Source organism: Ursus arctos, unplaced genomic scaffold, assembly GCF_023065955.2.
Source record: "Ursus arctos isolate Adak ecotype North America unplaced genomic scaffold, UrsArc2.0 scaffold_10, whole genome shotgun sequence".
Taxonomy (NCBI): domain Eukaryota; kingdom Metazoa; phylum Chordata; class Mammalia; order Carnivora; family Ursidae; genus Ursus; species Ursus arctos.
Genome location: NW_026622764.1, coordinates 22,408,871 through 22,553,049, shown reverse-complemented (window position 1 = coordinate 22,553,049; position 144,179 = coordinate 22,408,871).

Below are 144,179 nucleotides of genomic sequence, written 5' to 3'. Positions count from 1 at the left end.
TATGGAGAAATATTCTGACATTTCTAAGAATTCCTTTCCAACAGTTTTACTGTCTGAGTAATAAATAGAGAATATTAGATACAGACTGAACCTTCGAAATAACATAGTCAGAAATTTTAATACTAAATTTGGGGTGGAGGTGAAATGAATTATTCCACATCTTTTGTTTTCTATAGCAGAAAGTGACACAGAGATTTAGGACTGATTTTTTAAAAAAGCAGTTCTCAAAGAAAGTTTGTCGAATGCTGAGAAAGAAGTTACTATGGTGTGTGTGTATGTTTTTGGTGTAATTATTATTTATTTACATATGACATATACCTCCAAAACACAGAATTTTAAATGTAGAAAAGAAAAACAAAAAATTGTATGAATTTTTAACTAAATTAAAATAAATTCTGAAAAATAAGTATTTTAACAAAAATAATGGCTAACATATTTTTGTACACTTACTATGTGCCAGATATTGACATTTTAGATGGATTATCTCAATTAAACCTGACAAGGGTACAAAGAGCTGGACTTTGCTTTTATCTCCATTAGTGTTGTTAAGGGCATTTTCAAAGGCTTACATTATTTTCTGCTCCCAAAGCAGAATTATGACCTTACTCACACTCCATTATTGCTTACATGGAATAATATAAATTATGTAATTTATTGAATATTTTCTAAGGTGACTGGTGCAAATCCTAAAATTGATTTCTTTGGGGAGAATTTTTTTTTAATTTTATTTATTTATTTACTTATTTGAGAGACAGAGAGATAGTACAAGTGGGGGGAGTGAGAGGGATAAGCAGGCTCCATACTGAGCACGGAACCCCACAGAAGGCTCTATCTCACTACCCTGAGATCAGGACTTAAGCCAAAATCAGCAGTCAGAGGCTTAACTGACTAAGCCACCCAGGCCCCCTGGGGAGATCTTTTTAAATCAATGCACTTCACGATTTTTACTTCATCATCTTTCTATCATCTTAGAGTTGTGTTTTAAAAGGAATATTGTGTGGAAAGCAGGGTTTGGATTGTCGCCTAAAACAAGATTGGAGCTGTTTGCAAAGCAAAAATCTCTAGTGTTTAGGGTGCTTGATACCACTTATAAGAAAATTTCTACTGGGGGCGCCTGGGTAGCTCAGTCAGTTAAGTGTCTGACGTCAGCTCAGGTCATGACCGAGAGTCCTGGGATGGAGCCCCGCGTTGGGCTCCCTACTCAGTAGGGAGTCTGCCTCTCCCACTCCTTCTGCTCCTCTCCCCTGCTCATGCTTTCTCTCTCTTTCTCCTCTCTCTCTCTCTCTCAAATAAATAAATAAATCTTTTTAAAAAAAGTTTCTACTGCCTATATTATACCAAGTCGTTTAAAAAAGTTGTTTCTAAGTATTTCAGTTATTAGAGGTGAATTTAAACTGACAGAGTTCAAAGGCAGGAGTCATCTTTTCTCATTATTCAGACATTTTGGCATATCTGGAAGGGCTTTTGGGAGAGTGTTGCCCCCTCCAGAGATACCTTGGTACATATCCCCATTTAATTAAACCTGATACGCCACTTTACATGAATGCTACTTAAGGCAGTATTAATCACATAATAAACTGCCCTCCTCCACCTCACCAGCTGTGCTCTGTACCAGTTTTTTCATTACAAAATATATAATTCCCTGAAATTATTTCATTGTTTTTGTTTGTCATTTATTACATCCCCACAGGAATGTAAATTCTGTAATTGCAAGGACCATTCTGCTCTTATTTACCTATATCCTTAGTGCCACAACCTGACATACAGTAGGCATTCAGTAATGAGACAGACGGCAGAGAACTGTTCAATATCATTAGTAAGTGGCTGAGAAAAGATTATAATAGCAGTTGCTCAGTTAGTTTCATTGGATAATTGATGAAGAACACTAATTTGTATCATATGCTATATTGAGAGCATTTGAAGACACCTCACATTTCATAGTTTAGGCTTAATCATTTTCTAACTGCACTCATTTGGAAATTTATATTCTTATTTTTTCTCTTTTGTCTTTCTCTTTCCACTTTTCTTCATATTCTGCTGAGTTCCTCAAAGGATTCAAGGAAGCTATTTCTACATTTTCCAGATCTGGCAGAGTTTTACTCTGATGTGTCTATCACATGCTTCTAACAAGTACTCTATTATCTATTCATGAAATTGGGTGACAATGTATTTACTTGAGTCTAGACAGGGTTGTTACTCAGTTTTGAGTTATTGTTGTTTTCCCAAAGAATGTCTCTAAGTGCAGTTTGATTTTGATGCAGAGCAAGTAGCAGATATTAAACAATCTTCAATTCTGATATGTGTAATAAATATATAAACCTTTGTAACAGATTTGTTTGAATTGATGTTTATGGAGAAGATATAATACACTTAAACACACAATTTTTATGTTAGGCCATGTTTATGTGATCTCCAAAGCATCCCACTTCAAAGAATCAAAGAGTTCTTTGTAAGTAGAGGCAGGCAAATCATTTCATTATCAGGCTATTACATCAACACATCAGGATTCCTTCTGAATGCAGACTGTTGATATCCTTCTGTCTCCTTTCCAGCTGGCAATTTTGGACACTCCACTGAATTTTTCAGTTTTTCATCACTTCAACAATACAGTCCATTTACCATCTCACATTTTTTAAATCTTTCCTGTATTACAGGCTTAAATGCCAACCACACAGGCAAATTCTCTCAATCTTACACTTCAGTAATATCTTTGGCTTTTCATTAAAGATAACTAAAAATGTTAAATTATAAAAAATAAAAATTAAAAAAAATGTTATATTCTCATCGTAATACTATAATTCCACTGTAACATTCCAGCAAAATGGTGTTTTCTCTCTCAGGTAAAGAAGATGGATTATCGTTGATACTTAGTATGACACACTGGCAGGGTAGTAGACATAGATATTTCCTCTTTTACAATAGACTTATTATCTATAAGAGGAATAGGGTATTATCTCATCAGATCTAGTAATAATGCAATATCAATCTCAGCTGTACTTTTGCTGCTTTGTTACAAAATAAAAAGCATTGGAAAGACAACTAAGAAAAAGTGGTGCTTTAAGCTTTGATTCTGGATGACAATATAGGATTCTATATTTTTGCTTTGCCTTGTATTTGTATTTTGTTTATCTTGCTTGGAAGAGGAAAGAAAACCTTTTCTATAAATCAAATGTCAAATAATAAGGAGTTTAGATATCAAAACATACTGCACTGTCTCTCAGTGACAGCTCAATTCAACAATCTCAGTGCATAGTTCATGTGGAGATTACATAGAGTAATGTAAAATTTTGGTGTCTTTGAGTTTGAAACAATGCTCTCAGCCCATTAAGTGCAGATGTATTACATAAATTTAGACATATTTAATGTAAAAAAATGCATAATAGAAAATAGTGATTATTCTCCTGTCCAATTATTTACAACTTTTTTGATAGCTCCATTATCAATCATCTGTTTTTCACTATTTTTTCAGTTATTTCTTTAGTATCTACCTTATTTCAGTGTTGTATTAGTTGTTGGTTATGTAATAGTAAAACACAAATATCCTGTCTGCATTAAACTTACATAACTTTATTGAAAAATGATTGCAAGACGCTATGTATTAGGACTCTTAATCAGGTGTTTGAAGTTAATAACTGTCATGATTATTGGAATTTGTTTCACTGTTCCAAATTCCTATGATATTAAGTAACCATCAGCTATATGTACTTGTTTTGAATCTCATACCCTAGATTATGTGTAGCTTGTACTTTTAATAATGGTTTCTAAATATGAATTTCATGAATGTGTAAAATGGAGACGCTAAAGTCTAGACCTAGAGTAAACAGTTAACATCATTATAAAATGCATTACTGAGGTTAAATCCTACTGTTTATTTTAAACCATCTATCTCTTGGAAAATAGGATATTTGTAAATATGTTAAACATGATTTTATTATTCCAGTTTAGAACTTCTTAAGTCTTACACCCCTGAGACTTTAACACATTTTCTAGTAGGTGAAATTAATTGATAATTTGATTACATATAATAATGAGTTATTTTCCAGATATTCTCAGTCCTCATACATTGACTCTCCCTTTTAACAACTGAATTTCTAACCACTGCCAAGTTATTTAACATTAGGTGATTTATTAAAATATTTGCCTTTCTTTTTAAACAATGCTATATTTTTCTGCTTATGGAGAGCAAGAAAATTTATTTCTTTCATTTCTTTGAAAACTCATTCAATATTTCTTTAATATGCTCTTGAACGTGTTTATCATCTGAATGAAAAAGGACTGAAAAATATTTTTAAACCAGATGATATATACCATTTTTTCAAAGTATCAAGAAAATATGTCTGGATTAAAAGTTTTACAAACACTTCACATGTTATCAGAAAGTTTTAGCATGTAAAAGTTAGGACTCAAATGTAAACAAGATGGGAATTCATAACATTCCTAAGAATGACATGTAAACCAAATCTAATTTAGGGTTTGAATGTCTCACTGATAAATATGTTCCAGATTAAAATTGGAAAAAGATGTAAGACAAGAGATTAAAAAAAAAACAACTCCGTATGAATTAATATTGTAAGGATCTGAATGAATATAAGACTAAATTGTTTCCTTAAAAATTAAAATCATGCAAATACAAGGGGTAGGCTAATGTGATTTTGAGTAAAAATAATATTAGAATTGGTAGCTGTGTTCAAAATTAATTTATTAATTGATCAAATCCCCCACTCTTTATTCAGTTCATGTACATATAAACAGTCTAATAATTTCTGTTATGAATGTTATTGGAGTTGCTAAGAAGAACATGCAGTGTTTGTATCATCCTCAGTCTTAAAATATGAAAAGTGAAATAAGGCAAGCTCAAACCCTAATCCAATACCCCATGTTGAGAGGACTAACCATTCTCTTGGCCTCTGGACTTCATGGGATCTTTTTCCTTGCCTTCCACACAAACTTCTATACATGTCATGATCGAGTTATCTAAATAGTGAATTTTGAGGGTGTCTGTTTAACATGCTCTTTTCTCTCTTTTGGGGGTCTTTCTATCTTAAAGATGTACAAGATTTCTCTCTCTGTTATTATGCAGTCAGCCCTTAAAGGGTTAGGGTAGACCTGTGATTGTTCTATTCTGTCCACGAATGCATGGGTAATTTTAATTCAGAGTTTGGAGTTAGAAGGAGGGAAAGAGGATAGCTCTCAGTGAGAAAAAAAGTAGAGAGGTCCAGAGGTGAATCCACATGAGACTTGAAATGCCATGTATAGAGTATTAAAGTGGGAAAATATATGTGAAATTCAGAGAAAGTAACAGTCATATTCACAGCCTGGAGTATGAAGCAGGATTGCAATATTTGAGAGTGATGTGAACAAAGTACCTATCACATATTTGAAATTTATTAATAAAGTTTATATATACCTAACATATATATGTGTGTGTGTGTGTGTGTGTGTGTGTGTGTGTGTGTGTGTATGTTTTATTTCTTAGATTATATATCCTCCGAGGCTTGTAAGAAAATCTGTCCTTGATTTTAGTAGGAAACTTTGTATCTTTCAAGGCTGTTTAATATGCAGACATTCCATAAGATACAAAAGTAGTCTGGAGTACAATCATTTAGTGCCTCTGTTACAACTCGTGTGGAGATATGAGGAGTCCATGGAGAATTGTCTCCCAGTAGATGATAGGATCAGGACAGCCATAGTAAACAGGATGGCCAGAAAGATCTCACTGGGAAGAAGATATTTTAGTAAAGACCTGTAGAAAGTGGAAGGGGGAACCATGTAATATCTTGGACATATCAACATGGAATAAAAAAGCATATAGAAAGATGTTGATGTGGTAGTGGGCTTTGCATGTTTGTGCAACAGCAAGAAGGCAAGTGTGACTAAAAGGAATGAGGGAGGAAAAGAATAATGCTAGATGAGTTCTAAAAAGAGTTTTGAATGTTAATACTTACTACCTTGTGAAATTCTCCTATTGTTTCTCTTATCTTTTTTTCTGTAGTTTATCTTGTCCTATTTATGTAAACAGATATTCTTCAGATTCTGAGGTTTTTTTCACTTTCTAATCCATAAGCTTTTATTCTTTTCCTCTTATTTTATTGCACTTACAGGACATCCAGTATAATGTTAAATAGGCTTGGTGGTAAATGAGTTTCTTTTCCTTTTTTCTTGATTATAAAGAGAATGAGTCCATCATTTTGTCATTTAGAATGATATTCTCAATACGTTTATTGTTGTTAACATCTACTGGGTAAAGAAGGTTCTATTTAATTCTTGATTTATAAAGTTTTTGTTGTATAATTATTTTAAGTGTTATCAAATACCTTCTCTGTATCTTTTGAGATCATATGACATAGTCCTTAAAAAAGTAAATGTCATTAACATTTTTTAGAATTTATTGCGTTATCATTGACTGACAAGAAGAAACTTAATTTTGTTAAAGTAATTATCTTTTTAATATATCCTTCCATTTGCTTTTCTAATACTCCTTTAGACTTTTATCCGTATTAAAAGCAATACAGAATTTAATTTTCCTTTCTCATATCACACTTGGCATTTTCAGGATCAAAATTATATTGTCTTTGTTGAAAGAATTGTGTGGTATTCTTTATTTTTCTGTTAGAAGTGTTTCTGGAAAATCCTTCTGAAAAAGTTTCAGTAAGATGGGAATAATATGTTCTTGACAGGGAGGTAGAACTTGCTTAGAAAAACCACACAGTCTCAATGTTTTCTTTGGGTCAACATCTTTAACAACAGCTTCACTGCTTAAATTTATTGATTTATGGAACTATTTATACTTTTTCTTTGTATGTGAGCCAAATTTGGTTAAGTTAAAACATTTTGGAATATGTCCATTTTTAATTTACTAACATTACTTTTACAGTATTTTGTTTTAAATATCTTCAGATGTAGCTATGATCCTTTTTATTCTTAATACTATATATTTCTGCCCTCTCTTTTTTTCTTGTTCAGGCTTATCAGAGGTATGCTTCTTTTGTTAGATTTTTCTAAGGAAAAAAAATAGATTCATTGATATTTCCTTTATATTTTGTTTCCCCACTTCTCTGATTTCATATTTTTTTAAAGATTTTATTTATTTATTCATGAGAGACACAGAGAGAGAAAGAAGCAAAGGCAGAGGGAGAAGCAGGCTCCCCAAGGAGCAGGGAGTCTAATGTGGGACTTGATTCCAGGACCCTGGGATCATGATGTGAGCCAAAGGCAGACACTTAACCAACTAAAGCCACCCAGGCTCCCGGTCAGGTTTTGTTTTTATTGACTTCTTTACATATTCTTGGGTTTATTTTGTTATTCTTTTTGTCATCAAAAGTTGCATAATTAGCTTTAAATTTTGTCATTTTTTAAAAATTACTCTTGAAATCCATAAATCTCTGCTGTAATCATCTCATTTTAACTTATACACACATGCTTAAGAAATTATTTTACACAATGTTCCAAATAATGCTAAAGCCAAAATACCTCACACATTGAGTTTTGTTGATCCCAGGACAATTAATCTATATTCCTTATCCTGACCATGGTCTATCTAAGGAGATGTGTGTTTAAGAAATTAACATATATTGGATAAGTATTAGAGCACAAATAAGCAAATGATAAAGTGAAGCTAAAAATACACACCAACATTTATTGGGTCAAAGTAGGAAGCATGTAGGCTTCCCAGATAAGTCAACATCTGAACAGCATTTTACACCAATAAGAGATGTTTGCCAGGTAAGCAAAATGATGTAGAATGGAAATCCCAGGAAGGTAGAGATGATAATTTATATCAAGAGCAGAATCAAGGGGTAGAGCATTTCCAATATCAGGAAATGTAAATAATTCAGTGTGTATAGATCACGGATACTGGGTTAGAGATGTAATACCAAGACAGAAAGTTTAGTGGATTAAATAGACTTGGACCAAAGCATATGGATCTTAAATGTCAAGTTCATCAGTTAGATTTATTCTGAAACTATGGACATATTACCAAAACATTTCGAGCAAGTGAGTGACATACTGAAAATTATTGTTTAAGAAAATTCTCATAGATGTGTAGAATACTTTGGATTCAAGATATTTCAATATCTAGCCTAAATTTATTTAAACACATAACTAGACCATAACAGAGGGATGGAAAAAAAGGGCACAAATGCCTCAGATATTGTAGACATAACATCAGTCATACTCAGAATATGAGCGTGTATGAGGGATTAAGGAGAGAAGACAGAGAAGTAAAGATTATTTCAAAACCTTATTTACATTTATGGCAAATGGATTGTGAAAGAAACAGTTTGGAAGGGTCAGGTTTTACTATTAAAATCCTGAAATTCATTTAGACTTGGAAATCAGTTGTCCTGGAATATTAAATTGATGGTTGATACCACTGAAATTAATGGAGAAGAGAGTTTCATAAATGATGGACATAAAATAATATCTAATATTAGGTCACATAATACAATGTTGGGCCATTTCTTCTCTTACTTACATGATATGGTTTGGGCAGGGGGTGGATTCCACAGCGTGTAAATTAGAAACAACACTGCTGTGGAATGAAAAGTGAATAGCAGTGAGGGAAAAACACCAAGGACACTTTCAAGAGGATTGGCTCCATTGTTGACTGGTACTGTTTCAGTTATGTAAGATTAGTAAGTCCGAAGATCTACTGTACAGCATAGTGACTATCATTAAAAATACTGCACTATGAGGCACCTGGGTGGCTCAGTCCTTAAGTGTCTGCCTTCGGCTCAGGGCGTGATCCCAGGGTCATGGGATCGAGCCCCGCATCGGCTCCCTGCTCCACTGGAAGCCTGCTTCTTCCTCTCCCACTCCCCCTGCTTGTGTTCCGTCTTTCACTGGTTGTCTCTCTCTCTGTCAAATAAATAAACTCTTAAAAAAAAAAAAAAACAACAATACTGCACTGCACACTTCTTAAGAAGATAAATCTTATGTTAAGTGTTTTTATCACAAAAAAATAACAAATCATAAGGAAGGTAGGAGGAAATTTTGGGAAGTGATGGATATCTTTATGGCATAGATTGTGGTAATGGTTTCCCTTTTCTCCAAATTCATCAAGTTGTGTACACTAAATTTGTACAATGATTTGTATGTCAATGATACCACAATAAAGTGGCTTTAAAAAAAAGGATTGGCTTTAAAGGAGGGAAAGAAAGGATGCATAAGAATGAGGAGGAAAAAAAAATGAGGAGGACACTTTGGATTTCTGTTATTTTTTAAACGGTAGAATATATTTGTTTGATGGTGGGAAAAAGTAAGCAAAAATTAAGGCAAAAACAAGTTAATATTTGATAATTCAAATAAAAGTGATGAGGGCTAGGTTCTATACATCAGTAGTGTAGATTAATGCGTGGATGGAAAACTTAGGTGTTTTGCAAATATGAGAAAATTTGAGAAAGTCCTTAAAATACCAAATTTGGGTTCACAAAAATAGATCAAATAATATTACACATGAAGTCTGGAGCACATTATTGATTGTGTATATAAATGATGAGTAAAGAGGGAATAAATCTCATAGCCATATAGCTTATATTTAGGTAATTCACTGGGGCATTGTGCAGTGATTGGTACCAAAGATTTTGTTTTAGTACATGAGTCTTATTTCTCTGCAATCATACTATTTGGTTTTTAATTCCACTTAGCTACTTTACACTGGGAAAATTACTTAAATTTTAGCACCTACCTTCTCATCCATAAAATACAAATAATAACTGCATCTCCTTCACAGATCATTGTGAAAAGTAAATGACATAGGACCTTGTACATTGTAAGATCTTAATATATTTAGCAGCTTGATAGTTATTACATGGTTTCCCAGATCTGTTTCAGTCCATTTTTTTTCTTTTATATGGTTCAACAAATTGTCTTTATTGGTTCTCATAAACTGACTGTTGTCTTCTTAAGCAGACTTCATATTTCCAGTACTTTATTACTACTTATGTAAGAAAATTGTGCTTTACAATTTTATTATACTACCAAGTAGTATATTATACTAAGATTTTTGATAGGGTGTTGCAAAGCTTTTATTCTCTTCTTGAGTTCTTCTTCAGTTCACAAATGGTGAGAAATGGTACTTGCTTACTGTGGAACAATTCAGTCTCCCTTTCAGGGATCTTGGTGCAAGAGTGGAGAGTAAGAACACAAACCATGAATCATCACACTACAAAGAAGCTTCCAGTCTCACTAGATTTAAGCATCTCAGTCAGCCCCTTGAAAAATCCAGAAATTAAAATTTTAGAACTGGTAGCACACTGTTTCCTACTCTGAGCTTGCAGTGCCATAATCTTGATGCAATGCCATTAGGAAGATTGGGCTCTTTGATTTTTTCTTTAATTAATTTTCTATAGCAGTGCTGTCCAGTAGAACTTTCTGAGATGATGGAAATGTTCTCTACCCCTGCTGTCCTAGTGGTAGCCACTATGTACATGTGGATACAGAGCAGTTGAAATATGACTAGTATGACTGAAAAATTAAGTTTTTAATTTTATTTAATTTTAATTTAAAAAATAAGTTGAAAAACTACACATGGCTAGTGGCTAATTTTCAACTTTCAAAACTTCACTTCTAACAGTCATGTCATGTTTATAAGCATGCCTGAATGGAGGATTATTCTCTAAAGTAAGAACCTTTATACCTTATACTTAAAGCCATGGTTACTGATTCTATGCAAAATAACTGATATGATTGTCAATCTTTTTCACCTCTGGCAAGGTCTTGGAATTTTATTGATGACATTAACTCTGTACATGAGCCCATTTATACCATAAAGAGCTCTCAATTTCTATGTGCACATTTGACATTTTTAAATGATCTTGGCCATGCCATTATCTCTGCGTGTGTGTGTGTGTGTGTGTGTGTGTGTGTGTGTGTGTGTTCAACGCATGTTATGGGATTGGTGATATGGAGATCCAGGAGATCAGCTAGTGTTAAGACTGAATTTGTCTACAGAGATTTCACTTTTAAGGAGAGGCTCTGAGGAAATTGACAAGGAAAGATGACTATCCAGCCTGTGAAAACACCGATTTCATGTACTTTTAACATTTCAGTAGTTATTTTAGTAATGTCCTTGTTCTTTTCTAGATCAAAGGGAAATTTGTGAATATATCTGTGGGAAAATAAATTATAGAGCTTGTTAGAGTTAGAATTTATTATTAAATATTTTCGCATCAGTTTCATTTTCAGAAATGTGAAATTTACTTACACCCTAACTCTCTAAAATTAAAATGATCAGAAGAGAATGTTCTGTCTGTTCTTTGTGGTCATTTCCTCTTTTGGTTTTGCTATTGCTTGCGCTTCATTGTGTAGCCAGCTGTTCATTTACATTGCACCTTATAGAGACAGGCCTATTGAATTGCACACCTGAGGATGTTTGATTTGCATGGTTTGTGAGAAAATTGCCCATAGTCAGCATAGAAGAAACAATAACAGTGGAAGCCCTAGCACTTTGTTCTTTAAAGTCAGTTTGGATTATAGCATGACCCAGCCTGATCTATGGGAGCGGGGGGGAGAGCAACCTAACTTCTGTTGAAAGCACTGAGTCCGTAATTATTGCATCTGATTTAGGATCATTGTAGGGAGAGTTTTCATCAATTAAAGCAAGCTAGGCAGGCATTTGGCTTGTTAACTGAGAATCTGGTCAGTAAAATCAGTTTAGAAGGAATTAATTAAGGTAATTCCTCTAAGGAGATCTTTGCCCTGGCTTTGGCTTATAGAACTAGATTTCACAGACTGATGGTAGAAAAAATAAATAAATAATTAAACCATCAAATGTAAAGCAATACGAGTGCTGCATAGAATAAAATAGTTTTGTGGATGGGGAATTGCTGATGTTTTATAGCCCTGAGGATGAAACCCTAAACGAGTATGGGCTGTCGTCACATTCGAAATTAGATACTAGAATAATTTAGTATTTACATTTTCTATTTTAAATTTCTAAATTTTCGTGAAAACATGGTACATGGTAAGAAAAAGCCGAATGATAAAGAGAACAGGAACAGGGCACTGACTATAGTGCATCGATAGGTGACTAGAATATGCCAAATGTTAGCAGAATCAGACTAAATAAAGAGCATAAGGGTGACAGGTCCTTGTCAGGGGACAGAGGCTAATTTATTTAACATCATGTTCTTGCATGAAGTAGACATTAAACAAATACTGAATTTGCCTGAATGAAGATGCATAAATGGGCCTCTTTCAAGAAATGATAAATATGTTTCTTTCATTTCCTTTGGTCTACCTTTAACATGACTGCATTTGGGTAACTGAATATATTTGAAAAAGACTTCTGATACTCTTTGGTATGCTTATTTTACAAAGATTCCATAAATATTCTCTGCAAATGGAAAATATGCTGAAGGGATTGCATCAATTTAGCATTTTGCCTTTTACTCTCCTCTTGTCATCTCCCTTCTCATTTCAAGACTAACTGTCGGGGCGCCTGGGTGGCACAGCGGTTAAGCATCTGCCTTCGGCTCATGTTGTGATCCCGGCGTTCTGGGATCGAGCCCCACATCAGGCTCCTCCGCTATGAGCCTGCTTCTTCCTCTCCCACTCCCCCTGCTTGTGTTCCCTCTCTCGCTGGCTGTCTCTGTCTCTGTCAAATAAATAAATAAAATCTTTAAAAAAAAAAAAAAGACTAACTGTCATTGGTTACAATTTTCCATAACATATAATTATAGAAAAATACTCTAAAGAGCATCGTTCTTATATAGTGCTTAATTCTTTATGTACCAATGGAATATTCCATACTATACAGGAGAGAAATAAAATATAATATGCCCTTGGCAGCCTTAAAAAGGAAATAAGAGGGCTATTATCCACCCGATATCAGAATGATGTCCTTTGCACAGGGTTATTTGATCATTATTCTTTCTGAGATGTGTTAGCTCTTTTCTTCATGTGCAAAACCTGAAATATGAGCATGTTTCTCCCAGAAACTAAGTTGCCAAATAAAGAAGAATATTTACATTTGAAAACTCTTCTAAACTTTTTTAATTTTGCTGAAATTCAGAAATCTCTGAAGCCTGTGTGTAGCAGCAGGAGGTGAACCAATTAGGATTAATACATCAAATAATGCCTAATTCAAACATATTTCTAGGCCTATACTTTTCTCTGACACGTCAAACAAATAATTTGAGGCATAGCTGAAATCTTTTTCTTTACAAATGTCTCTGCTAGCCAAAATAAAATGTTAACTGACATATATAACAAATATTTTAATTCACTGAGTGTAGTTAGAAAATAGAACCCAGAAGAAAATATTAAGAGGTGGGTTATTTGACAGAAAAGCACTTTGCAGTTCCTCATTTCACTATGAATTATGTTCATTGATCTGGAATATTTCTACACAAGGAAGTGGAAGATATTATGTAAAATAGCTGTGACTTTTCATAGAGGGAAACGATAGTAAAGGGAATTTTATTATACAATTCATTAGTCTGTACACGAACATTTAAGTTGTTATGTAGTTTGTGTCATATGATTTTCCTTTCACTTCTGCACTTATTCAAAGCTTTGGAGAGCATACACGCTGGAAGGGAATGAGGTGACTTTAACTGAATTTGAGAATCCTTTTTGAATTCTCATACACTTCCATTCAGCTCAACCTGCCGTATTCAATTTCAGAGTTTTAGGCCTATGGGGCAAAATCCTCCTCTGGTCTTGAATTTTTAAATACTTAAACATGTTAAAGGAGACAAAATGAAGCACAAAGCTATACATGACTCGATCATAATTTGTTTCATCTTCATTATGAAACTGAAATTAATAAATATGAATATTTGTTTTCATATCACTTGGGAAAGAGATAAGGAATTAAAATAATCCCATGCCACCCATTCAGGTAGAAATAAACCTTGCTAAAATTGAGTGCTTCAGGTAAGGAGATATGGGTATTGATTCACCTGATTTTTTTCCCATTGTGGATTCACTGAAATTTGGCTCTAACATTGAGTTATTATACACATTCCAGCTATCTGTGTATTAGAGTACATACAATGATACCTTTAATTCAGGACAATAGGATGTTGGTAAATATTAGTTATCAATAGTCTGAATATTTTATATATATTTGATATTATAATATAATGATATAATGTATTATATAATATATAAGTTACACATAATAGTAATAAGGAACATGTGATATGCAATTACAATATTTATTGTGAATTCTTTCTTATAAAGGAATGAAGGAAAACTTTAAATCAGTGGGACTATAAAAAATATTTTTATTTAGTCTAGACTCGCCTGTGTGCTTTTCAAATTACTTATTGTTCCATATAGGAACTGGGAATTTTGCTTTTTGTTTCATGATCTGTGGTGGTTTTGTAATATGATAATATTTTAGCCTGAACTATATATCCCATAATCCCCTTCTCTGTATGTTTTTTGTTAATTTGGGCCACAGAGATTCTTATAGATTTGGGACTTGGAAGTGAAGGAGAGCCATTGGTAGCATACACACATTGAAGCTTAAGTGCTGGCTCTTGTTATTGTAGGGCAGCAGCTGGGTTGGCAATAGTTCTACCTTCCCTCTGAGTTCCTCTTTCATTTTTAGTGACGTGTGGGCCAAGAGTGTGTGTTCAGCTCTCTGATGAAAGGCCTGGGCTACTGAGGACACCACCAGTGTCAGAAGCAGTAATAATGGGCATAGTTTGAGTCCTTCTTCATGATTTCAGCTTGCACTTGTGGGGTCCATCCTGTTCTTGATCTCTCCCTTTTTCTAGCCATCTTCTCTTCTAAACTGATTGCCTGAGAACTTCAAACTCTAGCATCACATGTGAAGACAGCAGGTTTATTAGATTGTTTAAATAGCTCTCATAATTGCACAAGTCAAGAAAGATTGATTGTGGTGGCCATCCTCTAAGAGGATCCTCAGTGTTCCCTGGTATTTGCACCTTCATGTGGCCCCCTCCCACACTGCACCAGGATTTGTGTGTGTGTGTGTGTGTGTGTGTGTGTGTGTGACCAATAGAATATGAGATAGGTGATGCTGTAGCACTCCCAAGAACAAGTTATAAACAAGCAGCTTTTGTCTGGGACAAGCTCCTGTACTCTCTCTAATGGGTACTTCACTTTGGTAAAACGATAAACTATGTTGTAAGCAACTCTATGGAGACCCTGTGTATGAAGAACTGAAGTTTCTAGCTAATAGCTGTTGAGGAATTAAGAACTGACAACAGCATGAATGAACTCATAAGCAAATCCCTTCTAGCTGTGTCTTCAGATAGAACTGCAGCCCTGACCACCAACCAGACTATAATTTTATGAGATGCCCTGAATTAGAGCCACCCAGTTAAGTTGCTGCCAACTCACAAAAACTGTGAGAAGATAGATGTTTGTTATTTTAAGTTGCTAAATTTTGAGGTTATCACCCACACAGGAATAATAAGTAACGCAGGAATTTTTATCAACTCCTGCTCTCCACAAATGAATTTACCAGCACAACTTATATGAATTGGTTTCTATAAAAGACTGATTTTTCTCTTGAATATATGTATATATGTTCAGATTGTTATTACAAGATACAGCTTTCTCTTTGATCTTAATAGTCTTTATATCTGTATTATCTTTGTTAAATGTGCTCCCTTTATTGAATATGACATTGTTTTCCTCTCTATTGTGGCACTAGGAAAAATGTTTTAAGGGTCAATTACTAATTAGAATCTAAGGTGAAAATGACCTTACCCTTGTGAAACACACTAGTGGGTGGGTCACCTTTTCTCTTCCCTAAATTTATTCATTCCGTAAGTCACTTAATCCTGTCTCATAATTTTAAACATCATCTATAAATTATCTTTCTGTAATATATACCTAAGCTGCTTCCATTTCTTTACTAGATTGGTGTATATATAAGCTCTATTTGAAATATCTAAAAAGGTATCAAAAAACCACCTCAAACTTAACATGTTCCAAATATCCCATATTCCATTGCACTTCACAATCAAACAATGAAAATAAGTTGTATTTATTCCCACAACTTCCATGCAATCATTTATTTTTCTTATTTGAGAAAGTGAAAAGAGATCATTAGCTTCTGAGCACAAAACAGTTCTTGATAATTAAGTCCCTTTTTTACTCCACCGCCTGCTGTTTCTGTTGCCAAAGAGGGTTATTAAAATATGAACTTCTTGCCTGCAGTGTGCTGTTCTTCAGCTTCATGTATGTGGACAAAGAGTGGAAATGCTAGCAGTGATGGCAAAGGCTTCTCTATCTGGCTTCCTTATCACTGTACTGTATCTGTGTATGTCCATTCCCCTGCTTCTCTGGTATCTAGACACAGTTGGACTGATAGAATTAGTGGCAGATTTTTTTATTCCAGTGATGCCTTTAAAAAGAGCTCATAGCAGCGACCCTTCTTGGTCATTTCTCAAAAGTTCTAGAGATTTTTCGTGGAGGCTCAATCTAGATCTTACTACTGAAGCTTTTTCAATATACTTGCCTACTTTCCGATTAAGTCCCTTACTGCCTAAGGTTCTGTGGTAATTTCTGTGTGCTACACTGAACTCAGACTTACTTTCATTTCCTCAGCCTATCCTTCAATCCAGTGTTCTTCATCTCAGGTGATTTCTTTTGTTCAGTTGCCTAGGTATAATTCCTGGAGTCTTCCTGACTCCTACTTCTTTCTCATGCTCATATGCAATATAGCAATCAATCATGTTGACAATAACTCTCTGAAAGTAATTCAGAATCCGACCACTATTGCCATCTCCACCATTCACCTCCAAGGTGAAAGCCGAACTTACCACTTTCCTTTATTTTTGTAATGCCCCCCTAATTGGTTCTTCTGTTTCTAATCATGCCTCCGTAAAATCCCCCTGCCATGTACATGGAGTGGTACAAAAATATCAGTCATATACCATAAACTTAAGATAGCAGCAACCTCTCACCACAGAGTTAATTTCCTCTAGCCATTCTATCTTACCTTATTTTTCTCCATAGCACTTACCAGTTTCTAATATGAGATGTTTACTCAGCATTGGTATACTGGCTATCTAACCAATTTTTGTGTTTCTATCATATATATATATGTCTCTCTCTCTCTCTCTCTCTCTCTCTCTCTCTCTATATATATATATATATATATATATATATATATGTCTTTTTATTGCTCTATAACCAGCATATAGAACAGTAGCTGATGCACATTAGTATGCTCAATAAATAGTTGTTGAACAAATGAATGGAAGCCCAACACTAAATTCTTCTAATGACTCCTCATCTTACTAAGAATGAAATACATGGTGTTTTTCCTCTGTATGAGGACCTACATGTTCTGGCCCTTTGCTAACTCTCTGACCTCATCACTACCTTATTCACTCTGCTTCAGCCATAATAGCCTTACTATTTATCTTTGAATAACCCATGCAGTGCTCACTTCTGGAATGTTCTTTCTCTAGGTATTCATGCACCTTACCCCCCTTCTCAGTTTTTAATGGTTTCCATTAATGGAAATAATCCTTAAGGAGTAGTCAGGGTAAATATATTCCGATTTTAAATATGTGTTTTAATTGGAAGCATATGGAATATCCTATATTGTTTTCATACTATGTAAGCATATGGAAACCCTCAGATAGGCTTAGAATGAGTGTCTAGGGCAATATTTTCTGCAAAAATGAAGACTATATATCAAATGGATTTTTAGCTTTGTGAAATGCCAAAGGAAGAGCTGAAACATTTGATAATTGCCAGAACCTTTCTCTGAAAGCTCACCAGGACCATGAGTCATTGTTTAGGTGACAAGATGTCAGGATATGACAAGATATTCCTGTTATATAACATGACAAGGAGCTTAACCCAGTTCTAATGCTGAAAAATACAAGTCAAAGTAAAAATAAAAATGAAATAGGTCTTCCTTAGTTTCTTTGATGAAAAGATATCAAAGGACTTTATAAAGTACTTCTATTTTTAAAATGCACAAACTCAGAACCTGAGCCAAAAAGTAGGAGCCTTTATAAATGGAGGCTCAAATGTTCCTTTAGTAGTGTATACAGTAATCTTAAGATAAACCTGGCTAAAGAACACAGGTCTGTCAGAGTGCCATATTAACCACGAGGAAATAGTTTTTATTAAAAACAGAAAATTTTCATTGAATAAGAAATAAAAGTTAGGAAATACTGGATCTTTAATGCTATCCTGAATTTTTTAAAATTTATTTATAACTATATTACTATGGAAGAGGAGTATTTTCCTGAAATGAATAGAGCAGATTTTATACACAATTAGGCATACACATTTAGACTGATTACATGTTTTAAAACATAAACCTTATTATGAAAAATTTCAATGAAGAGGGGTAGTCTTGTCCACGAAATCAACTATACGATTTGTGAAAAAAAGATGACTTTGGTAAATCCATTCATTTTGAAGAATTTCAAGCGTCAGTGTTGGCTCAATGAATTAATAAGAATATGCAAAGCTTACTAAGTCATTATTTTGTAGTAATTATGAGTTGAAAGGTGTTTTCTGACCTTAAAATAGCAACTTCCATTGTAATGATCACAATTACCTAATGAAGTAATTGAGTAATTTGCATTATACACAGAAAATTTCTCTGTTTATATGCTAGGATAATTCCAGATATTTATAGAAAAAAATTTTAAATCTATGATAATAATCCATGTGGAAATAATGATCTGTTAGATGAGTTTAAAAAAACTGAATATTTTTTGTCCTTGTATTCTGCAAATACTCAGTTTTACTAATTCAAACTTGTTTTCTGAAATACAACAATATCGTCAACATTTTGGAGTTTGAAGCTCATAGTGAAGTTTTTCCAAACTTCTATCATCCGTGGATAATTTGGATATTCAAACACACACACACAAACAACCACATCATCATCACAACTGTGGTCTTATATGAATGTCATGGGAGAGGCTCCTAATCCTCAAGCATGGCCTTTCAAGGGGTCTGTGGTTCAATCATTAAAGATTTTTAGTCCTTCAATCAATAAATATTGTATTTTATTTATTTATGTTGAAGTTTTAAAATATTTTTCCTCTAAGACATTTCCAGAGACCCTTAGAAAAATATTACCTACATAGTATAAGTAATATCTTAAACTTTTTGCAACTGACACTTTATTTGGAACTAGTTTACAACTGGATGAGAAAAGGAAAGAGGGAAGGAAGGAGGGAAGAGGGAGGGAAGAAAGGAGGGAGTAAGGAAGAAAAAAAATTGTTTTTTTTTTTTTAAGATTTTATTTATTTATTTATTTGACAGAGAGAGACAGCCAGCGAGAGAGGGAACACAAGCAGGGGGAGTGGGAGAGGAAGAAGCAGGCTCCTAGTGGAGGAGCCCAATGTGGGGCTTGATGTGGGGCTCGATGTGGGGCTCGATGTGGGGCTTGATGTGGGGCTCGATCCCAGAACACTGGGATCACGCCCTGAGCTGAAGGCAGACACTTAACGACTGCGCCACCCAGGCGCCCCTGCTTTCTTAATTAATTCAGCAAAGATATTTCAGGAATACCATAAGCCTGCCCCCATGTTAGGAGCTGGTGGTAAAAAGCTAAATGATTCATGATACCTGCCCTCAAGGCCTGTGAGGAGAGGCAGAAGTGTAGTTGCTGATGACAGAAGTTACTTGAATGTGTGCACTAATGTCATTTGAGCACGCATTGTCTTAATTGTTCTCCCAATTTCCCTTTCTCTTTTACCAGATTCTCTCTATCCCTGTTGTATCACTCAGTCCATTCTGTGTTTTAATGCTTTTTATTAGACTCCCAGTACCTTTTACTTTCATGCTATGACCAGCCCTAAAAATCCTAAACCCACTCAAAACTCCAATCCCATTTAGCTGCTCTGGTTTAAATATTAGAAGAATATCTGATAAAATCTACTCTAGGAATAAGTTATGAATAATCTAGAGTATGCATTAAAGTGTTAGATTTTCCATATTTGTTTATATATTAAAGGAATCACTTGTTACAACAAAATGATGATGAAATTTCAGGGGATTTATCTAAAGAGTTGGTATTTCTACATCATCCTTATAGTCCAGAAGCCTACTTCCCATCCTACTTTCATTTCCACTTCAAAATTATTGACTCAAATTAGCTGAGGCATAGAGTTCCATATCTAAAAGTTCTGTTCTCTAGTTCACTGAGTATCTAAAATCTTTATTTCTGGATGTACTTATCACTGCAAATACTATGAATAAAAATGGATTAAATAAACTCAAACGCTTTATGTAAACTAATAACAGTGTAAATGTTCTTTAAAAATACAGCAATAAGGACAACAGCTGTGGGGGGAAAAAAAAAAAAAGATGGCAAAGATGGTGAGACAATTAGCAACAGTCCAAGATCCTGCACATACAGAACTCAGGATTCAGGAGGTGTTGATGTTACCAACAATGAAGGAATTCTAGGCTTGGTGGATTCTAGAGTTACATGGGAGCTTCTCAGAGGGACATGTAGTCACTGTCAGTGTTGCCACCTCAAGTGGACGGGAAGAAGTTTCTTGGCTTCTCCTTATGTTCTATCCTCACATCTCCTGCCAGATCCTACCAGGGGTAGAATTTAACTGCAAGCTAGTTCACCAGGGAACCAGGAAATACAGTTTACAGGGGTCAGCCTTTGACATGGAGTAGTAGTGGGAGAGCAGTATGAGGTCTGAAAGCAAACAAGTGATTGACACATTATCATTTTTAAAACGGTAACTTTTTCTTCTTGCTTCCTAAAATTGTTGATGACAATGACTTACATTTTGTTAAAACTGTTATAAATAGAGTCAACACATGCTCTGAAGTGAATTGTGTCCTGTTTTTAAATAAAAAATCTGTCAGCCTAATGAATTTATTAGTAGTTTGGAACCACATACTCAAATTTTTATAAATAACAGAGTCCATGTTTATTACCTACATAAAACTCAGAAATATTTCCCATTGAACTTAGAATGAAATAGACAGTGGGTGCCCTTTTCTCCTGGGCTCTGCATGGCTCCTACTTGCCTTACGAAATCATGTCCTGTTACTCTTTCCTTAGACACTAGACTGCTCTTGCTCTATCTTTCTTTTTTTTAAAGCTCATCATACTTCTTCACCATAACATATTTAAATCTGTTATTCATTCTGACTGGAATATTCTCTCCACATATATGCTGTGGCTGGCTTAGCATTCAGGCCTCTGTTGAACCCCCACATCCTCCGATTAGACTACATGTCTGTTCTACTTAAGGAAGTTCATTGGTCACTTTTTTATCATAGCAAATCATTTTCTATATAGCACAAACTAATTCCTGATATCTTCTTGTTTAGTTATTTTTTGTTGTCTCCACTAGAGTTGAAAGTTCTTCAAAATAGAGACTGCTTCTATTTTGGCTTCTAAGGAATTTAGCCTCAGTATTTAGGAAATGTTTGGCACATAAAGATATTCCTTAAATATTTATTAAATGAATAAATAAGTGAATGGATGAATAACCTATTGTTGGATTTTAAGCTCCTACATTTTTTCCCACATCTGGTCTAGCTCTGCCTTCTCCCTCAAATGCCTACCACCTCCCCCAAGGGAAGTCAAGTTTTCAGTTGATCATTTCACTACTAGGCCACTATCTGGACCACATTTAACTGGTTCACTGATGATTCTCCCATGAAGTCAATTATCTCAACCTTACCCCCTCCTTTTGAGTGTGAAATGGATAAGGTCCACAGATTCTTCACATCATACCCAGATTTCTAAGATGAGTTCTATGGATCTATAGAATTGGTAACTTAAATACAGAATAAATAGTAGTAAACCTCATGCAAATATCTTGAACTCAATTTTTCAAATAAAATGTTCTCCAAAACTGACGCAAGTATTTAGGTGCTTGCTAACTATCTCTAAATTGGTATTGTGTCTCTCCTTTGGTTTTTCATCTAGATGTGTCTAACTTCTAAGGAACAGTATCTCCATGTGAAGAAGGATGAGTGGTGGGATTAAAAATCTCCATCTTTCCCCTTTAAACTGATAATCTACTGTATAATCCAGGACATTTTTTACATTCCTTTTTTATTTAACCATAGTGATATTGCAGATTTAAAGACATAATCCAGGTTGGTAAAATTGTTTGCTATCAAAAACCCCCCCAAAAAACCCAGATTGAGAAAATAAACATAAAATCATGATAATATTGAGGATAAATCTATGATAAATGAATGAACCGTGAGCCTTTCTTCTACATTTGGGCACTATGTGCTTAGTTTATATAATAATGGGAAGTCTGTCTTTTTTAATTTTTGTGATATGTATCTTTAAGTTCTGCTTATTGGAAACACAAAGCTCTTGTGGACTGAGTGGCAGGAGGTTGTTATTTATTCACCCCTTCCCATGCCACATGTGGGTCCCATCTCTCTTCCCTTCCCATCCCTCTGAAACTTCCATTCTACTAACTTCCTAGTAGTCTGGCTTATTTCCACTTTTCTTTTAGCTCTGGCTTGTGTCTTGCTTTTCGTCTGGCTCTAAGCCCTGTTCCCACCAACTCAGCCCTTCAAACTTCAGCTCCTGCAAGAATCCTCAGTGCACTCTACCTCTAACTCCAAATTTACATTTTCTTCTGGCAAGTATCTACACAAGTTTCTGCTCAATCCCAACTGTTTCATATTAATGCCACTTAAATCTCAGAAACTAATCTCTAATTCTTTCAATTCTACAGAGAATAAACCTTTCCAAATTATTTTTATTACTGGAACTATTCTCAATATCACTTTAACTTCCACATGCATAGTTCTTTGGGCAACACACCCCATAACTACATTTCATATTGTTCCCCTTCCCACCCATCATCTTTCCTTTCTTTAAAAGATCCATTATTTTCTTGGCTTAAAGACTTCCAATTACTTCCAACAGTAAACTTTAAAACTTCTCAGACATATGTCTTACCAAAATTATTAGGCAAAATTGAACTCTTCCCAATATATATCTAGTCCAAGTGGTAGCTTGTTCCATTCTATGTTCAAGTTCCCAAGTCCTAATAATAGATTTCCCCTTCCCACAAATACCATTCTTCTTACCATAGGTATTCTCTGTAACCTGGTAACTTCTTCCCAGTTATTCCTATTATTATTATTTTATTTGCACTGTCCAACAAAAACAGCCAGTCTTACTCTTTGGTTTCACAGAGAAGCTGTGCTGTTCTTCTGCTTATTCATTTCTGTGCTTAGTTTTATTTTTTTAAAAGATTTTATTTATTTATATGCCAGAGAGAGAGAGAGAGCACAAGCAGGGAGAGCAGCAGGCAGAGGGAAAAGCAGGCTCCCTGCTGAGCAGGGAGCCCAGTGTAGGACTCAATCCCAGGAACCTGAGATCATGACCTGAGCTGAAGGCAGATGCTTAACCGACTGAGCCACCCAGGTGCCCTGTGCTTTGTTTTATATTCCATAATAGAGAGGATTCAGTTCTACTTACACAGTCTTCTTCAAAAATACCACATACTTAATGATTACCCAAGTTACGAAAATGTTTCATATGGCCTCCCAAAGGGGAAAAAATGTCTTTGTGTTTGGGAATTCCTGTTCTACAGGATAGGGCCTAGTAAGGCCTCCATCTTGCTTTGATCTAAGAACAAGGAGCTAAGTTCCTCATTCCAGAACAGAAGACTATGCCTGAGGACATCTGTGGATCTAGGGGCATGTCTAAAACTGGGACAGGCTGGAGGTGCTGGGGAATTACCACATGGGAACACTGATGGAAAGAATTTGATAGACAGATACCTAAGAGCCTTCACCTCTTATGTGGGACAGGACTAAGTTGGCTTTTAAGTGCATTTCTCTAGAATGAGATAAAGAGTTTCCCAGACAAGAAAAAACTAAAGGAGTTCATGACCACTAAACCTGCCCTGCAAGAAATATTAAAGGGGATTCTTTGAGTGGGAAAGAAAGACCAAAAGTGACAAAGACTAAAAGGAACAGAAAATCTCCACAAACAATGACAAAACAAGTAATAAAATAGCACTAAATTCATATCTATCGATAATTACTCTGAATGTAAATAAAATAAATGCTCTAATCAAAACACATAAGAAGTCAGAATAGATTAAAAAACAAAACAAGACCCATCTGTATATTGCCTACGAGAGACTCATTTTAGACCTAAAGACACCTGCAGACTGAAAGTGAGGGGATGGAGAAACATTTACCATGCAAGTGGATGTTTAAACAAAGCTAGAGTAGCAATACTTAATATCAGACAAATTAGATTTTAAACCAAAGACTATAACAAGGTATGAAAAAGAGCACTATATCATAATAAAGGAGTATATCCAACAAGAAGATCTAACAATTACAAATATTTATCTCCCCAACTTGGAAACAGCCAAATATATGAAACAATGAATAACAAACCTAAAGGAATTCATTGATAATAATACAATAATAGTAGTGGACATTAACACCCCCATTTACATCAATGGCCAGATCTACTGAGCAGAAAATCAAAGGAAACAAAGCTCTGAATGACACACTGGACCAGATGAACTTAATAGATACATTCAGAACATTTCATCCTAAAGCAGCAGAATACAACTTCTTTTTGAGTGCACATGGGACATTCTCCAGAATAGATCACATACTGGGTCACAAATCAGGCCTCAACAAGTATAAAAAGACTGAGATCATGCCATGCATATTTTCTAACCACAACACTATGAAACTTGAAGTCAACCACAAGAAAAAATTCAGAGAAACCACAAAAACATGGAGGCTAAAGAACATCCTACCAAAAAATGAATGAATCCACTAGGAAATCAAAGAAGAAATATAAAAATATATATATATGCATGGAAACAAACAAAAATGAAAACACCACAGTACAGAACTTTTGGGATACAGCAAAAGCAGACGTAAGAGGGAAGTATTTAACAATACATGCCTATTGTCTCAAGAAGCAAGAAAAATTTCAATTATGCAACCTAATCTTATGCCTAAAGGAGTAGTAAAAGAACAACAAATGAAGCCTAAAGCCAGCAGAAGAAGGGAAATAATAAAGATTAGAGCAGAAATAAATGATACGGGGGGGGGGGGACCAACAAACAAGAAACCCCAGTAGAACAAATCAATGAAACAAGGAGTTGATTCTTCGGAAGAACACCTAGCCAGACTTACCAAAAAGAAAAGAGAAATGACCCAAATAAATAAAATCATGAATGAGAGAAGAGAGATCAAAAACAACACTCCAGAACTGCAAACAATTAAAATATTATGAAAAATTACATGCCAACAAACTGGGCAATCTGGAAGAAATTGATAAATTCCTAGAAACATATAAAATACCAAAACTGAAACGGGAAGAGACAGAAAATTTGAACAAACCAATAACCAGCAAAGAAATTGAATCAGTAATCAAAAATCTCCCAACGAACAAAAGTCCAGGGCTAGATGGCTTCACAAGAGAATTCTACCAAACATTTAAAGAAGAGTTAAGACCTATTCTTCTCAAACTATTCCAAAATATAGAAATGAAAGGAAAACTTCCAAACACATTTTGCAAAGCCTGCGTTACCCTGATTGCAAAACCAGACAAAGAATCCATTAAAGAAGAGAACTATAGGCTAATATCCCTGATAAACATGGATGCAAAAATTCTCAACAAAATACTAGCAAATTGAGCCCAACAGTACATTAAAAGAATCATTCACCACGATCAGGTGGGATTTATTCCTGGTTAGCAAGGGTGTGGTTCAATATTCACAAATCAATCAACATGATATACCACATTAATAAGAGAAAGGATAAGAACCATATGATCCTCTCAGAGAAAGCATTTGACAATGTACAGTATTCATTCTTGCTAAAAACCCTCAAGAAAGTAGGGATAGAGGCAATATACCTCAACATCATAAAGGCTATATATGAAAAACCCACAGCTAATATCATCCTTAATGGGGAAAAACTAAGAATTTTTCTTCTGTGGTCAAGAACAAAACAAAGATGTCCACTCTCACCACCGTTATTTAGCATAGTACTGGAAGTCCTAGCCTCAGCAATCAGACAACAAAAAGAAATAAAAGGCATCTAAATCAGCAAGAAAAGAAATACTTTCACTATTTGCAGACAACATGATACTCTATGTAGAAAACTCGAAAGACTCCACCAAAAAATTGCTCGAACTGATCCATGATATCAGTAAAGTCACAGAATATAAAACCAACATACATAAATCTGTTGCATTTCTATACACCAATAATGAAGCAGCAGAAAGCAAAATCAAGGAATCGATCCCATTTACAATTGCATCAAAACCCAATAGGTACCTAGGGATAAATCTAATCAAAGAGGTAAAAAATGTGTACTCTGAAAACTATAGAACACTTACGAAAGAAATTGAAGAGGACACAAAGAAATGTAAAAACATTCCATGTTCATGGATTGGAAGGGCAAATATCATTAAAATGTTTATACTACCTAAAGCAATCAACACATTTAATGCAATCCCTACCCACCAACACTTTTCACAGAGCTAGAACAAACAGTCTTAAAATTTGCATAGAACCGTAAAAGATCCTGAAGAGCTAAAGCAATCTTGAAAAAGCAAAGCAAAGCTGGAGGCATCACAATTCCAGTCTTCAGGTTATATTACAAAGCTGTAGTGATCAAGATAGTATGGTACTGGCACAAAAACAGACAAACAGATCAGTAGAATAGAAAACCCAGAAATGAACCCACAACTATATGGCCATCTAATCTTCAACAAAGCAGGAAAGAATATCCAATGGGAAAAAGACAGTCTCTTCAACAAATGATGTTGGGAAAACCGGACACCAACATGCAGAAGAATGAAACTGGATCACTTTCTTACACCATACCCAAAAATAAATTCAAAATGGATGAAAGACCTAAATTAAATGTAAAAAAGGAAACCATCAAAATCCTAGAGGAAAACATAGGCTGTAACCTCTTCGTCATTGGCCATAGCAACTTCTTACTAAATATGTCTCCAAAGGCTAGGGAAACAAAAGTAAACATGAACTCTTGAGACTTCAAGATAAAAAGCTTCTGCACAGTCAACAAAACTGAGAGGCAACCTTCAGAGTGGGAGAAGTTATTTGCAAATGACATATCTGAAAAAGGGTTAGTATCCAAAATCTATAATGAACTTATCAAACTCAACACCCAAAAAACAAATAATTCAGTTAAGAAATGGGGAGACATGAATAGACATTTTTCCAAAGAAGACATCCAGGTGACTAACAGGCACATGAAAAGATGCTCAACATCACTCATCATCAGGGAAGTACAAATTGAAACTACAATGAAATATCACCTCACACCTGTCAGAGTGGCTAAAATTAACAGCACGGAAAACCTCTTACCCTGCTGGTGGGAATGCAAACTGGTGCAGCCACTCTGGAAAACAGTATGGAGTTTCCTTCAAAAAGTTAAAAATAAATTACACTACTAAGTATTTGCCCAAAGGATACAAAAACATTGATTTGAAGTTGTATATACACCCCGATGGTTATAGCAGCATTATCAACAATAACCGAATTATGGAAAGAGCTCAAATGCCCATAGACTAATGAATGGATAAAGAGTTGGTACACACACACACACACACACACACACACACATATGTACACATATATATGCAGTGGTATATTCCTCAGCCATAACAAATAATGAAATCTTGCCAATTGCATGACATGGATGAAACTAGAGAGTACTATGCTAAATGAAATAAGTCAGAGAAAAACAAATACCATATGATTTTCCTCATTTGTGGTGTTTAAGAAACAAAACAGATGAACATAGGGGGAAAAACAGAGAGAGGCAAACTATAAAACAGATTTTTAAGTACAAAAACAACCTGAGGGTTGCTGGAGGGGAGGTGGGGGGGGGCTAAATAGGTGATGGGCATTAAGTAGTATACGTGTTGTGATGAGCACTGGGTATTGTATAAAATGATGAATCACTAAATTCTACACCTGAAACTAAAATAAATAAATACATACATACATATACATATATAAATGCATTTCCAGAAGTCCCCAGTGAGATGGGGCCTCAGTTAGCTACAACAGTAACTTTCTCCCTACAGTGTGTTGTGTTGGCCCCTTCCCTTTTTCATTTCCCCATTTCTTTCCTGATGTTTCTTAATTCCAAAATAAATTGTCTGCACTTAAATTCTTGTTTCAGAGTTTGCTTCTGAATTCAAAGAGTTAGACTGCCATTTAGTTCCCATCTTCCTCATTATTCTGTGACATACTGCTGCATCTTCAATCAGGCCACTATTGAAAGATTGGCTTAAAGTCCAGAAAACATCATGTGCAATTAGAGACCCATATTTGTACTATTATATAAGTAAAGAAACAAATATTACTATTTTTCCTTTGAGGTTTGAAAACTCTACCTCTATTACGTTTGTCATTCTAAATTGCTCAGATCCACTGCTATTTATATTTGTGGCCATATTTATAGTCAGCAGTCTTTATGTAGTCATTTATGGACATGGTTTCCATATTTAGAATCCATATTTGGAATCCAATATGGAATCCATATTCCACCATGAGAATTGTATATATGGACCTTAGTTAATATAAATTTTCTCAGTAAATAGACACTTTGAATACCTGATATGTACTGGTCATTATTCTAAAGGCTATATGGATATTTGCACCTTCGATCCTCAATCCTATGAAATAGATATTATTACTATCCCAGTTTTGAAGACAGACTGAACTAAAGCAGAGCACTAATGAACAGCAAGGTTCAAGGGATGCCAGTTAGCAAATGGCAAAGCCAAGAATTAACATCCCACCTCCCTACCCTCCTGCCTAGCAATTTCCCCTTAGTATTCATTTTCTTAACCATGATGTTGTACACTATACGTTTTCCAATCAAATAAACCCTAAGATATCCAGAAGAAAGAGTCATCCAAGTCATCCAAGTAAAGAGATTTCTTTTCAGTGTATTGGATAACACCAATAAAACTTATTTAGCTGTCATGTGTTCTCTCATCTACATGATTTGTACCAAAATGCCTAGACTTTAGTACTTACTTAGTTTCCTTAAGAAATGCCAACCTTGGGGCACCTGGACGGTGCAGTCAGTTAAGCATCCGCCTCTTGGTTTCGGCTCAAGTTGTGATCTCAGGGTCCTGAAATCAAGACCCTATTCGGGCTCCACCTCAGTGAGGAGTATGCTTGAGACTCTCACTCTCTGTCCCTCCCCCCACCGTGCTCATGCTCTCTCTCTCTCTCTCTCTCTAAAGTAAATAAGTGTGTCTTAAAAAAAAAAAAAAAAGAAAAAGAAAAGCAATGCCAACCTTGTAAGCATTTTCTAATTTCTTATCACTGATGATTTGTGAGGTTACAGGGAAATATTACATTGCACAGTGCATAGCATTTATCTGGAAAAAATATTCCATATTCAGCACTTCTGAAACTCGACTAGATTTCTAGAACCTCATCACCTGGATTCCACTTATTTAAACTCTTTCTTCATGTAGTACTCATCCCCTGCGTCTTCTTACCAAAATACCCTTGAGGTCTCCCATTCTTCCCATAAAACTTACAGAGCAATGAATTTATAAAACCAATGATTCTTCCAAAGAAGTTTGATTTAAAAATGATAAAACAGAAACAAAGCACAAGAGCAATAATAATAAAACCCTCCAAGTTGCTACAATTATGAGAAGCAGAACAATATAAATACGTACCTACTATGTGCTACAAAACGTGCTTTATATTTCACAGATTCTATCCTACTCAGGTTTTTTTTTTTTTTTTAAGATTTTATTTGTTTAAGAGGGAGAGGGAGAGTGTGTGTAAAGAGGGGGTGCACATGAGAAGAAGAGGGAAGCAGAATCCAGGGGGAGAGAGAAGCAGACTCCCCACTGAGCAGGGAGCCCAAGGCAGAGCTCAATCCCAGGAGTCTGGGATCATGACGTGAGCCAAAGCAAACACAACTGATTGAGCCACCCAGGTGCCCCTACCCTATTCAGTTCTAATCAAGTTCCTCTGAGTTAAGCAGCATTGCTTCCATTTTCCAGAAAAGGAAATTGAAAAATCTGACAGATTTGTCATTGTATCTGCTCTTTCCACTCTGGTACATTGGAAGAAACTAACTCATTGATAAGCCTGGTGTAATGTGCGTAATAATTCTTCACTAACCAACTAATTCTAGACAGTTGCCTGTGGTCCAGCGGCTTTACAAAAAAGCAAGTGGTAGTCCCAGGAATTGCCACTTTTATTCTAGTGCTTTCCCACTATATCACACTATCTTATCCTCTCTTTGTCCTTTGTAAACATGAAGGGAAAGCCTTATATACCTCAGCCGATTACATGATTATTTATAAAATAATTCTGAAAATTAATATTTAATAGAAATTCAAGGGGATGACAGTAGAATTAGTAAGCAATCAATTTAATGATGATTATTAGTTATAGACAATTCTATTTAACTATTAAAACATTGTGTTTTTATTATAAATGCATAAAGGGAATAATTAATGTTCACAGGCATACAGCCATGGTGACATAAAAGATTCCTAAGAGGTCCTTATCTTTTTACTATTTCTTTAGTCATAACTCTATGATATTGTAGAGTGAATATACTTGAAAAATAATTTATCAGGTCATGCACAATCCATCCTGGATAGAATTAGAATTCAGCATAACTTTGCTAAATTAAAGTAGTCAAGAAGAAACACAATTATGTCCAAAATGAAAAAGCTGCAGTAAAGGGAGTAGAGTTATGGGGACAAAATAAGCTTCAGAATTATGTGATAAATATGTGCAGATTGCCATTAAACACCAAAACTGTCAGAGCAAAAGAAAAAAGTAGCATGAGCAAGCAGTCTAATATTGTTGCTTAAAAAAGAGAAGTAAATGTTACAGTCAAATCTTCATCATTTTCTGATGGCCTACATTTTGTGCTGAATCATGGTCCACTGTGTACTGAAGGAAGATGATCCCTCCTTCTCAAGTTCTGCACTGCATGGCTGTTCAGATGTAGATGTGACTGTTGTGAGTCAGATGACTTAAAGTTTATATACATAGTATACAGACAGATGGTACTGTATTCTATTTAGAGAACTCAAGAACTAGTTTGAATGTATGAAAAAATAGAGTTTACCCTGTATTATAGAATGCTTCAGTATGTATCAAAATGTAAAGTATATGTCCTTTTAAAAAATATTTCTATTTATTTATTTATTTATTTCTAAATATTTCTTTTTTTAATAATAATATTTTTTATTATGTTAGTCACCATACAGTACGTCCCTGGTTTTTGATGTAAAGTTCAATATTTCTATTTGTATAATATTTATTTATTGTGAAAAGATTAGAAAGCTAGAATTTCAGAATATTCAATTATTATAGATAATTATATCCCCACAACAGTAATGCTAAATACATTATCAGAAACTCATAATTTTTATTTTATTTAAAAATCCATGGACCCTTTTAACAAATATAATAAGTACTTTATAATAGCATTTATTTCTTAGAAATTGTATAAAAATATAGGTAACTTTCTTTCTACACATTGGTTATTGTTTTAAGATATTTTAGTTGTATTACAAAAGTAAAATTTTAACCAATCCTAGTCTGAATAAAATATAGATGAAAAGATCAATACATAAAACATTTTGCCATCTGAGTCCAATTAGCAGGTCTGGGCTGAGAGTGGTATTTGAATTGAGATGTTTTAACCCAGTTAATCCAGGAGGCACTTAGACCAGATGAGTCTGGAGGTATTGTAGTGGAAGGAAGCAGAGTCAGAGTCATTACAGAGACGATTATGTGGAGCCTTGATTTTGGGGGGAAAAAAAGTGAGAACAAGCAGCAAGATGAGAGCCAAAATCCCAGAACACGGGTTGAATCCATCTTGATGAAACTAAAAAAATGCGTGGAAGACTAGAGAGTCCCAGAGCTTCTTTTTATGAGAAGTCCAGTGCCTATTCATTAAAAAGTAACAAATCAGGCTAAACATGCCAGATGAAAGAATTCCCTCAGAGATGGGAATTATTTATACAACATGGTTCGTATGTGTTGGTATTGCCTCGCATGATAAACTATTCTTCCTACACATCATGAAATTGGCACTTACTTTTGCCTACTAGTTGGTTTAAACCTGGCAGTGCTGGGGTGCCTGGGTGGTGCAGTCATTAAGCATCTGCTTTTGGCTCAGGGCGTGATCCTGGCGTTCCGAGATCGAGTCCCACGTTGGGCTCCTCTGCTATGAGCCTGCTTCTTCCTCTCCCACTCCTCTGCTGTGTTCCCTCTCTCGCTGGCTGTCTCTCTGTCACATAAATAAATAAAATCTTTAACAAAAAAAAAAAAAAAATCTGGCAGTGCCTACTGACCACCAGTTCAATATTTGTGATCACAAGTGAATGAACATATGAACATATATTTTTTTTATGAATAGTTTTTATTTCCTAAGCTTTAAGAACTTTAGGTAAGAAGTTCAAGAATTTCTAAAGCTTTATTGAACTTCAGATAAAATTGATGCTTCACTTTCTATCTTTACTATGTATATCCATTGGTACAGTATCATAGAGTACGGATGTGTTTGGACCTTACTTTGAGGGGTATGGCCAGATGCGCATAATAGCCTACCAGAGAGAGGAGCAAATCATTTCCTCTTAAGCAGACTGGGGTCCCACTGAACAGTTATGACAAATAAATGGGTTTTTATATTTTTTAACTCCTTTATAATGTGTCAAAATATGTGAAATATGGGATATCATTCTTCCACACTTATATTTAAATTATATTTATATTATTCCTAACATTTGTATAATTTTGTTGATCCTTATAACATTTCAATATTTCAGGCTTGTATCAACTCCTACCTCCATTTTTTCATATTTTCAGTCTACGTAGTTTTCCATTAGATGTACTTAATACATATAGCCTAAAATACCAAATCCTAGGTTCCATTTCTTGAATGATTTCCTTTTCTCACATCAGTATTTATCCTCTTCTGTTCTGTAGGTCCATAGTATTCCAGAGAGATGCTTGGTTCACACTCAACACCCAAACAACTCACAAATACATACAGACACTCACATGCATAACTGCATACACTCACTCCTACAGATGCCACAGGCACCCCTACACATACTTGTGATGAACACACTAGCAGATGCACAGATTTAATTTTATTCACTCTCACAGTAACATATGTGCTCACATTCCCTGACTCTAATGCACATACTCTTGCACATATGCACTTGCACACGTGCACCTACAAGCACCTGCAGTACATGAGCAGACAGATACACACCCACACCCACACCCACCCACCCACACACACACACACACATACAGTATGCACTGACAAACAGCAAAGGTGTATAAGGTCTGAGTAGATTTCTTGGAACATTTTTTTTTTCTATCACACATAGTGGAGACCCATGTAATATTTTCTTTGGATAGCTTGTTAATAATTTTCAAACTTTGATTTAATAGAATAGATTAAAATTCTTTATCATTAGAATACAAGTATTACCAATTTATCTCTTCTCTCGTATCTCTTTTCACCACTCCTCCTAATCCCAAAATAAACTGTAGGACTGCTTATTATTCAATTTGACATCAGATGAGTGATTTAAGTATTCATTTCCTTCTGTTGGCTAGTTACACACCCTTTATTTAATTAACATGTATTTTTCAAGACTTGGTTCAAATGTCACTTCTATGAAGCTTTTACTAACCTCCCTAGAAACAATTCATTGGCTTATCCCTTTTGTCGGGTAACATTTAATTCTTCCCTTACAACTATTTTGACATTGGATTTAAATCAATTTTATGTACTTGTTATCTTTGATGAATTTTAAATGTTTTAAGAACTATAAGCATTTTTTGTAGCTTCTGTTATTTAGAAGAGTATTTTAAAGTATTTAATAAATATTTATTAAAATAATGGAACATTGCAAAGTTTGTTGTTTAAACTCTATGTAAGTTTGTTAAAGAAAAAAAAATGTCTCCCCTTTTCCAGAAGATACTGTATCAAGTATAGAGACATTGTATTTGTTCTATCACTTTGGTAAGTAAATCAGTTCCTCTCCAAACATGTGTCCTTAGGTCAATTATATAAACATAAAGCTTCCTCAGGTGGGAGTTTACACTGAATTTAGACCCTAAGTAACTGAACAAATACTGTGTCTCTATACATGAAAAAGAGTGAAAATTAAGGTATAAAGCAGAACATATGAAAAATGTGAATGTTCCTGATTTAGGAAATAGTTTTACAAGTAAAGCTGATTTCTTTATCACTCAACAGAACATGACCACCTTTACAATTTGTTCATTTAATGGCTTTTTTCAATTTTTGACTTGATGTTTATTAAAAAAGAATGTAATTAGTGGCATTAACACTAAAATGATTTAAAACAGAAATAAAATGATATAGTAGAGAAGAAATGGAAAAAAAGAGGAATTACATTATGCTCTTAATAATGTTGTCCTTAGCACATTTCTACAACAGGAGCAGTAGCATCTTAACTCCAATATGCTCTCAGAATCAACAACAAAGTATCAGATACTTCATATTTTATAGCCCTGTAACATTTTTCTGATACAATTTTTGTTCAATTAACGTAAGTTTCAAGGATATGAGTTGAAGTTAACAGCAATCTAATTTATTAAAATTTTTTGAATTCGATTACTGTATCTAGAATTACACTGAAAGCAATGTAGTCTCATAAATGTGTTCTTATGTGTGCAAGCCTTTCAGAGCTCTTAAATCACTAACTCTTAATTATCTGGTACAAATTATTTATTTTCTTTAGTCAATACTGCATATTTTTTTCTGCCCCATAAAAAAATTCTTTGGAAAGTGAAGTTGCTGATTTTATAGAGTCTTCCTATCTTAATGTTTTTATGTCATTTTGTGAATGGTAATTAACATCCTTGCTGTCAATGCAAACACAGGCCTCCAAAGTACTTTTGTGATTTTTAAAATTTCAATGAGGCTTAGATTTTTGTGTAGTGGAAATCATTCAGTTAATTGACTTATATTTTAACTGAAGGAAAACTACAGTAATAACTAGTGATTTACTGAATGTTTCTTAAGCTCTTTGTGCCTCAATTATTTTTATGCAAAATGCTTCAGAGATAGCTGCCACATACTTAACTCCACAGTTTAATGCTATAAGAAAAATCAGGTTGAACTACACAACTCACATCCTGATAGATTAGCATCCTTTTCTTTCTTTTTCTTCTCTGAAAGAGAACTATATCTAGGCATATGCTTGTCTGCATATGATTCAATCAGTGAAATTATCACTCAATAAGAAGTTAATTTTAAGTATTTTTTTTCCATTTGCCATTCCCTGATTTTTATCCATCTTTAAAATAACAATAGTTTTTCTTAAAAATAGATAATTCTGGAGAGTGTAGAGCAAATGAGAGATTTTGAAATGATAGAGTTTGTATCTGAACGTTGACATTTGTGCCATGTAATAGCTGTTTAATTTTTGGAAAATTACTTCTTAAATCTGTTTTCTCACTTATAAAGTGTGGCTATTAATGAATACCCTGTAGTATTGCGAGGATCAAAATAATATGGTAATTCATTTTTTTATTATGTTAAGTTAGCCACCATTCAGTACATCATTAGTTTTTGATGTAGTGTTCAAGGATTCATTAGTTGCATATAACACCCAGTGCTCATCACAACACGTGCCCTTCTTAATGCCCATCACCCGGCTACCCCATACCCCCACCCCCCTCCCCTTTGAAACCCTCAGTTTGTTTCTCGGAGTCCATAGTCTCTCATGGTTTGTCTCCCTCTTTGATTTCCCCCCCTTCAGTTTTCCTCCCTTCCCCTGTGGTCCTCCGTGCTATTCCTCGTATTCTATGTATGAGTGAAACCATATGATGTTATCATGTGTTCCTCTGCTTGACTTATTTCACTTAGCATAATCCCCTCCAGTTCTATCCATATCGATGCAAATGGTGGGTATCCATCCTTTCTGATGGCTGAGTAATATACCATTGTATATATGAACCACATCTTCATTATCCATTCATCGGTTGAAGGGCATCACGGCTCCTTCCACAGTTTGGCTATTGTGGACATTGCTGCTATGAACACTGGGGTAAATAATAATAATAATAATAATAATAATAATAATAATATGGTAACTCAAGTGCTTTCAGATTGTCACTTGGAAAATCCTCAGTTATGGCACAAATTATATTTCTATAAAAATTGAACAGATATTTATAATACTTTTTTAGGAAAAGCAAACTTCCATTAAGTCAAGTAATATGTAATACTTAATAATATGGTATATTCTTCTTAAATATTTTCTAGTTCTTGTTAGGAAATAAACAATTATTGTGTTAATATTATGACCTAGAAATTGCATGAATCTGTCCACTTATACCTCACTTGTCACCACCTATCAACAAAGATGAATGGGAAATTCAGTGTGGAGCTGGGAGATCATTTGTCCAGCTGTAGGTAATACTCAGTTACCAATGCAGAACGCTCGGACTGGATACTGGGGATAAGGGGAAGTCTCTCTCAAAACCTGTATACATCTATGATAGCAGTAAGGGTTCAATTTTAGTTTTTCATCCTATTTTATATTCAGTCCTGTTATAATGTGCTCATTATTCTTCTTTCATGTGCTGGCTTGATAAAATTCTTTATATCACTCCCACTCCAGGTAATATGGATATACTGGGCTCTCCCTAGTAAAAGTCTCTCATCTTCACTCTTCCTGCTCACACTGAATGTGAAAGCCAGGCTGTCCCAGGGCAGCCCCATCTGTCTGTACAGGCATCTTTTCTGCCCCCCTCTATAAACATGTAGAGAGGTAGCTCAGCAAGTCTACCTAGATTGCCTAAAGGCTCTCGTTGATTTTATTTATAGAATTCTTGTTCTACATGTCATAATGTGCCCACTAATAGCTGCTGTCATAAAATTTACCTGAAAACATAATCAGTAGAAGGAGCTTTTCTTTCCCATTAGAGACTGCACAAGTTCTGGTCTTGTTCCCCATTAGCTTATCTTGTATTACACATTGGCAAACTTGCCAATAAGCTTTGAATCAAAGAATGTGGCATTATAGGCATCCCCCCACAGATAAACACAAACTCATCTCTAAGCACTCTATGCGTATGTAGCTCAGTACATTCATATGCATATAAATTTTACTTTGTTTTATCTCAGGTAGAGAGTGCTGAGCATTTTTTTTTCTCTAAAGTCCATACTCTATTCATATTCTTAGGTTTGCCCTAATGTCTTTTCTTTACCCTTATGATACCACATTACATTTAATAGACATGTCTCCTTCGTCTCCTCTTAGTCATCAGTTTCTCAGACATCCGTTTGTTTTTGATGAAGTTATGAATTTGCCAAATTAACACTTGTTAAGTGAAAGAACAGAGGGCTAGATGGTGAGCTAAGGGTTAACCACAGACCACAAGAGAAACTTCAATAGAGAAATTTATTACTACCAGGCCCTCCAGGGAGTGCTCTGCATACCTTGAGCTGCCACACTGGGAGGTCAAGGTAAAGTGCAGACAGAGACAGAACCTCAGGGCACATGCCTTTTTTTTTAGTGTCCCTATGTGGAGTGCTTTGGGATTCCCAAGCTAAGGCCAGATTTTTCCATTCAAACCAGCAGAGCAGGATTTCCCTAAACCCCAGGTTGGGGAAGGGTGTTATATAAGGAGCATGTAGGGGAATGGTGTTATATAAGGAGCATATAAGGGAAGGCCTTTTAAAAGTACTGGGAGACAGGGGAAACTCTTGAGCATAAGGGCTCAGGGGCGAGTCTTATTAAGGACTTACATTTGCTTGTGACTCTGCAGGCTGCTATTTAGGGCAGAAGCACGCCTGAGAAGTTCATGCCAGTTTGAGGTCCCTGCAGGCCACTTGGCCAAACGAAATGGATGCCAACACAGCAATACCATGGAGTAGTTTAGCTAAACTCTCCATAAATGACTTTGACAGTTAAAGGGATTAGTGGTGAGATATTTTGTAGAATGCCCTTCAATTTAGGGTTGACATTTAATCCCTTTTAGTTTGTTTTCTGTTTAACCTCCATTCCTCTTTCCATCCTTTGTTTTTCCAAAATAGCAATTTTTATGTGCCCAATGTATATTTTTGTTGTTCTTTGTTGTTGGTCTATATTTTGTATGTAATTCTTGTAAACTGTGTGAATGATGAATATTTTACATTTGATCAAAGCATAGTTTTCCCTTTGTGCTCTAATTTGGATATTTTCTACTAATCTATCTCCCAGTACTGTTTTCAGCTGTTTAAATCTCTTATTGAGATTTAATTGACAAATGAAAATTGTATATATTTAAGGTGAACAGTGCAATGATCTGATAAAATCACGCATTGTAAAATGATTACCGTAATCAAGTTAATTAACACATCTGTAACCTCACATAGTTATAATTTTTGCATGTCCTGAGAATACTTAAGATCTGCTGTCTTAGGGACACCTGGGTGGCTCAGTTGGTTAGGCATCTGACTCTTGATTTAGGTTCAGGTCATGATCTCAATGTCCTGGGATCAAGCCCTGCATTAGGCTCTGCACTCAGCTTAGAGTCTACTTGTCCCTCTCCCTCTGTTCCTCCCTGCTGCTTGTGCTCTCTCTCCATCTCTCTCTCTCTCTTAAAATAAGGAAATAAATAGAATCTTAAAATAAAAGGTCTACTGTCTTAGCAATTTAAAGTATACAATAAAGTATTATTAAGTATAGCCATGCTGTAGAGTCCCAGAACGTATTTATCTAATAACTGAAAGTTTGACTAGCTTCTCCACATTTCCTTTACTCCACAGCCCCCTGACAACTACCATTCTACTCTCTGTTTCTAGAAGTTTGACTTTTTAGATTTAAAATATAAGTGAGGGCATACATTTATCTTTCTCTGTCTGACTTGTTTTGCTTATGTACTGATTACCTCAAGATCCATGTTGGGGCATATGGCTGGTTTTCCTTCTTTTTTTTAATGGCTGAATAACATTTTATAAATAAATATATTAACATTATATGTATATACTTATTAATATATATCATGTATATAATATTTTCTTTATCAAATCATCCAACAGTGATCACTTAGGTTATATCCACGTCTTGGCTATTATGAATAATGATATAATGAATATGAGAGTGCAGGTATCTCTTTGAAATACTGATTTAATTCCCTTTGGATATGTACGCAGAAGTGGGATTGCTGGATTATGTAATAGTTCTGGTTTTAGTTGTCCTAGAACGTTTATTCAAAAATTATTCTTTTAGGCTCCAATGCTAGGCCTAAAAAAATAAAACTATTCTTTTAGATTCTGTGTCTGACATTCTATAACTGTTCCTCCATTTTCTAGAACATATTAATCACAAATATTTTAAAGGCATGTCTGAGAAATCCAGTATCAATAACATCATAGGGAGTTTTTTTGTTTTTGTTTTTAATTATTCTTGATTCTTTTGTCATATTTTTATTGCATTTTATTTTTTATGATAAAAAAACTTGTAGGTCAGAATGTTATTATCTTTCAGCAGAGAAGTCTTTTTTTTCTTTTGACATTCAGGTTGAATAAGGATAGATTGTCCTTATCAGTTGGAAGTTGTGTGGTTTTGAAGTTAGATTTCTGTCTTTGGGAAGTCTTATCTATTTCTAATTCACTCTCAAAGGAAAAAGCATCTCAGTTTATCCGACTAAAAACAAGTAATCCAATTAAAAATGAGCAGAGACCATGAATAGACATTTCTCCAAAGAAGACACATGAAAAGGTGCTCAATATCACTCATCATCAGGTAAACAGAAATTAAAACTACATTGAGATATCACCTCATGCCTCTCAGAATGGCTAAAATGAAAAACACAAGAAACAACAAGTGTTGGCAAGGACAAGGATGTGGAGAAAAAGGAACTCTTGTCCTCTGTTGGCCGGGGCGGGGGGGGGGGGGGAGTGATAACTGCTATAGCCACTGAGAAAAACTGTGTGGAATTTCCTCAAAAAAATTAAAAATAGAATTACCATATGATCCAAAAATTTCACTACTGGGTTTTTATGCTAAGCATATGAAAACTGTAATTCAAAAAGTTATATACACCCCTATGTTTATTGCAGCATTATTTCCAGTAGCCAAATTTTGGAAGTAACCCAAGTGTTCATTGAAAGACAAATGGATAAAGAATATGTGGTGTGTATATACAATGGGATATCACTCATCTATAAAAAAGAATGAAATATTGCAATTTGCACCAACATGGATGGATCTAGAGGGTATTATGCTGAGTGAAATAAGTCAATAGGGAAAGACAAAGACAATACGATTTCACCATATGTGGAATTTTAGCAATAAAGAAAAAAGAGAGAAACCAAAAAATGAGCTCTTAACTATAGAACAGTAACTGATGGTTACCAAAAGAGAGATGGGTGGAAGGATGGGTTTAATAGGTGATGGGGATTAAGAGTACTCTTTTCACGATGGACATTGAGTAATGAATAGAATTGTTGAATCACTATATTGTATGCCTGAAACTAAATTAACACTATGTTAACTACACAGTAACTAAAAAAAAAAAAAAAAAAAAAAAAAAAAAAAAAAAAAAAAAAAAAAAAAAACTACAGTGAAACATTAATGATAATGGCCTACATATGATCAGGAGAAGATAATATTTGGCAGAGAACACTTTCAAATTATCCCGGTGCTAACTTTTAACATTTGCTTCAGAATAATAACTTAGCTCAAGTGAAGTGTAGCATATTAAATAATATAGACATAGATAAAAATGCATGAGACTTTTTCCTAAAAGAAGTAAACCAAGCCATTTATGGAATTTAAGTTTCTAAGCTAAAAATGTTTATGTGTATTTTACTAAACATTGTGATGTTAGCTCTTTGTTATTTCCTAACTGAAGAGATAAATATTTGGCACATTCTTTAAGGTAGATAAAATTAATAAAATTAAAATAAAATAAAATTCTGTGGCGGGGGTGAAGCATCATTGAAAAAGCAAGAGTTGAGTAAAGACTTGAAGAAACTCATGATTGCCTGAGGGAAGTGGGATAGAAGGAGGCGCAAAATGGGTGAAGGGGAGTGGGAGATACAGGCCTCTACTTATGAATGAATAAGTCACAGGAATAAATGGTACAGCATGGAGAATATAGTCAATGGTATTGTGATAGAGTTGCGTGGTGACAAATGGCAGCTACATTTGTGGAGAACATAGCATAATGTATATGTTATTGAATCACTATGTTGTATTCCTGAAACTAATGTAACATCATGTATCAACTATACTAAAAAAAAAAAATAAGAAAGACTTGAAGTACACAAGGAAGTGAGCAATACTGGTTGGGGGTAATTTTCAGGCAGCAGAAGCATAGGAATATCTTTTCACTGAGTGGCTTTGTCCTCCTCTAGAGATTTTGATCCCTTTCTATTCAGATAAACGATGGGGAAAGACACCACCTCTGCTTATTAAACTTTTATGAACTAAAGTGGCATATGATTTCTGATCACATTTTTTGATGATAACTAGGCACGTGGTCTCTTATATTGTTAAAGATGGGGGGAAATATACTCCACTTGTATTCCAGGGAGGAAAGTGGAGTGGGGCTAGGGGTTTGATGTAGTTCACAGTGGTCTCCTCCATATCAAGAGAGGTGTTGTTTTTTTGTTCTAATTTCATGACGTTTATTTTTTTATATATCTTTAAATTTTAGAAGTATTCTTGATGTAGGAAAGATTTGCAAAGATTAGCAAAGAAATTCTCATATACTCAACATCCAGTTTCCCCATTTGTTAGTATCTCTCCTACATCACTATGGTATATTTGCCACCATTAATGAGCAAATCTTAATAAATACTAAAGTCCATATATTATCCAGATTTCTTAAGGTTCTACCTATTTTTTTTTTTCTGTTGCAAGGTACCATATTACATTTTGTTGTCATGTCTCCTTAAGGTCCTCTGGTCTATTTCTCAAATTTTCTTTGCTTTTGATGACCTTGATAGTTTTCAAGAGTCCTGATTAGGTATTTTGTAGAATGACAGTTTGGGATTTACCTGCTGTTTCTGTCATGATTAGATTTAGTTTCTGAGTTTTGAGAGAAAGATCATAGTAATGATTAAGTGCCGTTCTCATTCCCTCACACCAAGGATGCGTATTTTCCACATGGCTCATTACTGTTTATGTGAACCTTTGAGTACCTGACTGATTAACCTTTATCACCTGGCTGATTTAAAAAAATAATAATAATAAATACTAGCATATGTGTAAGACATTTGGGAAAATAGAGAAGAATGTGGAAAAGAAAGATGCAAGAGAATAAGGGCAGATGATATTGACCTCATCCATGTATTGAAATTTTGACATTTACAAGAAGCAAGGACAGGCATTTCTTGGAAATTGGACAAAAGGCAGGGTATGGAGACAGATTTTGTCTCTTTTCTCAGAAAAATAGAAAGTAATGCCATAAGCTGAGAGTGTTGAAAGAATAGGGTATGCTGAAGGTTTGTTGAAATGTTGCAAAGTGTGAAAACATATGTAATTTGTCATTATTTATGAAGGGGCATGCATATCAATATTTGCATGCCTTGCATTTATCTATCACACATTGGTGTGTTTGTGTATACAAAACCAAAAGCCAAAGTGAATCACAAATATGCTCATTTTGAGTGTTTTAACTCATTATCAATGTCTATGTTCACCTATTCATTTGTGTGTGCATATGTGTTTTATATACTCAACTGAGTAATCATTTCCTCATAGCAATTTATATCAATTTCTCAATAAACTTATTATGAGTGTTTGACTCATGTCTATAGGAGAAAACACAAATATATTGTAATAAACAAGATAAACAAATTCCTACGTTACTACACAGATACCTGCACCCAAGCATCATGGACAAAATACTTTTTGTTGGGGCGCCTGGGCAGCTCAGTCAGTTAGGCTTCTGACTCTTGATTTTGGCTCAGGTCAGGATCTCAGGGGTCATGGGATTGTGGGATCCAGCCCAATGTGGGCTCCGTGCTCTGTGGGGAGTCCGCTTGTCCCTCTCCATCTGCATCTTCCCCTGCTCACACTCTCTCTTTGTCAAATAAATAAATAAATAGATAAACAAGTACATAAATAAATAATTAAATTAAAAAATACTTTTTGTTGTTGTGTGCATATAGTCCATATTGTCTTATATGTCATTTATGCAAATATGCACATTTATATTATATCAAAGAATTAATGTGTAGTAAACATTAAGCAGTAATACACAAATGGTTTGGAAATTTAGATCTAGTTCCAATTCATAGCTTTAATTTAAATAGACTTTCACATTTGAAAATAACACTTTTATTTGTTATTAAAATGAAAACATATGGTTATTGTGACTTCTGGAGAACCCTTGCCTGTTCATATGGAACATCTGTTTTACAAATGAGGCTTCTGTTGCTATAATCATGGTAGTTTTCCTCTTCTATGTGAAAGGAGCTACAATATGAGCTGTTTGGAACTAGAGGTGAATCAAACAACAACCATAGATTGTACCTGAATTTATATAATTTATATAATCAAAATAGATTTCAAGGACATAACACCTTTACTTCAGGTCACTTAGCTACAAAAGTTTATTTTGCATTTTTACTTTCAAATCATAATATTTTTTCAAAAAGTAAAATAAGTCATACTTAAGAATGTAATTTTTTCTGCATTTAAGTTAAGAACATTTAATTTATGAGAAGAGACAGTCATATAGATTAGTACCTTGCTTCCAATTGAGAAAAAAGTTGCCCCAATTATGCAGATATAAACACACAGAAAATATTTGTTTAATATTTTAAGAACACTAGAAACGTGTATCTATTATATATTTATGTCATTCAGTGAGACAGTTACAATGTCCTTGTTCATTTGAAATATAAATTTTATTATATGCTACTTGACGCTGATCATATCCATAGTTTTATCTTTAAAACAACCTTGACTATCACATTTTTTGAAGTGTTTTTTTTTAAGAGAAGAGTACATCAAATTTATTCATTGTAAAAATAATGTTGGAGAATGTGGCTTACATCTGTCACAAGGCAGGTGGATTGCTATAACTGAGCCCCAGAACTGGACAGACATTTCTCCCAGCAGTGCTGCTTAGGGACCATCAGTAAGTTCAAGCACTGCAATGCATATGTTATTTGCCATCTGATAAAGGCTTCCTATCTATATGTAGTCAAGAAAGGAGACTTTTAAAAACAAAAGCAAAAGCAAACAAACAAAAAATCAGGATATTTGGGCACATTCTTAAAAATGTTGTTAGGATTCCTAAAGAAAAAAGTGTTTTAATGGACATTATGCAGCCTATATTTGTTCTTGCTTTCTCTCTTTAACACATAAATGGATACCCTGGTAGTATATACCATGCAATATTAGACACATTATCCTGACCATATCAGGCATATTCACAATAATCCAAGACTAAAGCTTTGTATTTAAAGAGACAGATGACTTATATTTGCATTCCACAATGGGAATGTGAGACTGTATGAGCAAACCCAAAGATCACGTGCCATATAGAGTCATTGAAGCAGCTCTACCAATTTCCTTCATCCAGTTATAGCCCTTGAACGCTGGCAAAAATAAGGATATGAAGATCTTCCTTTTCTTTCTTTTCCTTTTTCACAGAAATCCAGTGCTGATTCTTTGTTGCTATTCTTTGTATCGTTCAGAATGACTCTGCTTCTTCTTTACTTTCGTATCTAAGCTCCTTTCAGTTTTCTTTAGCACCGTTGATTTGAAAAGGGAATTTTATCATTCTTTAAATGGTATCAGAGTAAGCCATGCCTACTGTACCTCTGTTTGAAATAATGTGTATATGTATACTCTGACACGGGGTAGGTCACTGAGTAAAAGATGGGAAATACTTTCACACATGGGTTATTCTGATGTTGCATGGACCACTTACTCCCTATCCTGGGAACATCCCTCAACCTGAAGCTGCCTTTTGTAAACTGTCACATAGTGTGGTTCATTTTGTTATTCTGCTTACAGGAGCGGGGACAAGTGAGAGAAAGAAGAATGAAAAGAAACTGGAATCCCTCATGACCTTCTAGGTAGCAGGTATTGTGCAAGCTGCATAACATGCTACATTTTATACAGTATTGCAACAGTTACATAGGATAGACATTCTTGTACTGATTTAATTATGAGAGAGGATTAGGTTCATTCATGGTAATTATTTTTTTCCAGGTCACACAAGTATCAATTATCCAGATCCTGGAATCAAATCCAGGTCTTACTGGATCTGCAATATTGCTTGTCCATTACATCATCATTTAGAATGTGGGGCGTAGGCAAAAGAAAAGAGAAGAGATATCTTAACAAATGCCTCTATGGAGTGAGTAGGCTATGAAACTCCCAGAAAGAGGAAAGTGAAGAAATTGTCTGCCTTTGTCTTTCTTTTCATGGTAGGGGAGAGTAAAAGATTCTCGTGGTTATATTATAAAACTTGTATGTGTTATTTTCTTGAAATAGATTGTATTATTTTTTTTTATTTTTTTTAAATATATATTTACTTATTTTAGTTGGGAAGGGGCAGAGGGAGAGACTCTTCAAGCAGACTCCCCACTGGGCAGGAAGCCCAATGTGGGGCTCGATCTCACGACCCATAAGATCATGACCTGAGCCAAACCAAGAGTCGGGTGTTCCACCGACTAACCCACCCAGGTTCCTGTGGACTATATTATAGAATGCTGTATCCTTTTAGTCATTTTTTCTCTTGTTTACATTAATTGCTTAGATGCTTATCAGGCATTTAAATACATAAAACATTGATGGGGCATTAAATCTACACCCTTTCCCTCTGCCCTCACAGCACTCCTTATTTTCCAACATTGCAATTCACACTCTCATTAAGGGCTGTTTGCATATCTCCCATCAAATCCTGAACTTCCTGATTACTGAGTACAGTGCATTTTGGAGAGTAAGGGATTAATATATAAATATTTTCTATTTGTTGAATGATCGAATGGCCCCCTGAAATTTTCTGAGAAAAATTATTTCCTCCTTCCTATAATTTATCGAATTTTGAGAACTCTGCATGTGTTTCTTTTTGAGTAAGTCCAAAGATCCCTCCTGAAGACATATTTGACTTCACTCTACTACTGTAGAGTGTCTGGGAAGCAGGAGAGAGTAGTTTTCCCTTCAGCTGAGAATACTGGGTAGGCTTCTCCTGCCAATATTGCGTTCTGCCTGTTTTCCAAAGCACGTGTGTGCCGTATCCACAATGTAGAATGCCAGCAATCCAGGCATTAACTGGAGTTTCAGTTAGCCTATTCCTAACTAAACCAGAATAAGAGAATTGATACTTTTAAAGATTGAAGATTACTTAAGAGACCCACAGTTTTAGATTTTAAGTTTGGATCAAGTTTGATCACATTCATTTAATCCTTCACAATTTCACCTTAAGATGTGTTTCATTATTCCCTTAGATTTTCCTAAGGGATTTCACAATATACAATAACACAATATTTACCACTTTGGTTAGTGTAAAGCTATTTTTGAAGATATTACTTATTACTTCAGTCAGTGTTCATTGTATAAAACCTTTGTGACATTTTTACTGTATAGTATTTTGCAGTTCTAAAAAGAAGTTTATATTTCCTAAAGTGCTGGTGTACTTCCTCCTTTAAGGTCAAATGAACCATATAAATAATAGGATTCCTTTTATTTTCCTTTTTTTCTAAGAAGATCAAAGCCAAATGTGAGATTCAGGCACAGTAACTTTCCCCTTTCCCTTGATTTGCTACTTCTCTTGATTTTTTTTTATTACCTTATAAAATATTTTTTTGCTTTAAGTTGTTTCAAAAATTCTGCATAAAGAATTGGGATACAATGTACATACATAATAAACAAAAAAAATTTTAAAATAATGATTTCTAACTTGCTGTTGAACAAAGCAACTAAATTCTAAGCCTTATTGTTCTCATTAGTATATATGTTTTTAATTTACTTTTCAAAATGTTGTGAAAGCCACGTGACTGTACATGTAGCATAACACCAGTTGTGCATATGAATTTTTATTGAGAAATTGATATAAATTGCTATGAGGAAATGATTTGGCATAACACAGGATGATAATTTTGGAAGCTATTTTATTTAGGTACGTACTAAACAACCATGAACAAATAATGATAATGTCCCATTTTATTAATTAAATACATTTATTTGATTTTTCTTATTTGGAGAATACTATTTTTGAAGTGCTAAAAATACAATTAAATCTAAAATAGCACTTATGTGAAATTCAAAAAGTACGAAGTTTGGAATTAACATGCTCTTGTCATGGTGCAGAAAATGAGAAATTGGAAACTAAAATGCAATTCATTGCAGAATTGTGTATAATATTTCTTTGTGAGAATGGTTACTGCTCATAAGTAACTTCAGCTGATTATGTTTTATATACATACTGCATTGTACAAACCAGGTTGTTCAATGGGCATCGTGATTAAGAACGCTGTCTTTAGAGTCTGGAAGTTCTGGGTTTGAATCCAGGCTCTGCCACTTACTAGCTGTATGACAAAGATAATTTATTCATTTTTTTCATCTATATAGTAGGGATAATAATACTCAATTTTTATGGTTGTTATAAAGATTAAATGAGATAATGTATGCCTATTGGTAGTAAGGCTCCCCATCAAGTTCTACAGAAAGTAATTAACATTAAATTTTGGATTCAAAATAAAAAGTCTTCAACCTTGCCACTCCCCACCAGCTCTTCGTAGTACAATCTAGTGAGTTTATTGGATTCCTTGAAAGGTATCTTAGATTTTACATGTGCCTACATTTGTGAAGTTTCACCAAATGACAACATCCATGTTCTAGTCTTACCTCTACTATTGACACCTGCTTATAGACAGCTGCTTATTGGTGTCAATGACAATGCCTGTAGTTGGATGCAGGTCACCTGAGAAAGGGAGATAAACTATAACTTGAAAATCTAAATCTGTGACTTGAAGAAACAATATTTCTCACATATTTCCAAATCTGACTAAAAATATTCAAATAATATTAAAAAACTAATTTCTTTATTCCTTTTGGGGGGATATATTTTGATTTGTTTGTATTAGAAAACTCTTCCTTGTTACATTTTTGTACTAATATTTTATTATCTATTATAGTAAGCTAGATGAAAAAGCCATAAAATATTTGCCAAGACAATTAGCCCTATTAACAATAACAATATTATGAATATATTCAGTTTATAAATTAATCAATCTCCTATGATCGATCCTTTTAAAACTCTATTTAAATAATATTGTAAGTAATAGACATTTAATAAATATTCATTTATGTCCATCACTTATAACAGATACTCAAATACTATTTTTAAAAGAGTAAATGGAAGAATTTCTAAATGAAAGCTTCTTGTTTTAGATAAACTGTTTATATTATATTAAAATATATTGCTACTGAGGTTATTTTACTTCTAGGACTCTTAAAGAGTTCATTGTTAAAAGGGATTTAGTAATAAAGCTCTCTGAATCAGGTATCTGACATATCAATGGCAACATGTTTTTTTCTTTAAGCATAAATAATTCAGAAACTCAGAAATACAGGGTTTTTTTTTTTTAACATTCATCAAGCATCTGTCATCAATTAGCATGTTTTATCTGTTTGGCTTCTTGCACATATCTCTAAGGCATACATGGCAATCCATTTCATATATGAACATATTCAGACCAAGGTCACATATTGATAGAACTAAGCTTGGTATTCAGGTTTATCTAGCAGTAAGCCATGCGCTTTGCTTTACTCTGTTCTAGCTAAATCATCTCAGACAGAGATATACTATTTTAACCTTAGTTTTCTTGAAGGATAGCATGAAACAAAGGCTTTCACTGCAAGCAGATTATTTAGGAAGAAATTTCAACAAGTAGGAATTAGAATCTAGGGGAGAAAACAGTGAAAAGGAAAAGTCAGTAATAAGATGCGCTATTTAGGTAACCAATAGAATGATTGACTTGATGCTGGATCCTTAGGGAATTTCTCAGGCATTTATAAAACATGTCTTAGCACAAGCTGCCTAGAATGAAGGGGAAAGCACTTATCACTGTCTCCTCTTCACCTTTTCAAGGATGACCTTATGGAATTAATTGCTGGGTCATCTCTGAGTTGCATCAAAGTGAGTGTGGAGCAGTTTTCAAGACCTCTACATGTCCACATCAGAGAAGCCCCAAGGCAACATTGGCCTTAAGTGAGATGCTGCCTGATTTTGTCTGCAAAGTCTGTGTGAAACTGATGCCTTTTTCAGTGGCTGGAGCAAAAGGTAAGCCAAAGGATTTTGAAATGATGCACAAAAAAATGTTTGATACAAGTACCTATTCCACTCTTAACATAAACTTATTAAATTGAAAGATAATCTATGATACCATTGGTTATATCTTGATGCGCTTGTTTCATGTGATTCAAAAATTTTTAAATGAAATCATATGACATAGTTCATGACATGGATTGACTGATGTATATCACCTTCCACATTCGAACCAATTATCATGAGCCTGAAAGACCTGAAAAACACAGCTACTTGGATTGGAACTGACCTAACACAATGGTATTTAGATAGACAAATGTAAAGGGGTATTGGAGAGGGTTTTGCTCATCATTAGTATCAGACATTTTCCTCCACTCAGTTTCTTGGTTGAGGGTTTGGGTTAGCAGTGTCAGCTCTACTGCTTATGTGATCGTTAAATGTCTTTGCTTAAAAACCCCACTTCCTTTCTCAGAATAACATAGCTTAGGCAAACCATTTTGTCGAGCTCACGTGTTTTGTTTTTTTAAAGAAATCTATTGTTTTGATCCATATGACTCTAGTTTCTTTGTTTCCAAAATGAATTCTAATGAGGCAAGATACTAATGCCAGGGTTTAACAGCAGACATTGGTGGTGGATTTCATACAGTTGTTTCCACTGTATAGACTGATTTGAACAGCAACAGATAGGTAACTTTTTTTCTTTCAATATAACATGTCCCTTGTAAAATCATTCTCAGAAGTTAATCTGTAAACAATTTACTTTTTCTTATTTGCTGTGGTTTTTTTCTCAAGTATGGGAATGTGGTTTTATCTTCTTTTTTTTTTTTTTTAATTCATCTTTGTACCCGACTTTCCCTTACACAGCCCAGCTCTAGCTTTCATACATACAGATCGAACTAACCAAAAGTCGTATTTAGGACACTGTTTACATTGTCAGCAACTTAATTTGACTAGGATTTATAAATAGGAAGGTTTAAAACAAATAGCTGAGGTCAAGATAAGCAAATTTTATTTTGATTATTTGCGTGAGGTAAATATAATTAAGTTGAAGAAATAAACTAAATTAATGTGTACTTATTCTCCAAATATATTTATGCAAGTTTTATATTGCCAGATTTGGGGGAAAATACTTCTATCCTCTGTGTTGTTTTTCCATCCAAATATTATTTTTCTTAAGAATTTCAAATCATATTTTTAAGATCTTGTGCCTTTGCTAATAATAGGGAAAGCCATCCTAAATCAATAAAAAATGTATCCCTTGTGGAATACAGAAAAATGATTCCCCAGAGATTTCAAGTCCCGATGCCAGAAACCTGCCAATATCTTACCTCACATGGCAAAAGGGACTTTGTAGGTGTTGTTAAGAATCTTGAGATGGTGAGCTATTTCAGGCTTACTAGGGGCCCAAAGTAATCACAAAAATCCTTTTAAGGGAAAGAGGAAAGCAAAAAAATCAAAGTTAGAGAAGGAGATGTGGGGATGGAAGTAGAGGTCTGAGTGTCGAAAGGATTTGAGCCAAGGAATGTGGGCAGGCTCTGGAAAACTGGAAAAAACATGGAAATGGATTCTCCTTGAGAGCCTCCAGAAGGACTCAGAGTGCTGCTAGCCCAGTTTAGAGTTCTGATTTCCAAACCTGTAAGGTAACACATGGCTATTGTTTTAAGCCACCAGGTTTGTGGTAATTTGTTAAAGCAACAATAGGAAACAAATACATCCTCACCCCAAGAATTGCTGGAATGTCCCAGTGATACTTAACTGGTGGTGCTTTCAGACAAGGATCTTGTTTCTGGTTCCCCCAAAGCTCGCTTTATCAATTTCAGTTGAGTCTGTTTGGTACTAGTGACACCCTTCTATGATACAGAATAAGGTTTACTGGTCAACATTGCTGCTTAGGCTTATTATCACTGTCATTTAAACATCAAAACATCTGTTCAGAATCACAGATTGCCCTGACACTGTTAGTACTGCCCTATGTTCCACTGAGGGTCTCTCCTTCTTTCCTGCTGTGCTTGTGTTTTGATTTCCATTTGATTACCATTTTTTATTTTCCTTATCCTATGGGCAAATAAGCAGATAAATAAAATCTCTTTATTGGCTCATACAACTACTGCACTTCTTTAATGGACATAAGGAGCTCAAAATGAGACTGATCAGAGGATTGATATCCTCCCCTGAACTTCTACCCATTTGGACATTTATCTGGTGCCACACAGAACACAAACATAATTTGTCTTCCATATGAGAACTTCCATCATACTTCATGATGTGAATTCAAGCTCCCACATGAGCCTAGTTGCTGTCACTAAGCATGCTTTACCATCACTGCTCTTCAAGTGAGACGACTGAAGGAGAGACAATGCAGGTATAGTCTAAGCCACATGCAACAGAAAAATGCTTTTTATAATCCCATTAATATTGCAAGGTTGCATATGATATGGATGATGAAGTTGGGTAATTGATCAGATGGATTTGAAGTCAACTAAATCATATAATCTTTTATAAATATTCCAATTTTAGTACTTCTGTGTTGTAGAAATTTGTTTTGTCCTTAACCTAATATGTAAAAGAGTGTTCTATAAATGAGGAAAATATCTGGTGCCACTTCTTCCTCTGTTGAGGAGAAATTACCTAAATCTTTATCCTCCCAAACTCTCTTATACAATGGGTAAATTGAATGTAGCTTAGAAAAGAAGACTTCTCTGGTATGAATATCCTCACATTATGGATGAGGATTCTGGAGGTCGGATGAGTTAAGTGCCATTCCTAGGGCTTTAGATTTTTAAACCTCTGTTCCTTGAACAACATAATCTTGCTGACTTCCATTCTTCAGCAAAACTTCTGATATGAGGTTACCTTCTTGCTTGGTTTTTTTTTTTTTTTTCTCTTACATGAGAGGTAAAGCAAATTTCTAAATAATGCAAGAGTTTTATAACTAGAATGCAGAGTAATTGAGGTTTTACATGATTAATGGTATTCAGTGATATATTGGTTAAGATTTTTTTTGGGGGGGGATTAAGATTTATTTTTAATGCAATTTTCCAAATAGTATTTCTGCTGAGAAAACAAACACATAACAACTGGTTGTTGTTGTGTATTTTTTTCTGCAAGTTGGCCACAAATATTTAAGTATTATACTCAGCAGGTTATATATGGCAGTGCACTCTATTTGAATTTGACAATTTTAGTATTGAAATACTTGCATTTATTCTCACTAAAAATGGAAGCCAACTTTGTGAATTTTAGAATATTTTGTTTGCTTATTTTCCTACTTTTAGAAGCATCTTTGTGAATTCATGCTCTTACGGTTTTGTTCATTCAGTACTTCTTAAAACAAAAAATCAGAGGTTATTAAGACTTCTTTTCCTGTCTTACATTACCTGTAATTTCATGACTGTAAGGGTGAGTTGTTGCTGTATTTAGTAATCCCACAAATTCTCTTGCAAAGTAGTTTGAGGAACACAGTGGAAGAAGGAGGAGGGGGAATTTGTTGCTTTCTTCATCAAATATGCATGCAAATGTAAATGGGGTAAAGTTTTAATCTCTAAAATAGCCATTTTAATCTCTAAAATACTTAAGTAAATTGATTAATTTCATTTTCATATAGCTTTTCAATGCCTAGTGTAGTGCACTTTCTGAGGACAGACCAGCTGAGTATGAACCTTAGCTCCATCACTTTCTCATCATAAGACCAAGTCACTTAACTCTTTGCAAAATGATGAAAATATTACCTACTTCACATAGCAAGGTTGAGACTATTAAATGTATTAATTACTTAAGCTCCTGGGAATAATATCTAGCACCTAATAAATATTCAATAACTATAAACAATTGTTTGAAGAAATAATACGTAGTTTAAAGTAAATGAATTATAAGTGTGTCAACTTGCAATATTTAGGAAGTTCTGGAAAATAATAGCCTAAATGAACAATGAGACATCTAACAATCCTTTTCTGATTTTTATTTTTTTTTCATTAACTGTCTTCTGGACCCTAGAATATATGAATTTATTGTTCTTCGGAGTTTATTCTAAAATAGGAGCAAAACAAAGTGAAATCAAAGCAATAAACCAAATGTATTCTACAAGTTGGGCATTAATTTTTTTTTAAGATTTTTTTATTTATTTATTCAACAGAGATAGAGACAGCCAGCGAGAGAGAGAACACAAGCAGGGGGAGTGGGAGAGGAAGAAGCAGGCTCATAGCAGAAGAGCCTGATGTGGGGCTCGATCCCACAACGCTGGGATCACGCCCTGAGCCGAAGGCAGACGCTTAACCGCTGTGCCACCCGGGCGCCCCTAATTTTTTTTTTTTTTTTTTTGAATAGCGTAAGTGATCTGCAAATGTGTAAATACTAAGGCAAATAAGCAAATGACAATAGCAAAAACAACCAATGTAATCCCAACTAATAATAGTAGTATTAAAATGTTTTCCATCTTTACGTTATACTCTCACCACAGAATTTTTAATTCTCTTGAAATATTTGAAAATCAGAATGGTTTCATTACTGTAGTCTATGCATACAGAAAGTTGTGCTTATATAATATTAGCCAAATAGACCCATAAGATTTCTACATAATTTGGGGGGAGATATTTATCATGTTGCATTTAACCATTAAAAGAAATGGTATTTAAGTACCTCTAAGGGCTAATTATTTTAATGTCTAGGTAATTCCACATCCAAGTGCATTGTGTCTCTTCACAATGAAGAGAAAACAAAGGTGACTACAGTAGACCCTGTTTGCTAGTATTCATGTGTGAGACTCACCAGAATAACTACCACACCACACTCTTCCCTTAAAGCACACAGACCAAAGCCCTTCACATGTTGGGTGCTCACTTTTATTTTTTTCTATGAGAAAAAAAATGTCTAATTGGAAATGGATTGATATGGCAAGTAGCTTTACAGGCCACAGCAATGAAAACACCAACACATTTTTCTGTTAGCTATGAGAGAAGTCACGGTGGAGTTGGTAGGAATGTAATATCAAGGAGGTTAAGTACTTTGTATTCGTATTGCTCATGAAGAAAATTGAAACTGAAAATTGTAGACCATGTATTACAAAAGTAGTGCAGATAACCATAATCAAGGAAAAAGATACATAGTAAATAAAGCCCTGTATTCAATGACTGTAAGTTTCCGCAGTTTCATATTTAGATTAAAATAAAATAGTACTGCATATTTATGACATTTTTTAATTTCCCACTTTAAAAAGGGGTATAAGGGGCGCCTGGGTGGCTCAGTCATTAAGTGTCTGCCTTCGGCTCAGGGCGTGATCCCAGAGTGCTGGGATTGGGCCCCACATCAGGCTCCTCCACTGGGAGCCTACTTCTTCCTCTCCCACTCCCCCTGCTTGTGTTCCCTCTCTTGCTGGCTGTCTCTCTCTGTTAAATAAATAAATAAAATCTTTAAAAAATAGTAATAAAAAAAAGTAAAGAAAGAAAAAAGGGTTTCGATCAACCAAGCAAGAATGACTCCTAATTATTTCATATAAAGAGGTTTCTGTTATATTTAAAACATGAAGGAAAACTTCACACTTGCTAATTATATAAATAATTCAAGAGCATTTTCTTTTCTACACAACAATATGGTATAAGTTTGGAATCATAGAGTAGCTATACATTTCAGATACTAGAATGTGATGGAAACAAGACTTACCTACCTCATTTTTAGTGTATGCATGAATGCTGAATTTAGTTGATTTATTGACTTTAAATAGAGGACAAAATAATAGAAAATGCTGAGATATTCCATAGTTTATCCTTCCATAAATCATTTATTTAGGGTTTCTAATTACTAGAATTTGTCTTTTGAAATCATGCCTTTGTTTTTATTTACACTTAGTTTTAGCTTCTTCCTACTCTGGTTACACCAGAGTAGCTTGGTATTAGTAGCTTGGTGTTTTTTTTGGTTGTTTTCACAGTTTAAGAAATATAGTAATCCTGGGCATTACAACAATGACCGTATCCAGAAACAAAACAACAACGACAGCAAAACAAAACCAAAAAAGCTTACTTTTATTTATTTTTTAAGTGTGAAATAACCACACACTGCCCCCAACCAACCCCAACCCTCTTATCTCTGCTACAAATATCTTGTCACATTTATTTGGCCAAAAATGTTACCATAGTACTCCAAATGTATAATTTTCCAGGGAAATGATGACATTATTGATTTAGAATAATTCAAATTTACCCTTATGTTAGAGATGAGACACCTTTGACTGTGTATACCAGAAGGAAATATGCTGGCTGTTACCAAGGAAAGGGGTTAAATATTTTGTGTATAGACACCCAATAATGTGTGTTAAAATAGAGGACACACCTACATTATTAAAAGTCTTAAGTGGTTGACATGAGGATGTAATGTACAGTATGGTAAATAATACTATATTGTATATTCGAAAGTTGCTAAGAGTAGGTATTAAAAATCTTCATACAAGAAAAAAACTCTTAATTATGTAAGGTGATGGATGTTATATAGATTTATTGTGATCATTTCATAATATATACAAATATCCAGTCATTATGTTGTACACCTGGAACTAATATAAGTATTATATTCGATTATACTTCAGTTTAAAAATCTTAAATGATGTAACTTAATTAAAGCGCAATTAATGTTGAAATGATACAGATTCTACCTTAGAAAACTTCAACTAAAGAAAAGGGAGCATTCCGAAGAGCACATAGGAGAAAATATTCACTGATTCAAACAAGCAGTCAGCATTGCAGAACTTCAGTGGACGAGGTAGAATATCATTTGACAGGGACTTCTACTGGAAAATAGGTAATGCATATTCAGAAATACTGCTTAGCAAAAAATCTCAGGAAAAGGTAGATCTTAGGACAGTTTTCAAGACTCCTATGATTTCAGCAGAGGATAAGTCAGCACAAATTAGCAAATAGTTCCAGATAGACAAGGAATCTTGATGTTGATATTTGAAATGTGAAAGTAGGAAAAGGAGAGCAAGGAAGAAACTTAAGTTTTTGACTGATGGTAATGAGAAAGGGGTAACCTTATATTTTTCTCTTTTTTCTTTCTTTCTTTCTTCCTTTTCTTTCTCTTTCTTTCTTTCTTCCTTTCTTTCTTTCTTTGTTTCTTTCTTTCAGAAAGAGAGAGAGGGTGTGAGGGGGAGGGGCGAAGGGAGAGAGAGAGAGAGAATCTTAAGCAGGCTCCATGCTCCACAGAGAACCCAACACAGGGCTTGATCTCAGGACCCTGAGATCATGACCTGGCCAAAATCAAGAGTCAGATGCTTAGCCAACTGAGTCACCCAGACAACCTGGGGTAACCTTAATTTTATAGCAGAGACAAAGGTCAAGAAAGAAACAATAGGTGGATGATACTGTGATCTGAGTAAATTATCTGAGATCTTCAAGTGATCTCTGTTATGGAGATCACTATTATCTCTGATATTAGACACAATGGAGTGCAGATTCTGGATTAAGAATGAGGCTAATACTTGATGTTACAATGTTTATGACTATAACTATAGGAAGAAATGACTTCTTATCTTACAGACAGAACTTAATATTTACAAAAAATACTTCCATAGACTTTTGACATACCCCAAATATATAATACACTCATAGAATACGATTTCCATCCCTTTAATACAGTATGATGTAATTACAAAATTTGTCAGCTTCTTCAGATAATGAGTACATTTATAGATAATTGAATAAATGTATTTTTAAAATTAAATGTCCATTCCTAGATTTATGATAACATGTAATTTGAGCTGTTACTTCAGCAAAATTAAGAATTTCCACATGTTTTGGAAACCTAATTTCCATTATATTTTAATGCTTTCTTAGATAACTTAATACTCTATTTATAAGCTCAAATTAATTTTCTGGGCATTTTGCACATTTTTGCATTTATCTCCATACACTGAAAAGTGAAAAGGCAACTTGCCATATTAAAAAAAAAAAAAAAAAGAAGGACTATGTGGTACATTTTAAAACGAACAAAATTAATACATTAGAATATAATATAGTATATTATAGTATAAAAATATCTCTTTGAAAATAAGTAAACTGTACAATATGGTTATGTCTTTCCTTATATCAAGAGCCAATATAGTCCTCGGGAATGAAGATTACATATAATTTTCTGCCATCCAGAGGACATTGAGGACCAAAGGGCTTCTTAGATATCAATTATCTTGCACCACATATCTCCACTGCTCTGGCTACAGTTGACTGAATCAGAAACCATAGGGCAATCATCCACAGGCTAAGCAATGTCCTAGGGGCTGCCACAGAAAAGAGCTCTAACTGCATATTGGTGTTTTAACCCTACAGAGAGCTTCCCAGATGTAATCTGAAACTGGTCCCTGTACTTAGCAGGGAGAGACTAAAGAAAGTGGCAAGCCACTCCAGGTTGGTAGGTGGCAATTTTAATAAGTAACGGGGAACTTCCATATGAGGCTTATCTTGGGCAGGAGCAAGATGAACGGATCCCTGCAACCACCTGCCAAATCTTAGAAATGTATAAAGAGGCCTTAACCAGGTTCAGTCACATATACCATGCAGTTGTTCTCAATGCCACATCACTGTCTCAAGGCTATCTCCTCGGAGAACCTCTGGGAGTGAGAAAGGCAAGCAGAACCCATATTCCAAGGATGGGGGCTCGAGTGCCTCGGTCCAGCTCACAGGTCAATCAGCAGTCACATCTTTTTGATGACATTTCCCAACACTATATCTCACCATGCTGGGTTATGACTGGAATATACGAAAATCCTTCTTGGCTATATGAGACGATAGAGAATGAAACTCAGCTGAAAGAAGGGGACTCAAGCAGACAGACACATGAACAATAGTCACTGAGAAGAGGTCATGTCAAAGAAAAAGCCCCATAGTAGCAGAGGCTGTGATGTAGAGGGATATTTATGTAGCAGAAGGAACAATTACAGAAGAGGAGACAAAGGATTCACAGCATAGGCAGGGTTATTGGAGCAATGTGTTCTGCCTGCTGAGGAAACAAGAGGATGGCCAGATTGTCCAGCTGGACCATGAGAGATGCTGCTGCACCCGGAGAGCTGCTCTGTGTCCCAAGCAACGTTCCCAACTTCCTTCAAGTTTCAACATGAAGCAGTTCAAGCCATGACCTACTTTTCCTTACGTCCTCATAAAAAATCCTTACCAACTGAGATGATCTTTATGTGAAGGTGATTTTTGCAGCCTAAAAGAGCCTAAATCTAACACAGTCAATATTTAATTTTTTGTGCTCCACACATTTCCTCAAATGACACAGTAAAATTTATAAAACAGGACTAACCTCGTTTCTAAGTTTAAACATTATACTTACCTCTAAACTTATTGTGATCAGAGCGAAAAACAGACATCTGATGGGATAGGAAAGTCTACATAATTCTTACTCTCTTGTAAAAGAAGCAGTATATGCTATTCAAAGAAAGGTATCATTTTTGCTCATAGAAACTTTTCAAGTCCAAAGCGACCTTCTACAGTCAGCATTAAATCACAAGGTATATGTGATGTCTTTAACAGAAAGTTTATAGTAAATCCAGAAGTTCTTTTATATGATCCTTTCCTGTGATCACCCATGATAAAAGACAAGGAAATAGTATTGAAACCACATAGCCTGTTTTCAATTTGCTCTATATTTTCGTCTCCAATCTTACTTTCAGAACACATTATTTTTCCATATTTAAATATGGAACAATGCTATTCCTCATATTTCTATAGTTTTATTTCCTAGTTTTAACTATAACTTAATAAAGTTTGCTTAAACATACGACAATGTTTTTTTTTCCTTTGCCTGAACTTGAGTTGTCTACTCAAGCACATTTTCTCCAAGTCAGATGTTATACACTCTACATCTTTTTAATGTATAGATTTAGTTCCCTCAGAAAGGCATTTTCAAAAAAAATAATACTTCAAATGGTACAACTTAAGATGTCCATACTTCAAAAATGAAATAGCATAACTAAAAGGATAATATAAGAGTAAATCAACTAAGATATTAGGAACAATGCAAATATTCTGACAGCTCATACAAATTATCTATTACTGATGTCTATCTGGATTTCATCTCTAAAAGTACATCACATATTTCTAAAACTGTCACATAAAGACTTTGATTTCAATTTTTAAAATCTCTTTAATCAAATGACCAGCAAAGAGAATTCTTTAGGTTTTAGTGCTGTCATAAATGGGGCCAAAGACTAAGAAATTGTCACAATTATTGGGGCGCCTGGGTGGCTCAGTCGTTAAGCGTCTGCCTTTGGCTTAGGGCGTGATCCCGGCGTTCTGGGATCGAGCCCCACATCAGGTTCCTCTGCCGGGAAGCCTGCTTCTTCCTCTCCCACTCCCCTTGCTTGTGTTCCCTCTCTCGCTGCCTGTCTCTTGCTCTCTGTCAAATAAATAAATAAAATCTTTTAAAAAAATTGTCACAATTAGAAGCAAAATCCCACAGTTTCTTATTTTAGCTATATGTATTCAAGCCCTTTTTCTACCCAAATTTGCATGCTAACATCTGATTTAAAATGCAATTTTTATGCAGTTGGCAGGCTGGATATGGAAGAGGGGGGTATCTAATGATGTGGGCTTTGAGAATTATTATTTATTTTCAGGCTACTATAAATCCAGCTAGGGAAGTGCTTCACAGTGTGGTGTTCTAGGAAAATCAAATAAAATTCTGGATATTTGGCAAAGTGGGAAGTCTAGATACAGCACTTACATGATTAATATCAGGAAAGCTAGAAGGTAGGAATGGGAAGTGGAGCACAGAGTAATTGTTTTTTAGGATGGCTTGACTAAAAAGAAATCTGAAAGAATGTCCTTGACCTTGGGCAGTAGTAGACATCAGTTAAAAATACAGAGACTATTGGGGTGCATGGTTGGCTCAGTCTGGTTAAGCAATAGACTCTTGGTTTCAGCTCAGGTCATGATTTTGCAGTCCTGAGATCAAGCTCTTTGTTGGGCTCTTCACTGAGTGTGGAGCCTGCTTGAGATTTTTTTCTCTCTCTCTCCTCTTCCTCTGCCCCTCCCCCACTCATGCCCCCCCCCCCAAACAAAACAAAACAAAACAAAACCAGACAGACACTATAAACTACAGGGATAGGAGGAGAGAATCTTTATTCTGAAATCTCAATGAGAGTAAGTAGTAACAGGCTCTCAAAATTCATCCAGAAACAAATTATTGCCAACTTCAGGGTTGGTGATATCTTGGTTATATCTTCAAATCAGACTATGCCTAGTTAATCTGATAAGCATCAGCCCTTGCGCCTAAATAATGTAAGTTTCCTAATAGCTTATTTAATTCTATGTTGCTGGTATTATTGCTTAAAAAAGCATATTTAAACTAGATACAGCTTTCACAATAAACTATAGGAGTGGGTTATAGAAAGCAAACCTAATTAAAATTCTTTTGCTTTTTGGAATAAAAAGAAGAAAGAATGAATATACACTGTGGGGGTGGGGGTAAAAGTAAGAGAAGCATGAGAAACACTGGTAAACAAACTCTAACTTTTCCGCAAGCTAACTTTCAGTCATTTATGGTTTGCTAGCTTTCAATTTCTTTTTTCCTTCCTTTGTATTTAAAACAGACTGATGAGAAGTGCCACCGTAAGATATAAAATACAGTAGTTTTTATTTACATATCATGTAACTATTCATCAGTAGTGTTATTCTACTGGTCAACATATTTTTAAAACAGGGGAAAATGTTGGTATAGAAACAACAAAATAATTTGCATTTCAAGGTGTAATTTTTAGTAAGTTTATGTTATACTCAGATTCTCCCTATTTCATGCTTTAAAATTACCTATATTACAGATGATGACAAGTCAAACAATGTGTTCTGGTATACTAAGAAAAATAAGTTTGAAAAAAAAAACATGGCTTCAGTATATTAGATAAAGGAATAAATAATTTTTAAATTAAAAGTTTTAGGATCAAATGGAGCAGCATGATTTTTTAAGTAACTTTGAACCCCCAGATGATAAAAATGCTGAGTGTATAATATACTCATAATTGGTAGAGATGTCTTTATTGCAGAAGATTGATTGCACTCTTTTATGTCATTATCAGTCAGTGTCTGAAGATGGCTTAATGTGTGCTTGTATCACTTTATTCCTATTAAAAGAGGGAACATTGAAATCGAAGTTGTTTCCCCATTGTGGTTAAAGATATTATATTATCAAGAAAAAGAACAAATGCCTGCATTATTTCATTTATTCTGAGTTCTGACACCAAATGCTGTTCTGTTTACCACTCATTAATGCACATTTCTATCACATTATATGAAAACCTATCTTTGAAGTTATTAGTGTTTGGTAAAGCAAAGTTTAACACATTACAAAGACCCTGTATTTACAGGAACACTATCTTTAGGCAAATGTCCTACATTTGTGACAAGAACAAAGTTCATAGTGCATACTTTCTGTGGCAATGTAATTTAGATTTCATTTATCTAGATTTAATATTATTGGACCATACTATCTGTAAAGAAAAGGAAATATTGAGAGCCAGTGATAAGCTTTATAGTTTTTTTTAATTCTTTTAATGATAGTCTTCTATTTTTCTAACTCATTTTGAGTATTATTATAACAAAACCTTTTTGGTTTGTACTTTTTAAAATATCAGCCTTTAAAAGGAACTTCTATTTCACCAACCATCCTGCATAAAAAAACTAGTTTGTTTTCTTCTTCAGTGTCCTGGAACAGAAACAATTTCATTAAAAGAAGCTTTTGTTTGAAATAACTCCATAACAACAATTTGCTGACTCTCAGATATAAAAAAATATTACTCTATACCTCAGATGTTGAAAAATTAATGTTACAGAATCTTTCAATTTCACCAGCTAACCTCTCAACTATTCTAGTTAACATGCTTTTCCTAAGGCAATTTTATATTTGTGCAATAATTATAATATGAGATTGTATTAGTGCACATATAGTATATTTTATATTATAGGTATTATTTGCATATACAAATATTAATATTATACATTTATATTCTTAATATTTCTAATGTTTCCACGAGGAAGATCAGTTATAGAAATCTATGTAAAATCAAAATACTGAAAGCTAATATTCTTCCGGCAAACATTCACTGGACACCTAATGTGTATAACAATCTGAGATAGAATCTTTGTTCAAGACTTTGCTCAGTCTCACTCTAGAATTACATTATGAGGGCAAAAATGCAACCTTGAATGCTTACAATGTCAATAACATGCTCGTGTCAATGTGATTGCCAGGGTGGGGGGCAAATTGGAATAGGTTTCTTAAGTAAATCATTGCTTTTGGAACCAGAACACCTGAGAAGAACAAAGATGAGAAACAGAAACTCTTGTTTTTGACAGGTCCTATTTTTCATATTATTTCAATATTGGAATATAACTTTTAATCTTTCCTTATATTAAGCATTTCTTATTCACTTTACTAGTTTTCCCAGAACTAGTTTTTGTTTTCAAATTTGAGATACTGGCACTGAACTCACAAGGCCTCAATCCCAACACAAGAAAGATATTTTATGCATTAACTTTGTTTTAACTGAGAGTCTTCGTTTTTGTTAATCACATTTTTTTCTTCTTGTAACTTTTCTGAGAAAGAAGCAAAGGATATTAAAATTGGGGGAATTAGTTTATCAAACAGCATTTCTTTTTTGCTCTCCTTCTTAACTGATAATTAGCTTAAATTAATGACTCAGATAAAAATAATCGATAATTGATCTTAATTCATAACTTAGATTTTCTTTTTTTTAATTTTATTTATTTATTTGACAGAGAGAGAAAGGTAGTGAGAGAAAGAGAGCACAAGCATGGGGAGCAAAAGACAGAAGGAGAGGGAGAAGCAAGCTTCTCACTGAGCAAGAAGCCCAATGTGGGGCTCGATGTAGGGCTCGAGCCCAGGACCCTGGGATCATGACCTGAGCCGAAGGCAGCCGCTTAACCAACTGAGCCACCCAGGCACCATGTAATTTGGATTTTCTTAATTGAGTATCATATGTCTTCAGAATTTCAAGGGCAATGATATAACTTCCCAGGTGGTTGTTCAAAAAGAATTATTACTGAAGGTTATTTGTCTATCATTCACCTCTACCCGCTTATTCAAGGCATTATGAGTTTTTTGTTTATTTTCAGTGATCTGAAATGTCACAGTAATATACCCTGCTGGATGTCTACCTTTATTTATATTGCTAGACACTCGGTGAGATTCTGAAACCTATTTTCTTCAGTTTGGGGAATATTTTGCTCCCCTCTTTATCTCTGTTTTTTTCTGAAGTTAATGTTATTTAGATTTTACACTTCTTAAAATATAATTAAAAATTTTTATCTTTCTTCTTCTGTTCTTTTTGTTTTGGTTCTTCTCTCTTAGGTATTTCTTCAACTTCAACTTAGTTTGGCTTTTTTTTTTTTTTTTTTTTTTATTCTCTGCATTGATTCTATTCTCTTCAGGTTCCTTTTTTAGGCTTATTTGTTTTCATCTTCATTTTTTTATTACTAGTTTATTAATTTTTTAAAAAGTAATCTTCACAGCCAACATGAGGCTGAAACTCACAACCCTGAGATCAAGAGTCACAGGGTCTACCAACTGAGCTAGGCAGGCTCCCCTCATCTTCATTTTTTAACATTGAAGGCTTTCTTAAATATTTTGAGATCATTGGCTATATGTTACTCTGTATAAGACATCAAATGTTGAGCTAAAGCCCTACATGTCTCTGTAGGGCTTGTGACTGGTGGGTTTCTTTAGATGATTATTGGGTAGGCACACTGATATTTCTTCAAGGGATCTGCTAGTGACCATATATGTAGATAATTTGGGGGCAGTCAATTTCTCCAGAGAATAATCTTCTAATTATCAGTCTGGAAGGTGTACTTCTGGCTGTTGATGTCCTAGGAGCCTAGCAGAAGTAGGCAGAGAATGGCCGTCATGTCAAATTTATTGACTTTTGGTAAGGTAACTTACCACTTCCCTCCATGGGACGTGGTGTCAAAATTCTGCTTGTTTCAGGCTTCCAAAGAATAAACCTCTGGTGCTAGATTGGAAGGGGTAAGTGTTAGTGGCCTGAGGTAAGATGTGCAAAAGAAGTTTCTGGGTCCTTTTAAAAGGATTAGCACCAGTTTTTCAGTATCAGCTACACTCTGTTCTTGCATGTATTACAGATATTCTGTGTCTCCAATTACTGAGCTTCTGTAAGGACAGGTTCTAAAGAGGAAATGATTTTCCTCTTGTTAACTTTGTTCGCTCCAGGTTTAGATTTCAACCTTATGTTAATGCCTATAGGCCATAACCTACCAGTTTATAAAAAGAACTAAAAATGTTTTTCTTTGTTTATTAGACCGAGCAAAGATAAGCATTTGTGTCCATTATGCCATGTTTTGCAGGCCCTATTGTATTTCTTCATTTATTTATTTTGAAAAAAGTTTTTAAGGTATGTTCATCTCTACAGTTACCTCCAGATCCACTTCTCTGTCATGTGCCGTATTTTAAAATTTTCTTCCTACACGGGTCACTAGAGTCGACTCGTTTTTATTTTCAATATTTTAAGTATTTTACTTCTTAGTTTAATAGGTCATACACACTTGAATGTTATTTTATTATTCTGATGAATTGATTTGCCACAGGCAAATGTTTGAAAAACGTTTACATATTATTTAACTCAAAACCCAGAAAGAAATCCTTTAGAGGTTATTTTAATAATTTTATCTTTGAAGGCTTAAAAGATGTGTCTACGTAATTTTAACTCCTTCCTCAGGCCCTATGTGGATTCACACAAAATTTCACTGAATCTTTACTTTAAACAGTTAGGACTGAACTGAATCTTTGAAAAGACTCATCCCATTCTCAAGTTCCTACTGCAGTAGTCAGACCAAATATGTCTCCATATGGATGTTAAAATGTTACCATGTTTGAGGGAAGTTCATTTTATATTTAGATACCTTTAGCTGCTAAAATACTTCTTTATTTATTAAAGAGGGGGGTAAGTCAAGTGTGGAGGCAGTGAAACCAATAAGATTATTATTATTGCTTTGCCTGATCAAGTTGATAGGGTTTAGAGCAGTGACTGGGAATTATATACCATTGATCAAATTTTCTTGGTCACCTGTTTTTGTAGGTAATGCTTTATTGGAACATGTCCTTGCTCATTTGTTTTGTTATTTGCATCATAAGTATTTCATGATGTTATAATAATTATCAAATTAAAATTAATTGCCAGAGAATTTAAAAGTAGTTATTAAATTTGTATAGCTCTCGTATGGATTAGTGGAATATGCTACCAGAAAGGTGTTCTAAATAAATTCTGGAAAGTAATCCAAAGCCAGTGTGACTCAAGGTGATTTTCAAAAGAAAGGTTTGTGGTAAAAGAGAGACAAGTTAGACATCATAGCTACTATACAGAGAACATTTTGTGAAAAGAGCAAAAATGATTAAAAGGAAATTTAAAATGTTTGCTGCACCACGTATGATGTAATCTTAGCAAGTAAGTTCATCCTCTATATTATGTAGCACTTGAAAGATTGATGCTTTCTTGTAAAATTCATATATATTGATGTTAAAGATTATTTCACCAGCCAAAATGAGGAAACGGAAATTGCTTTCATTGCAATACTATTTTCAGCATGAGGGGAGAGAACAGATATGAAGTCTGGATACTCAGCTATGTTGAAACAAATGGTGGGAGAGTTTAAGAGCTAGGGTGAAGGATTGAGACCACGTGTTCACTAATTGGTTTTACCCAAAGGAAAGTCTTTTTCTGTCTCTATGACAGGAGATAGTTTTAGGTCTTGAAACATGGTCCAAGGAAGATAGGCTCCCAGTCTCTCCACAGAAATTGAGAGATCTGCGACTATCTTCCCTGATGATAACATTTCAAAGAGGTAGCTCCCAGATCCTTGAGAATGATTAGCTCCAGGTTGTAAAACTGGCAGGAGCCCATTTAAAATATTTTAAAAGATTTACATCTCAAAGAGACAGAAAAGGAATTTACAATTCTAAGTTTTCTAAAGTAAGTGCTCTAAGAAAAGGGAAGTCAGGCACCTGGAGTCAAGAAGAAGCCTATTTATTTTCATCCTTTTCTCGTAGATACCCAGTTTCCTTGACACCATTTGTTGAAGATAATATCTTCTCCCCATTGTGTGTTCTTGGCAACCTTGTCAAAGATCAGTTGATGTATATGCATGGACTTATTTCTGGACTTCCTGTTTTGTTCTATTGATCTACATGTTTGTCTTTACGCAAGTAGAATACTGTTTTGATTACTATAGCTTTCCAATATATTTTGAAATCAGGCACTGTGATGACTCCAGCTTTGTTCTTTGTCAAGATTGATTTGGCTGTTAATAGTCTTTGGAGAGTTCATATGAATTTTAGAATATTTTCTATTTCTATAAAAATGCCATCAGGATTTGATAGAGATTGCACTGAGTTTGGAAATCACTTTGGCTAGTATGACTATTTTAACAGTATTGAGTCTTCCATCCACAAACACGGGATGTCCTTCCATTTGTTTGTGTCTTACTTAATTTTTTTATCAATGTTTATAGTTTTCAGTATACAAGTCTTTTACCTCTTTGGTTAAGTTTATTCTTAAGTATTTTACTATTTCTAATGCTATCATAAATGGGATTATTTTCCTAATTTCTTTTTCATATAATTTGTTGTTAGTGTATGGAAACAACAACTAATTATTTTAGGTTGGTTTTGTATCCTGCAAATTCACTGAATTTGCTTATTGGTTCTGTTTTGATTTTTTTTAATGGAATCTTTAGGATTTTTTATTTATAAGACCATGTTATATGCAAAACAGGGGCAAGTTTATTTCTTCCCTTTTGATTTGGATTCTTCTCTCTTATACCATATGTAAAAATTGACTCAAAATGAATGAAAGACCTAAAAGTATGAACTGAAACTGTAAAACTCCCAGAAGAAAACATAAAGGAAAAGCTTCATAACATTGTTTTTGGCAATAATTTCATAGATTTGATACCAAAAGCACAGACGACAAAAACAAAAATAAATAAGTGAGACTACCTCAATTAAAAACCTTCAGCAGAGTAAAGGAAACAACAACAGAGTGAAAAAGCAACAAACAGAATGGGAGAATATATTTACAAATCATATATCTGATAAGAAATTAATGTTAAAAACATAAGGAACTCCTACAACTCAATAGCAAAAAGACTAATAGCCTGATTTAAAAATGGGCTAAGGACTTTAAAAGATATTTTTTCAAAAGAAAACATAAAATGGCCAACAGTTATATGAAAAAAATGCTGAAGATCACCAACCATCAAGGTGTGCAAATCAAAACAACGAGATATTACTTCACACCTGTCAGGATAGCTATTTAAAAAAAGAAGACAATAGTTGTTGGCAAGGATGTGGAGAAATTGTAACTCTTGCACACAGTTGGTGGGAATGCAAGATGGTGTAGCTGCTATGGGAAACAGTATGGAAGTTGCTCAAAAAATCAAAAACAGAGTTATCATGATCCAGCAATCTTACTTTTGGGTATTTATCCAAAAGAATTAAAATCAAGATCTCAAAGAGGTGTTGGCACTCTGATGTTTATTTAAAGAAGGAAAATAAATTAAATGTTCATCAACGGATGAGTGGATGAAGAAAATGTGATATATACATATAATATAATACTATTAAGTCTTACAAAAAAAAAAAAAAAAGGAGATCCTGCATTGTACATGACAAATGGATGAACCTTGAAGGCATTATGCTAAGTAAGGTGAGCCAATCATAGTAAGAAAAATACTGTATGATTCCACTTATATTAACTATCTAAAATAGTCAAAGTCATAGAATCAAAGAGTAGAATTGTTGTTGCCCGGGCTGCAGGGAATGAAAAATGAGGATTTGCTAATCATTATGCATAAACTTTCAGTTAAGCAAGATGAATAAGCTCTAGATATCTGCTGTATAGCATTGTACATACATTCAACAATAAAGTATTTCACACATAAAAGTTTGTTAAGCGAGTGGATCTCATGTCTAGTGTTCTTTTCACAATCAAATAATTTTAAAAAATCAAGAAGCCTGTCTATAGTTTACTCATGCACAAAGGAACATTAAAGCCTTCTTTATTAGGGGCTTCACAAGAGTTCAGGCTAATATTTATGATTGATAAGTTGGTAAAGGAAATGCTATAAGTATATACTTTTCATAAGGCAATATATCGTCTTTGACAAAAGAAATCTTCAGGAGAGAAATGGTACAGGTTCAGTCTTTAAACTGTGTAGTCAGGGAGCAATGGTGGTTCTAAGTATTGTGTAGTGTGTCTCAATGGAATCAGGTTCCTGCTTAATTACCCTGGTCTTCTGTCTGGGTAGAAGTAAAGCCATAAAAACTCTTTTATTATTTCTTATAAAATATGAGAATCTAAACAGCACTCTAGTTTGGCAAATCCTCATCAGAATACTATGATAAACTCCATGTATCAAAAGTAGGTGAGGGTAGAAAGGACCACAGAAATGCCCATCAATAGGACTCCATGGATTCTCTGATGTACAGAAAAAAAAAAGAAGAAGAATAGAGTGCAATAAAGATGGTAAAAGTAACAACATCCATCACTATTGGCTGGTGTGTCAGTCTATATAGAAAAACTGTATAGAATAATTAATGAGTCATGCTACTTGGGTGCAAATACAAGTCCCAGTACTTGTATGATCTGTGACCCTTGGAAACTAGAACAATTTGTCTTGCTCACAGTGTCTTTTGCTGTGAAATGTGGATAACAGTACCTAGGTGATAGTCCTTCATGAAAATTCATTTATAGCAAAAGTATTTAGTGCCCAATATGTGGCCACATCATTCAAAAATTCATTTAATCCATATAACCACCCAGAAAATGATATACATACTATCCCCACTTTATAAATATAATAATGGAAACTAGTGGAAATTAAGTAACACATAAATGGCACATGGAGATTAAATCTGGCTGAAGAGCTGTGCTGTTCAATATGTGGGCACTACCACATGTGGCTATATAAATTAAATAAATTAATGAAAATTAAATAAAATTAAAGACCCAGTTCTTTAGCCAAACTATTCACATTTCAAGTGCTTCATACACATGTGGTTAGTGACTACCATATTGGGCAGTGCACATAGGACATGTCTGTCTTCTCAAAAAGTATCAGTGGACACCATTTGATAGAGTCTATAACGATAGCAAAATTCTGTCTCTCCACAATGAAAATAGTCGTGTCCAACATATAGCTATTCAATAAAGGCTGGTCTCCTTTTTGTTCTTCAGGAAAAAATGAGTCTTTTATCGATGAAATTCCTCAAAAAAACATATATTTCCTTAGCCCTCATGATTTTATTAGGAGAGAAGTTTAAGTTTCTGTAAAATCAAGTTCATAAAACTTTCCGAAGAATGCAAAACTCAAGTAATTTATTTACTGCATGAGAGTCCACAGCTAATAAGAAGCAGTGTTTTTAATCCAGTCCTCTGCAGTCTGCTGGAATCAAATGAACTTTTGTTAAGTATTTCATTCAATAGTACAATAATTTCATCAAGCAACATCTGCCAAGCATTGCTCTCTCTGCTATTATTACAACATGTAGAAGATGAAATTCCTACTATCTGTCTCATCTTATTTAATTTTTGGATTTCAGAAAATTGTGTTTATTCAGCTATTTGCTATCAGAGCTAAATATAAGTTTGCTTGAAAATTGAATAACAGAATGGTTTTCTTTCAAGTATGGGAATCTGACCTATAAGAGCCAAATAAGAAATATTTTAGGTCAAATTCTAGTGTAGAACTAAGGTCTATTACTGTGGGCTCAGCAATTTCCTTTCAAAGGCAATAAATTCAAATTTATGGTACACCAAAATAATTTCCCCCATATCTACATTTTTAATTCTCTAAATTTCTGACTGCTATTACCCTAATTTTGTAAACTGGAATAATTCCTTAAAATACCATTTATGAGATAAAATTTGAGCAGTCAATAAAGCTGTTAGTGCATTAAATAACCGTAAAGTAACTGGATCATCAGTTAAGCAAGTAACTTTGCTGTTTATTTGTGTTTCTAAGAAATCACACTTAATTTGCTCTACAAAAGAAAATAAAAGTATTATTATTAACTTCTCCCTTTTTTGAAATTAGTTATCCTAAACATTACAAAACAGAAATTACAAATTTGAATATAAATTGGCATACTTGTGCCACGCAATAAAATCATGCATTTCAGGTCATTGATATAACTTACGGTGTCATCAATTTAAAAATTACCTATTGAGTGTTTGCAGGCATTATGTAAGGTGTCAATGCATAGAAGTCTGAAAAAATTAATCCGTATTTACCTTTTTGCAAAGCAAATATTTAAAAATAAATCAAATATCAGTAATTTTCAATTTCCAAAACAACTCTAAAGAAATTGGCAACATAATGTCTACATCTGTGATACCTATACTTAAAAAAAAAAAAAATGGAAGCTGTCATTTATCCTTTTTGAATACGAATGATGTCTTTTAACTTTTGAGTGCTATTTAAAAAAACAATAAAGAACCCAACAGGGGTTACTTCTTAGCTTTACCTCTGTGCTTTCACTGTGTCAAACAAGGCCATACAAAATGTAGTGGTCTTCAGTTGAAGGTCTTAAATCTCTCCAAGCTTCTTCTCTTTTCCAATTAATTATGAAAGAAAGCTAATTTAATAATTACCTATTAAACCTAGGTGCAAGGTTAAACTTGTAACAAAACCAGAATATCTTACTCTCCAATGTCAAAAATAGAATTATGTTGCAGAACTCTGTTAACTAATGCAGATCATCTAGATCAGATTTTATATTTAAGCATCAATTTTTCTCTATATGAGAATATATACTTCTCATCTTTTTGTAGATTTTCTTCAACATCCGTACTGAAAAAGGGAAAGCAAATATTAAATTTCCTGCTTGAATAGCCTCAAATGAGAATATCAAGCAGCTTGGATGCTTTACTCAATAGTTTTAGTGTCTTGAACTATGTAAAGAAAATAGAGGGTCATCTTGGTAAAAGTTTCCTTTTCCTCAGTCTGAAATGATAAAGTAGAAATTCTATTTTTAGAAGAAATTTTTGAGGTTCCATAACCCAACCTCTCCTTTTACAAATAAAAAAATTGAGGCCAGAATGCTTATATTATTTTAAGTTTATAAAATGCTTTTGCTATTTTCAATCATTCTTATTTAGAAGGGGGTAAATATCTGCAGACATATACATCTCCTAAATTCTGGTGTCAGGAAAATAGAGGATACATTCAGAAGTGCTTTTGATGCTCTAGCTGGCTATAAAATTAATTCTCTAAGAAAACTTCATACATTTGTTGGGGGTTGGCTGGTGGAGGAACTATCATTTCTGAAATGGCCCTTAGCAACAGCCATCATTCTCATCCCCAGTATTATTTAGGCACAGTTTGGAAGATGGTCAACCAGATTTTTTTCCTTTTTTTCCCCCCAGGTGTAGTCATCTTAGCAAAACCTAGATATTTTGGGGTCAAAAAAAAAAATGCTTGTGCTCTCTTAGTGTTCATATTAGTATGAAATTCCTAATTAGTGTATGATTTTCTTTCCTCCTTTACAGCACTACTTTGTTTTTTCCAAATTTTTATTTAAATTCAAGTTAGTTAACAAATAGGGTAATATTGGTTTTAGGAGTAGAATTTAGTGGTTCATCACTTACATATAGCACCCATGCTCAACACAAGTGCCCTCCCTAATACCCATCACCTGTTTAGCCCATCCCCCACCCACCTCCATCCATCATCCCTCAGTTTGTTCTCTGTAGTTAAGAGTCTCTTATGGTTTGCTTTCCTCTCTTTTTTTCCCTCTTCCCCTATGTTCATCTGTTTTGTTTCTTAAATTCCACATATGAGTGAAATCATATGGTATTTGTCTTTTTCTGACTTGCTTATTTTGCTTAGCATAATACACTATAGCTCCATCCACATTGTTGCAAATGGCAACATTTCATTGCTTTTGATGGCTGAGTAATATCCCATATATATGTATATATATAATGGTGCACATCTTCTTTATCCATTCATCAGTCAATGGACTCTTGGGCTCTTTCCGTGATTTGGCCATTGTTGATAATGCTGCTATAAACATCAGGATTCATTCCCATGTACCCTTTTTAGAAAGAAAAGTCTTATTCAAAGAAAGGACACCTTAAGACACATAATATGCGGGAAACCTAGCTGGCTCAGTCGATTGAGTGTCCAACTCTTGGTTTAGGCTTGGATCATGATCTCAGAGTCATGAGATCTGCACACCAGGCCAAGCTCTGCATTCAGCACGGAGTCTGCTTGAGATTTTTTCCCTACTCCCCCACCCCTCAGTACCCCGCCCAACTGGAGCTTGCTCATGCTCGCTCTCTCTCTCAAATAAATAAATAAAATCTAAAAAAAAGACATAATATGCATTAATAACTCCAACCCATGATTTATACATTAATTTGTTTATCTTTTGACAAACATTTTTTTTAAATAATATTTTTTTATTATGTTATGTTAGTCACCATACAGCACATCCCTGGTTTTTGATGTAAAGTTCGATGATTCATTAGTTGCGTATAACACCCAGTGCACCATGCATACGTGCCCTCCTTACTACCCATCACCAGCCTATCCCATTCCCCATTTTTTTAAAACCTTTAATGTTTTTAGTAATTTCTGGACTCTTTAATACAAACATGAAGTAATAAATGTGGTCCTTAAGTATATCACTGCAAAGAATGGGAAAAGAGCATCAATTCTGCTAAGATATTGGGTAAAAGGTAAAATAAATGTAACTTTTATACATTTAATATGAAGAATGTGAACAATGGGAATTATGTAGCTTTTATTTTTTAAGGAGACATTGAAGGAAGGGCCACTTATATTGAAAGAAGTTGTCTGCAGAGGCCCCTGAAAATCATAAGACTATGAAAGTGTTCATTATTAGGGACACAGCATAAGGAGAAATGACGTATGAGTCAGCTTGATTTGAGCCACCCAAGGGACTGAGAGCATTAAAAACAGAATATATTATAGGGATTTCCTCTGTCATTAAGTGTTCTTGGTAATCTTGACTTATTCAAACTTTTCTTTTTAATATAAGGACTTGAAAACTTGTACCAAAACAGCAATTAATTTAATGAACCTAGTGTACTCAACCCAGCTTCAGCAGTTTTCAAATACCTGACTACTATTGTTCTATATCCCTACTCACTCACCTATCATATTTTTTGTGAAGTTAATTCCGGACCTCATAAGATTAGATCTTTATTTTTGATGGCTGCTAAATAATGTATTTCTTTTATTTACCACAATTATTTTACTATTTTTCTTTTATTAGATATCATAGGCAATGTCAGCATCTATTATATTTGAGTATTACTATTTTAAATCCTTTTTGAATTTAAAAGATGGAAAGGCAGAAATGTTTAGTGAAAAATGCATGTGTATTGGAGTGAGACTAATATCAATTTGAGTATTAAATAGTAGGAGTGTGACATTGGAAAGGTCATCACCATAAGACTTAGTACTTTAGAAATGGAAATTTAAATTCTGTACCTATTTAATAGAATTGTTATTATAAATAAGATACATACATACCTCCTAGCACAAGCAGGCGATCTTCCCTATGGAATAATTTTATCTTAGATTTTCTGACCATATTATTCATGGAGGAAAATAGTAAATCTGGTAAGAAAAACTTTACTACTCAGGCTGTGGGGAAAAAATAACATAACTTTTTATAAGTGTATTTATGACTTTACAATATGAGTAAGCAGAAATAAATTGATCTTTATTCAAACACTTCAAAAATATTTTTGGTATTCAAATGTAGTCTTACATATAAATTATTTGGAGTGATGCTTCATAGAATATTAAATATAGAAGTCCTTTATATTTAAGTTCATGCATTATACTTGATAAAATATTTTAGTAATTTATATTTTTATTTGATGTTATGGAAGAATAACTATAAATTAGATGTATTGTCATAAATTATTTTGAATTTCAGTCTATTACCAGAATTCTTAAATTTAGGAAATACTACTCTATAGTTATTTCAGTAAAAATATTTTATGACACATAAAATAGTCATTTGGAAGTTTTACAAATTGTAAAATAGGCTTTTATGTATGGAAACAATCTCTAATATGATAAAATTGGTAATTTGGAGGGCCCTTTATTAAAATGTAAATGTGCCAATGATTTTTTTCTGAGTAGTCATAAAATCAAATTTTGGTAAATTGATTCAAAGTAACACTTTTAAAGGAACAAAGAGTGATATTACTGAACATAATTGGCCAAATTATCTTTTTGTCCATTGTAGAATGTGCTATTACAAAGGCTTGCAAGTAATTTGAAATATTTATATTACAGAGAAAATGACTAAAATACATTTATAAATGGTGGATATGTCAAGTACAGCCTCCTGGCTCAAGACTAGAATGATGGTTCAGACTAATAGCATGCCTGTAAATAAATCATTTATACTGTCTCACTGCCATTTATCCTTAAAAGGACCAAGTCATTTAAATGCTCTTTTAAGTCCTTTCAGCTATCAAAATTAAAAAGTTTTGGGCATTTCTTCTCCATGCCTGAATTATTCTGTTATAGGTTTTCCATGAAATACACATCTTCTAAAAACTTCAATAGACATGATTTTTTAAAGTCTCAAGAAAGATTGATAAGGGAGAATGGCTGACTGTTCCCACTGTGATTGTATTGATAGTTAAACTAAAGTCAGTGTATGATCTACACTTAAGTCTCCCAAAATGCCCCTAGATAGTCAATATTTTCTTCCTTAAAGGGGGTTCCAGCTTTGCAGCAAAGATACCTCACAGATCAACATGAAAATATCCCTGACCTAGTACTTTAACCTATAGTGGGAATTGAATAAGGATATACAGGCAACACTTTGTTGGAAAGTGGAGTCATCTGTGTCCCCAGGCCATCTGTGATAAGAACAGGGTCTGGTGTTCCAACTTTGGCTGGGTGTATCTCAGTCACTGGGAAGTAAATGAGGGGGTTAATGGTCCAGAAAGGAGAATGGATACAGACAGCAACTTCTTTCCCTCCTCGTCTAGGTGCTGGGATTCATGGGAGATGGCTATTAAGCTATTTACATTTTTGCCTCTAGTCCTCTGGGGTAGAAAATAAGGAAAGGCTATGGTCTATACATCCAAGTCATAGACATTGATTAAACATTGGCTGGAGAGGGGCGCCTGGGTGGCACAGTAGTTAAGTGTCTGCCTTAGGCTCAGGGCGTGATCCTGGTGTTATGGGATTGAGCCCCACATCAGGCTCCTCCACTGGAAGCCTGCTTCTTCCTCTCCCACTCCCCCTGCTTGTGTTCCCTCTCTCGCTGGCTGTCTCTCTGTCCAATAAATAAATAAATAAATACAATCTTTAAAAAAAAGAAAAAAAAATTGGCTGGAGAATTTGTCATAGGCCATCTCTTCCAAATTAGAGGAAAGTCAAAGTTTTTTACACAACATGTTTTTTTGAATAAAGAAAAGTGATGTTTCATAGAATATGTCAAACAATAGAAAAAACAAGACTTTAGGTTCGGTTTTAAAATACTAAGCTTAGAAGCAAGAGGAGAGGTTGTTGATAGAATTACCAGAGGGTAAGTTCTGCCACTTAAGAAGTGTAAGTCAAAAGGTAAATTATTTTGTAACAATTTAAGTTCCTGTAACATGTCCAAGGGGACTGGACAACATCAAAGAGAAAGAAGTCAAAGAGCTATGATTAACTGGTTACATTTCTGTAGTTGTCTTCTATGTGCCTGTATCCAGCAGGTTTTATCCTGTTCATGCTCAACTCAGTTATTTCTCCCAAAGATCCAAGAAAGAATGTGATATCAGATAATGAACATGTACATAGCCTCACAGTTCAAAACAAAACTGGGTGATAACTTTGATTAAATGTTGATGTTAGTGCTAAAAATCATAGCCATTATTGTTGATGCTACTTGTGCAAAAGCACAGCTTTAAAGGTCTGACTTACGGCTTATGCAGTATAATTAAGAAGCTTCTTCCATAGGCTCAGACAGCTGAAATAAAGGTGCAAGACATTTAGTACCATAAAACAAATGATTTAAAGACTCAGCAATAATGAGCTCAGAAATAGATACTCTTATGAGGCTTACGTTTCTAAAAAAAAAAAAAATTAAGTCTTTGGGCTTAAAGACCAAATTCTCCTTTTTCCTGATTTGGACAATTGTATCATAGTATGTCAAATATAGGGATGTCCAAGTGGGTAGACAAGCCAGACAGGTTTTGCCTACAAAAGGTTTTGGCAGAGTTAAAAGTGAACGTAATGCATTGTTTTTAGTATTAGCTTATAATTTCTAAAAACATTAGTAGAGGTATATGTTTATGATACTAGTTTTTATACAATTCCTACAAATATTACTATAGTAAATGTGATATTACCATGTGATGTAATTTCTAGAAATATTATTTTAGTAAGTAGACTGATTTTAAATGATCAGATTACAGTTTCTTAGTGTGTTTTATATCTCTCCATACTGTAGGAAAGAGAGTATCTTTTTTTTAATTCAGTAAAGGTGCCACACTCTATAGAAAAATGAATAAATACACTTTGACTAGTAATGATATAGTGCCCATTATGTGAACTGCAAAAGCAAAAAATAGAAACTGTGTCCTGGATTGTTATGGTGTGCGTTAAAACCCTATGCAGACAAGCTACAGAATAATGAGTCAGAGGATATTTATTTGGGGCTTCTATGTGTCTGGCCCAGTATTTACCTCTTAATCCTAGTTACAAGAACCAGAGTCTCAGGAAAGATATGCAGATGGATACACAGGGAGAAGACATGTCATTTATATTGTTTATCACAATATGACTATGTGCTCACAAGCATTATGTTTTCTTATGATGCTGGAGGCACAGATCAGGATTTAGTTACAGAGAATGAACACAACCTAGTTAGTTTTATGGTAAGTGGACTTCATAAAGATTACAAAAATATTTACTGAATTGTTGGGAAAGCTGAAGAGAAACGTGGCTAGCCTGGACTTCTAGGAATGATTCCCAATGTCTCAGTATCGATCAAGATGCCGAAGAAACTGCTGCTTCTGCTAAGACCAGAAAAATTGCCAGATGACTCAGGAGGCTGCTTCTTCAGCATCTAGCTCTGGAATCCTGCATTTTTCTTTCTTTGCTGACCAAGCATAAGCGGCTATATTTATCTCAAACCCCACGTCTCTCCCAAATAAACCCAGTTTTAATTCAAGTTTCCAGTGAAGGCATTGCTGTGCCAAAATTTAAATTAGATATAAGCTCCAAGAACCTCTGACAAATGAAATTCTTTTTGTTCCGGTTGCTGTACTACAGAAAGGCAAACTAAAGGGAGTTTTGAAGAGAATTTTCTTTAAGGAAAACAATCCACATTCTTCTCAGCAAAATAACTTGAATTAAGTACATGGTAGGAAGAATCATTTTAGCCTTATATACAAATCTAGACTACATCCTTATGTCTGTCTTCAAGATTCTATTGATATTGAAATTTATATAGACTATTATTTTTAAACAACAAGATATTTTTTTTTTCTCCAAAGATTAAAAAAGCATGTCAAAGATAGTCATTCGGTCCTTTTATTTTTGATGTCACATTTGCTTTAGGAGATATTTCAAGCATGGGATTGTCTCCCCAAGTGAGAACCACCTTCAGGCCCATATTATTGCATAGACTATTAAATGACCCAAATTAGAAAGGATTCAAGAACAAGAATGGAAAGATGATTCATTGAACTACAGAGAGAGCTACCAATCCATTTCTGTTTTTTGATCCCCCCTGTATTTCCCTAGGAATTCCATCCCTCTGAATAATGGCATTTGCCATTTACACATACAGAATTACTCATCCTCCAGGTGGCTAGAATAAGGTAAATAAAACAGAAAACTTTAAACCTTACATAAAGATTAGAGTGTTTAATAAACATGAGTCAGTAAAGAAAATGGTAATATGGACATATTATCTTTTATTAAATAATTTAAGAAATTTATAGAAATTTATTAGAGTATCATAAATTTCAAGGATAAAACATTGCTTTAGAACCATATTATTCTTGCAAAGTTATGATGGTACATCATCATTTATCTGTTAAACATAAAACACATGGGCTTTAATAGAAGAAGGCAGATTTTCAAATTATTAAGTATGAAAATATTAAATGCATTACCATGGAATTCATATAGAATCACAAAGAAGTGAATGATCATCTTATATTTAAAAATCTTATTTTAAATTTTGCCCATTATGTGTCTGCCATATAGTGGGTGCCTAATAAATATTTGCTAAGTAAATCACTGATAGACAGAGAATATAGGATTCCTAGAAGTGATTCGCGTATTTGTTGAGTGTAACATAAACAAGTGTATACAACATGATAAAATAAGTATTAAATCATCATTACGTACAAATTTGGACTGTAAGACTCAATTACAAGATACAGAGAATTTGATTGTGTGGCTTTCATGAGAGGATAAGTGAATTTCTAGGTCCTGAATTATTGCCATTGAGGAACAACTAAGACATTAGTAGAATGTACAAATTAAAGAATATTCAAAGCTGCAGTGTTAAAGTATTCTTCTAGGTGTATCCTTCATGACCTCAGTGTTTTTCACCCTAAGGAGACTTTTGGAAATTTGCCACTTTGGGACAGCTAAAGACAGTTAGAATTTCTGTTAGTTAGCCTAGTCCATTGTCTCTCTAAGCCTCTATTCGTATTATGAAAGGTATCACCAAAATGTCCATGAAACTGTACAGTTTCTTTCTTCTTTCTTTTTCTTTCTTTTTTTCTTCAGGATTCCCATCTGTCCTGTGGAGTTCTCTGTTACATCCTTAGGTAATCTAGGAACCAACCTATTTTCTATAACAAAGGCTAAGACTCATTCACTATTATTATGCAGAGCTGATCTGTAATTTAAGCCTCTTCTTGTGAATCCCCCCAGGTATTTTCTCACCGTCATTACTGAGGTGACTTGTTCTGTGTCCAGTTCATTGAAATTCCCCAGACCCAGATGGGTTGATAGCCTGATATTTAAGAATTTTGCCCGTATTTACTTTCATCTGTCAAGTACAGCCAGGCTAGTCTTCTCCCACCTCTGTTTCAGGAACCACGACTGTTAACTGTGACAATAACTGCTTAGTGTGTGGAACACCTTAAAGAAATACTATTTTAACAATTCTTGTTAATAATGTGAATTTGGGTAAATTGTAAAGTTTGGAGAAAAAGACTCTGGAAATTGCATGTCCTTTTGTGTTTCTTCTGTTAATTAGAAGGAATCATTAGACTTCACAATAAAAAAATTTGAAAGCATATGTACTCAGATCAAAGGCCAGGAATCCTCAAAACTGATTTGTAGGTGTTTATAGTATGGGTTAGACTATTCCAGCAATTTGTGTAGCAGCTACCACTACATTTCATAGTATGATTTCTTTCTCTTAAAATTATGCTATGATTTCCTTCTCTCAATCTCAAGATGACTCCATCATCAACCTCAAAATAAGAAGAAAAAGAAAAAGATCCTGAAATCAAGTCTGTCCCACTTTTTATCTCCATTAACATTAACTCATTATTTATATTTAACTTTATGGGATCTAGGATTTATTTATAATACAATTGAGTCATGTTATAATTAATAATGTAATCATTGTTAATTGTAAATCTTAGTGAACTATTAGCAACTCAATGAATAACATGTAATAAAGATATATTCCGGACACATATAAAATTTAATTTTGTTTCATAAAACTGAAACCTATTACTTTAAAAAAAAACTCTCCCTTTGTAAGAAAATGTAGTATAGTAATTCAGTGATCAAGTTTTGGATTTTGATAGAACCAAGCAACTAGTCAATTCTGGCTCCCCTCCTCCGTGTGTGTGTGTGTGTGTGTGTGTGTGTGTGTGTGACTTTGAACCTATCGCTATTTTCTCATATTTTTTTTTTCATCTGTAAATAGGATATCATATCAACATTCACATTCCAGTTTTCTGTCAGGTTTAAATTCAAAATTATGAGTGAGCGCTTTAACCAATTGTTGTATATATAAGGTACTCCATAATTATTAGATATTATAAATATTTTTATTATCAAGTTCCTTTAGGCTCACTCTTTACTGTTAGTTTTATAAGGAGTGCTGTCTTCCCAATGACTATAACTTAATATATTTATAGAATAGAGATGACAGCTAATGTCTACAATAATCTTTTCCTAAGCACAATGTTTCAAATTGGCTCCCCATGCCTGGGCACCTACCTTCCTGGGTCAGGTATAATTTTACTTTTATATCTTAGTAAGTTGATGCAGTAGCTCATAGCACAGTATATGTTACTGTAAGTAAAATATTTCTAAACAAGTCACAACATGAGATTTAAAAACTGTTATTTCTATAAGGAACTGAAAGCTAAAAGAGTGAATGGTGTCATTCAAACCTGGATATGGGTTAACCTCGATTTGAATCAATGTGTTTCTTCAGATCCCATTTTTTCCTTTGTCTTAACCATACTGGGAAGTCCACTCTTGCTTCAAAGTCTTTATTACTAATAAGCAAAAATGCCATGATTTCCTTTGCACTTGAACAAAGTACATTGAGTACAGATTCTTTATCAGTTGTCTTCTATATGGGATTCTTTGCTCCTCTCCAATTTGCTTTACAAAATTCTGGCTGGTTGCCTTATTTTTTAAACATGCATGAAATAGCTTACCTCTTTTTCTAACATGACAGCTCCTTGTGCAAATGTGCTCTATCTGTAAATCATATGCTCTTGGCTGCATTCAGTTTTTCTTGTCTGTGTACTGAGGCACCTAGAGAAACATTTACAATCCCTTTTAGCAAAACTGGTAAAGGTCTAAAGTAGAAAAAAAAAAAAGGAGTCTTCCTTTCCAGGGTACCATGGCATTTAATATATAATCTTGAATAAATCTCCGTTTACCTCTACTAAATCAGTTGATCAACCTGTTACTATTTAATCACTTTACAAGCAATATTGCATGGTTACTAATTCATTAATCTAATCCCCATTCCACCAGGTGTGAAAACCAACTACCCCTTGGACTTCTTTACTTTGTTAATATCACCACAACTGTTCTAGCTCAGCCAGATTAAAATCTCCGAGACAGCTTTAGGATTTCTAATGGCTTTGAACCAGTATCTTTTTATTTCAAGATTCTGACGAGGTTTTCTTTATGATAACCATATCTTAATTTTCATTTCCACAGAACCACCTTAGCTCCGCCCTTACTATCCCATGCCTTCAGTCTTTAAAGGTGTTACAGCCTCCTAATTAGTTCCCTTATCGACAGTCTTTCTTGTATTGTGGCATAATTTTTTTTAAAAAGATTACTTGAATCATAGGTTTTTAGCATCAGTTTTTAAATGTAGTATTGAAATGCTTAGATGTTCAGTGTTTCAAGGAGCTCTTTTAAAAAATCATATTTTTCAAAAGACTGAACATGCTTCCCATTGATTTCCTTGTCGTTGTATAATGTCTACTTTGCTGACCCAAATAATTTTTCAGTTAGATATCCTATTTTCCTTAAATGTGCTCTGTGTTTCAACTGAAAATTAAGCCATTAATGACCGAGGTATATTATTTGCCTATCAACATAAATGTGATGGATTCTCATGACAAGTTTTTTCCCAAAATTTATTAAATTAAATTAATAAATCAATTAGTTAAAGTACTGAGATTTACTCCAACTAAATGTTTTCGTTATTATAAAAATAGAAATGGGGGAATTTTAAAGTAGCATTTAGGACTATTTTCACAAGAAAACATTCAGGCTTATGTGCAGACTTAAATGCATAGGTAACATGATTCATTACATACCATAAAATGGAAAATGCATTAACAGTAGAACCAGAAAATAGAAATACTATGTAAATGTAAGTGAAAAAGAAAGAGTTACTTACAGATTGTAGATTATCACATTTTGGTGTATACCTTCAAATATTATTCTTACTCTTAGTCTGTTTTGAAGAGCAAAATATTCCAGAAGGGTTTGCATAGCAGCTTTTTTCCTTTTGGCTTCAAGATATGTATACTTGGAGATGAGAATAAATTGCGTTCCACTGAAAAATTTGCCTTTTTTTTTTTTTTTTTGCATTGCTAACTTGAGGTAAATATTTACAAATATAGTGCATCTCATGGTTGACAGTAAGTTTTTATTCCCCTGGTCTGTGCTTTTAAAATAGAAATGAAACCAACTAAAGAGGCACATTCTTTATGAGAAGACCACTAGACAAAAATTACATGCTTTAACCCTTCTTCTATTTAAGGATTTATTTTGAAGCAAAGAATGAAGGTCCTAGGTCTTAGAGATAGAGTGAAAAATTTTAGTAGATATTGTTTATTTTTTCTTATTTTTTATTATGTTCAGTTAGCCAACATACAGATTTTATTAAAGACAAAAATGTTACAGATGATTTTCACATCATCAGTAGGATGAGAGAGAAATTTAAAATTCCAGTTGCAGCCTAGGGGGAAAAAAAGGCATTCACAAAATAAATAAAAAATATAGCTGTCTGGGCACTGTAGGGAAGGGCTCCTAATTTCCCACATTGGTCATTTTGCTTGCTGCTGTGCAGATGGAAATTTGACTGAAACATATGATTTGCTTGTAAATAGGGATGTTGGGTAGCTGTAGCCCAAGAATAAATTCATACAGTCTGAAAAGGAACTGGAAATATTCTTCAAATATCTATATTATATCAGACATGCCATATATTTCTACATATTCTGTCTTCTGTTACCATAAAAAAAACAAAGAAATAAACCAAAAAGCAAAATTATCATATACCTGCCTATTCATAGATATTATTTATTCAGCAATTACTATGAACCAGATATTTTACATACTTTCTCTTATTTAGTAATCAGAACTACCCTTCAAGGTTTGCATCAAAACACACTTTACATAAACATAGGTTCCACTAGAGATTAAGTAAATGTTGTGTCAGGAATCAAAGCTTTCCATCTCCAAAGCATAAGTTACTTTTCCAATACTCAGCTACTTTTCAAGGAAGATTATTCTATTAGGAAAATAAATAGAGCATAATAAAACTCCCATTATTTAATTGTTTTAGCTAAGAGCTGTGAAGTAAAATTACAGAAAATTCAAGAGATAGCCAGTAAATAAGAACTAAAAATAAATGGACTTCTCAGGGCAAACAACATAGTCTAAGCCACTATCATTTCTTGCCTGAACATCTAACAAACTCGTATCCTCCTATTCATTCTTTTCCTACTTTACATTACTCATTTTCTATTGTAAATATGTTGAATTTATAATTTTAATACCTTTTTAAAAATATTTAAGCCTTTTAAAAATATTTCAGTAATCATGTCTAATTCACCACAATGACATCTGCAATTAACAAGTGCTAGTGCATCAACAAATATTTGTTCAGTTTTTTGTTAATTAATAAACATATTGACCAAGTAAATATCTCAGTAGAAAAGTATATTCCGTGCCATTAGAAAGTGATTTTTTTCTAATTCTCTTTTCCTCTTTGACCTCTTTATGGTATATGTCACAAGAATTTTCTCTACCAGAGTAATTATTCTGGGATACCTTGACCGAGGGCCTGAGAAAAAGTCTTGTGTACAGGTGGCTTATTTGGAATTGTAACTCCAAGATGCAGGCTTAAATGGGTCCTGGGGACAGGAGGTCAAAAAGATCAGTATACAAGGATGCCTTATAAGTTGACCACTATTTCAGTTGCCTTGAGCTCTATCCCATAGGACCTTCTTTTTTTTTTTTTTTTTTTTAAGATTTTATTTATTTATTTGAGAAAGAGTGAGCGAGAGAGAGCACAAGCCGGGGGAGTGGCAGAGAGAGAGGCAGGAGGAGACCCCCTCCCTTCCGCTGAGCAGGAAGCCCGATGTAGGGCTAGATTCCAGGACCTCAGGATCATGACTTGAGCCAAAGGCAGACATTTAACCAACTGAGCCACCCTGCTCCCCTCCCCCGCCCCAGGACCTTCTGAGATGCCCTAAGAAATGTGCCACAGCATTGTTCTACTAGGGAACAAAATTGTAAAGCATGTATTCGTGCTTTTTGAAACCGATTATGCCAAATCTTTTTTTTTTTTCCCCATTTCATTATATACTGGGTTCCTACTGTACTTGGCTGACTTTATGATTCAGTAGATCTTATGCTAACCAGCTCATGATAGGAAGTTCTGTTACACAGTTACCTGGTGCCCACAGATCTGTTGTGATACTTTTCTAAAATCTTATATTTATCCCAGGGACTTCTTTTCAAACTGAGACGAACTGCCTGCTCCAGAAGGCTTCAACATGCTCTAAGACCTTAAGAATCTACCAGAAATTCTCCTACTGAGGCTTCAAAGATACACCACACAACACATTGTTCAGACACAGATCCTCGAACACCAGATCATAGAGAAGATTGTGTGCTAGACCGGCTGCAGAGTTCTTACTTGCTCTGGGCCCTACAAAAATGATTAAATTTATGATTTGTCTTATAGAATGACTGATGCAGTTTTTAAAATAGGAACATCTTACTAGAAAGAAGATGTGATGGTGACTAATACCTCTGCATCTTTTAAGGCTTTATGTTGTTGCTCATTATTGCAATACTTCCTGGGGTACCATACTGTTTCCGAATTGCTCTACTGGCTAGGGAGTGGAAAAAGCCTTCATAAAGGCTTTTAGTCCACAGGTCAGGAAATCATTAAAAGAGTGTGGGCAGTTCCTGAATATATCTACCCTAATATACACAAGGGGAGGAAAATAACCACAGAATTGGTCCCCAAACACCTCTTGGATACAGTGTGAGATATATATGAATTAGAGCTTCACTTTTCGGAACACGTGGGTGGCTCAGTCGTTAAGCGTCTGCCTTCAGCTCAGGGCATGATCCCGGCATTCTGGGATCGGGCCCCACATCAGGCTCCTCCGCTGGAAGCCTGCTTCTTCCTCTCCCACTCCCCCTGCTTGTGTTCCCTCTCTCTCTGGCTGTCTCTATCTCTGTCAAATAAATAAATAAAATCTTAAAAAAAAAACACAACAAAAACTTAACTTTTTATTAAGACTTCATAAGCCTTCTCTCTAATCAGCAACGACTGATTTATCAGTTATCACCCCTGTGATAACACTCTGTTCAGACATCATATCTGGCAGTTCTCCAATTTTCTAGGTATTCCCTGTTACTTAATATATATTAACCTGATAAATGACTGCAGTTTTTCTAAGGGAAGGATTAGAGAAATGTTTCTAGTATATACACGTGGTGGGACTGCCTGGTCCTTCTCAGAGAGTTCCAGTGCCTGCTTCACCTTCTAGGCCAGTGGTTGTCATCAGGTTTTATCTTAGAAACTATTGGCTTTTTATATATACTAGTAAAAATATTTTATGCAGTTGAAGCTATACCATCATCATTGTCCATCTTTTTTCATTTTGTAGCTACATTATTTGTTAGCCATAAGTAACTAATACATCCAGGAATCCTCTATGCACTGCAGCCAACAATGGACTTACTGATATCAAGTATAGGGTCATTGAAAATATTTTAGTGATATATAATATTTATAACAGATTGTATTATTTTTTAAAGGTTTCATTTATTTATTTGAGAAACAGCAAGAGAGGGAATACAAGCAGGGGGAGTGGGAGAGGGAGAAGCAGCCTTCCCACCTGAGTAGGGAGCCTGATGCAGGGCTTGTTCCCAGGACCCTGGGGATCATGACCTGAGCCAAAGGCAGATGCTTAACAACTGAGGCACCCAGGCACCACGCACCCCTGGCACCCCTGGACTGTATTTATTTTTAATTGACCATGGCATCTCCTACTGTATGCTATTTGTACCTACAGATCCTTTCTTGGGCAAGAAAATAAATATCCCAATTATCCAACACTAAAAACAAACCATTGCATATTTCTTTATTTAACTCCCTACCTATTAGCTAATAGCTGAATCTAAAATAAGTAGGCACATGAATTTTATTATTTACCCCATGTTAACCATAATTTTATTATAAACTAAACATCAATTAACCAATTTTCTTTTAATCCTATTTAAGTTTAATCCTATTTAATCCTAACCCATTTAAGTTTATCTCTCATTATTTTCAAATTTATTTCCTTTTAAAAATCCATATTCATCTACCTAATAGTTCATATAGTCTATACTTAAGTTTCTCTATTATTGGAGTAAATGATTGTATCACGTAGACATAACATTTTTTAACTGACATACTTGGTAACCCTGAATAAATTTGAATGCAGTCTCTTCTCAAACCTAACTTTTCTACTTAAATGTTCAAGTGTGTCAGCCCAAATATTTTAGGCTCTAACTTTTGGCCTGCAGTTAGAGTATCTTTCTTTGACAATTAAGTTTAAAGAAAAAGATGTCATTTAAGTTATCTCTATGGGTTAAATTTATTTCTTTTATATTAAATGTTCAAGTCACAGGCTTCTAAATGTTTTCCATCAAAGTACATAATATGAATTTAGGAAATTAAAAATTAAAAAGCGGAGCCCTATACAAAGATTAGTTTATAAGTTAAGGTATTTCAAGGAAAAATAATGGATTATCAGAAATAATGTTTTCTCTTTTTCTGAGTTTTCATTATAACATATGTGCAATTCCTCCCTTATACTTTAGCCTGTTTCTCAATTAACCCTATTTACTATGGCCTGATAGCTTCGTGCTGCTCACAGTTTGCTGCATGGGCCATGCCCCAACTGGCTGGTACATCAGTGATTCGTTGAGGCAGCTACATTTAAACCTGCTTTTGCTCACATTATAGCCTGGAATAAGTTAGACTTCCTTAATACCTCCTTTTCAAGAAGATTTCTATTAATAGCAAGCATCCTGAAGGCCGTCCTTGAAGAGGAAGTGTCAAATACATCCTATTTGGAAGGGGATGGGAAAAGGAAGATTAATTATTTCTTGTTGACTTTCAGTTTAACTATATGTAAAAATAAATGCATGCAGGGTGCCTGGGTGGCACAGCGTTTGAGCGTCTGCCTTCGGCTCAGGGCGTTATGGGATCGAACCCCACATCAGGCTCCTCCACTATGAGCCTGCTTCTTCCTCTCCCACTCCCCGTGCTTGTGTTCCCTCTCTCGCTGGCTGTCTCTCTCTGTCAAATAAATAAATAAAATCTTAAAAAAAATAAATAAATGCATGCTTCTCACATACTATTAGATGAGATCACAGCAAAAACTGGAAGTCAAAGTGAAGGTTTCAAATCCTTCTGGCTTATAGTAATGCGACTCTTGATAATAACTCTTCACTAAAAACTGAACAGTCTTGTACAATGGTTAAGTTGCATGATAGCCATAAAGAGGAATTGCCCTCAACGAACTTGAATATATGTCTCCCTATTATTAGGTTAGCTTATATTTGATAGTTGCCATAGGCTATTTACTTAATATTGACAATTATACTATGGACAAGTAACGATTTATTATTCGTATTATCCTTAATTTCTGTTATTACCATCTTTTATGTGTGCTATTCTCTTTCTGTTTTTTATCTCGTAAGATGAAGACCATAGGTGTAGCATATCCAGATGTTTAAGGTTTCTACCTGTCATACAATATATTTCTCATGGTTCCCAAACTCCAACCATCTATGAATCACTGCCATTATTACTTAACTCTTAGTGGCTTACTCATTCACCAGGCTTAGAGAAATGTTATTCTAAATGAACTAGAATTTCCCAAGTTCAGGAGTCATCAGAATTCTACACAAATAATTAATCATGGAACATTGCATCAAAAACTGGGGATGTACTGTATGGTGACTAATATAACAAAATAAAAATTATAAAAAAAATGCTAGAGCATAAAAAATGTGATTTGGATGGAAGAGTAATAATGATTTAAAGAAGATAGTCTGTAAAAACCAGTGATAAAAAATCAGGAAATTCTTTGTCTTCTGCACGTAGTCCATACTTAATCAAAGTCTAATTCGCTTTCACCAAACTTACTAAATGTTTCACAAAAGATATTTTAGATCAAGAGATTTGCATTTAAGTTTCAGTTCTAACATTAACTAACTTACGACCTACAAATACTGGTTTATTTGTAAAATAAGATTACTGATGCCTCCTACATAAAGCTGCTTAGAGATTCAGTGAGATAAAGTATGCAAGTCACTTAATACCTTACTCATTAAACTTTAAATGATGTATGTAATCATAATTCATAAACACCATTTTTTGATAACTGACTATATTAATTAACTGACCGTTTGTACACTTCACTCTTCCCAGATTATGGGAAAACAAAAACACATCATTTGTCTATCCCTTTTTATTCATTGCAACTATCACTGGCCTCATTCAATTCTTTATCCTATTTTGCCTAGATTTTTGCTATAACTTCCAGTTTTATTTTTCTGCCTTACTCTTTCACTGAATCAGACTTCAGTCTCCTGGCAATTACCTTCCAAATTATACAGGTAGTATCCTTTAACTCATATCCTCAGTAACTTATAATGATTCCTTATTACTTTTAGAAATAAGCTAAACATCCAAAAATCACCCATAAGTTTTTCTGTGTCTTTATAAGCCACTTCCATTGTCGCTTTTCCTTCTGTCATTGACTTAAGATTTAATGAACGCTCTGTATGTTCCAGGTTGTGTTTTATCATCGAACATACAGAAATTATTTAGATATAGTCCCTACTCTGGAACAGTTAAGAAAATCCACTCATCGAGTTATATAATTGATGTGTGATGGTGAGGATGTGGAAACATCAGGAAGGAACAACTCATTCTGTGTAAAGTAGAGAAGAAGACAATATTTTCCTTGATAAAAGGATTATATTGGCCGGAAGAAACGATATGTGCAAAAACTCAGAAAAATTAAAACTTACAGTTCTTCAAGGACAATGTGATAGGAAATGAAAAGAGATATGATTATAAAAATTGCTTAGAGACAGATATGATAGTAGGTATTTTTGTTAACATTATTAAATAGCATCTGGCTAGGTCCAAAATAATGTGAGCAGAGACCAATACATTACACACACTTAAATGATGAGTATATGAATATTGTCATAGTGCTAAAAGAAAAAATGCAAAATAAGTAACATATAAGTGATTGCAAATACTCAAATCATCTCTAGCAAGGAAAGCTGAAACCTTTGAAAAATAATATCTCATTAGAAGAGTTAGAGATAAGTTTGTAAGTGATTTTTTTTATCTTACACCAAAGAAAAGAGTGAGACTTTGCAACAAACTCCTCAAATACCTGCAGTCCATACAACATCAGATGGAATTAAATCCAAATCTGCAGGAGTGATAGAAAGGGTATATATATACATTTTTTTTAAGTAGGTTCCATGCCCAACATGGGGCTTGAACTCAACCACGCTGATATTGAGTCACATGCTCTACCAACTGAGCCAGTCAGGCACCCCAAGGGTATACAACGTTTTAATATGCTTATTAATGTATTACTTTTTAGAAATTGAGCCAAAATCATGTATGAAGTTATGTTTAAATTACACCCAAATATAACAAGTAAAGTCTTCAACTATTTCATAGCTGGATGAAAGTTGAAAATATCCAAGTTATTACTTCATATTTTTCTTTTTGTAATTATGGCATTTTTAATCATGTAAAACCAAAATGAATAAAATCATTCTGTACCATTCTCCTACATAACCGTATCTTGATCTTACATAAAAACAAAATTCGCAGTCATGTGAGGTTTTCTGAGTTTGGGGAATTACACATTACTCTGAGAATCGAACAAAAGTAAATATTTATTTTGTATCCTCACCACATACAAGACACTTCTGCATAAACCCATAGAATTTTATGTACTATATTGACTCATGAGTAAATTCAAATTTCTTTTGAATCCCTATCCTGGTTGTCTTTGGGTTCATGGAATGAACATTAAGAATATTATTTTTTTTAGAGATTGTTACAAAGATTTTTATCTTCTACAAAAGATAAGGGGAAAATCTGTTTTTAATTATCAGTCATTATGTGACTTGGGCCTGTATTAATTAAGCAAGCTAAGTAGTTATCTTGATATTTTACCTATATTTGCCCAAGAATATGTGTCATACAGTTATTGAAAATGCCCGACTATTGGCAGTTGTCCACCATTCACTGACTCAAGGACCTATTCCAAGAGTTATCTTGGCTTTTCCCACTGAATCTTTTTGGCACTGAGCAATCCATAAGCAATTCAGTAAGATAATGAATGACATAGATAAGGGCGTTCCAATTAAAAGTATTTAGCAGTGATTGATTCCAAATAACAAAAATAAAATTTTGATTTCATTTATGTATTTCATCTATATATACAATTCCTGTTTAAAAGCTGACTCAAAGTTGTGTGATTATAATTTGATTATGTACATTCCCTAGTCTGTCTCTAAAACTAATTTATTATAGAGTCTGTTAATGGACTGCAGAATCAATATGTTTTACAATTTAGGGACATACTGTGCTTTTAAAATTGTTTTATTGTTCTTTTCCTCTTTGATCTAGTATTGGCCGTTTGGTTTCTAATCACTAGAGTGGTGATTTCCAACAATGAGCAATTTTGACTGTCCCAACCCTACCCAGGGGACATCTGGCAATGTCTGGAAATATTTGATATATATTTGGTTGGGGAAGGGGTGCTACTGTGAGTGGCGTACAGGCCTTCAGTGAGTTGAAGGCAATGATGATGTCAAACATCCTATGAAGCATAATACAGCTCATCACAGTGAAGAATTATGAGGCTCAAAAGGTGCCTAATGTCAAGGTTGAGAAACCTTGAAGCAGAAAGAATTAAACAGAGATATTAAGCAATTATGTTCCACTGACTCATCCCCTTCTTGACTGACACCCAAAAATTTAGGAATTCTGGAGATTCTATCTTCCAAATGACTTTTGGCATCTTGTATATTTAAAAACCTATCAGATATTATTAGGTCTATAGTTAATCTCTAAAACTTGCATTACATTATCTAAAAGTATATAATGCTTTTGTTATTTTCAAATGGGTCTAAAATTTTGTATATAGAAGTAAAATCTCTAACTTCTTTCTCTCTTAGGAGAAAAGTAAATCTATCTGGCTATGTGATACATCCCACAGAGATGTTGTGAAGTAATTTTCTTTCGTTTTTCTTCTTATTCTCTCTTTTTCTTTTTTTAAATTGTTTATTGATAAAATATCAAAGGCAATTAAAAAAGCTTTTACTCTCAAGAAGGAGCAGTTGAGCATTTGCATATTCGAAGCCTGGGGCCAGAAAAGCTTTGCTATCAGCAAGTTACTAAACTCATCAATAATTTAGATGCAGCCTGAAGTCTATGCATAGGTGAATTTTTGTTATGAACTGCTGACTTGTTGAAAAATAAATGCATTCTGCCCTGAAATGCTTGCAAAGCCTCGGCTTGCAAGTCAGGACATACTGCTGACAGTTGGAAGCAGTTACTGCTATCACCACACAAACTTCCCTTCTCCTTCCAGGATGCAATGGCCTTGGGAAAGTGATACATTCTCTCCAGTACCTGAGACCAACTTTTCTTTTGCCTTTAGTTTTAAGATTTCAGTTTTTGTTGTTTTTCTCAAAAGAGCTGCCCAAGCACTCATTGGTCCTAGAGATAAAAATAGAATATAATCACAATGAGCTGATTGAAGCTCATTGAAGTTTGGTTTCAATGTTCTGAATGTTGAAAGATATTTTATAGAAGAGTTACATTAAAGCCATTTTTAGAGAAATCATTATGTTCCATAGTGGAATTAAAATAGCAAATATCCATTTTTTTATTTCCTCCTTTTTTTTTATCTCCAAGATTATTTCTGTAAATGTTAAATATGTTAAAAAATATGCACACATGCCACAATTGTTAAAATTAATATCACACTCGACCATAGTAAATATCAAAAAGACATTCTTCCAGAGTTTTGTGACAGTGAATATCCCATCTCTCAGACTTCTGTATAATTAGAAGAGCCTACAGCATTGAGAGAAAAGTGCAGTTTGTATATAGGGACTATGAGCTATAAAGAAATGCTCATCTCTTGACCATTAACATAATAAATTACTTGGAATTGCTTTTAAGAAAACATAAATAAGTTAAAAATATGAAATTAAGTAATACCAGTCTTAAATATCATTCAGTAAATGATAGGGATTACAATGTAAATGACTGAACTAAGTAATTTTGAGTGGGTCCCATTTATTGCCACAATACAGGATGGTGGCCTAGAATGCTTTACTATCACCTACTTCTGAAGAAGATTTATCTTTAAATGTCAGTCTCAAGTTTTCCAGCCACTGGGAAACTCTGTTTTGTAACGGGGTAAAAATAAGACTTCAGTCTGCACCAAATCAGATTAAATATACATCTGAACCATCAAGGAAATAAAATCTTAAACATCCTTTAATTAATTTGTTTTCCTTGGTACCTTGAGATCTAGAAAAATGTTCCTCAAATAGAAAACATTTATATGCTAATAACTGGAAAGATATGAACACCTTGTACATTAATAAAAACTTTAATCTTCTTTATAAATTAGTGTCTCATAAAAATATCAATGCATTTTCAGAAATTAATTATATTTATGAAAATATACTATTATTCTTACTATTTGGATGGTCTTTTCCTGTCACTTGATAAATACTATCAATAGGGGCTCCTGGGTAACGCATTTGGATAAGCATCTGCCTTCAGCTCAGGTCATGATCCCAGGGTCTTAGAATGGAGTCCAGCCTCCAGCTCCCTGCTCCATAGGAAGGCTGCTCCTCCTTCTGCCCCTGCCTCTGCCTCTCTCTCTCTGTCTCTCATGAATAAGTGAATAAAATCTTTAAAAATAAATAAGTAAATACTGTCAATAAATGCCAGTTTTTTTTTCATGTGAGGAATTTATACAATCAAAAGTTTGACATCACCTTTCTCTGTTGTAGGCATATATGGTATATGTATGGATGTGTGTGTAGATGTGTGTGCTGATGCAAGATAATTAAATGACTAATGACGCACTAGTCAAGATAACTGTAAGTTTCAAAATAGGAGACACTAATCCTTAAACATATTAGCCTTTGAACTTTTTTTCAGATTTATATACTTTTGTTGTGCAAGCAATGGCTCTAATAACTAGGAACAGAGAAGTTTGGAGAGTGTTCTGCATCTTTGCCAAAAACATGTTCAAAACAACAATTATGGAAAAATAGTGACACTCAGAGAGACAAATTGTATTACAATGCTAAATTGAGACTACATCAAAATAAAAAGTTTCTGCACAGTGAAGGAAACAAACAAAACTAAAAGGCAACCTACTTAATGGAGAATATGATTGCAAATGACATATCTGATAAAGGGTTAGTATCCAAAATATATAAAAAACTGATACAACTCAAAACCCAAAAAACAAATAATCCAATAAGAAAATGGGCATGAACAGAGTTTTCTCTAAAGACGACAGACCGATGAACAATAGACACATGAAAAGATGCTCAACATCACTTATCATCAGGGAAATGCAAATTAAAACTATAATGAGATATCACCTCACACCTGTCAGAGTGGCTAAAGTCAAAAACACAAGACACAACAAGTGTTAGGGAGGGTGTGGAGAAAAAGGAAGCTTCATGCACTGTTCGTGGGAATGCAAATTATCACAGCCATTGTGGAGAACATTATGGAAGTTCCTCAGAAAATTAAAAATAGAATTACCATATGATCTGTGAATTCACTACTGGGTATTTACCCCCAAAATACAAAACAAACAAAAAAAACACTAGTTCAAAGGGATACCCCTATGTTTATCACAGCATTATTTACAATAGACAAACTATGGAAGCAGCCCAAGTGTCCATCAATAGATAAATAAAGAAGAGGTAGTATACAAATATACAATGGACTATTACTCAGCCATAATAAAAAGTGAAGTCTTGCCATTTGCAAAAATATGGGTAGAGCTACAAGTATAATGCTAAGTGAAATAAGTCAGTCAGAGAAAGACAAATACCATATGATCTCCTTCATATGTGGAATTCAAGAAACAAATGAGCAAAGTGAAAGAGAAAGAGAGAAGCAAACCAAGAAACAGACTCTTAACTATAGAGAACAAATTGGTGGTTACCAGAGGGGAACAGGGTGAGGGGATGGGGGAAGTAGGGGATGGGAATTTAAAAAGTACACTTAACATAATGAAATAAAATAAATAAAATAAAATAAAATTATTTTTTAAAAACAAGACTAAATTTATTGACAAAGATAATTGGACATTAGTCATTGTCAACCACCTGAGAAGCCCAATTCTAGGACACTTGAATGAAGAATGAGTTCAATTTCCTTTTCTTTTCTTCTTTTTTCTTCTGTCTTCTTCTTTCTTCTTCTTTCTTCTTATTCTCCTTCTTCTCCTTCTTCTTCTTTCTTCCTCTTCTTCTTCTTCTTTCTTCTTCTTCTTCTTCTTCTTCTTCTTCTTCTTCTTCTTCTTCTTCTTCTTCTTCTTCTTCTTCTTTCTCCCTCTCCCTCTCCCTCTCCCTCTCCCTCTCCCTCTCCCTCTCCCTCTCCCTCTCCCTCTCCTTCTTCTTCTTCTTCTTCTTCTTCTTCCTCTTCTCCTCCTCCTCCTTCTCCTTCTCCTTCTCCTTCTCCTTCTCCTTCTTCTTCTTCTTCTTCTTCTCCTTCTTCTCCTTCTTCTCCTTCTCCTTCTCCTTCTCCTTCTCCTTCTCCTTCTTCTTCTTCTTCTTCTTCTTCTTCTTTTTCTTTTCAGTTCAAATCCCTAAAGGTTTTGATGCTTGAGGAGGAGATACTGTGAATGCTGGACAATTGTCTATCAATTTGACTAAAACAACAGATACCCTTAATCCATTCCAGTGTTAAAATACCATATGTAGGGTGGCTTATAAACAACCAAAATTTATTTCTCACAGTTCTAAAAACTGAGAAGTCCAAGATCACTAGCATATTTGGTGTCTGGTGAAAGCCCTTTTCTTGGTTTTTAGACTGTTACCCTCACATGGAGAAAGCAAATGAGCTTCCTGAGATCTTTTCTAAGGACACTAATCCCATTCATGAAGGCATCACTTCATGGCCTACTTCCTAAAGGCCCCACTTCCAAATACCATCACATTGGGAATTATGTTTTGACATACAAATTTTGTGGATACAAAACTTTCAGTCTCTAGCAACAGAGAATAAAATATTCTTATCGAAAATCTTCTAACATTCATTAGATTTGCAATGTTTTCTCTGATATCTTTAGCATAGCCAATATAAATTATTTTACTGTGCTCTATTTTCTTTGTAACTATCAGTTATAAACTTTGATTTTGTCTGTATTAATATAGCACTTATTTTCTCTATAGGAGTCAATTTGATATTATGCAAAACTATGTATTTATAAATAATGAAGATAATAATCAGTTATATGGTTACCTAATAATTCATTTATAAAGTATGATTTAGCTGCTTTATTTTATAAAACATGGTTTTTACTATATGGTTTACTTATAGTTGTATTATTTTTCATGAAGGCCCAGTTTAATATAACTTCACTACCACTTACTATTAGATATAAAAATTTCTATTTTTTAGAAAGACAATTTAGATAAGAATTCTGAACTTTTTTGTTTTAAGTCAAAACACCTAAAATATTAATTTTCTTTACTAAGAAAATAACATTTCAAATGATAATATATGAAATGTTGTCCTGGCCAACCTAGTAGCAACAAAACAAATCATTACTACTTGTTAGATCACATCTTGAGAGATAAACATCTATAATGCATAAAAAAGATGAAAGAGTTTCAGAATCTGTGTTCTTTAAATGTTTATATATTTATTCATGGCTTTCTCAATAAAATAATTCTTTGGGTGGAAGATCTGTGGCCCAAAAACCTAATTATTTATTTCATATTTGTACTTAAGTTAAAACAAGAAAAACTACTTAAACTTTTTCTAAATTGTATAGAGAGGTTTCTAGAAGACATTAGATATTGTAAATTCATAAGATCATATGTTCTTAAAATTTTAAGACCATGCAGAAGATAATCCAGGAAAATATGGAAACAAATTCTATCTGATATAATCTAAAACTGTCAGTATTTAAGGTGCAACATAATGTTGTATAGTTCAAAATTGGCATTCTCATCACCTGTATCAGTGTGAATGCATGACATGAATTCAATATGGTCATCTTTGTCACTCATTTTATAACACTCATGTTAGTATATTTTGTTTCAAAACAATTGAATGCATATCTATGATAATCTTAGAAAATTAGTTAAGGACATTTCCCTAGAACTTCAGATCTTGATGAGGCGCACTACTTCAGGACACATTATGGCAACTTGGCATATTGAATATATTAACCCGAAGAAATTTGAGAAAAAAGGCAAGAGCAGGAAGGACTCTGACCTTCTCCAACTATTCTTCCCTGAAGAGTGTAATAAGACTGTCATGGGAGAGATACTCTTTCTACCCCCAGAAAAAAGGAACATCCTTATCTCCATGACAGAGGTGGATACTGAGAAGAATCTGAAGAAACATACCCTATTGTGCTTTCCCCAGTTAGCAATCTTAGCTCACATTCCTTTAATCTAACACATTTTTCTAAGACTTTCCACTCTTCATCGAATCTAGCATAAAATCGTTCAAGTTGAACCACTTCTTTGAGTCCCCATTTCCTTTTGAAGGATTCTGTGTCACGTAAGACTTACATTAAATATATTTCTATGCTTTTCTCTTGTCTACAGAGGTTTCCCCTACTATCCAAAAGAGAGCATTCTTCTGAAAACTTTTGTAAACTGACATGACTTAAAGGGAAGAGGAAATTACCATTAATTTACATGAAAAATTTTTCCAGCATTCCCAGACTTAGGCCTTTGTCATATCTTAGGACACATCTTACTAACAGATGCGCAAAATAAATTGAGATAAAACACGGATGCTCACGAAGACAGTTCAAAGCTATGGTGGCTTGACTGAGATGCTGTGTGTAGTTCCCAGGGAAGGGAGCCTGGTGGGGCTACGCTTGCTTGTTGGGGTGCATGCTGCGTCTACAAAGGCTAGCTGCAAAACAAACACTAAACACAATTTTTGTTTTTTGCCCTTTTTCATAAAAGTGAAAATCCTCTTCTGAATTCTTTTGGTCAGTGAAAATAGGTACTAATGTATGTCTTTCATAAAAGCAAAGGGGCATAATGCAAACTTTTGAAAAGTGGTGGATACCTGTATGTCTTTTAAAACACCTTTTTCTCCCTTCAATTTTAAAAAACAGTCAAATCCAGAAAATTGAAGTTGGGTTAAAGGTGGAAAAATATTTGATTTTTTTCTCCATCAAAATGAGATCTTCATTTAAATCTAGATAAGTGACAGGGGAAGCTTTGTTCACCCTTCATATCCCTGGAATGCTAATATTCTTATGAATAAATTGAATGGCTTAACTCATATGCTTGTTATGTGAACAAGATGAGGGTACCTTAAAAAATCCTTTTGTCACGTTTATGCAATACTGGAGACACTGGTAGAGTGTGTCTTCACTGTTGTCACTGAAAGAATATGCATTGCCTGAGTGCAAAGGGAAGGAGAGCCTTTCATAGTCACAGCATCAACCTGAATGAATGAGTATCTGGGTATCTGCCAGCATATTAATGTACATACATATTTATATCCAAAGATTTTGACAATTGTAGAGGTTTGATACCTAAAATCTTGAGATCGGAATTGGTTTTCTTTTTCTTTGCAAATTCATGATTTGTCCAGAGATAAAAATATTTCAAATGTATTTCCACAGTCACATGTAATGCAAAGTAATTAGTTTGAGATGAAAATTAATTATAGATACTCAGAAAAAGAAGATTGGTAGATTCATTGCATCATTTTCCAGTTGTAGTAATATAAACGTATAACATAAAACCAGAGTCACATGAAGAATCTATTTTTAAAAATGCAAATATCTAACTCAGTTATAGACTATCAATATCCATACTGTATTACTCATTACAAATAGTTGAATTATTATTACCGATCACTGTCTTATGTCTATACTTGCATCATTTAGAAAACTACTCTTAGCAAACCTTGCAAATTTTTAGCCAGGATTCCTGGGTAGTTGATTTTGATTTTAAAAAGTGAGATATTTTGTTTTCCTATCTATAAAATAACAATTTTATAAAGATACAGCTAACTGCTCAATATTTAATTATGATACTATTGCATTTTCTGTACATTAATGATTTTTAATCATCAATGTGTTGAAACACATTAGCTTTTAGTTTTTTCCCATAATTTGTACACAAATACCTGACATACTTCGCTGTTTTTACTTTTTCTTTCTTTAAATATTATGGATCCTAATGGCTCTGTTTCCAAGTAAGTTGAGATACAAAACGTAATGATTCCATGTAATAAAAGACATAAGAGAGTAGAGTACTTCTCCACAAATTATTTTGCTGTTACCCTTGTTGTTACTTTGGTTTGATTATTTTTCCTGAGTACACTAACCTACTTTTACTTTGAAGTTTTGTGGAATATTTCAGCAAACATTGGGACTATGTGAATGTGTATGACACATGAATACCCATAGGGTGTGAACCTCTGTATCTGGATTTCCAAGAAGCTCTTAGGGAAATAATTTAGTACTTACAGGACTGGGTATTTACAGAGTGACAGGCCTAGCTCTGAGCCCTGCCTCTTCCCATAAGTCTGAGAAAGTTTACTTGAATAATTTAGATTCTAGGTTAGTTAACTACTCTGTAAATGAGAATAATGATCTCTGGAAATGGCAGACCCATTAAATGATAAAAGAAAGAGAAAGTCCTTAACACGGTGCCTCGGGCACTCAATAAACTTGAATTACCTTCCTTAACATCTGGGTTCCAGATTGCTGGTTCCTTTGTAAAGACTTCCAGATTTAGGATTGTCTTGGCTATTGAATTAGATTCAGTCATTGTGCCAACTCTTCTAATTTATTTGTTTTTCTTGATATCTCATATTATGCAATTTAACAATGATTTATAATTCTGACATCTGGGCATAAATTGACATTTCTTTGACAATCACTAATAGTTAAAGAGTGCTTTAGATCAAGAGTCATATTTCAAAATAGATGATGTCTTTTCATTTATCACTAAAGATGTTTAAATTGTCTACCATAAAATTCCCTTGGGTGGTAATATAATATCATTTTGTGTGTCTTATAGACTACTTCTAAAAATAGTAGTAACAACAACATTTTGTTTTTATTGTTTGTGAATTTTATAATAGTATAACAACTTTGATTGCAATTAGCCAAAAGATTTTCTCAATTGTCTCTTAGTTTGTTCATGAAACTATTGTAAAACATGAAATCATTATACTGTTAGCGTCATCAACCTGATTATTTTACACTAAACCGGTACATTTGCTGAACCAAGATAAGTAAAAATGATTGCAAATGATTATTTCTGTTATCTCTTTTCTTTTTCATGTTGAGCTTAAAGTAACCTTTTTTAAAGTGGTATTAGCTACATTGAAAACCCTGAATTGTTACTCTAAGTTTAATATGTATCAAATGCACAAAAGATTCCTAGATTTTTTAAAAAAACTTATGCAATAAATCACCAATAGAACAAAGTATCTTGTTTCAGTTGTGGGGGCAATTTAATAAGCTCATGATTTCTGTAACCACTCTAAATCTGGCTTATAAATAAGTAAATAAACACATAAACAAACAAATTAATAAAATGAGGAAGAGAGGGTAGTAGACTTTATTGCCACATACTAATCTTGCTGTAGTTTGATATATAGTTATTGCTTTTCTGGTTCTTTTTTTCTCATTCAGATATTTTCATATATTGTACATCCAAATGTAACATGCAACACTTATTTATATACTACTGAGAGAGCATTTCTTTTCCAAGTAGAGGAGACACTAGGAATCAACTATTAAAAATTAAAATAATAAAAATAATAAAATTAAATAAAAATTAAATAAATTAAATAAATTAAATAAAATTAAATAATTAATTAATTAAAATAATAAAAAATAATAAAATAGCCTCAAAAGAAAAAAGGATGCACTTGATTTTTTTCTAAACTTAATCAGTTTCTTTGCTACTATAATTTAACTATCTTTTCATTTTATTCTTGTTTGAAACTAAAAGTTGTTGAGGAAAAATACGAAGATATATATGTAGATAAAACACAACAAAGGAAAGAAAAGAACAATTCTTATTATGTTTAATTTTATTCAAATCAATGAAACTTTAAAGGTACAATGTTTAGTGACAGAAAATAGTTAAATATTACAGCATCTTCAAAATTTATTTAAGGCTATATAATGGGACAATTGTCTTTTACTGTTGATTATGCCCACCCATACACATTTTAGATGGCAAATAATATTTTTAAATGTAGTGTCTGAATCACTTTAATCGCTGTAGGATTATTTTAAATATGTTAAATATTATTAATAATATTCTAATTTGTTTGTCAAACCCAGTAATTTATTTGGTGTTCATAATTAAAACAAAATATATAGAAATGCTAGAAGATCAACATAAAAACAAACCAGGATTTTTCAATAGATGAATAAGGGAAATTTATTTGAAGGTTTTATTCCAGAAAATCGGTATTACAAACAACGGAAAGACCGGAGGAATTATTATTGCCCAGTAGAGCCCTCAGTGGACTGATAATATTCTTAAGTATCATCGGATGTCATACACCATGAAATTTTCATAGCACCTTGAGGCCCTGCTGGAAAATTTATTGTATGTTTCACAAAAGTTTATAAGCTCCGCTTTATTGCCTTCAGCTTTGCAAAGATTTCTACCCTCTCCGTTCCCTCACCTCTCCAATATCACACATGCACACAAAATTTCTTTGATTTAATGGTCCTGGAATGTATAGAAGCCCACCAAGAAAGAGCTTCAGTGGAAAAGCTTTGGGTTAGGGATCTTGGACATTCTTTTTTGTGAGTGTGTGCGTGTGCATCTAATTTCAGGATATAATACATTTTCTGAAGAAAAATGAAGGAGGATCAGAATAGAGAGAAAGATGAGGTATTTGGATTTGAAGTGTGCTTTTGGAGGGCTGTTTTAAAAGGGGTGCTCAGGAAATACTTTTTCGGAAAGCTTTCTGAACAGAGACTTGAAAATGCTTAGTAAGAAGCAATAAGAAAACTGGAGAGAAAATACCCAAGTCAAAGTAAATAGTATGTTCAATAACTTGGGGGTAGAAATTAGTTTAATGTACTCAAGAAAATGGGTGGTCAAGAATAACCACGAGAGAAAAATTAGTTGAATAGGTAGACAGGGGCCAGATCATATAGATTTTTTGTAGCCCATGGTAAGGAGTTTGGGCTTTATTTTAGTTGTAAAGAAAGCTATTGTAAGATTGTTTTCAGTTGAATGTTATGACATGATTTATATCAGCAAAGAGCTCTCTGGAGATTACAGAGATAGACTCTACAGAGGAGAGACCACAGTTCAGGTATGGAGACTTTATAAGTTCATTACCATGGTCTAGGAGCCCAAATAATGGTGGCTCACACTCCTGTGTAAAGGAAGAAGAGGTAAGAAGAGAAGGTAAGAATTGGATGAATTTGTGGTATAATTTGACCTTCTAGAGAGTGAATGAAGTTGAAAAACATGTGAGGTTTGAAAAAAAGAGAAGATTCAACAATAATTTTGGCCCTCAACAACTAAATGAATGGTGGTGCTATTTATGTAGTGAAGATACTTAGGAGGAACAGGATTATCAATAATCTGCTATTGATGTATCTATTATACATCAAAATGGAGAAGTCTGGCAGGAATTGGTTATAAACTAAATGTCACACACACACACACACACACACACACATGGAGTTCAGCTCTGGAGATATGCATTTGGAAACATGATATTTAAAGTAAAGGGATAAATGAAATCACCTATAGAGTGAATATAGAGAACAGACGCGAACTAATCCCTGGGTCTTCAAACCCTTAAGAATGAGAGAGCAGAGGAAGAAGAAGCAAAGAGATAAAAGATGAACACCCAGTGGAGTGGGGAGAAAGCAATCAAGAAGACTGGGATTTCCTGAAAGATGAGCTTATAAATTTCAAGAAGATGAAGAAAAATGAGGAGTGGGTATTGACTATTAAGTTTGGTAAAATGGAGGCCATTGCCAAGTTTGACAAATATAATTTCAAGAAGTGATGGGAACAAAAACCTGAATTTTCTCAGAGTGGGTTGAAGGGAGAATGACAATCTAGAAAATAGAAATAATAACCAAAGTCAACTATATCAAGAAGTTCTGATACAAAGGGAGTAAAACAAGTAGACAGTGATTGGAAGGGATCGGATGCTGAGGTAGGGATTTTGTTTTGGAGTTTTTGTTGTAGTTGTTCTTTTGTTTTGTATGAAAGTCTGTTTGTGAGAAGTTGGAATGAGCCTGGAGAAGTATCAAATCAATGCTTCAATAGGAAGAAGAAACAGGTGGATTCGGTTAGCAAAACAGTATTATGTAGAACTAAAAGACTGGTTTGAGGTAGGAATAAAAACTATTGACCAAAAGAGAAATTGGATATAGAAGCTGAGAGGTCATTAAGTTTGATGGTAGGAATTTGAGATGCTTCACTTCAAATTGCTTCCGTATTTCAGGGAATGAAAAAAAATTAGTCATCAGATGAGAATGTGGAGCCAGGGAAGGCAGGAGGAGTTTAACAAGGAGAGGAGAAGGTGTGTCCTGGCTTTTTCAGATGGAAGATAAGATTGATAAATGTAGAAAATTGGATGGTTAGTTCCTAGGACCTTTTTGAAATTTAAGATCATAAAATGGGGTCAGACAAAAAGGCTGTATACGTTTCTTTAAGCCTTGTCCAATGCTGGGGTGAATGTAAGCAGAGTAGATAAGAGTTTTTTCCAGTGAATGCCGAAAAGGGAGAGATCTACAAGGGTGTTATGCTAGGATTGACCAGATTATTCTGCAGAAGCAAGGAATTCTAAAATGCCAGGCTTAACACAAAATATTTACTTCTCAATTATGTTGTATGTGTAGTACATGTCAGCAAGGGGCCACTCTGAACAGTCATTTAGATGCCCAAGGTAACAGTACATCATCATCCTTTGGCTATACCATTTGGGGTACAGCCTTGTCTGTCACCACAGAAGGGGAAAGGAACTGCTAGGCGATCCCACACTGGCAATGAAATCCTTCAGCAGGGAAATTATACATATTGCTTCAGTTTACAGCTCATTGATCAGAACAATTCATTTGTCAGCCCAATCCCAACATCACTGAGAAGTGCAGTAGTTGACGTGCTCACAAAGAGGAAAACCAGGTATTTATGAGCACTAGTAACCACAGCAGTTGAGAGTGTATACAGATGGGAGGACATCTGTGATAAATAAATAATTAAGGACTGGATGACAATCTTGGAACGAATGAATGAAAAAAATGGTGTAGTCAATGTGCTGGCATTTCCTAAAGGGATAGAATAATGAATATAGTAGTGAACTAGTTATCAACATGAAAAAAAAAAAAAAACCTATGTGGAATGTTCAAATTTCATACATTGGAAATGGTGCAATTGTGGTAACAATAGGTGTAGGAACTTACTTTTTCAAAATTTGTCTTTCCTACTTACTAGCTTTGTGGCCTTAGCCAAATTATTGAACAATTCTATGTGGGTCCAACTATCTGTAAGTTGAGAATTCAGGGGACCTTTCTCATATGGATGTTGTGAAGATCAGATGTGATAACAAACACAAAAAGCTGTATATTTTATTATGTAAATTGTAGTGAAAAGTAAAATTCATTATTATTAATAGAGGTGAAATGGTAAAAACCTAACTACATATGGAAACACTTTGTCTAAAGACAAAGAAAGCTGGAAACCTAAAGAAACTGGTTTAGAATACCCTTTAAAAGTAGTGATATTTATTTTGAGATGAAGTCAGTAGAAATTGGTGAAATGATTGTTGTGTGGTTAGATATCTAGAGTACTGTTGAAAATGGAATGTTTTAATTTGCTGCTATTGGCAATCCTTAAAACTTGTCATTTTAAAATTAGATTCTTTAACTTTTTTTGCACATAATGCGTGTTTACAAAATTTGTATCTATTTAATTTATCTTGCCAGCTCATTTGAAAAATCTTTGATATAACACTGAACATTTTGTCACTTAGCAGGAGAAAAGGAAAGGGTAACATTTGTACAAGTGACTATTTGCTGTTTTTTATTTATCACAGAAATTGTTACTCTTCAGACAATTGAGTTTATTTTTCCATGTTAAAAAATACACGCATGCTTGTGTGTCTGTGTGTGTGTATCTGTCTCTGTGCATGTATCTATATGCTGACAAGAGTGTACATGTTTGTTTTTTGATAAACTACTTGGCAGTATTTTCTTTTGGCTAGTTCTACTTTGCTTGAACATTCGTTAAACAAACACACGTCATTCTATAGAGAGCCAAGGAATCTACTGAAAAGTTTCAAACAAAATCAGATAAAGGAATTAGAGGACAATTTTGAATCTAATTCACAATTTTGAATCTATATTCACAAGTGATTATTTTTTTGAAAAAATGCATGGAGAGTCAGATTCAAAAAATAAAGCATGAGAACAAATAAATAAACAATGTTATTTAGAGATCATTGTTGTTGATTATATTTTTGAGGTTATTTTACTTTGAAATCCTCCTGTGCATACGTGAACATTCTGGTCTTATTTCCTTATTCAACTTAGTTCTTCTCCATAACTTACACCCAGGCACTATAACTCTCTCTTTGGAGCTACACTGTTCACATAAATAAACAATTAAATAATAAAGTAAACAAATGATTAAATAACTATTTATGTAAAGTCTACTCTTGTTAATTTTTTGATGTACATATAAAACTCCATGGTTCTTCAAATCAAGGAACTTAGAACATATTTTAGGATGGTAAGCAACAATTTAAAAAGAATAATTACATATATCAAACTTGATATAATTGCATGAATAATGGAAGAAGAAATCATTAAGATTGATTATGAAAACTAAAAATCATTTTAAGCTAACATAGTCTGAGAAGGACTTTTCCTAAAGAAAAGATTTGAGATAATTTCTGAAAAAATAGCAGCATTGAATGAGTAAAAAGGAAATAAAATATGCGTTAATTTTCAGATTATTTTTTCTTCCATTACAAACCCACATTCCATTTCTGGCTCTTTCTTGTTTTTGCAGATGCCTTTGTTCTATACTTCCCTACCATAATTCATCCTACACCATGCTTTTCCTTTCCTAATAAAACCCAGTTTTCTTTATCCCCTGACTTAGTACTGAATAGTACCTTGTTCTATTGGGTAAATACCTTTTAGAATGATAGCAGTATCTTAAAATGCTACTGGGCACAAGCAAGGAAGCATATAGATAACTTAATGAAAATACTTATGGGCCAAAGTATACTGTTAACTAGAATTTTTCAGAGGCTCAATTAGAGAATTTATATACTAGAGTATAAGATTATTCTCTTAATACTCATGTTATCACTGACTCAAAACTTTTGGTGTTTTTTTTTCTTTATATCATAGTTGTTTTCCTAATTTCTTATTTAACTATTTGTTCTTGAAATCAGAAATAAATTATTTCTCTGTACATTTATATTAAAACTTTGTCAAAAAATTATCTGAAACTTGAACATAGACAAAAATTTGGACCACATCTTTTCAGTGCTTATGGAGGTTAAATGTCTCCCAAGAATTATCTAGATTGTAGGATGTATTTAGTTCTGTTCTTTATTTATTATTAATTAAATCTTTAGCCTTAGACAACATACAGGTTCATTTGTACATTTTTGTACAGTAGAGATGCAAATAATCGGTGTCTAGTGGAGTAAATAGCCCTGGAGTTAGTAATTTATAGCTTTTTTTTGACATTAAACAGTTGCTCTTTATCTAACCCAGCAATTTTGCCATTTAAAAGAATTTTAGCCTTTCAAATGCTTTTTATACCAACAATTAATTAATGTATTGAAATATTTGACGTGTTCAATTTATATTTATATGATATGTATGATTTGATCTTCTTGACAATTATGTTAATTATATTTTAACATCTTTCAACAGTATGAGTCTTCTCTATATTGACTTTTCAGGATCATTGGCTCCTTTCTTTGTATGCTATAATTAAGAAACGCTAATCATTTTTATTATAAAAGTCCTTGTACTTGTTCCCATAGTTTGAACTTAGGATGTGAGAAATACCAGGAAGGGACAGTGGATGCTGTCCTTAACCATTAATCTGGCAGGTGATGCTTCCGTCATAAAACACATCTATCGCTCCTGAAATTTTTCAATTGATCATATGCTTAGAGGAGAGATGGAAGCTCAGGGATTTTGCAGGTCAGGAACACCGTCCTCTGACAGTGCAAACTTCCTGGGGATATTGTGTGTGGTCAGAGAGTCTTCATAGCAATCCACTGACTTTTCTTCTGAATCTAGGAAATTAGTCTTCCTTCATCTTCTCTCCAGCCAGCAGTCTTTCTCTTCCTAAGGTCCAAGCACACAAAAATAGAATAACATTTCATACTTTCTGTCTTTCTTGCCTATCACCAAGGTAAGCATACAGCCGTTTTGTGGTTATTCTGACTCCTTTATTACAGCCAATTATTTGAGAAAGAGCCAGGAAGGAAGAAAAAAATAAATCAAAAGTTAAAAAAAATAAGTCTAATGATAAAACTGTCTTTAGTTTCACTTGAATTCTGTAGATACCAGGACCTGTCACTTCTGTATTCATATCATTGCCCTTCAATTGTCTTTCCTCTTCAGAATCATGACCAGAATTTACCTAACAGGTAACCGTATTCCACTCATTCTGTGGTACATGCCCTGATGCAATGCTCAGATCTCTTTTCAGGAATGAAGAATTTGTTATCTCAGCTGGTAAGAATGTTGTCAGAATGCTACATTTCATCTTTGGTTCTCTTCTGAGATACCTCCACTAAAAAGATCCCTCTGAAGTCCTCCTGCACCACATTCTATGATTGACCAGTGGGGAGTCATAAAGACGAAGCCATCTAGATCAAACTCATGACAACTCTGGAGGTCTGTTTCATTTCCAGAATACTGTGAAACATTGGCCAACATCATGATTGGGATTGCATCACAACTCAACTTCTCTCTCTACCTGGGATGCTTCTCTTCCACCCCTCCCACAGATGTTGATTCCAAGGGTACTCACTAATAAACCTGCAGGAGCACTTCCTAGTAATATTTATGTCTTAGGTGGTTTCCTGCAGAACCCTACCTGTGACTGCAACACAGACCCAGTATGTCTAAGATAAAGGTTGTGTAGTAATCATGATTGGTGTTTTCATATACAAAGAACTGAATTAGAACCATCCTTATTTAAAACAACAATAGCAACAACAACTATTGAACTTCCCTTCTCTTCCTCCTCCTTAAAATGATTGTCTGAACAGGGCATTTTTTCACAGATGTTGTATGAGGATCTTGAGGTGGTGATAAAATAGAATAACCAGAGGATAAGAGGCAGAGAACAGGAAATGTAGGTGAGAAGAAAGCAGTGAGCAATGTCCAGTGTTGACAGGAGACAGCTCAGTAATGGGAATTTAATTGTCTTTTTTTTCCCAGTTATTCTCCTCATTGTAGTCCTTGTTGTTACTACAGAGTTACTCCTCGGGTCAATCTTAAAACAGTTGGAAGTAGATTTCCCATCAGTGAGAGGGAGCTTTGAAGATGGGGTATAGAGGAGACAGAATTTTCAAGCAGTGGGAGAAGAACTGTCAGGAGAATAAATAGAATTCCCATGGTCATTAGCCTAAAGGAGGCGATGAAGGAAATATGTATATTTAAGACATGTATCAGTTGGAAAAGATCAGAAGCATCTACATTTTTATCTGCAAGAATGGAAACATTATACCTATTATCCAAAAACAAAATGACAAGCTTAAAGGGCACCATTTTGTGTGTGTGTCTATTAAGAAGAAACAAGTGTTCACATGAAATAATATCTGAATATTGTTCTGTTACTCTGAGATACAGACTTTGATATTGGACTTCTGCTAAATAGATTCAGCAGTCAGGCAGCAATCACTGGCTTGAAGTTCTGAGAAAGGTAGCAATGTGTGGATGTCCTCTCTACATTCGTCATTGTTGCGCAGTGATTACTTCGTCCCTTTACTAATCACAACTCGCCATATGATCAGTTTCATCACATAGAGGGCTCATTAGTTGCAACTGGATTTGTGCTTGCTTGTCATACTGGCATTTTTCTATACAGAAATGATTCATTAATTGGCATTTTTCAGATTAAATTATCTGCCTGTTAAAATAAAAACTTCTAAATATGGCTATACGCCAATTTGAGTGACTTCTGCATATCTCTTCAAACCTGAATCCTTCCGTTTTCCTCTTTACTACTTCTTTAAGCCACATTAGCCTTCTTATTATTCTTCAAATATTCCAAGTTTCTTTGTACATCTGCTCTTGCCTCTTCCCATAAAGCCCTTCTCCCGATCCACACATTGTATTTCTCCATTTATTGATAGCTTTATTATCACCCAAGAGGGTTTCTCTAACCATCATGCAAGCTTGGCCTCATCTACAGTTCATTTGATTTTCTCACTCCTTACTTTCTTAAAATTTCTCTTATAGCATTTATCATGACCTGAAATGTTTATTGTCATTTGACTCTACTAGACTTATGAGAATAGGTACTCTTCTGTCATGTTTATCACCGTCCTCAGTGCCAGGCACATAGAAGTCTGTCAATGACTGTATTAGTCAGAGTTCTCCAGAGAAGGGAAATCACTAGTGTGTGTGTATATATAGATAGAGATTTAAATAATTGGCTCACATGATTCTGGGGAATAAGAAGTATATAATCTTTAGAGGAGTCCAACAGGCTAGAAATTGAGAGAATTGATGTTGCAGTTGTAAGCCTGAAATTTACAAACTGGAAACCCATGCAGTATTTCTATGATGCAGTCTCAAGGCAAAATTGCTGCTTCATCAGGAAACTTCAGTCTTAAGGCTTTCAACTAATGAGATGAAGCCCCCACACACATTATCAAGGGCAAATCTACTGATTTAAAAGTTAATCACATCTACAAAATACCTTTACAGCAGCATCTAGACAAATGTTTTATCAAACAACTGGACACCATTGCCTAGACCAGTTCACACATAAAATTAAGAATCACAATGAATACCTGTTCAAGCATGTGATTTTTAAAAATTTATTTTTTTCATTTTTTAAAGATTTTATTTATTTATTTGACAGGGAGAGAGAGAGAGAAAGAGAGAGCACAGGTAGGCAGAGCGACAGGCAGAGGTAGAGGGAAAAGCAGGCTCCCCACTGAGCAGAGAACCCCAGGCGGGGCTCCATCCCAGCACCCTGGGATCATGACCTGAGCCGAAGACAGACACTTAACTAACTGAGCCACCCAGGTGCCCTTAAGCATGTGATTTTTTAAAATTAATTAATTAATTAATTAATGTATTGTTAATGTATTAATGCATTAATTAGTGTATTAAACAATCAAGCTCGTTTCTGTGTAGTCTATGTCAGAGTATATCAATAATGCTATTAGGTCCCAGTCGGAGGTCTAAAAATTTGAAATGCTCTCCTATGTTCAAGTGTCTGTTTATCGTGTTGATTTGTGGTGTACTTTATTTAATAATATGTGAACAAGGAACTAGAAATTAAATCCATACATTGACTCAACCTCAATATGTCAAGAATTCTTCTCATTATCAGTAACGTTGTGTCTTGATACTGTTTCACAGTAAAGAACATTTAGCTTTGCTGTTTTATAGCTCTGAACTGACCTGAATGTAGGCAAGTGCAACAAAATTATTATCCATATGTAATATATGGATATAAGATGTATTGTCATCATATTTTCAGAATGCTGTTAAATGGACTTTATTTGAGCTACAATATAGGGCTTCTCTTATAAAAGTTGACCAAGAAAATACAATCATGATATTAAATATTAAAAATTAATTTTACTGTTCAGAATAAATATCTTTACTTCTTTTTATGTGCTCATACCTAATATATACACAGTTTTCTAATTATTCATGTAATTCTTACTATTACCTCATTTGCCTTAAGTTAAAAGATATTGTGAAAATAAGCTTTATAATACTTTATAGTACTTAAGTTTTTGATAAGCCTCTGGAGAAGCCAACCTTGCTCCCAGTGCAGAAGCTGGCCACCAGATGAGCTTAGAGCAGAAGAAAAGATTGGCCAGATTCCAGGTGCCTTCCTTTAAAACAACATGTTTTGCTTCTGCAGGCATCTGAGCTCAGAGCTAGTAGACTCCTCTGATTCCAGTATTCACTGGTTTCCTGAAGGTTCTATCAGGAGGACTAAGGGGAGACTGGTAATCGAATTAAAACGGGGAGATTTAACATCCTGCCAGGAGGAAAAAGTACTAGACCCCAGGAAGACTGCCATATTGGTTCCTGCATTGTTTGCCGGAGTTGACTTGATGTTAGGGATCAACATAATTTTTCCTTAACCTTCACCAGGTACTACACTACAGGTTTTTTTGTTGTTGTTGTTTTGTTTTCTTTCTTTCTTTCTTTCTTTCTTTCTTTCTTTCTTTCTTTCTTTCTTTTTTTTTTTTACAGGACATATGTAGGTAAGGCCTAGTTAGTGTCAAAAGGACAAGGCAAAGAGAAGGAGAAGGAGGACGTAAAATCAGCTATGCTCACTTATTCAAAGGTACTAGAGGGCACAGCCAATTTAGTCACGGGAGAGATTCTTCATATTTAATGGCACCCAGCAAACATTTAGGAGTTAGTGACTGCTATTTCAGTTGGCAGTATTCCAGTACCCTGGCAAACATGTTATTTTAATTTGTTTAAATTATTTTTTATAGTATAATTTGCACACAGTTAAATGTACCGATGGACAAATCTGTGCACTTGTGTAACCATCACCACAACTAAGACTATTTCAATTATTCCAAAAAGATTTCTTCTGTCTCCTTGTAGTCAGAAGGCTTAGGTCCAGCCCCAGAAAGATGAGTGATCTGCTTTCTGTTACTAAAGATTAATTTTGCCCGTTGTAGAATTTTATATAAATGGAATCACACAGTAAGTAGTCTTTTTTTGTCTGACTTTTTATTCAGCACAATGTTTCTGGGATACAGTTATATTGTTGCATCTATAAGTACTTTGTTCCTCTGTATTGCTGAGTAGTATTCTACCACATGAAAATAACAGAGTTCACTTACCAGTTCACTTCATTTATCAATTCAGTGGGTATTTGAGTTGTTTGTAGGGGTTGAGGGAGTGAACTATGTAGCAATCCAGGGAATAACATCACAGTTAGAAGAAATCAAGTGCACATAGGAGGAGGTTAGTATGACTGGAGGTTAGTGTAACTATAATACATTATGGGGAAATGAATAAGACATGAAGGCAAAAGGTTAAGAGGGAGATAATGTAGTCCTGGTAATCCCCAGTAGTTAAACTTTTACTCTGAGAAGGGAAGCCCCTGGGATACATTGAGCAAGAAAGTGGCATCTCCACTCTAGGTGATATAACAATAATCTATAAAGAGGGAAACAGACAAATTAGGAGAGTGTTGTAATGCTGTCGGAAAAAGATAAAACAAAAATAGAGTTGGTGAGAGCAGTAATATTTTGAAAAATGTGGTAGTATAGAAGTTTGTGGTTTGAGTATAGACTGGAGCAAAAGGACAGAAATTGTGGAATGCTCCAGGTTTTGGGTTGAAGAAAGTAGGAAAAGAACATGCTTGGCCATTGACCGAGATGAGTGAAATTGCTATAGGAACAGATTTGGGGACGAGGGCAGGCAGGGGCAGGGCGTGCAATGTTGGGATCTGTTAAGGCATTCAGTTGTCCATTAAACATCTCATTGGGGATTTTGAGTAGACAGATGGTATGTGTGCATATAAATGAAAGTGATGAAATATTTCAAGTTTTAATAATGATAGTCTATATCAGGTTTAGGTAAGTTTCATATCATTTGGATAACACATGAAATGTATAAAGTACCTATAATTATATGAGAATCCTACATTTTAGATATAATTGTAAACTAGTTTAGTGATTTGAATGACAAAATGTTTAGTTATTTCAGATTTGGGTTGAAAAATAAAAGATAAATTGTGCATATTCAATATGCATAAAAATTGATTAAGATAATTTGATATTCTATGCTTATACACTTTATACATAACATTACTCCTTATTTGCTGCCAAAGGAAATATAATGGTAATATTGAGTTAGCAACTTTGGAATATTAAACAACACGGGATATATTACTTTTTGTCAATACTATTAGAATGATAACTATGTGGGTAATACCATTACTTAGTGTTTATATATGAAAATATAAGCATTTCTTAAGTTCAAATAAAGGGTAATAAAATAAGGTTTATAAATTCTGAATTAAACTGCATATTAATTTGAAAATCAAGTGGTTTTAATGATCTTTTTTGCCACAAAAAGTCCTCTGGCTTATAAAATACTTAATGAGCAGTTGAAATTAATAATGGAGATTGAGACTATATCAAAATCATTTCGAGGGGTATGTGGCTGGCTCAGCATGTGTCTGTTGATCTCAGGATCATGAGTTCAAGGCCCACGTTAGGCATAGATCTTATTTAAAAAAATAAAATATTTTTTAGAAAGAACATATTTAAGTATCATTTTGGGTAACTATGTCTTAAAAATTAATATAGTTATAAAAAGCTTGCACTTTTTTGCCTATTTGTATCATATGTATTGTGATCTTAACCTGTGAGCATTCTCTTTATCTAAAATCACTTATTTACTCAGTCATGTGGTTGATAAGTATATTTTATAAATATAAATTCAAATTTTTGAGTTGCAAAACAAACCACCACCACCAAAAAAAAAAAAATCTTAAGAATTTATACAGGTAATATTTGAGCATACCAAAAAAGCATTTGATATTTCACTGAGAAGTATCCTTTGAAAAGAAAACAAAGTAGCAATCCTTTCTTAACAATAGTTTGTCAAGGAAAAATAGTGGCAAATAAACTCTATGATTGTTTTTTCAAATAAAGATATAAAATGTTAGGTAACAAGTATCATTTGGTTTTGTGTACGTCAAAATATGAGCATTTGTGTAAGCATTTGGCTTGTGTGGATGTGGAAAATGAAATTGAATGAGGATATTGATTTGTTCCCTGATATGTTAGGTAACCTCAGGAAAATGGTCATAACTAAAATAGTTATTCAACCTTAATGTTCAGTAAAAGTGCTTCATAATCACTTTATACATTATCCAGGAAAAAAACCTTTCAAGTTAAAACTCATCTTCATTTTAGTGCTTTGAATGAAAACAGCAAATAAATTTATCTGAGTTAAATAAATGTAAATTATTGAAAGACTTAAGATTGCAATTCCTAGGATTGCCCATCTCCTGAATTTGAAGCTATGATTGAGAGGGAGAGAGAGCGAGAGACACGAAAAGGCTTTCCTACAAGTAGATTAGTAATAACAAGTATCATTTTATCTCCTGATCAATGCTAATGGAAGAAAACTAATGCACATGGCAGATAAACACAATTATCCTTAAAAAATTCTATTCTCATAAATAAACATCCAAACATTGTTGTATTTTCTCTCCCACTCTCATAGCATTGCTAATCCAAAAATCAATCTTGATTTTGCTTTCAGAAATTACTTTTCAGGTAGAGAACTGAGTACTTTGCATTTTAACAACCAATCTGACATCGTTTATAGCAATTCTTTTTTACTTTTATGTAGTTACTTAGGAACTTGAAAGCATGAATTGGGTGGAGTTGACTTACGGTTGGTTCTTTTCAATCAAGATTCTCAAGATTTCCATGAGCAAAGCCATGTAGAAGTATGAATTTTACCCCTATAAGAATAAATATGGTATAAATATAATAATAATAAAAGTCTCAGAAATAACTATTCATGTATAGAAGTGAGTACTTTGCAGGTTTTTATTAGAGAGAGAGCATGCGAACACATGAGGACGGGGCTTGGGGTGAGCGGCAGAGGAAGAGAGAGAAAGAGAATCCCAAGTAGGCTCCACGCCCAGCACTGAGCCTACTCTGGGGCTCAATGTCACATTAAAAGTCATTCTTCTAAGTTGACAGTAATGCATGTTCTCTATAAGTATAAAAAGTCAAAACTTCAACACCTTTTCCTTGCCCTGCATCACATAAAACACACCCTAAACACATTTCTAAGTTTAACAATTTGTGTTCTTCTAAATAATTCTTTTGCATAGAAGTGTGTATATGTATGTACACTGTAAATACTGTACAAACTATATTATTTAGCAATATGCTATATTAGCCAATGATATATCATAGACAGTTATGTCAATCCACACAGATTTTTATTCTTTACTAACTTCATAGTAATTCCATTGTGTACATGTCCATTGATTTATGTTGTCCTCTAGTGATGGATACTAAGGTTGACTTCAATTGTTTGCAAGCACATATAGAGCTGCAATGAGCATAGTGAATTTTGCTCTTTTGTCCATTTTCTTGGTGTACGTGCGTGTATATGTGCGTGTGCAGAAAGAGAACTCAAGAAAACAAATGTCCAATTTGACATTGGACAAGTCTTAAACTGTCATTGCCACAATTTATCCATCTGTAAAATGATGATATGCTCTTCCACATAGAGGATTATAGTGAAGATCCAATGTGATAATACTGTAAAATAAATACTACAGTTCCTGATCCATAGTTATAAATAAATGTCTGTCATTATTGCATTATTTTTAGACTTTGAGTAAAGCTGAAAATATTTTCATGTTAATTATGCATTTAGATTTATTTATTTCTTCTTTTGTTATTGTTGACTTGTTTTTCTTTATGTTGATCATTTATAAGTTAACTTCAATGACATGGTCCACTTTTTATGTCATTTGTTTGAAATTATTAACATTAAAAAATATTGGCAACAAAGCATGGTGAACTAGGGAGACACTTTTAGTTGCACATCTGGATAATGGAGACATATTGGCTTGTTAGCATAAATTAAGTCATTTAACAACTCAAATTTTTGTGTTACTTTATTAGTCTCGAGTATTTCTCTGTAAGTTAAAACAGGAAAGCAAAATATATCTCACAGAAGAGTGCTGACAAAAGCCAAATTGGACTTTAATTTCACTGATGCAATCAGTATCTACATGACTCTGTAAGGGGCCTGAAATCTATCTGATGAGTAAAGGCTAATTCAATTGTTTCTGAACTGGTGCTATAGTTCCACAAAGGGCTTTTATTTTTAGGAAGATGTGGTGAACCTAATGAGAACAAATGATGCAATGTGCAGTGCCCTGTAACTTTTCTACTCTATCCCACCAATTGTCAGGACAATTAGTGTTCAATGACTGATATGATTATCATGTAATATAAACTTATCTTTAAGGAAAGGATCACAAATCATCTCTTCTATGTTATATATTAACTTAATTCTACTTACAGGGTATCTACATTTTAGGAAAGATATATTTGAGATTTTAGATTTTTGACTTCTAATTTTGTATTTATGTCTTTGCTAGGTATGGGTGTTTTCTAACCACTTCAAAAAATTTTTTTCAGGGTAACATATGCCGAGGTCTCTAATATTTTTAAAGTTTTATTTATTTATTTGACAGAGAGAAAAAGAGAGCATAAGCAGGGGGAGCAGCAGAGGGAGAGGGAGAAGCAGGCTCCCCACTGAGCAGGGACCCTGACGGGGCTGAATCCCAGGACCCTGGGATCATGACCTGGGCCAAAGGCAGACCCTTAACTGAGACACCCAGGTACCTCTGAGGTGTCTAATTTTAATAAAATTATTTTTTTCAGGTCCTGACCTAATTCTCAGATAAATGAATTACACATAAATATATCCATATTTAATATTCCCCTTGAATACAGAGCTATACTATCTTATTGGATGAATGATTACATTTAGTGTCTTTAATTTTTTTTGAATTTCATTTTTCCTGTCACCCATATAGGGGAATTTATTATTTTGGGGATTTGAATGTCAAAATTGAAATGAGGTCCTATCAGAAATACTTGAATACTGGACTTATGGAAAGACTTTAATTTTGATTCGTTTCACTTAGAGCAGCAACAATAAAAAATAAAGCATCGTATTAGTTAATGTGAATTGTGTGCTCATAATTTGCTAGTCACCGTACTAAGGGATTAATTTGTATTGTGTGTATTTGTGTAATCCACACAACAACCCTGTCATTGTTTCCATTTCTTGAATGAGAAATGGAGGTAGGAATAGAAGTTAATTTGCTAAGGTGACAAAAGCAGTAAAGAGAGAATCTAGATTCAACTCAAGTCAGGCCGACTTCACTGTCATACAAAGTACCCTATATCATCAACTTGAGTGAGAATTTACCATGTTTATAGGCAAAATCTATTAATACAAAATCGCACCATATGTTACAAATGTGAAGAGATTATATTCTTATTTCTATCTTATGCTGTAGTCTTGTAAACCAAATTAGAATTATCCACTAGGGTTGCTATTTCTTTCTTTGAACTCTTCAGAGCAATCTTAGTGGGCATTTACACTCCTGATTGTACATGAGATGCAGTATGTATGAAGTAAAAGAAATTTTAACTGCTGATAAAATCTTAAATCCCTCACATTTATTTATTTCCTCTTCTATTAATAAGAAATTCTTATTGGATGTAGTTTAGAAAGCAGAGGAAAATCAAATAAAACAAAAAAGAGATGATTTCACCGCACAGCAATAATCATTTTTATGATTTCAATTTATAATTTTCCAGATACACTTTAGAAATGATAATTTAAATATGATAATCATAGTGGATATTCTGATGTATGAGCTGCTTTTTTTTATTTACTACTATAGCATCTTTTTAATGACATAAATATCCTTATACAACAAATTTTAATGAATGCACAGCTGAGTATATCTTAAAACAACATTTTGGATGCCTTGGGAACAATATCTGCATTACTGCTTCTATCAAAACATTGTTGATGAAATAGCTAATCTCATCATGTCTGTGTTTGTGAAAATCTGGGGCTCATTTTTCTTGTACCTGTGTCGACAAGAATTTTGAAGTAATTTTAATAATACACATAGACACACATATACACACACCATCTTTATGTAAGGAGAAAATATTCAGGATGGAAATATGCAATTTAGATAAAGTATATCTAGATTTTGTCATTTCCATGAAAAATTCAGGAATGAGTCCTTATAATATCAGCAGGTGATAATAATTTATGAGAAAAGATAGGGATATTTCCTGTGAGTTGGATTTTGTGAAGGAGCTTATTGAAGCCAAAATATAAGTTGACACCTGGGAGACTTACTATTCTCTGTTTTATATACAAAAGTCAACAGCTCTAAACATTTTAAATTGTAAGATTCAAACTGTGTAGGATGTAGAAAATATTCCTCATATATTGTTGTAGTTGACAAAGTTCAAAATAAAGAAATCTTTTAAATATGTTTTAAATATGTTTAAATAAAGAAATCTTTTAAATATGTTGTGCTTTTCCTATCCAAATATGAGCAAAACAGCATTTTTAACAGCGTTTATTAATACAGGATTCATGGTTTGATTTCCATGGATTATACTCCATTTTTATGTAACAGAATATTATACGTCTTATGTTAATAGTCACAATATTGAACAGATATCATATTTATCCATAAAATTATAATTATGTGGTGATAAGGTAGTTACTCTACATAAGAACTGGTGGATTCTAGTTTCTAATTGCCATTCATATTCACTCTACTGACATTTCATATGTAGAGAAACAAGGGGGGATTTATGTATAATTATATACTCTAAGGTTTCATCATATTTTCTTGGATTTTGCTTTTTTAATGATGAATTGTAAATAAACTAACTTGCACATATTCCTTGTATTTCACCTGGTTAATTGTCCTAAAAAGAACAAACCAAAACAAACCCAAATGACTACAATCTTGTCAAGAATAGTTGAACACTATATCAAAAACTAATGATGTACCAGATGTTGGCTAACTGAACATAATAACAAAACAAAACAAAAACATGTTGTGGAAAATTTCTTCAGGTATGTAATTATACTTAATTTTTCTCCTTTGCCCATTTGTACATTAATTATTTCAAAACATCTTGACTAAGCTGTTTGTTTCTCTGTAGCACTAGGGAATGAGCAAGATTCTAATAACATAACTTTATTGTTTTGAATTTAGAGTGATTTCAAGAATCAAGTAATCCAAATAGCAGGAAGATTGGTAGGAGAAGGAAGGCAAGAGTGAAGGGGGGGTAAACAGAAGGCGGAATGAACCACGAGAGACTATGGACACTGGGAAACAAACTGAGGGCTTTGGAGGGGAGGGGGATTGGGATAGGCCGGTGATGGGTATTAAGGAGGGCACATATTGCATGGTGCACTAGGTGTTATACGCAAACAATGAATCATGGAACACTACATCAAAAACTAAAGATATACTGTATGGTGACTAACATAACATAAAAAAAAATTATTATTAAAAAAAATTAGGGGGGCCTGGGTGGCACAGCGGTTAAGCGTTTGCCTTCGGCTCAGGGCGTGATCCCGGTGTTCTGGGATCGAGCCCCACATCAGGCTCCTCTGCTATGAGCCTGCTTCTTCCTCTCCCACTCCCCCTGCTTGTGTTGCCTCTCTCGCTGGCTGTCTCTATCTCTGTCAAATAAATAAAATCTTTAAAAAAAAAAAATCAAGTGATCCTACCAGTAATTACTGTAAGAGAATGCCTTCAGAATTGTTATTTTCAAAACAAAATCATCAGCAATTTGCCAAACATTTCCCAACAATTAATAATCTTATAACTAATACTTTTCATAGGAAAATAACTCATCTACATCCTAGCTATATATTTGACAATTATTATACTGCAGGAATCAAAAGGATATTAATTTGCTTCAAATATATGTTATGAATAAAATTTAATGAGATTGGCTACTGTAATGGTAAAAAATTAGTTACATTTTCTTTTTTCCCCCTTTATTGTTATTTAAATTCAAGTAGCCAACGTATAGTACATCATTAGTTTTCGATGTAGTGTTCAATAATTCATCAGTTTCATTTGCAAACTTTAAACAACCTCTAGCTATGATCTGTTTATTGGCATAGAACTCCAAGGACTACATTCTTTGGGAAAATTTTAGCCTCATCCACAAATCCTTGCTTGGTTCACATCATTCTCTGTTCATACACCAAAGTTATTATGTACTTTGCTTCAATAATTGGAAAAGCATATGAACCTGACCGAAATCTAACATCACATTTGCACTCCAGATGTTTATCAGATAATAGAACCCTAAACTCTGTGCTAGTTCTTATCTAAAGCTTTATTGCAGGGAACAGTCATTTTGAAGAGGCTTCTGAAGCATGTACAGTGTAACCACTACTCTGGATTGCTTACATAATGGCCTATGTTCATCAGGCAGGATGTAACTACCCTGTTTTGGCCACTTTCAGACTTGCTTTAACAAAATTTGGTTCTGCCATTGGTTTTCAGTCAGAGGCATTACAGAAAACATCCCTACAAAAATTGTTACCGTATTTAAATTAAATATGTTAGCAAAGACATATGTCCACAAGATTATATCATGTTCCCTTTTCTCAGTATTCATTGGTTAGTTTTTTTTTTTTTTTCTTATGTCTCTTTATAGAGTATCACTTGAGAAGCTGAATTGGGTTCTTTTAATAAAACTTTTATTTCTGTTTTCTATTTTTTTTTTTTTTTGTCTCTTAGAAACTACTTCACCAAATATGTATTTCTCCTAGAGACAGTTCAGGATGCCATTTAAAATATTTTATGTGATTAAGTTCAAGGTAGTTATTCTTTCTATTGAATTTTTTGATAAAATGAAAAAGGTCTTCAAAACTTCATTCACTTTGTTCTTCAAGCTCTGTAGAGAATACCTAAAACTAATTTAATTTTAAATAAAGTAAAATGAGAAATAAGAAATTTCTGTTGTATATTCTGTTAATTTTCTGTGTATTCATTTTTACATTTATTTTCATATAATTGATAAAAAGTTTATAAAGTTGTAATTGAGTTTATTGGTTAAATGATTGTGTTTAAATAGATCATCTCATAATAAGACAGATATAACTAATTTAAAATAAATGTAAGAGGGTTTTTTTAATGCTCTATTACTGATACATACATAGTTCTAATATTGCATTCTGTCATATACCAAAAAAATAACTGGTACTTGTAAAATGATAGGGAAAAAGTACCCATTCCTGATTGTACTATTCTAAACAGTCTGATAACATAGTTATTTTAAATTTATACTATTAAAGATCCTTTATATATGTAAACTATTATTTGCTTTACATCAAACAGATTTTAAAAATTTTACATGTGCAATCACAGAAACATCAGAAAATAAGCATCTCTTGCAGTGAAATTAGCTTATGCTGTAAATGTCAAATGGTCTTCTTCTTGTCAGGCAATTCTAGAAAGCTCCTGAAACTTGCAGTTTTCTTTAAATAAATTCAAAATGAAAATATCCATTCAAGTATTTTAAGTTGTAATGAGCTCCATGTGTCCTGGAACTAGTAAAGTAATGTCTGCCTTGTCTGATATTGTTGGGCAATGCGGTGTATCAAAATAGCAAATTTTCCAGCCAATAAAAGTCTAAGGCTTTCAGCAAGAAACATTTTAAAAACATAATTCTTTTGATTATTTCACAGCACATTTTATAATGATTTGCCATCTTCAACAGAGAACAATGAACATAATTTAAGCTTTTATGATAACTTGAGTTCATCATTATGAACATCCAAATACAGTGTAATCAGGTAATGCCTTTGAGTTTTTTACTAGATAGTTGACATTCTGAAACATCAGACTTCTATGCTTTTTGGATTTTTTTTTTTTTTTTTTGCTTAGTTTAAACTTAAGTTTTCTACTTTGTTTCAGCTGCTAACCTGAAACTCTTTTTAATATGCTTCTTCTAAAATACCGAGGTATTGGTTAGTCAATCTTATAGTTTCCTGTAAAATTTTTAAAACATAAATCTTGGATGAATTTGTCAAGCATGGCAAAGTTGTGTCAAGCATGGTACTATTTGGGCTTTCTGATTATGGGAAACTTGAATGGGAGTTACAGGTAAGATGGTAGACAAAATTTTATTACTCCTTTATGCTCATTGTACTAATAGATGCAGCTACCCATCTCTGGCATAGTGGATTATATATATTATCTTTGTTAAAGCTAAAAGCCGAAATGGACACACACATGCACACACTCTGATATGTCTGTTTGGGGATGTTAGGGGATTAAGAGTACATTTATTATGATGAGCACTGAGTAATGTATAGAAATGCTGAATCATTCTGTTATATACCTGTCATTGATATAACACTGTATGTTAACTCCTGCTTCAATAAATAAAAAAGTGTGATGTTTCCTTTGTGTCATGTCAGGTAGATTTCATGACTATAGTGATAGGCTGTTGACTGAGGTATAGTCTCCAAAATTAATTTTTTTAGCAAATGTATTTTATCATATCTTTTTGTTGCCTATAAAATTAAGAATGAGTTATTTAGCATAGCATTTATTTAAGTGCAGTGATCATGAGTATTAAATCTCTTGTATGATTTTTAGTTGCTTGTATTTTGAGTCCAAAATCTTTAAAATTCCTTGTTATCAGTACTTTTCAAAAATTTCTGGTCAAGGGGCGCCTGAGTAGCGCAGTCGTTAAAGCGTCTGCCTTCGGCTCAGGGCGTGATCCCGGCGTACTGGGATCGAGTCCCACATCGGGCTCTTCCGCTATGAGCCTGCTTCTTCCTCTCCCACTCCCCCTGCTGTGTTCCCTCTCTCGCTGGCTGTCTCTCTGTCACATAAATAAATAAAATCTTTAAAAAAAAAAAAAAAAAAAAAAATTTCTGGTCAAATAATTCCTAAATATCTACTTTTTTTGTAAATCTACAAAACTTTCTTGAACATTTTTAAGTTGCATTCTAATATTTAAAAATTTTAAGTTTACCTAATAGCGAATTATGCAATGAAACAATTGCAACTATAAATATAATGCTAAAATAAATCAATAATGCTTTTAAAAATATAATAAATGGAATTCCAATGCTAAAATACTTTAATACTCAAAAATGCTACAATACCGTTTTACAAACTATAGGGACAAGCTCTTCAAAAATAGTGAAATAATTAATATATTTTAATCTTATATTTTGACTCATTTCCGTTCTATTTTCCCATACATTATTATCCTAACCTAATATTATTTTAATGCAAGTCTTATAATGACCATATGATACACACCTGAAAAATCTATACACAGATAAGAATGAAAGTTTCATTGAATCATTTCCTATGATCAGTTCATTGAAATGTATCTCAAAGAGAAATAGATGGAGTTTTTAATTCTCAGTCAGTCCAGGTATCTGTGGATTAATATTACGTTCTGTTAGTCTTTTAAAAAATGCTATTCTTATTTATTTTTTAGATTTAACCAGTGTGAAATGTTTTTATATAAATAGATGCAATGTCACTAAGTTCTTTACATTCCTTCTGAGTTGTATGTAAATTATCAAATAGAAAAATTATCCCAAGTTTGAACATAAGATGAGAAGGTGGGTGGCATGCTTTTTTTAGTGTCATTGAGGGCAAGATCTTCACAAAGATTATCAGAGGAAGGTATGTAGTTCCTCTCACTGTTTACTGTTAATTAAAGGACTCAGATTTAATGAAGTTACTTTGTTAATTTTAAGAATTTTTCACTAGTAATGCAAATAATTTCTTCCCAATGGTACAGACAACCTTTAGTTAATGAACCTATGGGGCATTTATCAGTTTTATATCTAACCTGGAATTATTGTCCTAACATTTCTTTGACAAATGCCCTATAAATCTACTAGCTTTTCAGTTCTTCTTTGAGTTGATCATAGAATCTTACCAGTTTTCTCTTTAATTAATGAGTTAAATAAAGTCTTTATTTTTTTAAAAAAAATATGTAGTTATTTGTTAGAGAGAGAGCACAAGCAGGGAGAGCAGCAGAGGCAAAGGGAGAATCAGGCTCCCTGCTAGGCAGGGAGCCCAATGGGGGACTCAATCCCAGAACCCTGGGATCATGACCTGAGCCGAAGGCAGACACTTAACCGACAGCCACCCAGGCGTCCCTAAATAAAGTCTTTACTACAAGTTATTGTATTTGCTAACATTTTGAAAACTGTGCTTTAACATTACCTATAACAAAAATATTTTTAATGATCTGTCATCTTAGACCTCAGTTAAGATTTCCTTCAGTTTTGAAACAAAATTGCAAAGGATTTATTACTTAATCATTAGAATAATTCTCTTGATTTATCAGAAGTATGCCAAGATGGATTTACTGACTTATACAAGGCTTTTACTCTACTCTATTTCTTAAATATGTTTTATTTATGGAACCAAAGTTAAATGAACATTAAATAAAAATAAAATCTCATGAAGCTGGACTTTTTGGTTTTAAGGTTTCATCAATTGACTATGAACAAAGATGTGTATAATAAATATTTTGTAAATGCATATCATCACTTAATAGTTGAAAATAATTGACAGTTTAATTATACATTTTAGTGGATTAGTAAAACAGAGAAACATCAGGGACAATACGATTAATCCTAATTAAATGCAGCTGGCTTTTTAAATTTCAAGACGTTAAACCCAAGATTGCATTTTGCCCTTCACAGTTACATAAATACTCCCCCCAACCACTCCTTGAGATTGCAGTACAAAACCTTGTATGAAAAATACCCATGGCATCAACAGAAAAGAGGCACTTAAGGGACACTGGAAAATATAATACTTTAAAATTTATATTAATGATTTTGTTAAAGCATTTTGTTGCCAGAATTTACATCCTCCAGTCAGTTTAATATGTAAGAACTAAATTGAAGGAATAAATAAACTAGCAGAAATCTGGTTTGCTACCGATAATAATCACTACACCTGCAACAAAGAAAAATTATGTATTGATTACCAATATACATATATTTTTCTAAAGAAAAAGTTAATAGGAATATTTTCCTATGGGTCTGAATTATTGCTTAAGAAAATATAAAACAATATCTTCCATAAGTGTTATTATATTAAAAATATAAGCTTGATTTCTCAGAAGTAAAATGATACTTTCACCCACTTTTATTTTGAAATTATAGAAAATATACAGCCAAGACACAGATTGTAATATGGATGAGTTATATGACTAAACCCTTTAAAAATTATTGACGAAGATGAAAATACAAAGAGCATACTGCTCATATCCTTGTAGTACTTTCCAGAATGATTTTTATAAAGATTGACTATTCCACTGTTAAGATGGAGATAAAGATAGAGATCAAAATGAGAGAGAAAAAGAGAGAAAAAATAAATACATAAAAACAGGAAGCCTTGCTATGAGATTATAAATGAGAAGGAAAAACGTGTTGGGGGTTTTGGTATTTTTATCTAACTGTGTTTGCTTTACTCTGAAGTACAATAAATTCTTTGGCAATAGTTGAAAATGGAAATGTGAGTCACTTAAATAAAAATTATCAACACTTACACTTCCCAAATTGTCAATATACTTGAATTCATAACATTTCAACTATGTTGATATACCCATTTATAGCATGATTCTTTACTCTTAATTTATACTTCAGAGAAAGATATAAACTGTATCACAGGCTAATGACCCCTTGATTAAAACAGAGTTTAGTTATACAAAGAGTCTGGATTACACTTTTGTCTGGAACACTAGAGTGTTTTTATAGCCAAGAATGGGGGGTGGGAATTCATCATAATAATATTTGGATAGTGGGAGAGATATACGTGCTTTTTAAGGTGGGAGAAATTTGATTGTAATAGGAGATGGGAAGGAGAACCATCATAATGCTTCAACCAAAGCCATTTCCTCAGGCATATCCATTTTCCAATGAAGCTGAGTGTCTGGAAACTGATTTCCTTTAAACTCGTAATACCTTCATACAACTTCATTTCCGTTTTCCTCAGCAGGCTGCACAATAGAATTGAAGACTTTGGCCAATATCTTCAAATTTTGAGATGTCTAGTGTAAAAAGGGTGAAATTTCACTTAAATATACTGGTCATTAAAAAAAAAAAAACTATTAGAAAACAGTCTGGACCAATCTTATGCCTCCCTTCCCAGGACTGAACACAGCCTGGTCACTGAAAATCTTCACAAGTTCCTCAACCTGGCAATTCTCTCCATTTTATTCTGTAAATCTAATGCCCTCCTCCCTGAAGCCCATAGGGCTTCACTCCAGCCTGCTACTTTCTTATTCATAGCTTCAGTTATTCTCCAGTTGTTCTTTTCTCCTCATTGCTCTAGTTGAAACTTGGTTTTGCCTTGAAGATAGTTTTCCCTCCTGTAGCCCTCTTAAATAAAGGGTATTCTCGTTTTAACTTAATCAGAGCCTGAAGGTCATATAAGTATCCTTCTTGTTCCCCATTGTTGTTTCTTTTATGTTTCTGTTTACTTCTCATGAAAAAAAGTAATATTTTAAAACTCAGCCCCCCCACACACACACTATTACTCTTTCCTTTCTTTGTGGGCTATTGACCAGTTTTTTGAATACCTTTATTCATAGATTCTGGTGCTGATTTTACCATCATCTTCTTCATAATTATTCTGAGTATCATTCTGAAGATAAGAACACCCACAAGTGTGATCTGTCCAACACTATGGACTCTCATTTTTTAGTTTCATGACCTCCAACAATTTTTCCTCCCATCAATATTAATTACTCAGAATGTTCTTCTTTTGGTATTATCACCAGTGAGTGTACCATCTCCAGAAATCTCAATTTCAAACATTCTAATCTGACCACCGACTCCTTCCTATACTGACCAATTTCCGTTGTCACTTCTACAGGTACTCCCTTAGTAATCTCATTTAGGTATCATGACTTAAATGACCATATAAATGCTTATATTTCTTTGCATCTCTTCCCTGTACTATAGAATTGACTTATTTTACCAAATAGCTACTTCACATCTATTCTTGAGTATTCACTAGGCATCTCAAGTTTAATATCCTCTTTGTACACATAGTACTCTCCATCTCAGTTGCTGGCAATGGCTTGCTTTCAATTTTTTTTTTTCAATTTTTTAGTTTAATTGACTTGGAATCATTCTTAGGACATTACCTACAAAACACATCTAGAATCTCTTTCTCACCACTTCATTTATCATCCCAGCCTGAGTCACATTTATTTCCCAGAAGACTGATCTCTCTGCATCTATCCAAACTCCCTACAGAATACACATATGTATATATTTGGAGAGAGAGAGATAGGAAACCAATAAAGGATTAATTTAAAACTGAAAAAAAAATCACGTTAAACCTCTTTTAACAATCATCCATTGACTACCCATCTCACTCAATGTTAGAGTAGAAGGTCAAATATCCCTCAAGAATCTACCTGGTTTATCCTTCCTCCTCTTTTAATTCTGTTCTCTTGTCCTACTACTTTCCCAGACCATCTTGTACTCTGCACACTGGACTTTCCACTGTTCCTCAGACACATTAGGTCCCCTCTGACTTTAGGACTTATTCTTTAGCTTTTCCCTTTGCACACACTGCTCTCCTGCCAGTTCTTGGCTTGATTTACTCCCTCTCCTTCAGATCTGTGGTTAATGTCACCTCAAAGAGGTCAATCATAGTCACAAATATAAAATTGTCCCTCTTCCAGCCCTAGTGTGACTGATCACCTCTATCTTGCTGTATTTGGCAATACTACTTGCCATTTTTTTCATTTGTTATATGTCTTAGTTATTACATTTAAATTGCATGGGCTTCTTACCCTAAACAATATAAATCAATACAAGTGAAAATTTTATCTTTTTAAAATGATATATTTTACTTATATAAAAATGTGCTAAGTTCATAATAGGAGCTTAATATTTGGAAAGAAATAAATGATGGTGAAAAGCTACACTCAATTATCTTGTCCATAATTCACCTTTGTTTTTCTTGAGTTCCATGGATTTATATACCACAATAATTTCACATCACCAGTAAATTTACATCACTCTCTATCTTGACCAAGACCCCAAACTCTAGTTTCAAAATCTGAATGCCAACTGAGTTTCTCATTTGCATGTCTAAAATGGGATGTAAGCTTATCTAAAATAAGATGATTCTGATCTTTCTCAGCAAAGTAGCTTCCTATACTTGATTTCTCCCTTTATTTCAATTCTTACTTGTTTTTATTAGCAACTCTGCTTATCTGTATTCCAAATACATTCCAAATAATCTACTTCTATCACCATCCCTACTGCTGGAATATAATCCATATCTTTTCTTGCCTGGGCTACTGTGAAAACTTCCTTATGGTATGCTTCTACTTTCAGTCTCTTACATTTCATTTTCTACTTACTAGCCAAAGTGGTCTTTTTTAAACTATAATTCAGAACATGACTGTTGGAGGAGATCATTGAGAAGACATGACCACCAGTTGACCCCCAAGCTTGACTGGGGCAATTGGAGGTTTCCCACCGTCTCCCCTTAAAATGTGTGTTCTCCTTGCTTTCTCTGCTCCCAGAAGCTGCTCCAAGGACATGGCTTTAAAATAGAAATGTAGCATAAAGGACTGGGTATGTGACTGAACCCCAGTTAAAACCTCTATATGAACACTAAAGATTCTTTCTGGCACGTGTGGAGATCAACTTGTCTTTCAGCCACCTCTTAAGTAAGTCCCCTTGCTCATTAAACCTGTCACCTACCAATCTAGAGTAGCTGCCTCTTTCTTTGGTCTCTTCCTCCCCTCCCTCTAAGGGGGCCAGATTTCAGATTTCACCTGGAAGCTCTGAGGAGATTGCAAAGTCACAATGACACTTTCCAGCTTAAAATCATACATTAACTCTTACTTTGAAGAAACAAAAAAAGCCCAAATCGTTTCTGTGATCGGTCATGCTCTCCATCATGGAGCACTTATCTACTCAAGCTCACAGTAACCGGGCGCATTTGCCTTCCGTCTCACCGTTAAACGTGCCGGTATCATTTCATGAAGGGATTTAGTTTCGCTGCTTATTCCAACTTTTCTTGTTTCTCACATTGGGAGTTTTTCTTATCATTTAAATCACAACTGATAGAACCTCAGAGAAGATTTCTCTAACCACACCAGTTAAATAGGTATCTCCTGCTCATTTCCCTAACCCCACTCACTAACACACTGCCTCCTTCATTTCCTTTAGAGACCATAGCACTACAAAATTATCTTTATTTACTTTTACTACATTTTAACCTCTTTATTGAGGTATGATTGACATGAATAAAGAAGTTATTCATTTACTGCCTTACTCTGTTCAACTAGAATTTAAGACCCATATTGTCCCCCATCACGCTTCCTATTATGTCCCTAGCATCGGTACATAATTGCCTATAGATGCTCAGTGGGAACCCTACCTCTTGCTCCAACACCATCATACACTGCTTTCTCTTTCCCTCCATACTCTAGTTTTTGAGGGTTCTCAGACCCTGGAAAGCATCAAGCTTTTTTTAGCCTAAGAGATTTTGCACATCTTTGAAATTTCTCAGAGAAATAAAAATGTACATCATTCATCAAGCGTGAATATGGAAGTGAGAAAAGAAAGGAGAGATGCAAAATATGAATCTTGAAGAGTGGAAGGTCAAATAAACTACAGACATAAAGTCACTTTACCAAAAGGTCGGGAGCTCTCTTTTTCATCAACACATAACACCCTGTACTTTCTCTTTGTAGTGTGATGAAAGTTGCAATGAATTAATTTTCTTAATATTTTTTTAATATTTGTTTACAACAGCAACAATATGTTTTATTCACAACTAATTTAGCTTAGCCTATGTTTATCTACAGTAGTTGCACAATCACCATTTGCAAAATGAATGAAAAATTCAAACCATTTCAGACACAATCACTTTTGTAGCCATATAGGTCTCCAAATATTAGAGGCTCCCTAGCATATTTTGTTTGTGCACAGACCTACATGTATTGTCATTAAAATATTGTAACAATAATAAAAGCACTAATGAGTACAAGAAGAAAAAAAAAAAAACTTCCATCCTTTCTAAATCAGTGACTCCAAACCAAGAGTGACAAGCGAACTTACATAGGATCTAAGAGTCACCTGAGTTCTATTACGTTCACGTGTCCTTTTCTCTCCAATAAGATTCTGATTTTCTCACATTTGGCTGAGAAATGTTGCCTTGTTGAATCACCACCACTGAAATAAATGGATCTATTCCTTACGTATACTGAGTCATTAAAGTTTGTGAATCACTCTCCTATGTATAATGAACTGGTCTTATTTTAAATTATCTAAGTTATTTTTATTTTTATACTTACACTTTATTTATAAAGTTATGCATTATTTGTGAATTTTAAAAATCTAACAATTATATGAACGCTTATATAAATTTATTAATTTAATGTTTGTGATTTACATTATTAAATCATTTCTTATCTTTGCTGGTAGCCATTATGTTTTAAAATTATAATAATTATAATAATTATTGACATTTAAATAACATCTGTTGGCCTCATGTACCATAACCGATTACATAAGTGCTTACCATGTCTTATAGATATCTTCCGAAAAATATCTTGGGTATTTTTATAATTATGTTTGGTATCATGATGTTGTGACTTTATTCACAAAGAGACCAGTCATTAGGCTCACCTAAGGACAGCTAACTCTCTATATGCTACAAGTTAGTATAATGAATTACGCTGCTCAACAGGGGTCTCTATTCTGAATGGAAATGAATATTCTGGTCATATTCTCGCTAGTGAGAATTTTTAATATATGACAAAGGAGTAAAATTCTCAAGCACAGATGCACGCTGAGGGAAGTCTGCAAACACTAGCCATGGGACAATAGAAGCCATAGATTTGTTAGCCTTATAAGGTAAACGGAAAGACCGTATCTCAAGGATTATTTGGCAAAAACCCTGAGGTTGTTGCTGAGATACCTGCCACGCAACATACTGACTGTTTTATTTCTTAGTGGAAACAGATGACTATGATCATTTATGACCATTTTCTCCAAGCTATTCACGCAACGTCATCAGGCTTTTTTCCCCCTGAAGGATAATATCACATCAGAGTGACTGGATAATGTCTGTTTTCTGATTTAAAGACGCGTTCCTTAAGCATTTTGTATGCTTATTCTGTTTTATATGTGTGTTTTCGTAGATGTGTTAGTGAGGTCTCTATTTATTTGACAAGTGGGGTAACAGAAAGTAGTAAATGGATTTAACCATAGTCCAAAAATTTCTGTCCCAGGAACTCCCCTCCCCTTGCCAAAATAGCTGCGTAATACTTGTCACTGCAGTTGTAGTGCGGGTGGGGAGCCCAGATCTCTTTGCCATCTGTGCCCAGGGACCCAGTTAACAACAGCAGCTTTCAAGCCCAGCCTTTCAGATATTGGGGGGTTGCGTCAATTGCAGAGGCTTGGAGGCATTGTATTTAGTTTCGAATATTGTTTACTTGTTACATTTGAGAGGGAGCCAAGACATTTTTCACCTGTTTCTGTTTCTTAATGCCTTAAAACTTCCAACCACTGTGATTCAAAATTAAAAATACATACTGGTCTATAAATCAAGTGTCTGCTCTAATACTGTGCTGAAGAATGTACTCATATTAAGCGAATCTGGTAGAAATGTTCTCATGTGGCATAGAAGTCATGAGAGAGAAGATACTGAACATTATTACTTTGTACTTTAGAAAGAAATTTAAAGTTTGAAATATACTTGACAGGTTGAAGAATTCCAAAGTTATAGAAGTAAAATGAAGGTGGAGTTTATGGGATAGATTCATTTTGTGTAGAGAAGATTCAATCTCCACCATTCCTATATCAATTTTCAGTATAACTATAAGTCAAACTGAGTTTCTGGAACTTAAAAATGGAATAATTCTGTATTATTCCTTTGTTAGATAACAATTTGACTCTACAGACTCTATTATTTAATGTTTTTAAGAAGTATGCACATAGTTCCTATTGGAAGCCTCTAATTACTAGTTCTACAAAGTGGTATTAAATGTTTTCATAATGAGAGACTTTTTTTAAGCTTTTAAATAATTTCTTTGAAATTTTCAATGGTAATATAATCATCACTATTTGGAATCGTTCTACATCACTTCCATTTTATGATTGTAAAAATTGGTACCATGTTTTATTTCTTTTAATATTTGAACTTAATTAATAGATGTTAATCAAGATGTTTTTATATATCCTGCTGCTAGGGAAGCAAAGCTGTTATTTCAATGATTCATTACTAACAGGGACAGACTTGATTTTATGCCACTTCACAATTTACTGTGAACTTTATTAGCATGGCTTGTATTTAGTCTTTTTAACAATTGGCACAACTTGGTGATCGTTTTATGAAACCAATTTAGCTGTACATTTATATGATAATGTAACATTTTAGTGTTTAGACATTTGCTGATGTGAGCATAGCCAGAGAAAGATATTAAAATTGTATTTGGCAATATAATATATTTATTTTCCTTAATAAGGAAATAGCTATTACAAACCTTAAAAAAAAAAAACAAACCTCTACAAAATAATTTTGTTTTGAAATCTTAGATTGAAAGCATGGCTATAGATTAAGAAATATTTTGAATGTCCTTTACTAATATAATCTACAATAAAACAGGTGAGGTTTGTTTGACTTTAATTGGTGAATGGTTTACCCTTTTCTTATTCTTACTGTGTTTGTTTGCTATGCTCTAGCCTATTATTTACCTCCACCTACCTTATAATGAAAACTCATAATAATGGAATCTTACAAAAAGGAAAAATATGCTAGGTAAATCCTAAGTAATTTGAGATGTTATACAAACTTTGACCAACCTGCTTTGCTTTCAAAGAGCCGTTATTATTTTAAGGCACTATCTTCATTTCACAGGTATTACATTCAGTGTGTTTAAGGTAGTCAGAAAATGGAGGTTCTTAATTTGTGTTATAAGTGCTTTATTTTATAAATTAAGATTTGTGGAATGAAATGGTTGAGGAACTTTTCTATTATAGACTTAGCAGGAAAAGAGAAATTATAAGTTAGGACTAATACCAATTCTATGAACAAATATAGTACATAGATGGTAATACAATTCCTGGGATATGTATAGTGTTTAGATAAGGTTAGATAAGGATTTAGGAATTTGATACAGGAATGTCCTTGAAATAGTAGAAGGAAGTCTGGATAGTAATTTAAAATATTTGTTTAATAAATTCAATAAGTTGTAACTAATTATCTATGTCCTGAAAGCTCTTTTAGATATCCATATAAAATATCCTAGAGGGCAAGACTCAGTTCTGGTTTCAGGCATGTGTTACATTTTTTATTTACTCTGATTTCAAAAAGAGAGTGGCCCTGAGGCTTTCAAGATTATTCTTCACCAAGAGCTGTTAAGAGAGCCATAACATACACACACACACACACACACACACACACACACAAGACCCATAATATGTATGTACAATTTCTCAAACAAGGAATTTAGCCTGCTTGATCTTATTATTGTAAAAAAATAAAATATTCAGTCTTACCACCTTCAACGTATTACATGCCTATTTATATTTTACTCAGAATATTCCTGTTTCTTCAAATATTCCTGTTAATTCACACTCTTTTCCAATAAAAGGTTAGAATAATATATAAGTTAATATCATATAGGAATGCATTAAATTAATATATTATTACATTACCTATCAGGGCTAAAGAAGAAAAGAAAGATGACATAAGCATGGATAGATAGGATGAAATGGGACTATGATCTGGGCTCAGGCAACCTTGAATTTGAACATTTGTCCTTTCATTTTCAGACTATTCCCTAAATTGAGTTACTTAACTTTTCTTAGTTTCAATTCCTTAATTTTCAAAGTGGAATAATCCTTATTTGTGATGAAGGAATTTTAGCACCTTAACACTGATTGAATAAACTCAAAAATTAAGATTTTTTTTTTTTTTAATTTGAGTATCATGAGAATACTACTGAATGAAAACAACTTGGGAGCAAAAGAAAGAAGGATGTGAGTAATTCCCCAGAGCTGGGGTGAGAAGGAAGGTTGAAAGAGGACAAGATGTAAAAATGCAAGAAGAAACTTTACTAACAAACCTCACTTCTTGCATGGGTCTTATGCTGCTCATAAAACAAAGACAAAACCCAAAACAGAATTGTGTTGTATTGTATTATATTGTATTCATGCTCCAAATAATCCCATGGTCTTAACATTTGCAGTGTTGCACTGTGTCTGTCTCGTACCTTTTACTGGATTCTTGGACTATTTCCGTTGCTTAAAGATGATATCACGCCATCTGCATTCTCTTACTCTTTCCTTCCATTCCCCCACAAGTGATAAAAATCCTAAAAGGAGAGAAGAGTAAGACAGGTTTCCATGAAATTTTGGAACATTTACACTGAATCTGCTGGCTTTGTGATTTAAGTCTTCCTCTGAACCATCCGCAGCTGTGACAGCTTAACCTGCACCTTTCAGCAGAGCACAGTGGTCTTCCTGATCAAGCCCAATGCAGATTTTGTTCCTGGGCCATGGGGAAGGGGCTGCTTTTAGTGTTAGGTAGATACAGATTGTAGAGTGACCTTAAGTACTTGTTCTTTTACATGTTTAATCCAATAGAAACATTAATAAACAATGGAAACTTTTCAAACACTTACTTTTTCCTTGATTTCTATTTAATTTTGCCAAATCGCCATTCATCTCTTTGATGTGGTATTTGTACCTTTGGGTCCTATAAACAAAGAAGAAACTTTTCATGTCTTTCTTTCTGCGTTTCAGTAATGTTTATCCTCTCTGTTGGCTCTACATCTTTGTTATTTCCCAGGTGATATTCTAAAGACTTCATTGTGCTTACTAAAGTTTGCATGTCTTATCATCTAAACCAACATGATTTTCCTGGAGTTTTCATTCGCAATATGGCTTTCACTCTGATCATTCCTCTGGATGTTCTTTTATCTTTGTACTACCCTACACAGGTGCCAGCTTATTTTCCTCTTAAGGATAAGTAGAATAAAATGCATCAATCCAGTGACTTCTATACGTTCAAGTTAGAACAAACAGACATTCTCCTGTCAACACATACTCCTAATAATGTGATTAAACCAGAGTTGGGTGACGTTCATTTTTTACTCAGTGTTTTCTTTTTCTTTTTCGTTGTCTATGAAAACAATAGATCTCCAAAGAAAGTGAAGGGTTTTCATACAGCATTAACACCATTTTTAAATGAATTCCCACAATATTTTACCTCCAATTAACATGATTTAAGTTTGATGATTAGTAACTTTAAGTGATAAACATATGTATCTTTTATAAAAATGCCTGTATTCTTAGAACCAGAATACTTCTAAGGTTACATAGGAAGTGTTAATATGTTAATATTTAATATTTGTCCTGGTTCTATAGATCACAATTTTCCTATAATTGGCAGTATTTTGTGCATGACACTTTAAAAAACAAGTATGAAGATAAATTTTAAAGGCCATCCTGCTTGTAATTATTATTCAGGAGCTTAAATCATGGGGAGTAGGAATTGTTATGAGACCAAAATATTGCTAGGGAGTTATCACTACCCCATCATCACATTCCTCATTGCCAAAGATTTGAAAAGCTGAATCAGAAAATGGAAGAAATGCTTATTCAGTAAGGATCTTGAGATACAATGTTTCAAAATGAATTAGCAACTTCATGACCTTGAGTGAAGGCTAAAATGAGTATAACCTCAGCAGATCATGAGACATTTGTTAGAACTGACTGAAACATCCAACCATTATTAAATATTTAGAAGTTTCCTACTCTATGTCAAGCCCTGGGGCTAGCTATATAGAAGTGAATGGATGAACAATGTTATTAAAGACAAACTTTACAGGAAATATATATTATAGCTAAATATAACTTTTAGAATATTCTACTTCAAGCCTGACCAATTAAATTATTTAATAATAGAAACAGTGAACTCCTCCAGCTTTATACCTCTTTTTTCTTGCACTGTAAATATATACTCAAAAATTATAGTTTATCTTTTAGGTTGTATATCTACATTTAGTTTGTGCTCTTTCAAATGGAAATTACATCTTTTTTCCAGGAGTTACACACATCAATGTGTCTGATGCAGTATGGTTTAAAGTTTTCTTATTTTATAGACAGTTAAAATAATGGAAATAATGCCAATAAGAGTAGGATTCAAGACAAGAGTTTAAATCATCTTGATTCTTTCTAAAAAAATCTCTAACAAAGGACAAAGCCTTTTCCTCTGGAAGTTGTTGTGTAAATACTGAGCTCAGAATCAATTATAGTTCTAAGGAAAAATAGATACTTTCTAACTACCTTTTATTTTTACAATAAAATCCTGCAAATATACAGCTTTAGCATTGTGAGTAATAAAAATGTGTTTTTTTTTTTAAATAGAGTATTTTTGGAGCAATTTCATGTTTACATAAAAGTTGAGCAGAAAAAACAGGGAGTTCTCAAATCCTTCCCTCTCTTTCCCCACATACTTTCTCCTATTAACATCTTGCAGTAATGTTATATATTTGTTATAATTGATGAACCAATATTGATACATTGTTTTAATTAAATCTGTAGTTTATATTAGGATTCACTTTTTGTGTTGTACAACTTCTTGGTTTGGCTAATGCATTGTCATGTATCCATCATTATAGTGAAATACAGAATTGTTTCATTGTATTATTGATTCCTTCCCCTGACTATTGGTGACCACTGATCTTTTTACTGTCATAGCCTTGCCTTTTCTGGAATGTCATATAGTTGGAATCATACATGTGGTAGTATGGAGTCTTTTCAGACTGGCTTCTTTCACTCAGCAAAATGCATTTAAGCTTCCTCCACGTCTTTTGTGACTCAATAGTTTTTTTTTTTCTTTATCGCTGCATAATATTCCATTGTATGCACGTACCACAATTTGTTTATCCATTCACCTATTTAAGAACATTTGGTAGTTTCTAATTTTTGTCAGTTCAGAGATGGAGAGAGTTGATCCCTCCTGCTTTGTATCTCTTGAAACGAAAAATGCAAATATATGCTTAATATAATATTGTTTATACTTTAAGTTCTGTATCTGTCATTTTGTTAGTGCTTTTTCAGATGGAAAGGCATTTACTTTTTTTCAGAAGCTATATCTGTGTGTTTTATGAATAGAGCTGCTTTTTAAAACATGTATGTGAAGGTTTTTGTGTGGACATAAACTGTCACTTTATAATAATAAATATATAATAAATATCAAGGAGCACGATTGCTGGATCAAATAATAAACCTATGTTGAGTTTTATATGAAAGTGTTAAGCTGACTCTACCATCTTTCCTTCCCATCTGCAATGAATAAGAGTTGTTATTGTTACACTTATTCACCAGCATTTGGGGTTGTCAGTGTTTGAGATTTCAGCCATTCTAATAGATTTATATGGTATCTCGTTCCTAATCACATCAGACATTGAATATTTTTTCATATGCTTATTGTCATCTATATATCCTCTTTAGTGAGTTATTTAGGACTTTACTCATTTTTAATATTTTATTTTTTATTGTCCAGCTTTAAGATTTGCTTGCATATTTTGAACACTTGTTCTTTATCTGATATGTGTTTTGCAAAGATTTTCTCTCAGTCCGTGGCTTCTCTTTTCATTCTCTTAACAAGTGTCTTCTGCAGAACAGAAGGTCTTAAATTTTAATGAAGTTCAACTTAATAATTTTTTTCTTTCATGGATTGTGCTTTTTTTGTGTTTCATCTAAAAGGCATCACCAAATCCACGATAACTGAGATTTTCTTCTACATTATCTTCCAGAAGTTTTATAGTTTTGTATTTCACATTTATGTCTATGACACTTTTATAGATCATTTTTCTGAAAAGTTGAAAGTCTGTTTCTAAAGATATTGTTTCACATTTGGATGTCTCCTTATTCCAACACCATTTGTTGAAAAGATTACCTTTTCTTCATAGAGTTGCCTTTGCTTCTCTGTCAAAGATCAGTTGACTATATTTGGGTGGGTCTATTTAGGGTTCTTTATTCTCTTCCATTTATCTATTTGCCCATTCTTTCACCAGTAACACACTGTCTTGATTATTTTAGGTTTATATTAAGTCTTAAAGTCAAGTAGTATTCAGTCCATGCTACTTTAATTTTATTATTTTTCTTTAATATTTTGGTGGCTATTTTGCATCTTTTCATTTTCTCTGTACATTAGAATCGGTTAATAACCCACAAATAGCATATTGGAATTTTTACAAGGGTTGCTTTGGATCTATAGATTAGGTATGGAATAACTAATATCTTAATATTGGATTTTCTTATCCATGAACTTGAACCAGCTCTACATTTATTTAGATCTTTGATTTCTTTCATCAGAATTTTTCATTTTCTTAATAGTAGATATTGCACATATTTTGTTAAACTTATACTAAGGTCTTTCTTCTTTCTTTCTTCATTTTTCTTCTGCTTTGTTTTGTTTTTGGTGCTAATGTAAATGATGTTGTGTCTTTAATTTCAAATTCCTATTCTTCATTACTTGTGTATACCCTTATACATGGATATTAGTTTTTGTATATTATCTTTATAACCTGAAAACTTGCTGTAATTGCTACTTAGTTCTAGTAGCAAATTTTTTTTTTATTTTTTGTTTTTGCTTTCTTATTTGGGATTTTCTAAATAAATCATCATATCAACTGTGAGCAAAGAAGTTTTATTAATTCTTTCTAGTTCTTCACCACTAAGAGTGGTGTGAGCTGTAGGTTTTTTAGTTGTTCTTTATCAAGGTGAGAATGTTCCCCCAGTCCTAGTTTTTTAAGAGTATTTACTATGAATGAATATATATTTTGTCAAATGATTTTTTTGTACCTATTGATATGATGGGTCATATCATTTTTTTTCTTCTTTACCTATTGACGTGATGGGTTATCTTAATTGATTTCTGAATGTTTAACAAGCTGTACATTCCTGAAAAAAATCCCACTTGGGAGAACTCTTTTTATAAGGTAGCAAATGTTATCGTTATTTCTCCATTTTATTGTTAGATTGTTAATTTTTTATATTTAAAATGTGCTAAATTTCAGCCTCAAAATAAACTTATGTGTATGGGTGTGTATACCTCTCAAAAATTATCACACTGCTAAATGAAAAGGAAGTAGCTAGAAGTTAATCTGTCATGATGCTAAGTTCTAGGGCAGAGCTTCCATGCTGTGTCTTTTTTTTTTTTTTTTTTTACTTTTTTTTTTTAATGCTAAAAACACTTTAAAGAGTTACATATGTAGTGGTTCTTTGAAAATGAAACTTGAAAGTAATAAATATGTCACTGTCTTATGAGAATACTCTATTTCCTTATGTTAAGAAGTGATTACAAAAAGGAAAAATCTGGGAGCCCCCCAGGGATGTGATGCTACATGCTTTCCTTCCTGCTTATTTGTCAGTCATTTATTGCCCTTTGTGCTTCACTCTTTTGAAATTGTGGTCTCTCTCTGCACTGCTTGTAATCACAGAAAACCTGCCATCTAAGTGAATAAATAGTCTCTCTTCCAGGTGATTAATGAAAAGCCATAAATCCTCTTAGCCACTGATGAATAGTAACAGATGCTTCACATCTTGTGGCATCAGAGTATTAGAGCAGACCACTAGCTCAAAGAAACTGGACCATTAAACACATATGCCTGCAGCCAGAAGCATGCATTATATTATTTATGGATCCTAAAGAGATGTCTAACTCTGAGATATATATTGTTATTCTTCAATGGTTTTGTATTGATGAAATGCCGTTGAAGAAAATTGCATAGGAAAGGTCAATAAGAATAAAGGTAACCCACTTTTTTTTTTTTCCTGGAGCTGTGAGACCCTCAATTCAAGCAGTTGGGGTATAGCAGCACAATACCTCAGATCAACATGGAAACAAACACCTTGTAGAACAGGTGATGAGCAACTAGGTGGGATTTTTTTTGAGGTTCGACAACCAATCATAACTTTGTTGTGTTTGCTGTGGTCACATTCAGACTGCTTTTTAGGAAGAAATGAAGTCAGTTTGAATTTTGGCTTCCTGAAATATTGAGTGAGGAGAAAAAATTAAAAAATAAAGAGTCTAGCCAGCTAGGCTGAGAAAGCTGACACTCCCATTCACTATTATCATTATACTGTACTTGCCAGATAGTAATGTCTAAGCCAATTAGAAGATATTAATCTACCCTTAGATTAAATTGATAGCTGTCCTGAGTGAGTTAGGAAGTATCACATGCTGTAACTTTCCACAGGCATATTCTAAGAGTCCAGTATGTGAAAGCATTGAGTTGTGTGTAATACAAAGCATGGACCCTCTTCACTACTTTGTATTATCAAGTTCAGTTATTTGGATCACGGTTGATAATACATGATTAAGTCCTTTGATAGTGGCAAGCTATTGAAGGTATTTTCTTTTTTGCAACAAGAAAGTGAAAATGTTTAACAACTTTGAAGATAACTCTAGGTGGGTTGTGGAGAGTAGAATGAGTTACTGAGAAAGTAAGAAAATATGAGTACGGGTACAAATAAATATGAATACAAATATAAGTAAATAAATATGAGTACAAATAAACATGTTTCTTATGTGTTTGTAAACATGTTAAAATCCTTTTGTTTATGTTAAAATAGTTCACAATATCAATTTTATAAGTTAATTTTAGTAGAATACAATTAAAAGTGTACAAAATTATATCATTAATTGCATTTGGGTGTAACTATTACTACTAAATGATCCAAGACTGTGGTGACTCACATTGATCATTGCTTCCTAATTTTGACAACCTTCTGTGCTCTATTCCCACATTACATAGGGCTGACTTGCGTAACTAGTAGGGCATTAAGGAAATAACAATATGTGGTTGCCAAGGCTAGGTTATAAAAGGCATTGTGGTTTACACCTTTCTGTCTGGGGTGAGTTGTTCTGGGATAGCCAGCTGCCATGGCATGAGGACCAATAGAGAGAGCACACTGCAAAGAACTGAGGCCTCCTGCCAACACCCACAAAGGTGAAATATGTAGGAAGCAGATTATCCAGTCACAGGCAGACCTTCAAAGTCCATACTTGGAGTGGAGCCTAATGAGAGACCCTGATCCAGAGCTGTTTTTGAAAGCCTGACCCACAGCAACAATGAGTAATACCTACTTTAATGTTTTAAGCTTCTAAGTTTTCAGGTAACTTGTTGCACAACAGTGGAAAACTAATATCTTTAGCAAATAGTTGCATGAAAATGAAGTAGAACTGGGGCTTAGGCCTTAATCACTCTCTATTTTATGTGAGAGAGATCACTATTACCCATATATCATAGTAGCTAGCTTATGACTGCCACTCAATGAGCATTTATAATAATTAGATGCTGCCTCTTAAGCTCTATACAGCAGACATGATGGTAAGTACTTACATACATTACTCATTAAATACTCATAATAGCCTCTTACTCAACAGAGAGCATGGTTAAAGGAACTGAAGATTCTAACTAGTAACCCATTGCCCAGAATTATTCATCCAGCATATAGGAGACATGAGTTCATCTTGGCTATAAATTATGTTCCAAATCTGGCTTTCCAAAAATACAAAAATTCCAGGGGTTTTAATTTTTTTTTTTATTTTGGAATTTGGATATCATTTTTTGCCAGGTTTCTATGCCTAATGCAAACTCCTTTCTGAAAATTAAAATTTTCATTTGTTCAATCATTCTACACACATTCATCCAGTGTCTATTATGTGCCATAACAAAATTTGGCTTTTGGAAATAAAACAGTGAGCAAGAAAAGAAATTATCTGATTCTGTGGAGCTCATAGTCTGCTGGGGAGAAAGGCTTTATCAAGAAATACATGAATAAGTATAAATTTGTTAAGTGTGGTAAGTGTTTGAAAAGTGAGTGAGTATATACACCCAGTAATTTTTCCAGGATGGGACATCAGGCAAGGCTGAGCTTAGCACTAACATATGAGTTCACATTGTCCACTCAAGGAGAAGAGTCCTTCCTGGCAGAGATATCATCATGTGCAAAATGTCTGAGGGTTATAGATCAAGACATCTGGTCAGACTGGAGAAGGAGGAGGGGTTTTGTTCAGTTTGATTCATTACATCTTGAAAAAAAAAAAAAAGTAAAATAATTAACCTTTGGAACCACAGTTGTCAAAGGAAATTTTTGAAAAGGTCATTGTAAATGTTGTGTAGAAACAAGAGTGATATAAATGAAGCAATCAGAAGGCCAATGTCATATTACAAAAAAAGAGCTTGGAGAACACCAGAAATAACATTTTTTGGAAAAAAAAAAAAAAAGTCTAACTCCAGAAATTTCTCCTTGAGGTTATGTAACAGATTGTAGCAGACTACTGAAAGTTACTTGTTTTTATAGAATCATAGTGTCCAAATCAAAAGGCAAATATATTTATTTAATTATTGAAGTGTTTCATTTTAATGGTCGTAATAAGTTTTAAAAGTTTAAAGAAACCTTTTGCAATTATTTTTAATTTTTTAAAAAAGTTTGAATGTGCCATTGTATTGTATTATATTGTATTTTCAAGTTTTCATTTAAATCCAGTTAACATACAGTGTAATATTAGTTTCAGGTGTTGAAGTTAGTGATTCACCGTTTACATACAGAACCCAGTGCTCATTACAAGTGCCCTCCTTAATACCCATCATCCCTCCAGCCCATCCCCCTGCCCACTTCCCCTCCAGCAACTGTCAGTTTATTCTCTATGAGTAAGTTTTCTGGTTTGCCTCTTTCTTTTTCTTCCCCCATCTTCATAGGTTTTTTTTTTCTCAAATTCCACATATGAGTGAAGTCATATGGTATTTTTCTTTCTCTAACTTATTTTGCATAGTATCATACTCTCTAGTTCTATCCACAACATTGCAAATGGCAAGATTTCATTCTTTTTTATGGCTGAGTGATTCCGCTTTGTATGTAAATACCATATTTTCTTAATTTATTCATCAGTTGACAGACATTTGAGCTCTTTCCATAATTTGATAATGTTGCTATAAACATCAGGAAAAATAGGCTTTATTTATTTATTTATTCATTTTATTTATTTATTTATTTATTTATTTATTTATTTATTTATTTTAGGAGGCTCTACATCCAGTGTATGGCTTGAACTCATGATCCCAAGATCAAGAGTCACATGCTCTACCAAAAGAGCCAGCCAGGTACCCCAGTTTTTTGCAGTCATTTTAAAGGCACAGATTTTAGAGTTTTTAATTGAAAAATTAAAAATTATACTTATCTATATATGCAATAAAATTACAAGTAATTTGGAAATGTCATTAAATTTTATTTAATAGTTTTGTTAATGGCTCCCAGCATCACAGGTATATTTGACCTATTCCAATCATAAGGGACCACATATATTTAAAGCCTCTTAATGCACTGCTGGGGCTAGACGTGAATTGTCAGTTCAGTTAGCAAGAAAACTAGAAACCATTAAAAGCCAAGAACATGAAATTTAAATCAACTTAGAATTAAGGCAAATAAATCTTGAAAATAGACCTCCTATGAGAAGAACACAATTCACAGAATAGAGGCTGCTGCTATAAAAGTTTAATTTAAAAACCGGAAGGTATCTTTGCTTCTCTTCATAGCCATTATCACCCTTCAAGAGTGGTAATGATATCCCAAGATCCATGTCAGCACTATTAATTTATGATGATATAATGAATGCAAGTAACTTTTCAATTTATAATATCAAGAATTTTCAGTGGATGTGGTGCTTTTATTATGGGATATTTAAATAAAGAATTGAAATAACTTTAGTAGGAAACAGTAATCAATTGCAGGAAAAAAAAGCATTATACTCAGTGAAGACAAAATAATAATCATAATATTTATTTGGTACAACACTTCTTACATTTTTCTACATTTGCTGACTCGAACATTTAAAAACAGTCTTTCAAATACATATTCTAATCCAGGTGACTTTTCAAGGTTTTTTGTTTTGTTTTGTTTTTGTTTGTTTTTTCCTGAGAACATATGACATTTGCTTAGGATGTTTCTCTGAATAACCAGATGATCACTTAAAAACTTGATTGAAAAAAACAATCAAATAGAACATAGCCAAACCCAATTTTATTCTGCAAAGGAAAGTTTGCTGATTAAAGATATGTTTTAAGTGTCTACTATAATTTATCATTTAGATATATGCAAAATATTTGGGCCCAGGTATAAAATTAAAATATTCCAAAGTATTCTAAAAGCAAATTCATCATAAGACAGATAATTTAAAGTTAAGACTTTACACACTAAGAAGACAAATTATAGCAAACTTAGTAAAGATATATGAAAATCTCTTTATATCATGTTTTTAGAACTTTAATGTCCTTACGGTACAAAATAACTACATAATAAAGCAAGATAAAAGATATTATACTTAAATAAGTTTCCTAATTCAATAGCAAACTAATTCTGTATAGTATTAATATTTTATAATATGTTAGAATATAGTAAGTTAATTATATTTTATATTTAAAGCTTAACTATTTGTGGCTGATATTTTTTTTTATCAGATTTACTATTTACTTCTTGTAGATAATTGGGAAAAGTCCCTTTTTAAAATTTTCTCAGTTTTTTTCCCAACACATTGTTTTTGCTCAACATTTGTCTCCAAAATATCTTATCAATAATCTTATGACACATCACTAATACCAATCTCAACATGTTAGTAAATAGTGCCTTTAACAATGTGAAATTATTTTTCGTGTTTCTTATGTTTCACATCTTTCCACAGAGGGCAGGTATGTCAATGCAATTACAGAAAACTGGATTACAGCATTCAACTCTTTAAACTATCTCTGTCCATTGACATCTTTGTGTACTTTGTCAAATCTGAATCAAACATTTAAAAAGAGCTTCAATTATACTACTCCCTCTTTTTTTCCCTAGATTTTATTTATTTATTTGACAGAAAGATAGTGCACGAGAGAGCACAAGCAGGGGGAACTGCAGAGGGAGAGGGAGAAGCAAGCTTCCTGCAGGGAGCCCAATGTGGGGCTGGATCCCCGGATCCTGGA